Source organism: Homalodisca vitripennis, chromosome 4, assembly GCF_021130785.1.
Source record: "Homalodisca vitripennis isolate AUS2020 chromosome 4, UT_GWSS_2.1, whole genome shotgun sequence".
Classification (NCBI taxonomy): domain Eukaryota; kingdom Metazoa; phylum Arthropoda; class Insecta; order Hemiptera; family Cicadellidae; genus Homalodisca; species Homalodisca vitripennis.
The window spans coordinates 190200503-190344681 of NC_060210.1; the positions used below are offsets into that span (position 1 = coordinate 190200503).

Sequence of the window (144179 nt, forward strand, 5' to 3'; positions counted from 1 at the left end):
TATTTGTTTTCTGAACATAATATTTTGAAATTTGAACAGTTATATGTTTATAGCGCTGTAATGCATGTTTATAGATTTTTACAACAATATAAGTTTAGAGAAATTAATAGAGTTACTCGCAGTACACAATACATGTTTCTTGAAACGCCATTTTTTGTAAAGGAAGTTTGTAGAAAACAACTATGCTATCAGGGACCTACAATGTTTAATTCAATAGTGCAGTATTATGGAAACAGCATAATATTTGAAGCTAAGCCAAAGGTGAAGATGAAGGTAATATCTTTTGTAGTAAACACAATTTAATGATAGGAATATGGGATTTTTTAGGGCAAATTTGTTTTTGTTTTTAAACTTATGTGACTTATTCTCTTTGCATGTTCGTGGTTCTAGTCAAAGTTGTTGCATTGTTCGAGTTGTTCACTTTGGCCTTGTTATTTGTTATGCTGTTATTTATTATAGATATATTTATGGAGTATATAATATTTATTTTTGTGTAGGCTACTTGAGGAAGTTTATTGTTGTTGTTGTTATTTGTTGCACTGTTGATAAATATATATTTGTTGTTAAACCTTATTGTTATTTGTTATCGATTATGAAGTTTATAAAATTGCTGTTACCATGTTATATATTTTATATCATATAATAATTATTTGTATATCTTGCTATAGCTGTTATAAATCACGTAATTACTGTCGTAAGGACATTGTATAAATTATTAGTTTATATAGTACATGTATAATAATTACTTCAATCCCACGCGCAACCTATGAGTTGCATGGGAACAATAGAAAAATGTATTGCATGTTATTCCTGAATAAAGATGATTTGAACTTGAACTTGAACACACACACACACACACACACACACACACACACACACACAGAGAGAGAGAGAGAGAGAGAGAGAGAGAGAGAGAGAGGAGAGAGAAGAGAGAGAGAGAGAGAGAGAGAGAGAGAGAGAGAGAGATAAATTGATAAATTATTTATTTAACCTGCCCTGGTTTAGACCAACGGTCCACTCTTACACCAGAACAGGCAGAAAAATATACAGAATATTACAAAACATTACAGTTGCAGGTTTTGTCTTACTATTGTTGCTAAATACAAATATATTATATAGCACGTATTACTACACTATAAACACATTTCATATTACAAGTAAGATCGCTTTTTTGTCCAATCTCAACACGCTGTTTTCTATTATTGTACAACTCTAAAAATTCTAAAATCAATACACTTTTCCTTATTTTATCACTAATTATACACTTAAAACACAGACACATCATAGAGGACAAATTATTTGGCGTTAACTATTACACGATTATCTATTCACTATATCAATATTATCTTACAAAAGTTATGATCTTGCTGCAATTACATTGAGCTGACAGTTATATCACCGACAACAATCGATCACTATTTCTAAACATGCATATCTTACATTACTCAGGAATTACATTTTTTAAATCCTTTTTCTTTTTGTCAGTTCTCATATCTTAGTAACAATAAATCTTTTACTTTACCAGCAAATATGTGTGCTTTTTCAATTCTCTTTATACTACTATCCAGACTATTCAACAATCTTATTGATGTCACTAAAAACGATTTTGTGTACGTGACAGTCCTGTGAATTGGAAACTGAAACATCTCATCGCCAAATCTGGTTGCTCTTAAATGGACATTGTGCATTACATTAGAACATTCAAATAAATATTCTGGTTTTTTATATTTTAAGATCTTAAAAGCTAAATTCAGTACACTAAGTTCCCTTCTTTCCTGTACTTTTAGCCATTTCATTTGTTTATAGTACGGTGTTACATGCTCATCGTATTTCAAGTTATATATATAACGTATGCAAGCATTCTGAGCTTTTTGCAATTGATTTGTTAGTACACTGTTAACATCACAGTAAGCTGCAATTCCGTAATCAATTATAGGAAACACTAAAGCCGAAACTAGTTGCTTTCTTACATCCAAAGAAGGTCTAAAACGTAAACGTCTAAATTGATATAAACATTGATATATCCTTTTAGTGACATAATTAACTTGATTATTCCAAGACAATTAATCACTGAGCCTTAGACCTAAGTTAATAACATCTCTTTCAAGCTTAATAGTCTGCTCGCCAATTTTTATCGGAGCTATGTTATTGTGAAAAATATTGTTTATTAGTCTAGAAGATCCAATTAAAATTGGTTTACATTTGGTTATATTTAGGTTCAAGCCATGATCTCTACACCAAAAATACACAGTCATAAGGTCAATATTAAGATGGTTCGTAATTGCATGATTCAATTTATCTACGTCACAATGAATATATAGTTGCATGTCATCCGCATACATCACCGTATTACTAAACAATATATTATCACTTATCCTATTTATATACAGACTAAACAAAAGGGCTGACAACGTAGAGCCTTGTGGAACACCAACAGAATTAACTCTCCAATCAGAGGTTGCTCCACCTTGTGTCTTTACTCTTTGCATTCTATCAGACAAATAGGATTCAAACCATTCGATAAATGCATTGCCAAAATTGTAAGATTTCAAAATGGACATTAGCAGTAAATGATTGACACAGTCGAAAGCACGACTGAAATCCAACAATATAAGTACAGTTAGACGTTTATTGTCAATAGCTCTTCTAATATCGTCTGTAACTTTAATTAGCGCTGTTTGTGTACTGTAACAACTTCTGTAACCTGACTGGTACTTAAACATTATGTTATTTCTATTAACAAATTCATTTAATTGATAATATACTAACTTATCAAGTAACTTGCCCAGTACACATAATATATTTATTGGTCTAAAATGACTACATTGTACAGAATTGGCTACTTTAGGCAAAGGCAAGATATTGGCTTTTTTCCATTCATTGGGATAAACACTATTACTAATGGAGTAATTAAATATGTGACATAGCACATGCTCTATTTCCTTGAAAATTAACTTAAGAAATTTAACTTGAACCCCATCTGGACCAACTGCATTTGATGAGATTGTATTAAAAGCACGAAAAATCTGTTCCTCTGAAAACTCACAAAAATTAAACGTTTGTTCGTTAGGTTTACTTAGGCTCTCATAGTACTCAATGAGGTTCAAGTTAAAATTATTTTGAACTCCACAAAAATAATCATTCAAATATTATCAAGATTAATCATAGGCTCAATTACCCTATCGGTTTGTTTACCAACACCTTGATTTCTAATAACATCCCACATTTTTTTATTTGTACCCTCAGAAGAAATCAATGACTGAAAATAGCTGTTTCGTTTGTCTCTCAATAATCGTTTAACATTATTTCTCAGTACTCTGTACCTTTCCCATATATTAACATTTCTTGTTCTAACGTAATGTCTATACAAAATATCTCTCTCAGTCATCATATTTTTTACAGCAGTATCCAGCCTAGGGCAAACAGGCCTCTTTTTATGTATTCTCCTTTCCGGAACATACTTATTAAATAAAACATTAAGATTATTAACAAGTATTTTTACTTTATCGTCAATAGATCTTTGTTCATACAAATCACTCCATTGTACATTTGCACATTCGGCTTTAAGCTCCTTAATATTAATATTCTTAAAATCTCTAACTAAATTTGTACAACTATTACTTATCTTAACTTTTAAATCTATTTCCACATATATCATGTCATGGTAAGATACCCCGGATGCTGGAACCTGCCCATAATTCTTCACCTTGTCCATGTCATTACAAATAACTAAGTCAAGCCATGTATCAGATTGCGGTAGGTGATAGGTAGGTTGTAAAGGTAAGATAGTGAAACTTAAATGATCCACCAGATTTAGTAACTGAGTTCTGTCATAAGACGGTCTACTAGTATTAAGGTCTATATTAAAATCACCTAGGACTAAGATATTCTGGTAAATAGGTACTAAATTTGCAAACACATCAAATAATTCAGCTAATTGACCCGCTTTAGGAGGTCTATAAACCACACATAATAATAATTTCCAGCCGTGACATACTTCTACAATTAAATACTCAGGTTTTTTACAGTAAGTGGGTTGAGATGATGATATTATTTTATATTTAAACATTTGATTAATATATAAAGCAACTCCTCCCCCTTCCTTACCCTCTCTGTCGTTTCTTACAATATTATATCCGTTTATTTTATATGGCAAAGATGAAATTACAGGTTTAAGAAAGGTCTCGGAAACAGCTATGAAATCAAACCCACCATTCTTGACAAGACTAAAGAAAGAATCGTAATGCACAATTAAATTTTCCACATGAACATGAGCAGCTTTCAAACATTTTTTAGATTTATTACAACCAGCTGATCTCGTTTCTCTTTTAGTAATCAAGTTATCCGACATAGACAGGACTATAAAACATAGCACAAGACTTGTAACACTTAAATTCACAGGTGGTAAGGAGAAGTGACATCTTAAACATTAAACACAATAAAGCACATTGATCCATAAACAAAACATTGAAATCTGAATATAAATACAATAAAACGCTCATGCATATTGCAACTAATATACATTCCTTAGAAACTAATATATACGTTTTTCCTGGAGATAACTCATGAAGTCATGCCAACTTTTCCAAGTCACTGACACTTTCTACAGTCACATACCGATCGCCCTCATTTTCCGCAGGAAGATGCGTCCGTTTTTCACCCACAAATACGCGTATTGCTTACTCTTCTTTACTTCTCTCGCCGCTCTCAGTAGTTGGCGGCGCTCTCGAGTTAGAGTGTCATTGACGTATATAACGTGACCGTCTCCAGTATTGAAACCAAGGTCCCGCGAATTGAGATTTTTCTTCTTCCGACGACAGTCAATAAATTTTATTTTATCACGTTTGCGAAGAAAGCGCACAACAAAGCCGGTTTTGTGGAGTCCGTATAGTTAGATTTGTATCTGTAACAATTATCGAGCGAGAGAGAGAGAGAGAGAGAGAGAGAGAGAGAGAGAGAGAGAGAGAGAGAGAGAGAGAGAGAGAGAGATTTGAGAGGTCTGCATTCAAGGAATTTATAATTTATTGCATTGTTTATATTCTTAATATCACACTTAATGTACAACTGTAAATCGTCTGCATAGAGCATTGTGACACAAAATACAATATTATCGGTAATCCTATTATAAAGTGAGAACAATAATGCACAGAGAGTCGAACCTTAAGGCACACCTGCTGGGTTAATATCCCATTCAGATAAGGAACCGTTTGTTGTTTTTACACACTGATAACGATCACTCAAGTAAGAATCAAACCAATGAATGACTCTCTGACTAAAATTATAGGACTCTAATATTGATCATAGTACTCCGTGATCGACGCAATCAAAGGCTCGGCTAAAGTCTAATAACATTAAGATTGTCCCTTGTCCATAGCAGCCCTTACATCGTCTGTTATCGTTATCAGTGCTGTATGAGTGCTATAATTAGTTCTATGTCCAGACTGAAATTTACATAATATATTATTATTCTCTATGAATGTACAAGTTTGTCTGTATACAAGCTTATCTAGAATCTTACCTAGAACACACAGTATATTTATGGCTCTATAATGCTTACATTCTAATAGATTGGCTACTTTTGGTAAAGCAAAATCATTGCTTTTTCCATTGCTCGGGTATATACAGTTCGATAAAGATTTATTAAAAATATGACATAAGACATCTTTTATTTAATGAAAAATGTATTTAATAAATTTTAGTTGAATTCCATCATGCCCAACAGCATTTGATGAAATTGAAATTAATTCCCTGTGCATCATATCATTATTTACATTGTGACATGAGAAAACATTATGTTCATCCAAATCTAATCTTAATTGCTTATAATAATTTATTAATCCAACATTGATCTGATTATCTATACCACAAAAATCCTTATTTAATTCATTGAGATTTATAACAGGATCAGACAAACACTTAGGTGCTTTACCTACACCCTGACTCTTTACCACCTTCCATAAATCATTATTAGTTTTATTAGGATCCAACAAAGATCCAAAATGCCCATTTCTGGCGTCTCTCAACATACGCTTAATTATATTTCGTAATAGTCAATAATTATTCCAAACCATAGGTTCTTTAGTTCTTAAATCCTTTTATATACAATATCTCTGTCTTTCATAAGATTGTTCAATTCATCATTTATCCACGGGCAAGAATTTCTTTTTTTTATATTTTTCTTTCAGGCACATATTTAATATACAGTTTGTCTAACATACTACATAATAATTCAACGTTTGTGTTAACAGATTCCCTACGATAAACTTGATCAAAATTCAGCTGTGAACATTCATGCTTTAATTCGTTTACATTAATGTTTTTAAAATCTCATAACATACTATAACATCATTATTTTTATACAGTTTAACTTTTAGATTTAGTTCAATAAATACCAAGTCATGATACAAGATTCCAGATACAGGTACCTGACCTAATGTTTTAACTCTATTGTAGTCATTAACAATTAATAAATATAACAAAGTGTATGAATCAGGTAGGTGGTACGTTGAATCTATAACGACTTGGATTGTTGATATCAATATTCCAGAGTATTATTATTTAAATTATCAATGAGACATCCAAGACGATATAAAATATTTTTTTTATTAGTAAGCTCCTAGTGAATATTAAGTACAATTTATTACTAAATTTGTTAACTATCAAATATTATCTTGTTTGTCTAAAATAAAAATCACAGTTCTAAAGAAAAATAATGGATTTATTTTAAACTGGCAAATTAATAAGTTCAACGTTTCAGAATTTTTATCACTCTATTTTCCACAAAGAATTGACAATCCTCTTAGTAAATTTAAAAATTCCTTTGGCAAGAAATAAAAATATTAATCAAATATATCAAACTAAAAATCAGAGCTCTCTTCTAAAATAAAATAATAAAGTTTTAAAATAAAAATCAAATACCACTTGGAAATAACTAAAATAAAAAGTTCACTTCTAAGTTCACTCACAATTCAAAAATAAAAATTTAAACTTCCCTTTACACTGTTTGAACCTTAACTTTCAAGTCTCTACAATTCAAATTACAACTCTTTCAAACAATTATCAATGTTCAATTAATTTCCAATTAATAATCCTCAATAAAACAGTTCCAGTTAAATATTAATAAATTACTACTTTTCCAAATCTCAATTAAATTTATTAACAAAGTTCAATTTTAATTCACTTCTCTTGCAAGCATGAACCAAATGTAACTTGTATGATTCTATTATGCTCTATTGTTCCTCGATAATAAGTTATTCAGAATGCTTGAATGCTTTTTCAAGACATCCTTGGTGCTCTCTCATTGGTCCAGCTGTATCAAACCAGGAGAACAATACTCGCAACAAGACAAGTTCTAATCAATTCAAGGCAGTCAACCTGCCTTCCTAACAATTTAAAACTACCAGTACTAACTTGCCAAAGGATTACATGTTCGTTTTTACTCTGACATTTCACAATCTAATCTAAAATTAAATCCCAATAATTCGTTCCCAATATTTTTTTTAATTTAAGTTTTAATTAAAAAAAAAATAATAAATCAATGTATCTTTAAAAACGTTACAGAATCCAATGGTAAAATAGATAAATTTAAATTGTTCAACAAATTTAACAATACAGTTTTTTTAGGAAATATTCTATCTGTATTGAAATTTACATTAAAATCTTCAACTAACAAATTATTATATACAGGTAATAAGTTTTCAAAACATTCATTAATAAAGCCCAATTTCGGAGGTTTATATACAGCACATAACAAAAGTTTCCATCCCATGAATATTTCTAATACAATAAATTCTAGCTGTTTACAATATACAGGATTAGACATTTTTATTAATTTGTAACTTATCACATTATTTTTAAGTAAATGGCCAGACCGCCACCTTCCTTTTCTTCCCTGTCATGCCTTATCATATTGTAACCATTAATTTCATATGGTGGAGATGGTATTTCTGGTTTTAAAAACGTTTCTGAAGCAACTATGATATCAAAAAGGCTGTCTTTAAATAAATGTAAAAAGGATTCTTTATGTACCCTCAAATTTTCAACATTTATATGCGCTACTCTCAAAAACCTCCTAGACTGATCACAATTATCTCTTAGATCAGGTATTCCATCAACTCTCAACTTACTGCTAATTATGTTATCGACCATGATAAGTAGAAAAAATTATTCAAAACAAACCAAAAATCATTCCTAATTGACAAAAAAATATGCACTAGCATCATATATTCAAGAAAACTAAACTTAAAACAACGCAACACAAAAATGATTCCTGCACTGTAAGTAAACGAATGTCATTCAAGCTTACCTAGGTCCTTCTCACTGTCGATGATGACAAAGCGCTCTCCTACAGTTTTTCTCATGAAGATCCGGCCATTCTGAACTCACAGGAAGGTGAACTGTTTTTCTCTCTTGATGACGCACGCCGAATTTAGAAGTTTCCTCTTAGCTGGTGTTAAGCTTTCATTCAAGTACACTGGTGTTACCTCGCCGTCCATGAAACCCAAGTCCCGTGAGTTCAAATTCCTCTTCTGTCTTCTTTTAGCCAGAAACTCCAACATGTCCATCTTCCGTGTGAACTTCATAACTATACCTCCAGATCTTCCAGCTTCGCCAGTCGCAATTTTATATCGGTAGCAGTTGTCAATCATTGTCGGATCAAAATTTAAATTAATTACTGTTGACATTTTTCAACTACACTGATCAAATTTTCGGCTTTTTTGCAGGTACTCCGTGTATTTCTATAACCTTGTCTCTCAGAGTTTGTTCCAAGTTGTTTACTCGATCGGTTAATTCTATTATATTCTTTTTCAAGTTAGTGTTTTCCTGGAATAACAATTCCATATCTTTCACAACGGCATTTACTTTTTTATTTACCTCTTCGATCTTTTTACCGTTGTCCACAATCCATTCCGAATAAGTCTCCAATTGTCGACGAAAATCACATTTTGCCTCTTTTATCTCTTGCCTAAAGGCCCGCAACTCATTCATAATGTCAACAACAGAGGTGGCTTGCGATACGAAGACTGTGTCCTTGCCTTTATCAGTTGTATCGATAGCGAGGCTCAGCTCGGCGCGGCCGCCATGCACACACACGCGACTGGTCCAAGTCCGCTTCGCCTTGACGTAATCGTCCTTTGCGAAGACAGGTTCTGTGCACTTCAAATGAAACATGTTTTCACATTTAACACACTGAATTTTAAATACATTATGAGCGAAACCTTTCTTGCATTTTCCACACAGCTTCTTGTTTGTTCCAGTGCTAGATTCTGAATCGTTTTCTGATTCACTGAACTTAGGCGTGGATTTAACAACGGTGGGTGTTAGCGGTGTTTCATCGCTTCTTAAACTCTTGTTCGCCTCACATGTAGCACATTTACAATTAGTGGCAGTGGATTTAATATACTCGAAATCAACTTTAGAAACATTACATAAACACTTAACGTGAAAGTCACCTGAACACTGGAAACACATTAAACAGTCTTCAGTTGTACTAATTTCATCATTACACTTGAAACAAAACATTTTAATAGATATATGGGATATTAATAATATGTGTAAAACACAAATAAATTTGCGTTAAAATCGCGACTGTAATGAATAATAAATCGACAGAAACGTAATTAATTCTAATCATTAAAGCGTAACCGTAATAGTGGAGCAAACGGAGCTGTTATTACAAACGTCCTCACGCACCGGCTATCTGGCCGCAACTGAGATAAACTGTCCGTAAAAGAGTTGTCACTACTGTCGATTAGTCCCACAACTGCCTTTCTATGATATAAATACTCTATTTTTAAATGTCATTTAAGCCAAACATACATTTGAAGGCAACATCTATTGAGTTAGAAAGCAAAAGTCGTTGTTGAAATTTTGTCCAATACAATGGTTGAAAAAATTTGATGGAACTAAAAACAATTTAATAATTCAAAAGTGATTACGGTAATTAGTTATCAAATATCAGTTTTCGGAGTTCATTACAATAAACATGGATAAATAAGTTTTTCGTTTAACATCGATGACTAGAATATATCGGCTAACAATCAAAAGAGACAAAAACATCGAGCATCGAATCCACAATATCGATGAGTCAGAAACATCGGTCATCGATATCTAATGTCAATCCTGAAGGTGGCTAAACTGGAAGTAGGAACAAATCTTCCAAGTTCAAATAGCGTGAAGTGTTTTATTAGTGTAATAAATAGTAATACGAACAGATAGGAAAGTATTATTTTCTTGCTTCTTTTGTTTATCATCCAAAACTAAGAGAAAGAGTGTTTTATTGTCATGGCATTTTTGTTATATTTAGACTAACATAGGTTTCTACTAAAAGAGACTGGCTGAAGTAAGCAGGCCTCCTTATTTACTATGTTAAAATGGATAGTATATTGTCAAGTAACAAAGTTGATTTTGATTTTATGGATGATTCTACAGTATTAGATTTGATTAATAATAACAACCAAGACAACAGTAGGTCTATCACAATGGACCAGACTATGCCAATGCAAATGGGGGAAGATGTAATAACCTCTTATCCAGATGAAATTGAAGTTATTGATCTATCTGATGATAGTGACAGTCCAACTTTAAATCAGAATGGCTCATCAAAATCAGAAGATGTAGATAGTGTCCAAACAACCAAAGAAATTGCCAATTTACATCGAAATGGACGGAAACATAAATCAAATCATGTACAGCCTAGTTCAGTGAGGCCTAAAGTGGCGAAACTAGAGAATGTATTGTCAATGCCATCATCATCAAATGCTGTTAAAAGTTGCAATCATACAGTGACAAGCGGAGATTTGGGTTTTTATAATCAAAACTTAAATGTAACTACTTTTGACAAAACAATTAATGGTCAAGGTAAGGAATTTCAAAGGCTCATTAACAATTCAACTGACTCATTTGTAGAGATTAGTCCAGATGGGTTTAAAATGACAAAAGAAGAAAATGCTCTTTTGATGTTTCGATCTTTAAATAACAACATAAATTGCAACCATACAGTAACAACTGGAGCTTTATCTTCTCCTAACCAGAGTCCAACCTCTACTACGTTTGACCAAAATATAGGTCAAGATAGGCCTAATGAATCTCAAAATGTTAGCAACGTAATAGATTGGGCTGTGGCATCCATTAATGAAGAACCTCAAATGTATTATCAGTTACTTGATTTGTTTCCTGAAATAGACAGAAATTATCTAAGCGATTTGTGTAAATCAGAGTTCGACATAACAGTTGTAACAGATATCATATTGGCATCAAACAATAACTATCCTAAACATCCATATTTACCGAGTAGTGGTAGTGTGTGTGATAGTAGTATCCTTGAAAATATCTGCACAATTACTTCAGCAGACAGTTCAACTGAGACAAAATCTATCGAACAAAATGATGATCTTGAAAAGAGTACACGGCTGCAATTTTTGATGGAAATATTTCCCAAAGCTGACCCAGACTTTTTGAAAGAAAAATGTACCTTAAACCGCAAAGATTTGAAAGTTTTTATTACCGAAGCCATGGAAAAACATGACTATCCTAAAATTATTGAACAAACTGTAAGCAAACAAGAGGATATGGAGTTATATACTACGTCCTTCAATTTAAATAACTTTCTCAAGGTTTTCCCGGATCCCTTTGCGTATTTCATGGATGAGAAACGAATATGCCAGAACAGAATTCTTGCATTGGAGTTCATTAAAGCAAGGTAAGTTCTGGACTAAATATATCTAAGACTTACTGATAAACAATTTTGTCCTTAGTGGGATTTTTGTAATGCGCTGATTGCATTTTAATTATCTAAGTATATACTCATAGAAAATCTGTAAATATTAAGATCAGCGACTACCGCTCTAATCGCCGTAATTTTTTGCATACTAACACAGGTTAACGTAATTTCACCGAAAAAATAGTTCCGATTATCGCTAATATATAAAAACCAGTTTTTCGGTAGTACAATGTTGGCAATACAAAACACATAAATAACAAGATTTTCGACTATCAAACTAAAAACAATGGCCGACCATGGTTGTTTTGATGAGTTGACAGTAGTCATATGACAAACAGGAAAGTTTCCGATTGGCCGGGCGGATCATGTGACCTATTAGACGGCTTCGATAGACCGCCAGACGTAAACAAACAAACCCACATGGACAAGGAATAATTAGTGAAGTTATTGAAATGGCATGCGATGGTTCTTGTCACACGCTAAAAAGACCCTAGCTTCCCTATTCAAAACTCAGATCACGCGATGCTTGCCCGCTGCGCAGCGCTTTGCGCTGCTTGCTCTTTTAGAAAAAAAATTAACTCGAGCTTGCAAAATCCAAGCCCAGATCACGCCATGACTGCTTACACACACAAAACTCAGACAGAACTAACGCAGGTTTCATTACAGGCAAAAGATAAGCAGCACGCGTTTATCACTGATAAGATAAGACGAGTTTATACTAGGGGTAGTACCTGGACTACTGCCCTACGAACCAATAACACAAAAAAAAAACAAATAAATGCACTGTCAGTCAGGTTATCTTTTAATTTTATTTTTTTTTAAATTTATTTTGGGGGGGCGAGTAAACGACTACGGCGATAATCGGGACTATTTTTTTCGGTGAAATTACGTTAACCTGTGTTAGTATGCAAAAAATTACGGCGATCGGAGCGGTAGTCGCTGATCTTAAGATTTACCCAGAATTCTTGCATTGGAGTTCATTAAAGCAAGGTAAGTTCTGGACTAAATATATCTAAGACTTACTGATAAACAATTTTGTCCTTAGTGGGATTTTTGTAATGCGCTGATTGCATTTTAATTATCTAAGTATATACTCATAGAAAAGTGATTCAAACCTGTATTCTAATAAATACAAAATATTTTGGACCTCCTCAGAAATTGGTTCTCTCAGTTAGAGAATAGATTTAAAGTGTATTAATCCTTTGAAGTGCTAGCTATTTCACTACATTACTCCCTTAAATTGCTAGCCTTCTTCTTTTTTTATGGGGCGGCCTGTTGCCATGCACTTAAGCCTCAAGGGCCTTTTGCGCACCCCGGAAGCATAGCATGAGGCCGACCACTCTATAGCGTAGTGAAGTTTATCTTGTTTAGTTTAATCCCCGGTGTTGCATTAAGCCTCTCAATACACATAATGCTTCATTGGATGATTAAAGTCGGCGGAATGATTGTCTTAATTTGGTCTATGAACGATTGCTCCTCACCCAAATTCCAATAGGTCTTCAAATTACTTAGGTTAAATAAAGAAAGTGATGTTATATTTCAATATGGTAGTCACATCAAGGCCTTAATATCAGTAAATCGAGCTTTGCTCAATATTTTTTCTGGTAAATCATGTTTTGGGATTCATTTTATGATGTGCTTGTCCGCCAACGATAAAACTATTAATGCCATGTCTATTTATTGTTCTGTCATCTGCATTAAAGGATACTAGAGAAAAATATGCGTTTGTTTCTTATTTATTTATGAAACTTCTGAATATGGGTAGCGGTTTAAGGAAAAAAAAGTATTTTACAAAATTATAAACACACATTTATATTTGAGTATTCAAAAACTCTACAAGGTCGGTGAAAAGTGTGATGAAAGCTATGTTGCTTGCACCAAAATATGGATGTTAATTGTTCGCACCAAAAATATGAAATCGGACAATTGTGACAAATGGCAGCCTACTGTGAGAAAACCATGTATACAACGAAGTCCGATTTTTTTTGGCACAGTCTATTGTTACATTGCCAAAGTGGATTATTAGCAGTAAAATACAATTTCATGTTATGAACCATCGTTTCAGCGATGGCAAACATCCTTTACTCTGTAAAAACAATACAGCTTCTTCCTTGCTCTTTGGCAAATCCCAAATAAAAATAACATCACTTATTCTACTATCTACAAATCACTAGAACAAGTGTACAGTACAAAAACAACGTAACAATGAGCTATAGAGTTAGGTTGTGTATGATAAACTGAGACACGGATCTGATAAGACCACTGCAGTTAATGACCTTCGACTTGACACAGTTTCATTGATTTGATTGTCCGAGCAGATAACAGTTCCTATAACGTGATAATTGGGTACTTTGGGATTATACCGACCACACCAGTATGAAGAACCCAAAAATATAAATTTATAGAAAAAAACATGATAGAACGAAAAAGCAACTTTTTAATTACAAAATTACAAGCATTTCCAGGTATTGTTGCCGCTGTTATCTTATCTTTCTCGAGAATCCCGATTACAGCAGGCCGCGCGGCATCACATGATCATTTAAGTTTTTTGCACGGTACATAATTGCCTTTCCATTACAATTCAATTTATATTTCTGATCAGCCCCTCTAGAATTTGGTATTTTACTGATAGGTGCTATCTCGAGGGATGTTTTTCTTTCGTCGACATCAGTGCGGGCTTTGGCAGCACCTTTGGCCAGAGGCACTCGCATTTTGGGTGGCGGAGTTTGGTCAAGAATAAAAACAAGTTTTGAGTGTTTTTTTTTTCAATAAAGAGTTTAGTTTTTGTTTGGTAATGTTTGTTTTTGTTGAATTTTGTGTTTGGAGAAATGTAGGGGTAAAACACGGAAGTAAAACAAAGCGACGCACCAGCTGAATGGGCGGCGAGACTCTGCAATCACGTTATCTACTAGACCGCTCGACTTTGACCTCTGTTTGAGGATGGGGAGGGGTTTGCGATAAGACAATTCCTGTTTTATATTGACGAAATGTTATTCTACCCTAATCTAGTAACAGTAGAAGCAAAATGTGAAATAACGATTCATGTCTGGGTGTGGTCGGTATAATCCCAAAGTACCGATAATTGTGTTAAGATGATAAGCAAATATGTTCCACAGTACTTATTGTACAGCTGCCCACCCAAAGTTGCTAGATCCCGTTTATAATCAGTGGCCTCCGTTTCATCAGAGAGTACCGAAACCCGTTCCTCAGGGAAATGCAATGCACCGTAATGGATACATAAAATTTCAAATGGTCCTAAGGCGTGATATTGCATAGCTGCAGTAACGGCACATTTATATGTCGGTAAATAATTATTAAGTTCTAAAGTCCTACGACATCTTCCGTTTCGACGTCTTTGTTCTTCTAATCGGTATTCTCGCTGCTCGTCATTTTCAGTAGCTACACATTATGCCGCATGCTGCCGCAAATCTTGTAGACGTCACTCTTGTTCGTTATTTTCAGTAGCATGAGTCCTTTAAACATCTAAATCATGAGTCCTTTCTGCTCGTATAATGTTAGTTAATGTTTGCTGGCATTTGACTTTAGCAGTACATGTTGGACGAAGTATATGAAATAGATTTAATTTAAAAAGGAGTTAAATTATTTATCAACCTATATATATTACAATCAAAATTTCCTTACGGTTTGAACCTTCATTAACTAATACAAAAATTTGTATTTTTACTCTTTGCCATTTCTGATGAAACTTCAGCTGTGAGGTATTCGTCAATGTTTTTATTCAATTACAGTTATCTTCTCTTGTTCATATGTTCATTGTTTATTAGCGTTTTTTTTTAAGATCTTTTAGGCATTTTTAAGTGAACAAGTGAGTTAAAAAGATACATATTTTATCAATCATTTAGTCTCAAACCAAATAGCTATTGGCTTATTAGGCCTACTCTTGTTATGATATGTCAGATGTCATTTACTATAGAACGTAAACAAAGAAATAAAAAATAAATAAATATTCACGTTGTAGCAGTTTTTTATTTGCTTGAAAACACAGATAAAACCATGATTTCTAAAAATGAAACCTAGCTAGATCGATTTATCACCCCCAAAACCCCCTGCATACTAAATTTCATGAAAATCGGAGCCATTTCCTATATTCAGATTATATATATATACACATCAACTGCTCCATTACACCCAGCAGGGATCACTTCTGGCTGGTTTATACCTACCAGTTGAACCCACCACTGGGCACAGCAAAAACCGATATGCCACTTCAATCTGGGCAACCTTATGGATGTCCAGTAGCAGCACATCACTAACCGCAAATGTTGAGATTCTGGGTTTCATGGGCAATTCGATAGGTCTAATCTACTGTGGAGGATGGCTGTTGGAGTTGTTGGGGTTTGTTCCCTTACCTCAGAGGCTCTTGTTAACCTCAACAAGGGTGTGCCATCCCCTGCCTACTTTGACTGGAGAGGCTGGTTCACAGCTGGCCTCCCTTCTTCCGGGATGACTTTGAGATGTAGTGCCCTAATTCTTCCTCATGGATCTCAATAGGAGGCGGCCCCTACTCCCTAACCTTACCCATCCTGAATATCCTATCATTCCGGAAGCAGCGCAAAGGTCCTTACAGGACTAAGTGCAATTTATAAGCTTCTTGTCCTAAGAAAAAAAAAAAAAAAAAAAAAAAAAAAAAAAAAAAAAAAAAAAAAAAAAACTGCTCCATTAAAGGTATTAGATTTGAACTAACTGGATTTACTCTAGCAAGTTGTTACACAAGTTTTTTTACAGTAAAAATCTCTTGTCTAAACTGGCGGAAGATGTCGCAACCAGTGTCGGACAGTTTGCAAGAACTAGAGACCAGTGTCTGATATTAACATTTCAATTATAAACATTGCCAAGGCATCACTGTCGTTTGTGAACGGACTTCGCATTGACTCCTACAACAACCGGCGATTACAATTGCTGCAAATAGTTGTAATTGTCGCAAGTAGGCCTACTAACGAACACGTTGTTACTTGAGCAACGGCCTTTCATGTGTTTATTTAATTTTTATAGTTGTGTTGTGATGGGATGAATCTATTCTTGCATTAATGTAAACACAAAATATATTAGAGCAAGTAATTGATTACGTTAATTATTCTCAGATTCTGGGGCTTTCACCTGTGGGAGGTATTGTTCTGTACTGGTTTCTACTTATTCTACAGATGTCAATTAACTACACTGCTATGTCTATATTTGCCTACTACACGTGATCGACAGTATGCAAATTACTAATCACTAAAACGTGTTTTTATAAGTTCTTTGTGTATAATAACTGTTTAAAAATGTACGGTAACAAAATAGCGTGATTATAAATTATATTTTACTTGAAGTTCATATTTTATATGCCTATACTCGTCTTACTCCAGTGTACTTGCTGGTTTTATGTGTGTATATTAGTTGCTCCGCGGTAAAGAGATTATCATTAAATTTACTTTATCTTTACATTGTACTTTGTGTAGTTATACATGATAGATTTTTCATAAATATGAATGATAATCTGATAATGATTTTATATACATATATAATAATCTGTTACTATTATGTACTAATACACATCCATACATTTTTAGGTAAATGGTGTGTATCAAAATTTTTATTTTTGTTCTATACATACTGTTAGTATGTATAGAAATGAACTGTTTTGGGTACATAGGTATTTATAAGCATATGCAACACATAAAATGTCAGCTTTTTTTCTGTTTCTGAAAAACTTTTACTTGGCCATTGCACTATCAATAAATGTCATTATTGCACTCAGGTCTATACTCATACTGGGTTTTTCGGACAATTCTACCGGGCCCGGTTCTTAATGGGGCCACACATATATATGAAGGGGGTGACGGGACATGACGGGGCCCGGCCGAATATGTTTTCCAAGACCCGGGCAAATCTGAGTACGGCCCTGGCTGCATCTAATGCTCCACATTTCAGAGCATTGTATCCTACAAATTTACTTTTTTTTAATTTTAGACCAAATTACATGATTTAGACTCTCATTTGGATAAAAATTGTATCCTTCCATGAAGTCATTTTTGTAAGAGTTCCTCTTTTGAGAGGTCTCTTGAATATTTATTTTGTGTGGAGCATTACTGCTTCTGGCACTGGGTTTATGTGTGAATAAACTTCATAAGTTGCCTTTGCCTTTTGGTATTTACACCAAGATTGCGCCAAGTTCATTTTGCGGTTTTTGGTCATTTGGTGATAATCTGCGGAAACGAAACATAACGCCCATATAGACTTTTTCATAGCTTCTATATATTTACATTTCACTTAATAACTAAACAAAAGTAGGTTTGTAAAAGATAACTGTTAGCCCTCTCCTAATAGCCCTTTCCATCTCCTAGTACGATGTCTTTAGACTTAAGCTTTGAGGTCTGAATAAACATGAACAGAAGGTAATCCAAGACAAAGAAGTGTCGTTATACCCAGTATAACACAGCTGTGAAGAACCAAGGAAAACAGTTCACAGTACAAAATATGTTCATTAGTAGCCTACTGTTACATTATAACTAAACATGTGGTCTATTTGACCACTTCCAAACTTAGTGTAAGACATTACAAAACAATTAATTATCAAAAATCAGTCAGTAATATGTATGTATTGTGTTATACATCATTGTTTTCATAAAGAAAAATGAATTTATTTACATACAAAATCAAAAAAGTGTATTTTAATGGTTTTTGATAACCTTTCCCCTTTCAAATAAGTATGTGAATTTCTCGTATATGAAATTTACTAGGCCACCGTATTTCCTGCGAATACAGTTTGTGTCAAATACAACTCGATTGCTTATTCCCCTTAAGGTGAACCTTAAAGGGTTAAATACAGTATTACACCTGTGTATTTCCTTCTGGAAAAAAACCGGAAATTTGAAAAAAGGTTTTGAGTAACGATCCTGTATCAGTTTCTTGGGTTAAAAAAAAACACATGAATACATAATGAATTGTACTCTTGACTCTGCAAAATCATAATGCCTGAGTAAAAAATGAATTAATGTCCTAATATTTTAATTGCTAAAATGATCCACACTTAATTACGTATATAGTTTTGACTAACTAAATGACAATACTAGAGTTAACGAGCCGCGATAGTTGAATAATGGACATGGTTATCCACAAGGCATTGAAGTCGCAACTACACAGGCAGATTGTTATACTAAACTGTTTTGACCATTTTTTAAACTGAGATAAGCTAGTGGACTTAGATAACACTGTAAAACATAAATATACAAGAAGCACAGTACACAAATATAACCACAAAATGATGTTTCCATCTCTAATATTAAAAGGCGTAATTATTTGTGATTTCCACTCCATAAAACCATATATAATTTTGTGTTGGAGGTTTAGAATACGTTAATAACATTGCAATTATGATAGTTGAATAATGGGGGCTATTAGTGAAAATTCCAGTCGTTAATTTCACTAATACGAATGTTTCTTATTGACAATGGATAATACGAAAAGACAGTAGGATTTTGTAAAAGTATGTTTTGAGATTCAACATACACAAAAACATTTAAAATAAAGGATTTCAGTGTTCTATATTATAGACTGGTAGGCCTCATGGTGTGCTTCCGGGATACGCAAAAGACCCTTGAGGCTTAAGTTGCATATCAGTAGGCTGCCCCATAGATGAAGAAGAAGAATATATTCTATATTAAAATATCGTGAAAATGTTACAGTGTGAAATAAAGTCAAAGTAATTATAGTTATCAGCTTTATTGTTTTTACGATCTCTCTAAAGACAAGTAGTGACTGGAATAATCAAGTTATAAAAGAATCAATTGTTTTTTAATTGATTATTTTAAGAATCTAGGAAATAATCTGACATATGAGTCAATTTTTATCCTTGGTTTCCCAGATTAAAATAAACAATTCTTGCGAGATTAATCGGTATTAAAAATTTCCATTGCATTACCAACCAAAATATATAATCTTGTAATAAATACCTCTGATATGATATCATCTATTTTGTCTGGTAGAATTTCTTTGACTAACCAAATAAGAATATGTGCGTGCGGTACGTCTCATTTCTTCTATTTTATAGAATACATCCAGCATCAAATTTGTCCAAAGACGTGTTGTTTAACAATGTAGTTCATCAGGAGCCATATTTTTGTCTGAATACACGTGCGGTGACGTTGTGTCGATCATTTGATGTTTGTCCGGGAAGCAGCATTTAGCTAATTTCAATCCATTTTGGATTACACGTAAAAGTAATGAAGAGATCTGGCTTATCCTAATAACGAATGTATGTCATTTCATCTTGCATATTCATGCATGTGACATGGGCTACCTATGTACGTCGCCGGTAGAATTGACAATCAACCTATATCAGATGTATTTCCTTTAGTGCTAATTGCATTGTGTAATCAAGAATCAAGAATCAAGAAGTTTATTGCAACAAAACATTCACAGATTTTACAACTTCAGATGTTGTGTGAACAGGTTGCTTGTCAATAATAAATACTAAATCTGTAATACAATTACATCAGAATAAAACTTACATTACATTAAAATATTACAAACATTTAAAACATGTGATCGTAAAGACTGTCATGTAAAAACTCAGTTATGCTATAGTAAGCTTTACTAATTAGTAGACTTTTAACTGAGTTCTTAAAACAAGACATTTTAAGCTGCTTCAAATGAGGAGGAAGCTTATTATAAAATTTAGTTCCCATATAACTTGGTGAACTTTCAAATAATGTTAATTTGTGTACAGGAAATTGCAGTCTATCTTTAAAACGGGTGTTATACTGGTGCTCATGTTGCTTTATATTTCCTGAATTTAGACGATTATGAATAAAAATTAAACAACTATAAATATACAATGATGGAATTGTCAATATTTCTAAATCTGTAAATATTTTTTTACATGAGGTTCTTATATTCAAAAATAGCATGGTTCTTATGTATCTCTTTTGAATTTTGAGGACAGAGATAATGCCAGAGCAGCTGCCCCATATTTGTATTCCATACTGTGCTAGTGAATAAAAGCAAGAATAATAAACTATAAGCCTAGTCTTAATGTCTACCAACTCCCTTAATGTAAACATTTGGTAGCAAGCTGAACTCAGTTTTTTGTTTAAGACATCTATGTATGGTCTCCAGGACAAATTTTTATCAATAAGGAGCCCCAAAAATGTACTAAAATCTACAGCAGTCAGAGTTGTATTCTTGAAATTTATCTGAAAATTTGACAGGGTCTTGCTTTGCAATGTTTGGAATTTTACAATTTGAGTTTTATCACTATTTAGTACAAGCCCATTATATGTAAACCATTTTTCTAAATCTATGAGCGAATTAACAATTTCTGATTTAATATGTTGTCCTCGGTTACATTTTACTAGGGATGTAGTATCATCTGCATACAATATCAACTTATTTTTAACATTATAAGGCAGATCATTTATAAAAATAATAAATAATAAAGGACCCAAAATAGATCCTTGTGGTACACCACTACATATGTTTGCCCATGATGATGTATGTTTTATGCCATTATTGTTGAGTAATATTCTTTGCTTCCTATCAGTAAGGAATGATTGGAACCATTCCAAAGGCTTACCTAAGATTCCATAAAATTTAAGTTTACTTACAAGTAATGAGTGATTTACACAGTCAAAGGCCTTGGATAGGTCACAGAAAATACCAGCAATAGACAATAGACAATAGACAAACTCTTTATTCACAAGTCATCAAGAAATGCAATGGTGTCAAGTTTTACATAGTTAGTTTTTATTAAAAGTTCTGTTCTTCTCTTTTCCAATTAAGGAACTCATCCATGGAGTAGAAGGGCCGGTGGGAGAGCCACCTGGTCAGCGCAGTCTTCAGTCTCTTTCCTTGAAGCTTTCGTAAGTCGTCTGGAAGATGATTGAAGAGTTTTCTACCTATGTAGGATGGTTTCCTCTCGAACAGGGCGGAGTGGTGTAGGGGCAGGTGGAAATTGGAAGCGTGGCGGTTGTTGTAAGTGTGGAGATCGCGGCCTCGTTGCAATTGCTCCCTATCAGCGTGGACTATAACTTCTATGATATATAAGCCGATAATCGTTATCACGCCATGGTGGGGGAAGGCTTCCCTACAGCTTTCACTTGGACCAAGGCTGGACATGATCCTGACTGCTCTTTTCTGTAGTATCAGGATTTTTTTCAAGTTACCTGCACTTGTGCCTCCCCAAACTGTAAGGCCATACCTTATGTGGGACTCAAATAACGCATGGTAGGCGATTTTTGTAGTTGCATCATCACTGGCATGCTTTATTCTTTTCAAGACGTATAAGCAAGAATTCAGCTTTTTGGAAAGTGTGTCAACGTGATTGTCCCATGATAAGTTGCTATCAATTGTCATGCCAAGGAATTTAGTGTGACTTTCCATTGACACATCAGGCAGTGCAGGAATGTCTTCATGCCTCCTTCCAAAAGCTAGTTGTTTTGTTTTTCCTGTGTTGACTACTAAATCGTTTTCATGACAGTATTGATAAGCCATGTTGAGTGCAGTGTAGGAGTTGATTGCCAAGTTGTTAGGTGATGATTCGGCCACTAAAAGTGTTGTGTCGTCCGCATACATCAGAGGGGCACAATGTGTGCCCAAGTATTGTGGCATGTCGTTGGTCATGAGAATGAACAGGACTGGTCCCAGCACCGATCCCTGGGGTACTCCTCTGTTGATAGGCAGGGGCTCTGATCTTACTGTATGTAAGTATGTTTTTTGAGTGTATTGAATTTCAACTGTCTGGCTTCTTCCCGCTAGATAGCTCTTAAACCACTCTTTAGCATGCCCTTTGACTCCAAGTTGTTCAAGTTTGTGTGTGATCAATTCATGTCCTAGGCAGTCGAAGGCTTTGCTAAAATCTAGCATAATGCCAGTGACCATGTTTTTTCTTTCCAGGTTATCAACAATGAATTCTGCAAGTTGGATAATGGCAGATGTTGTGGATTTTCCCTTGATAAAACCGTGTTGTTTGTCTGTCAAAAGATGGTGCCGTTCACAGTGGTCCATTAATCTTTTCAAAACTACTTTCTCGATTACCTTTGAGCAAGTTGGGATCAACGATATGGGCCTGTAGTTAGTAGCTTCTAAGAGGCTGCCGCTTTTTAGCTTTGGATATACCTTACTTTGTTTAAGAGCTGATGGAAAATGCCCTTGAGCAAGTGATAGGTTTATTATTTTGGTGAGGGGTGAAATCAGGGCTTTGCTGCAGTGTTTCAGAATTTTTGCTGAGATTTCATCAAGCCCTGCTGAGGTTGAAGGCTTAAGGCTGTTAATTGTAGCCTCAACCTCATGATTATTAGTGAGAGGCAGTTGGGTTAAATCATGATTTGTACTTAGGAGTTGAGTTGCGATCTGTTTTTTTGTTCTTGGCTGTTTATTTAGGGTGTGATCTGCTATATTTGTGAAGAACTCGTTGAGGTGATTAGCTATTAGAAGGGGGTTGGTCGTGATTTCTCCTTGTATGTTGAGTTGTGGTTGAGAAGATTTTTGATATTTTTTTTCTCTCTCATTGTTTATAACTTGCCATAAGGCTTTAGATTTGTTTCCAGCAGTAGCTATGTGATCTGCAGCTGCTTTCTTTTTTACTGTTCTTAGCCTGATGTCGTAGTCTTTCTTGGCCTTGCACATTTGATTTTTATCCGTCTGTGCTCCTGTCAGCTCGTATCTTCGGAGGCAATCCAGATATATTATTTTGAGACGTTTAGTTTCTTCATCTGAATATATTTGTGCTTTCCTCTTCCTTTGTCGCACGATCTTCCTTGGACACACTGTGTTCATGGCTGCAACAATGGTTGATAAAAAGTTGTTGTAAGCTGTTTCTGCTGAGTCTGCGTTTTGTACGTTTTCCCAGTTTTCTTGTTCCAACTGTGCCTTAAGAAAATTTAAATTTTCTTGGTTTAAAACTCTGCGTATCATGTTCTTCTGGGATGACGGTTTTATATTGTGTTTTATTTCACAGAGTTGGGCAGTATGGTCTGAGATTCCAGCGTGAATTACGGTTAAAGTTATTTGTTCCCTATCCAGATTTGTGCAGATAAAATCTATTGATGACATGGATGTGGGGGTGACTCGTGTTGGAGGGAGTGGTAGCCTTGTGATGTTGTGGCTGCTTAAGGTGTTATTTAGCATTAGGTTGTCCCTATCTGTTTTCATCCCATCCACATTAATGTCCCCCATTATTATAATTGGGTGATTTTCTGCTTTTGTATCTTCAATCGTTGCTGAAAGTAGGCTTAATGCTTCCTCAAGCTGTCCTGCAGGAGTTCTGTAGACGCCAAGAATGTACAATTGTCTTTTCCCCGATGTTAATTTAATCATTCCCATTTCACATAATAGTTCTTGGTTATTTTCTATGTCAACAGGCTGTACCAATGTTTCCAGTTCGTCTTTGACAAATATGGCAACACCTCCTTTTTTGTGGTTTGTACGGCTGAAATGTGTTATTAGACAGTAGTTTGGTATTCTAGTGTTTTCAAGTTGGTCTTTCTTTAGCCCATGTTCACTTAGGATGATAACATCTGGGTTTATTTCTTCAAGAAAGTGATTCAATCTGTTTGTTTTGTTACTAATTTCTTGCATGTTTTGGTGTAGGATGTAAAGTTTATTTAGAGGATTTGCTGAACTTGAGGTAGCTGTTCGTCTTGCTGCATTGAGATGGGAAACTGTCATTTTTTTGTTTAGGCCTCTTTGCTCGATTTCTCCTTGAACTTTTTCAGATGGCAGGCCTCTAAAAAATGTGCAACATGGCCAATTCGATAGTGTTCATTAATTTTCTTATAGATGTCTACATGATTAGTAAAGAAGTCTTCAAGGTTCTCTGTGTCCAACCGAATTAATGCTGTTATTGGCGGTTTCTTCACTGATGGTTTCGGTTTACTGATATATCCTAGTCCAGCCTCATCAACTGTTCCTCTTTGATGAGAAATTGCATCTTGGGGGGCATTTGTAGCAGCCGGTGGTTCTGCAGAATTGCTGGCTGAATTTAATTCTGCGTTACTATGTTCTGTTGTGTTACAGGCTAGATGTTTGGACCTATACTTGGCTGCTTGTAAAGATGTACTATATACTTTCCTTGTACTCTTCTTGTTCGTTACAGGTTTTATGAATGTTTTCCGGGGTGTTGAAGAGATGGAATTGGGTGGCCTAGTTGCGTTCATAGAACTTTGATTGTTTAGCTGTTCCTGCAATGTTTTGACAGTGTTTTCCATTAAGTCCTGTCTGAGTTTTATCTGAGCTAGATCATTCATTAAGGGGTGAATGGACTCAGGCATTCCTGAATTTGTGTTGATGGAATTTATTATTAAGCTTTGTTGGTCTCTGATTTTTGCCATTTCCAACACAAGAGAAGAGGAGGCTGATGTCGGTAAGCTGTCCATTTGCGACAGCAGTATCCTGCGACCCATCCAAGGCCTCTAGAATTTGCTCAATCATTTCAGATGCTGCCTCAATAGTGCTGTGGCCAGAGCGAAAGCCATACTGATTTTTACAGAGGAAACCATTGTTTTCTAAATATGTACATAATTGCTTGTGGGCTATCTTTTCAAAGACTTTTGATATGCTAGGTAATATTGACACTGGCCTGTAGTTGTTAGGGTCTTGCCTTTCCCCTTTTTTAAAAACTGGTATTACATCTGCATATTTAAGTTGCGAGGGAAATTGACCGCACATGAAAGAGTGGTTAATAATTAAAGCCAGAGGTTGTGAGATGTAAAACGTAGAAGCCTTCAGCACTTGCACTGGGATCTCATCCCACGCAACGGACTTTGTGTTCCTCAGACTCATTATTACTCTATGGACTTCTTGTGCACTAACATTTTTAAAGACAAATGAGGCTTGCTTATTACAATTAAAGTTACTTAAAAGTTGAATCGCAGAGTTGATCTGTGGGTTTGCACTAATTTTATAAGTAGTATTTACAAACATAATATTGAGGTGATGAGCAATGTGCTTAGAGTCTACACAAATTTCATCTTTTATTTTGAGTCTTGTACAGTCTTGTTTTTTAGTCGTACTAATACCTAACTCTGACTTCACTACATGCCACACAGCTTTACTTTTGTTTTTGGAATCACTGATATATTTACAGTTATACATTCTTATACAAGTTATACAAGCAAATGGATATACTCATTGGATTGGTTCAACCGATGGAAAGTTAAGTGCTCCGTTTTGATTTTGATGTACAGTCGACACAATATTGCTGAAGCAATCGTCACAATCGCAGCAAATAGTTGTCAGTATTTTAACGAATCTTCAAACGATGTGTGTAACTCATCAAGCTTACCTTCTTCGTAGTTTCCTCACCGGAAATTACAACAATTGAATTATTATTTTGTAAGTAAACATACATGCGTATTTTTTACTCTTTTTTTAAACTAAAACTAAACGGTCAAGCTAATGATATACTCACTATTCAATGGATTTCTTATTTTGAGATTGAAACAATATCTATCTTTTCCATGCCAAAACATCAGCAGGTATTGCAATACGAACGATGTGTTTTATATATTTGTTGCAGTTGCCTATCATTGTGAGGTGTAAGCACAACATCGCGTTTTTCAATTTTTCACCAACAATGAGGATAGCATTTCTGAGTATTCGCTAAAAATGTCTTGACTCTGTGTTTCGCCACAAAGCAATGAAAGCAATGGCTCAGGTGGCGGAGTCAAAATTGGTGTTTCTGTAATACGTCACAACGCTCGCAAATAACATCCATTGGCCCAATGCAAATGGAAGCATGTGAGCTGTAGTTGATGTTGCAATCGTATCGAAACACTGCTCGATTAAAATCAACACTTGAATAATCTCTTCTTGCACATTGAAAATTATCTAGTTGTTGATCTCTGAGGTTTGTTCGACGATTTCGCATTGCCAACCGAGGTGTTTCACAGGCTGCATATCTTTACTCTTGTGACTGAGAAGCACACAGTCTGGTCATACTAACGCTTCTTCTTGTTCTTCAGTGGTTTCATTTATGATATTTCAAAACCTAACTGCATTACAGTTTTCTCGGGAAAGATTATATTTTCTCGATTGCGGTATTGTTAATAAGAATAATTCTTGCATAAAACAAATACATTACCTGTGACCGTTCATTTAAAACAAATCGTGGACAACATTATGTGAACTGTTACTTGCGTTTTGTTATAACACATCACAGATGTTTTGCATCTTTTATTATTTTTATTGATAAATTATCAATTATTAATACTTAATATCCTATTCCTGACGAAGACAAATCCATTTGCCATTGTTCAGTGATAAAAAATTCAGTACCACTGCATTTCAAGATCTGCAATCTGATCTCTTCTCAGGTGAATAACTAACCTAACACATAACTACAATCTATGTTAAAATAAACCAATCATACTGGAGCATTGTGACACACATAAGTCAGGAATCACAAAAACTTGTGTGTCAACTATAAGCAACACTAACTATTAAAACTGAACTCACCGACCAACCACATAGAACTGACTAGAGGCCAGTAGTAAATGGCAATCGTCAAAGCCGAATGAAGATAGTGGTGAAAAAGGAATTGGTAGAGAGCCTTTTTTATTATTAGTTCTTTCTACACGAACTTCTCAAAACTATCTCCGCATTGGTTTATTACAAATCTCTAATCTGTTTAATACTTAGATTTCCTTGTTAGTACATTTTGCAGAATTGGCAACCAAAGCAATCTTATTTTGACTGATAGTTAATTAATCAGTTGGTCTGCCTATTTAGTGTATGAAGCCTCAATTAATTTTCTTTTAGAGAAATAAGGGTTCCTAATGTATTATGTTGACTTCATCTCAATTCATACAATGGTCTTAGGACCAACAATGATGTACAATTTTTTTATGTTTCCATGTACCCTTTTGATTTCTTTCAAAGGAAATTAATTGAGGCTGTAAGCACTCAGGTAACTGTGTAGATTTGCGGGGTAATGTTAAAAAAAACATCATCTTTAGCCTCTCCAGTTACAGTTGAGCTGTTACACAATCATATAAGAATTGTAGCAATTGGAAGAAACAAACTATTCGTCTACTGAGAGAAACATTCTTTACAGCTGGAAACGTGAATACCATACAAAATAATTTGACCTGATGTTATGGAGGGCTAATTTAATTAAACCTCTGCTAGAATACCTCATGAGAAGTAGAGAATTTCCTTCCATTAAATTATAATATTTTTGTCTGTTCTGATGTGTTGTCTTGTAATCTGTGGTTGTTATGTGTATGAAATTTCAAATTGTCCAATTTCGCTTGGTTATTAAATTTAAAAGTATTTTGTAATTTTTACATTGTGCGTCCCAGCAAAAAGCATAAACTATATAAAATGTGTTTTAATCACTGATCAATTGAAATTGTACAATTTGTAGTGTGGAAAGAAGGATCACAATCGCTTTGTTTTTTTTTTTACTGCTATTTTGGAACCAACTAATAAAATTAGGTGCCTACCATAAAAACTGTAGTAGTTACTAATTTAAGCACAAAATTTTATATATGTATTTTTATATATTAATTATACTTGCTCCGCCGGGACTCGAACGCGGATCTCTCACTTGCCGGGTGAATGTGCTACCATTACACCACAGAGCCCTCACTTTTTATGATTCAATTATTTTGTATTTGACCGTTTCTTTCACATATGTGTTTAAATAACCAAACTAACATATGATCGGAAGACCAAATACTTGTCAAATGACTTCTATTTACATTATGTAATTTACATAATGTAAATTATGTAAATACATATTTACATCCCAGCGGAGCAAGTACTTTTTGCGATTCAATGTTTATTGAAATTATATATATATATATGACATAAACCGTTGTTTTCAGATATAAATACCAGTCTCTCAAGGTCATCAAAAAAAAATATGCAGACTTTGGTTATAATCTGTCAAGAACGTGTGAATTCCTTGAGTCTGCTAAACGTTCAAGATCAACTAAAAGAAGTGAGAAAATTCTAGGAATATCAGAGACTGAGAATCTACCTCTCCTTCAAGAGGTATGTATTCTTTATTTTAAATCGAAAACAAGGTAGGAATAAATCGTATCATGTGTCAATTAATAGGCTTGTGGGGTTGCTTTCAAAATTTCAGATATAGGTTATGTTTTTATACCACAATCAGTATTCTTCAATCAAACAGCTGTTTTCAACAATGAGTGTTATTAAACAGCTGTTCTTTAAAACTGCAAATAATGTTTTTTTAGGTGTGGGTTCCTTGCATAAAGCTGTCACTTTTTCTGGAGCGTTATAAAATAATTGTTGGAAATATTTGCTATTTCTTGTTCATTATTAATTATTATACAAGTGTCAGGGCCCTTTCAGAAGCTACCTCTTACAATACTATTGATCACTTGCTATTTATTGTATCTTTTATATTATATCGAAATAGTCTATTGTAATATGTGTATGTTTGGCGATATTCATCTAATCCCTCAGCTTATTCAAATTCTTTACTGTCACGATTTATATAATATGTGTTCTTTTAACCTTATAACGTCACAGACGCCGTATGGCGCATAGACAAAGTATCTCCAAACGGCAAAGACGCGGTACAGCGCATCGACACAAAACTGCGTCTATAGCAAATTTAAGTTCCTTTTAAATCCAATCAATGTCAGTGGGTTATTGACCTATGTCAAGCGTCAAAATATAGCTGTTGCGTTACATTGTTTGAAACAATAGACGCAGTGTCTAGACACTCTCCCCGCCACACGGCACAGACGCCGTACAGCGTGCGCGCTTTTGTTTGCAGTTTGGCTTCAGGTAGTGCGTGTCTAACCATCGCTGAGTTGGTTTCCTTCGTCGTGTTTTCTGTTTATATGGTTAGTTGTATATTTACAATCATGCATTTCTTTTTTATATTTATCACAAGTGTAATTTATATAATTGTCTGGTAATGTTTATAGTTTAGCTAATACATTTTTGTGTGCCTTTTATTTTGACTTTATTTATATCTACAATTTAATGTCCCATAAATATATGTACGTACAAGATAATTTTAAAATTTTTACTTTTTTATACTTACCATAATTATAGAAAGTAAAAATAAAAATGAACTTTACACATTAAAAAATTTTTTTTTTTAATATTGTGCCGGTTGCTGGAAGTCGTGAAAAGATATACTGACGTTATAAGGGTTAAACCAGCACAGCTGGAAGAACAGACAACATTGTCAGGGTATAAAATATAACTTAATATCAGTTATTAAACATCGCCAAAGTCAAATTTATGAATTAAAGATGTATAATGGTGTAAAATTATTGTATCACATAGATATTTTTCAACAAGAGTAATAATTCTTTTCTTGTAACATATTTGAAACTTTTATTTTAAATTCAATGTCTTTATGGATTGATTTAAATCTAGTAGGCAACTTATTTTCTTCCAAGATACTGTGGTGAACGCTCAAACAAAGTCTCTGAGTTGGAAAGTGCAACATATCTCTAGTTCTTGTATTATAGCTATGGTTATAGTGATTTACAAAAAAGAGCTTGAAAACAAACAAACACCTCAGCACATAAACCAATGGACAGGTTAACAGATTTAAATCTTTGAATATTTCTTTGCAAGAAGTTATTCTTTTGGAAAATGTCATAATCCTTAAATGTTTCTTTTGGATTTTGAAAATGTCTTCCAGCACTGAACTACCCCAAACTTCAATGCCGTATTATATAACTGAAGTAAACATAAGTTTTGTTTTTAAGTTAACAATATTTCTTAAGATTTACATCTGAAAACAAGCAGAGTTAAGCTTTCTTCCCAAGATTTGGAAATGTTCTATCCATTTTAGTCTTTTTTAGAATCAAAACATCAAGTGATAACTTTGATCATAATTACAATACAAGATTTAAAGCTAATTTTCAATATCCCATACATCGACTGCGTCTGGTAGAAAAAACTCCAATATACATGGCAAAAAAACCATACAATAAGTTACCTCAAAAATATAAACATTTAATCAATTCAAAAACATTTAAAAGTAAACTAACAGATTTTTTGTTGGAAAAAACCTATTATAGTGTTGATGAGTATTTGATGGATCCTGAATTTTAAAATTGTGTTCTAACATAGATTACATTAAATTTGTTACGCTGTCTTGACCTCTTATATGTATGTTTATGTGTATATGTGAATGGTGATGTGCATATGTATGAATGTATATGTGTATGTATCATTATTACATTAATTTATGACAATGTTACCTGTTTCTATAGCAATGCTATGTATAAACGTTGATGTAACAATAAAGACTGATTCTGATTCTGAAACATACTATGTGGATTCCTAAAAAATTGCTGATTTCAAAACTTCAATGCATTGACTCTCTAACTTGATGTTAAATTCAAGAGATGGTTCTGGCATTGAACAGTTTGGAAACCAACTAATTGAGTTTTAGTAGGATTCAATTCCATTTGCTGTAAACCATCTGATAATTAAAAAGATGAGTCTTGAATCAACATATGAAGGCCAAATACTTTAAGTGGAAAGAAGAATTGCTGTTGTGTCATCTGCATAAAATATTAAACTAGAATTTTTATTTTCTGGGAGATTATTAACATAGTATATTTAAAATAGCACAGGACCCAGAATTGATCCTTGTGAAACTCCACAATTAGTTTCCATTTTGACTTGAATAACATATTATTTTTATACAACCGTACGGCAGAATCAAACTCCAACTAAGAAGAAGAGTTTATTCAGCACCAACTAGAGAAAGAAAAATTATAATAGTGAATTTTATTCAAGAGGATTTCATGTACCACAGTCAAAGGCCCTTGACAAGTCACAGAACACAGTAGCTGTGTCCCGCGACCAATCCAAGCCTTCCACCACTTTATGCACAATGATACTACTGATAATTTATTATTGGTAAAGATTACATGGCAATTCGTCATGCATTGTCTTATTGAAAGCGCATCATTGTACACTTCAATGTCAAGAGCAATGCAATCCTCCAGTTTGTCCAAACCTCTAAAAAGAAGCAATACATTAAATAAGTAAAAAATAAATTAAAACAAATTAATTAAATACTCCTTTACAACACAGGTAATAGAATTTCCTAAGATTAACAATAATTGTTTAATTCATCATTAATCCCAAAAATCTCATCCACTTTATAAAATAGTTTTTCACAAAGGAAAAAGCCAATTTGTCTTTTGAAAATACTAAATGGCGGTGATTTTAATTTTGGCCCAAGAGATAATGTTGCTAATGAATATTGTTTGGAAGTCAGTTTTGATATGTTAAGTTATTTGACATTGCCATATAAAGCAACATTTCATACACAACTAAACAAGGGACTGTCATAATATGAAGTTCTTGAAATTGTTGTTTACATGAATTTTTAGAACCAATACCAGAAATACAACATACTGCTTTTTTTGTATTAATAAACTTGTATTAATGTTCCTTTGAAATGTAATTCCCCATACTTCAATACCATAAACCAATTGAGAATTAAAAAATTGATAATATACCATTTTAAGAGCTTTTTAATTGCAGAATTCAGACAGTTTTCTAATAATAAATAATGCTTTAGATAAATTTAAACAAAGAGTAGTTATATGGTCATTCCAATTTAAATTGTTGTGAATAATCAATCCGAGAAATTTGGTAAAATCATACTTTGGTGTCACTAAATTGTCAACTGGTCTTTGAATTTCAAAGAAAGATTTTTTTTTTTTTCAAGTAAAATTTACAGCTGTTGATTTATTTGTAATTTACTGTCAAAAAGTTTTCACTAAAGTATTGCACTATATTATTAATTTGTATATTTCCTATGATTCCTAAATCCTCCAAAGTTTTGTGTTTATATAGTATAGATGTGTCATCTGCATATAAAATTGTCTGGTTAGGATTAGTTACATTTCCAAAGTCATTAGTATATATTAAAAATAGCAATGGACCAAGAACAGAACCCTTCGGCACACCCCACTTAATATCTGCTCTTTTAGATATGACTTCAGCCTGATAATTTTTTTATACTAACAAACTATTTCCAACAGACTAAGTAAGATGTCAGTAAATAATGAGGTGTTCCTTTTATTCTATAGTTTTCTAATTTATCAGGCAGTTTTCAAGTAGAAATATTTATATTTACACAGTTAAAAGTTTTTTTTTTTTTAATCCAGAAACACATCACAAATATAATCACCATTTATTATTCCTTTCATTATTTCATTAAGAAATTTGATTATGGCTAACAAAATGGATTTCCCCTTGTGAATCCATGTTGATTTACAAAAAGTATGCTCTTAGCTTATAAAAACCCAATTTACCTATTACAAAAACTTTAGAAATAACAGGAAAAGCGCAACTGGCCTATAGTTAATAATTTTTGAGCAGTCTCCCTTGTTTTTAAAAATAGGCACAATTATAAAACTTTTACAATAATCTGGAAAAGTCCCTGATTCAAAGCTTGTATTAATTATAGATGACAGAGGTCCTGCCATAGCATTTAAAATATTCTTTAATAAATCAGTACTTATGCAATTCCAAACAACTGCAAAACTATTCTTAAAGTTTTTTATTATTTTAAGAATCTCTTTTTCAGAGTTTGGGTAAAGAGATGCTTTCAATTCTTTGACCCTTGAAGAAAATAACTCCGATTACTAAAATTAATAGCCAATTAATTGTTCAGGGTTGCTTTTGAAATATTCATTTAACTAATTGGCAGTAACATTGGGATCAGTTATCAAATTACATTGTTTCTTAGTGAAATATTAGCTCTATTTTTGTATTTCTTCATAAATCCTTGTTTATGATTTTCCATGTATTAGCATTTAATTTTTCGAATTCAACATTTTTTGTCATATATTCTTGTTTTATTTTTCTTAGTAGGCTTTCATATTTTTTCTCTTGCATTTTCAAAAGATTTTTAATTGCAAAATAATTACGATTTCAAACCCAAAGTGATTAAAGGAAAATTAAAATATTTGTTGTCTCAGTAATTTTGTTATTTATCCAAAGGAGTTTGTCTTTAATCTGTTTCTTAATATTTTTTTATTTTTTATTTGCCAACAAATATCAAGATTATAATTTAATATTTCAACAAAACTAGAATATTGTTTGTTGACATCACATGCTAGGTCAAAACATGAGGATAAATCATCCTGGATAAGAGAGAAGATATCAAGAAGTTACTCAAACTCTAAATTTAATGAGCTATTCAAATCAACCTCCTCATTATCCAGTTTAATATTTATGTTAAAATCTCCCAAACAAATTATATTATTTTAATTAACCCTTTGAACCCCAGACCAAAATATTGATGGTGGAAAAAACGTACCAAAATCATTTGACCTAAGAACTACCGAGAATCCCCGGAGCAGAAACAGCTGTTTTGCATACTGTTTGTAAAAAATTAATACTTTTGCTATTTTTTATGCTATTGTCTTGTATTACACACCAAAATGTCCAGAATGAAATTGTATACACAGAAAAAGATTAGTCTGAAGTATAAAAAAATGTTTAACAGCATTAAAATAATTTTAAAATATATGTATATAGATTTTTAGGCAAAAAAATTGATTTTAAGATTTTTTAATTAAAAAATAAGAAATATTTTTACTATGGGCACCCACATTTTATTTTTCTTAATTTAGTTTTGTGTATGTACAAATAAAATTATATTGATATCTCTAAAAATAAACTTTTTTGAATTTTTATATAAAAGTATGCGACTTGTAAAAACCTCTAGGCGTACAACACAAAAATCACTGATATTACCTAAATAAATAAATTAGTAAATAAATAAATAAAAAAAATTAGTATTTTAATAAAATAGATATAAATATGTATTAATACTCATAAAATAAGTATTTTACGATTTCAAATAAATATGTATTAAACGCATATACCATGGCGACGATATTACGTCGCCCGGGGATTCTCGCAACTTCATTGGCGACGATACATCGTCGCCGCGGGGATCTTCGCATATCTTCTCGGCGACGATATTTCGTCGCCTGGGGTTCAAAGGGTTAAATTATAATAAAAGAGTATCACACCCATCAATAAAACAATTACAAGCAACAGAAGAAATAAATTTGTATACATAAACAATAACACCACTATTATCTAAATTTTGGGTTACAAGAAACATATACATTGCAATGACTAATGCTTTAAATAGCAGCTTTATCATTATTCACTAACCATGCCACTGAAAGAACTATTATTGAGGCTTAATTGTTGAACAATCTAGATGTGAAATATATTTATATCAAGTTTTATTTGCACTTCTGATATTTTGATGCCAAAAACAATACCCTTCTCCTTTTCAAAAAACATGTAATTCTTCAACAAATGTTGCAAAACTCATTAATTTAGTAACAAAAATGCTCCCTGCATTTATTTATTGTATCAGACAAATAATATAATTTAGAAATATTTTAATATATAAATTACATGAATTAACAGATAAATATTTAAATTATAATAAAATATAAACTTCAGATTGAAAACAAATTTAAAGCTAGTTAATAGTTAAGTCTCCCATTAGTTAAATTCATAATCATGATGAAGCAGTGTAGTCAAGGTGGATAACGATAAAGTTATAGCCTAGAGTCACGATCTTGGTGACCTTGTAGATAAGTAATCGCAGTTAATGTGACAGAAAGCAATTTGTTCCAGATTCTCTGTTATCAGAATGGAAGGTAGCAGCATGTCCGCGATTGTTCATAAAGCAATGTGATATAACTTGTTTCACTGTCTGTCTGTCTGTCTGTGACTTGAAAATTGAGTTCAGTCTGTCCATCTGTAACTGTATTATCGGTAACTTTATTTAACTTGTCAAAGCTGGTTATTCTTGCCCTACTATCATTGTCCTCTCACATACAATTTTTTGAGTCATAAACCACAGGAACTGAAAGTTTCTCTCTTTTTTAACGACCTTTGTATCATAAAACATTTTTTTTTAAGAGATTCAAATAATTATTTATGTAAATTGCCCTCTGGAGCATTTCAGACCAAAACAGGAGATTGCATTCTCTCCTTTGCCTTTTTTTAAGAAGCTGTCACATTTCTGTCTGTTGTTGAACTGAACTACAATGGGACGAGATCTCTTAGAATTTTTACAAGGGAGTCTGTATATCGCCTGCATATCAAGCTGCGAGTCTACAGGCTCCTTCATGGTGGTTGCTAATACTGACTACTTAAAGTACATTTTCAACTTTAACGTCACACATACACTCTATTTGTTCATCCAAGTTACGCCCGTATTAAAGGAATTATTCTAACAGGACTTTACTAAATGCACCTCTTTATTAAGCTTCTGGTTTTCCTCGATTATTTTTTATTACTCTTCAAGATCAATAACCCGTTTGTCCATGGCATCTAACTTTTCCACAAAGTCATCAATTTTGTCGGAACAATAATTTACTGATCTTTCCAATTCAGCAACGGTTCCTCTTATTTCCATTAATTTCTTATCAACAGCATTCTGCACTAATCTTTAAATTTTCTTTTCAGGGTTAAAAAAAAAGTTTTCTGATTATTTACCTGAACTATTGTGCATTTCTGACAGGGAGGAAACACTTGATATACTCCCAGAGTCCCTCTTTAAATTTTTACACAACACACAACAGTGAGTTTCCCGCCTCGTATTGCTCATTTGCCACCAAGATTTGTTGTCAGCAACCAGGGCACATGTGTAATGCATTTAATTTACAGTTATTTATAGATCACTTAACAAAGTCATTTTCTGCTGGTAACTCTTGTCCACATGGAGGACACAAATTCATATTGAGGAAACACCACTGTAACAGAGAACAAGGCAAACACGTGTGCACTACCAGACTGACTGAGACTATTTAAAGTCCATTGCTGGGATCCATATGATTTTCCATTGTTTGACATAATTTAATAGTCCTCTCCAGAAGCTTATAAATGACACCCAGTCTTATAAGGACCTTAGCGCTGCTTCCGGAGTGACACGATATTCAGGATGGGTAAGTTTAGGGGATAGGGGCCACCTCTTATCGAGACTTAGGAAGAATTAGGGCACTAATCTCAAAGTCATGTCCTCCCAGAAGAAGGGGAGGCCAGCTCTGAACCAGCCTGTCCAGTGAAAGCAGGGAAGGGGTGGTACACTCTTCTTGAGGTTAGCAAGAACCTCTGATACTTAGGGAACAAACCCCACGAAATCCAACAGTCATCTCCGCAGTAGACTAGACCTATCGAATTATGCTTGCACCCCAGAATCTCGTTATTTGCAGTCAGTGATGTGTCGCTCCTGGACATCCATGAGGTTGTCTGGATTTAAGTGATACATCGGGTTTTGCTGAACCCAGTGTAGGTTCAATTGGAAGGTATAAACCAGCCAGAAGTGAACCCTTCTGGGTGTCTTTTGAAATGAAATGAAATGAAAAATGTCTTTATTGAATACAACGTAAAACATATTCAATTGGCGAGGTTAGGACTATTAAGTCCTCTCTTACACCTAACCATAAATTAATAAACTATATTATTAATTTATAATATATTAACTAAACTATTACTGTAAAACAAGAGCTACAATACAGTTTAAATTACTATTTTACATTCAAAAATTATAATCTCTATTTATACAAAGTAACAAAATAAAATATAGGTTCTCCATGAAACTAAAGATAAATAAATAGAATAAAACTTACAAGAAAATTAACAGAAATTCATCCATCACCATTCATACAAAGCCATCGTCCCATACCCTATGCCAAGATACCGTCAACCCGACGAGGCCCAAAACAGATGCACCCCCCGAAACCGTTCCCGACTACGAATACCTCTGATATGATCCGGGAGATTATTCCAGAGTCGACAAGCAGAGACTGTGAATGATTTACTGTAAATAGAAGATCTATGAACAGGAATAGATAACAGAGAGGCTCCACATTGAGTATTCCAATTGCTTGTTTCAGAAATGAAAGAAAAGCGTTCAGACAGATAGGAAGGGGAATAATCGTTATACAAAATAGAATGTAACATGCTAAGAATGTGGAACTGACGGAGTAGATTCAACTTTAACAAATGTAACTGACTGATGAAAGGTGTTATATGGTTATATCATCTAAGGTTGAAGATAAAGCGAACACAATAATTTTGAGCACGTTGTAATCTGTCTGAAAGCTCAACCGTCATGTCATTTATAACTTCACTACAATAATTGAAATGGCAGAAAATCAGGGTCTTCACTAGCATTACTTTCAAATTCAATGGTAAATAAATAGCAAATTGCTTAAGACTATGAATACCAGCAAATACCCTGCCACAAGTCTCAGTAACATTATCGGCCCAACTAAGAGTTTTTGTAATAGTCAGTCCAAGATTTTTGACCTTGTCACGTATGAAAGAGGATAGGAGTGTAGGAGAGTTGTTCAAGTCGATACCGCTCAGAAGTCTGGAAGTTCCAATAAGAATAGTTTGAGTCTTGCTTTCGTTAAGTTTCAGTCCGTGTTTGAAGGCCCACGTTGCAGTAGCGTCAATGTCAGTGTTCATGTCAGCAACAATGTTTGGATAGTTTGAAACGGAAAAGTGGCTGTAAATTTGCAAATCGTCGGCATACAGGTGAAAAAATGAGTGCTTGATCATAGCAGTCAAATCGTCGATGTAAATTGAAAAAAGAAGAGGGCCAAGGACAGAGCCTTGTGGCACCCCTCGATTCACAGGTTTCCAGTAGGAGTCTTTGTCGTTGGACCTAACACACTGCTGGCGATCTGACAGATACGACCCAAACCACTCCACACAGCCATCAGAGAATCCGATTTTAGGCAATTTCAAAGGAAGCAATGGGTGGTAAACGCAGTCGAAAGCCTTAGAAAAATCAAAAAGCGTTAAAATAGTAACAAGCCTTTTGTCCATTGCCGAACGTATATCTTTAGTTATTTTTATACAGTTTATTTAAAATAGCACTGGTTGTACTGTGATTAGTACGAAATCCTGATTGAAAGTTGGACAAAATTTTATTGGATTTGAGAAAGAAACATACTTGCTGATGCACCACTCTCTCAAGGCATTTAGATAAAGCTGATAGAATGCTAATAGGTCTGAAATCTGAGGGGTCACAAGGACATGAACATTTTTGAAGTGGGCGAACAATAGCGAGATTCCAAACAGACGGAAATATTGAAGAAGAAAGAGATCTGTTAAAAATATTTGTAATTATAGGAACGACTACGGGAAGAATATATTTCAGCAATTTCATAGATATTTTATCGGCTCCAACTGCGTTACCAGAAATTCTCAAGATCGCACTCATAACGTCAGTCTCAGTCACACCAGCAAAAGAGAACTGATGCCGAGCACGATTAAGTGGAGCAACACTCAACTCATTGGTATAATCACGGGCACCGGATAGATCAATAGGGATATCCACAAAGTAGTTGTTGATTATATTTAGATCAATTGAGATAGGCTTATCAGAGTTAACTTTACCTATGCCAAGCTCTTTTACTTTTTTCCATAACGATTTTGTTGATTGTTGAACAGAAAATTGAAGATAGTAAAATCTTATTTTTGCATTGCGATATTGTTGCTTGGCTCTGTTCCTTAGTCTTATATTAACCAATCAGCAGGTGACTTAGTACGCTTTGCTTTACGAAATGCAGAATCCCTTTGAGCCTGCAAATTACGTATAACATCTGTGATCCAGGGAGCAGGCCGCCTAGAAACCCTCCTCGTCACCAGTGGAGCGTGCTGGTCACAAAGTGAAGAAACAAAAGAGCTAAATTTATTGACCATAAGATCAACAGTAGGGGCTAGAATTACCTCATTCCAAGGTAAAGCCCACGCATCATTGAGAAGAGCATCTGAATCAATATATTTGTAATTTCTGAAGGATACGAATTTGGGGCTCGCCTTAGGAATAGATAGTCTGTAAACACAAAAGATGAGGTCATGTCGAGAAAGGCCAGGGGCAGGGTATTGTCCATGATGCACAACGCGATCCGGGTCAGCAACCGTCATAACATCCAGCAATGTGTCGGCAGTAGCTGTGTGGTGAGTGGCGTTTAGTGGAAGAATAGTTAAATTACAGGAACGGAAGAGGTTAATCAAGTTGGTCTTGTCGTAGTTTACAGGTCCCAGTAAATTGCAGTTAAAGTCCCCCATTACAATGACATGTCGGTAAGGAGCCATAAAATTGATAAGTGAGTGTTCGAATTCCACATGAAAATCCAGGCCAGGTGCCCTGTAGCACACAGCCACTAGAATGTGTATTCCATTACAACTAATATCGATAATCATGTACTCAGGACACCATAACCTGGAGTTATCGTCTTTTAATGTTGGTTTCCTCATTAAAAATACATTATAGTAATGTACTTAAGTTTAAACCTTTTGTAGCATGAAAAATTCATAACAACTGTTTAAGGTATAGTAATGCTGTATTGGAACATTTTTGGTCACTCGTGATGTTTTTCTATTGATAAGCAAAATTTAAATCTCGTAGGTTTTATACAGTTTTCTGAAATTATATTGTTAATACAATATTTAGTGAGCATATCTCAAAATAATTATGTAAAATACAAATAGTCAAGTTATTTATTCTCTTCTGTCTTCTCAAAAGTTAATCAAATTGTAAAAGATTTTACTGGGTAAAAGATAAAAAAAGAGACATTAATTACAAGTCAATAGCATTGTAGCTGTAGACTTCAGGCTTAGATCTCTGTTCAAATGATTTAATCCTGATGATATAGCAACAATGATGATGATAGCATGCAAAAGCCAACAGTTAATAATTACAAATCTTTTTCCATTCTAGGTGTGTTTTATAAACCACAAGAAAGAAATTAAGGCTCACTTGGACGGTATTGCTGAATCAAAAAAACTTGCTTATGAAAAGGTAAGTTGTGTATTTATCATTTTATATATTAATCAATTTTCTGATTTAACATATGGTTAATATATAGCCTATAGTAGATTTCTTCCCTGTAATGTATAAAGATAATTTTAAATTAAGAACTGATTGCTTATGGAGTCTGCATAGATATTAATTACATGATGTCTGCTCAAGGACATCACAAACGGGTCATCAGCACTCTCGGCCAGTTTCCTTTACGCTACCATTACGTTTCATGTCATAATGTCTTCAAGGGTAGCAATTCTCAGATAGGTTCCTTTACACTGCCATTACGTTTCATATCGTAATGTCTTCAAGGTTAGCAATTCTCTGGCAGGTTCCTTTACACTGCCATTACATTTCATGTTGTAATGTCCGTTTAAGGATAGTCATTCTTGATCAGGTTTCGTTACGCTGCCATTACATTTCACTTCTTAATGTCTGTTCAAGGATAGCCATTCTCGGCCAGTTTCCTTTACCCTACCATTACGTTTCATGTTGTAATGTCCTCTCAATGTTAGCCACTCTTGGCAGGTTCCTTTACACTGCCATTACATTGCATGTTGTAATGTCCGTTTAAGGATAGTCATTCTTGATCAGGTTTCGATACGCTGCCATTACATTTCACTTCTTAATGTCTAAGGATAGCCATTCTCGGCCAGTTTCCTTTACCCTACCATTACGTTTCATGTTGTAATGTCCTCTCAATGTTAGCCACTCTGTCATGTTCCTTTATGCTGCCATTATATATTTAAAATTAATGCCCATTCAAATAGTTAATCAAGTTTTTACTGACAATCTGCATCTTAATAAATTCTTTGAAAGGTAGGTGCAAAAGCATGTACAAAACACAAAACAAAGGAGGCACCTCTGAGGAAGCACCTTTTGAAGGTAGGCCTTAGTCGGAGCAGCGAATGTAGACTCTGTGGAGAAGAAGAGGAGTCAGCAGAGCACATTTGGTTGGATTGTCCTGCCATCGTAGAGACTAGGAAAAGATACTTGGGAGCATATCTCCTTAGCCCCAAGGACATTTAGAGAACAGGAGCCCTTAAATCTGATTGGTTTTTGCAAAAGCCTCGGTTTTTGAGGGCACAAATTAAAGTAAGGGAGGCGCAAAGGTCCTTTTAGGACTAAGTGCGGGGACAAAATGTCCTCTTCCCTCAGAAGGAAAAAAAAAAAAAAAAAAAAAAAAAACAATATAAAGTATAATAGAACAAAAATTGGAACCCAAAACACTGCATTGTTTGAAAAATAATTAGATTAGTCTAAGATAACCAAAAATCTACATTTAACTCAACAACCTGTGGAAAATAAAAAGTCTTAAGCATCAAAAAACCATTTTGCAAAAGAAATTAAAAATTCAAAAAATGTTAACTCGTCAAAAGAATGTTATTACATGTAAAGGCCATTTTTGTTTATATCATGGCATCTTATAGTTCATATAAAGGATTGAAAATTTTAGGTTCAGTTTTCTAATGGTTTTTTGTGAAGAAGGTTGATTTGCTCTAAAAGATCCATTGCAAAATGAAATAAACGTTTCCAAATTATTTACACTAGATGTATCTTTAAACTGAAAATAAACTGAAAGAAAAGACTATTCTAAAATGTTGCAACTGTGTCATTGTACAGGCGGAAGCCAGGGGTGAGCTCGTAGAGTGTGGCTGTTGCTTCAGTTCCGTCATTTTCGAGGACTGTGGAACTTGCAACGAGGGTGATCTCTTCTGTAAATCGTGCATCCTTAAGTAAGTCCTTGTCAATATCTCTGTAATCTGGGAAATTAATTCTTATCCAAAAGTATTTTGTATTTATTATATTGTGTAAGAGTTAAAAATCATATGTTAATCTATTACTACTTTGAAGTTGTGATTCTAAACTCATGAAAAAAATACAAATGTACCAAAGTTGTTGATTCCTTGAGGCAGGTCAAAAAAATGTTTCTTTTGCTATAGCCTAGTTCAAATATATTTTCTGGAAACAGAAAATTTTTTGGATAATTTTATGAGGAAAACTCTTCAAGTAAATGTTATGAATTTATTGTGATATGTTTATGTCATTGTCCTAAGTCATAATTCATATATTAAATTTATACACTGTAAAAATTATCATTACTTTAATGTTAATTGACTAGTCACTACTCGTTTTTGTAGTTATCTTTTTAATAAAACTTTTACTATTAAAAAACAGACAAAAATGTCATAAAGTACACAGTTTTCTTGCTTTATTATCAAGTTTAATGCTTTTTCAGAAATATGATATTGGTACCATTTTTAAACATAGCTTACTTTACGTGATGTCTTCAATAAATTTGAAATTTTGTTATTGTGTTGATTGTATTCTGTTTTTAATTCATCAAAAGTAAAAAATATTAATTAATTCAGGTTAATTATCTTGTTTCTGCAGAACTACTCATTCTGTTGAAATTGCAATGTAAAAATAATAATTAGGAGTGTTATGAATTTTGTAAAAAACTTCACACTTTTTGGCAATCCAGTAATTCTTTACTAATTTTCAAATTTTAATTTTGTTTTAAACCTGACAACTTGGATGTTAGTGACAACGCTAACACTCAAGCCTAGAAACTAAAACTTGATAGCTGTTAACGCTTTACAAGAGCACTTTATATGTTTAATATCGCCATTCTTCCAATAAATGTACGTTTTGTTACTAGGAGTACAGAGGTGAGGATCGGAGACGGCCACACAACGTTCCCCTGCCTTTCGGACTGTGGCTCTCATTTCTCACTCAATTTGCTTCAGGTTTGGATGTTTGACTATGTAAAAAATATAATAATATTCAAACAAATGACGCATTGTACACTTTTAGTTACAACCCTACCGGATGTCATCAAACCTATTCTGCGGAACATATATTTTTAACAGATTATTACCGATTTAATTGAGGATTGAACTGGAGAGAAATATATTTGATAATCATCACAGTAAAGAGCATTATGAGCATTATTGAATCACAGGTGACTCATGCTGCATATTAATTATTTGCGTACCAAGTTTTTTCTCGTATGTGGCACGAGTCACCCGTGACTGGACATGTGCAGTTGTTTCTCTTTCACACCGATTTCAGTCACAGTTTGTCACAGTATGGTAGTTCCGCCAATTTCACTTAGAGCGCTCTAGCGCTGGCCTACACTAAACTATCAGACTTGCCAAATTGAACAATGCAGCAGAAGTGTAAAGTATAATTGCATGATGGCTAATTGTAAAACTCAATAGTATCCTCGTATCCTAAATGGTAATCCTCACCAAGTTCAACAAGATATCTTATTTCTTTAGTATCTTTTATTGATATTTTATCTCCAGAACATAAAGCAGGACCATTGCTCTCTGTCATCGTGTTCTTTTTAGAAAATAACATGAAATATGAACAAATATAAAGGTTATCATCTCAACACTCCCCACTCGATCGTCATTCACCAGGTGATTAATAGTTTTTTACGTTTTATTAAATATTTAAGATTTCTGGTTAAAATAGACTGGGCCATAGTCTTGACCGGGATTGACTTGTCCACCACGATGTGGTCTAACAAAGTGGTGCCAGGTTGTTATCTCTCTTGTTGGCTCACTTATAATTTCACAGTATTACATTCTTCCAATAGTCTGCATAAGTACCCGGTCTGCATGTGGCATAAAATTTATTTTCACATCCTTCAGATGTATAGCAATTGATTTCACATGCTAGGTCAACAAACAGGGCATGAAACAGAGAATGTAACAGGGTGTCTTAGTCACAAACATGCTAGGTCAACAAACAGGGCATGAAACAGAGAATGTAACAGGGTGTCTTAGTCACAAACATGCTAGGTCAACAAACAGGGCATGAAACAGAGAATGTAACAGGGTGTCTTAGTCACAAACATGCTAGGTCAACAAACAGGGCATGAAACAGAGAATGTAACAGGGTGTCTTAGTCACAAACATGCTAGGTCAACAAACAGGGCATGAAACAGAGAATGTAACAGGATGTCTTAGTGTAGGCTGGTCTGTACACTACACATAGGCCAAGTTTGACCCTGTTTAACCTCACAAATAAAAATATTTCAGTACCAGGGTCCACATCTTCTAAGAGGAAAAGTTGTTCTTAATACATTCAAAGTTTCAGGTATTAAGAAAAAACTGGTGCAATTAAGCAGCATGTTATGAATGAAGATGAAATTTTATTAAAAACATATTTTCTTACCTTTTAGATTGAATTCGATTCCAATCCTTTTTTTCTAATAACTTTATGCATCACATCAATCGCATTTGTTGGCTGTTCCCTAATTACTATGTCCTGTCTTGCTGTACTGTACAACAATCAGGCTTCATTCAATAGCACCACATCAGTCACATTTGTTGGCTGTTCACTAATTACTGTGTCCTGTTTTGCTTTACTGTACAACAATCAGGCTTCATTCAATAGCACCACATCAATCACATTTGTTGGCTGTTCACTAATTACTGTATCCTGTCATTCTTTACTGTACAACAATCAGGCTTCATTCAATAGCACCACATCAATCATATGTGTTGGCCGTTCACTAATTACTGTGTCCTATTTTGCTTTACTGTACAACAATCAGGCTTTATCTAATAGCATCATATCAATCATATGTGTTGGCCGTTCACTAATTACTGTGTCCTGTCTTGCTTTACTGTACAACAATCAGGCTTCATTCAATAGCACCACATCAATCATATGTGTTGGCTGTACACTAATTACTGTGTCCTGTCTTGCTTTACTGTACAACAATCAGGCTTCATTCAATAGCACCACATCAATCATATGTGTTGGCTGTACACTAATTACTGTGTCCTGTTTTGCTTTACTGTACAACAATCAGGCTTTATCTAATAGCATCATATCAATCATATGTGTTGGCCGTTCACTAATTACTGTGTCCTGTCTTGCTTTACTGTACAACAATCAGGCTTCATTCAATAGCACCACATCAATCACATTTGTTGGCTGTTCACTAATTACTGTGTCCTGTCTTGCTTTACTGTACAACAATCAGGCTTCATTCAATAGCACCACATCAATCACATTTGTTGGCTGTTCACTAATTACTGTGTCCTGTTTTGCTTTACTGTACAACAATCAGGCTTCATTCAATAGCACCACATCAATCATATGTGTTGGCTGTACACTAATTACTGTGTCCTGTTTTGCTTTACTGTACAACAATCAGGCTTTATCTAATAGCATCATATCAATCATATGTGTTGGCCGTTCACTAATTACTGTGTCCTGTCTTGCTTTACTGTACAACAATCAGGCTTCATTCAATAGCACCACATCAATCACATTTGTTAGCTGTACACTAATTACTGTGTCCTGTCTTGATTTACTGTACAACAATCAGGCTTCATTCAATTAATTTCTAGTAAATATTTGATATTTTTAAATATATTTAAACTTCATAAGAGATGCTGCATGGACACTTATTCTCCCTCCTGATAAGCCAATATCGATATAACACACTGATCTGTATTTCATTTCACTACAGTAAGTTGTATTGCATGTGTATTACTACTGCTTAGCAGACTAACTCTAACCTGGTTTTCTTATTGCCGTTTTCCTGAATAATCCTGGAACTGGCAAAGTAATTATTTATGATGTAATTTTTCTTGTTGTGAATTGGTAGTCATAATTTGCGATAAATTGAACATTATCTGCTAACTACGCTATCTTTCGAATGATCGTTAAAATTGTAATAAAAGTTATATTACAGTAATTACCAGATCCTGCACTTTCTTTTTATGTACGGTACTCACTTTTGTACTTATAATTTTTTGTTATATTGTTACCGGCCGCTAAACACTAAAGATGCCTGACTCGCTATGCAATCTTTACAGCTCAAGTCACTGCATTTTGTTCTGTTTAGTTTTACATTGTGTTCTGTTTAATTGTATGTTGTTTTCATTCTGTACTGATCGAAAATGTATGTTACCTTTTGGAGACATACGTGATTTATTACTTAGTGGTTGTCATATTTCTGGTAGGATGAGCGGAAAAGACCCGTTGAAGATGACAAGGATTACAGATATGCATTTTCAACCCATCTTATTTAACCCAAATAGTTAAGTTTTTTGTTTGTTTCAATTTTGTATCTGAACTTAAGTCTTAAAAGTTGAAATTTTTTTGATCAGCATTAAAACCCATATATTTTGGGTTTTTTAATTTAAGGTATTCACTAATTCCTTTGGGCTGCAGAAAAATAAAAAAAAACTTTTTAGAAAATAAACGTTTCAATTTTGGAGTATCACACATCTTTAAATTTAAATGTAAATCCAATTTTTATTTATTTTATAATATACTGAGGTTTACTCTGAATAAAATTATGTATATAACACTTTATATTTGCTTGGTAACTGATGTTCCAGTTAACTGGTTTTAATCTCTGCACAAGGGGTCGAAAGCTGTGCCAATTACGCTTAAAATTCGTGCTGTTCTAAGGCTAAAATATTAAATCTATGACACTTAAGTTATGGAATCAGACAGAACCTATCAGTTTTTACTGACTATTTAAGTTGTAAAATACAAAGTCACAATTTATCTTTCACTGTTAATCGAGAAATTTTATTATGAATATATTTTGTTAAATTGAGAAAGTATTGAAATATCTTGTAGAACCTGCTTGAGACACGTGCATTCTCCAAGCTCCTCCAACGTATCCAGCTGGATGAGGTGAGGGCTGCGGAGATTGAAGGTTTGGAGATGTGTCCATTCTGCGAGTTTGCCACCATTCCCCCTCCCGAAACCAATATCTTCACCTGTCTTAACCCCGAGTGTCTCAGAGAATCATGCAGGTACGTAACATGGCTTTGTTTGTTTTTGAACTTTACATAAAACTGTATTATTGTAATTGTGGCTGTTGCACATGACCTAAGAAACTTGGAGGTGAGAAATAGTCTGGTCCACATAGTGCAGCGAAGGCAAAAACATATTTTGCGACTAACTTCCAGATTTTTTTATCTGAAAGGAAACGTTTGCAGACCCAGGTAATAGAATAAAATTCATGGTTTTAACCCCTAGAATATGATGCTAAGGATTTACACTGTTTCAGAGGTTGCCTTTAATCCTGAACAACTGTAGTTATGCAGGTCCTCTTGTTCTTTGTTTTGGTTCCCAACTCTTCCAGGATGGAAATGTCAGACCCACACAAACTAAAGTGTTCCGCCAATGAGTTTTGATAGTTTATTAAAATATAAATTACAACATTTAGGAATTGTTTGAAATTCTGAATTAGGTAAATTTTGCACGTGTACCACTTTGATATACAGCTTACTTGTATTTTTCATATTTCTCATAATCTTCCGAATTAGTATTTTCGGTTCCGTTAGTGCATAGAGAAATATTTTCTACATTTTACTTTATAAGAAGGAAAATATTGAATATACCGTTTGTTTGTAACATGACAAAACAAAAAGATATCACATTACAACACTAGCACTTTTGTTTTGTTGAAAAGCGCATAGTTTGTTTTTTCTATGTTCAATATTAAATCATTGTCAAAAGAAATACTGTTGAATACTTGACAATTGTGTGTAAGCAGCTGCTGCAAGTTCATGTTGAGTCTTTGTTGATATTATGATGCATAAAGATAGAGCTGACTTTTAACTTAATTAATATTGTGTACAACCTGAGGCATACCCGAAATGTAGCAGGTGAACAGCAAGGGTCCCAAAAAGACCCTTGTGGAACTCCATATTTTAATTGTTTTGTCTTTGACGCATCTTTTGTAAGTATGTTATTAGAAATATAAGGAATTTCAACAAAATGTTGTCTGTTACAAAGATAAGATCTAAAACAACTGAGAGAATTTTGTTTTATACCTAGAGACTGTAATTTAATGAGCAATTTTTCATGAAAATACTATCAAAAGCCTTTGATAGGTCCATGAATATTCCGGCAATTTTATATTGTTTTTCAACTGAATCTATAATAAATTCAGTGAAGTTTACCAATACTGTCACTGAAGATTTGTTTTTTCCGGAACCCATGCTGTTGCTCATCAAAAAAGTTAAGGTGCTCTAAATGTACTACTAATTGATTATACATAGCCTTTTCAAATATTTTTGATATTGATGGCAGAAGAGCAGTAGAATGATAACTATACATATCTGTGGTTTCTCCTCTTTTAAATATAGGAATTAATGTACTCTAGAAATGTTTAGTTTTTGGGGACAGTACCTGATATAAAGGAAGAATTTAACAAGATGGACTAATCAATACTTCTTTGAAAGTTTAGTTAATGTTATAAGAATCTCATCATAACCACTGGATGACGTATTTTTAAGAGAATCGATGGTCATACACAATTCTGTTTCAGTCACTGATGGATATCTAAATGTTATTTTGCCAGAACCATGTATATCAGAGAATAAGTTTCCTTGTGTTATTACTTCATTTTGTACAGGTTGTTTTTGAAGTAAGTTATCAATAATACTCACAAAATAAGCATTAAAAGCATTACTGACCTTTGTCTGTCGGGTTGGAGGTCTGTCCATTACCTACATTATCAACCGAGTAACTCTCTTATCCCAGTGTATTTCAAGTTCCCCTCCTGGACACAGGTTGTGCTCAGAATGTACATGGCAATGTCCGTTCTTGCTTAGCCTCCTTAAGCACTTAACCAAAGTCTATATTGTATCACTGTTGCAGGAAGTGCCACAAAGACAGTCACATTCCACTACGCTGTAATGAGGTTGAGGATGATGAGCAGACTCGGGCTCGCAAATATATCGAGGATGAGATGACAAAGGCTTTGGTCAGGTAAGTTGTACAGAAGTCTATAGGAACAGTTGTAGTTTAAGGCAGAATTATTTTGTAACACTTCAAAGAAGAGATGGGCAAATCCAGAATTTTCAAATCTAATCCGATTTTGAATCTTAAAAATTGAGTCTCGAATTTAAAATCCTAATGGTTTTTTTTTACATAAGTATGAATTAAACAAAATCATCACCAATCCAATTTCTGTCATTGTGGAACCTTTGGAGACTGCAATATAAAAAGTAATTCAAGAATACCACTCTACTGTAAGGGGTTTTACAGAGGTGCAGAGAAATTGCTATATTTTAATAACAAAGTCATATTCCATATCTTCTACTCTAATTTGATAGATTAATCTGCAAAAAATATGGTCATAAATTTGTATCACTTATTTAACATATTTTAAATATAAACTGTTTGAAAAGTTTCCAACCACCCCTAGTAATGATAAAGAATATTAACATATAAACATAATATATTTTATACAGTAAATATTTATACAACTTCAAAAATTGTGAGGTGAACTAAAATTAGCTGCACACATACACGCAGCAGATGCAAGGCATTGGAAAAATATAAACATAGAAACTACAAGCAAAATATTATTCACAACAAAATTAAGATAATTTGTTAAGTTATCTATATAAGGTTTTTTATAAACAACGTGCTACAAAAACATATTTTAGCGATCAGTAATTTACATCAGCAGTTGTCTGCAAGTAGACGAATTAGACTCGTGGCAGTGCACGAAAATAAATAAATAAAATACTAACTGCAAGCAAAATATATTTTCAAAACAAATATTTGATAATTAGATTGTCTATATGGATTTTCAGACATAAAGTGCGGAAAAAACCTGTTTATACATTCAGTAATTTGCGTAATGCCGATCATCTGTTGTGAACATTGCAGACTCACGATGCAGACGCCGGGTGAAAATAAATATGAAAAATACCAACTGCAAGCAAATTATTATTTATAAAATGATAATTTGTTAATTAGGTTTCACCTATCTGTGGGTTTTCATACACATAGAACAAAGAAATTAGGTTTTTGCAATCAGTAATTTGCGTAATGCCAATTAGACGTCATCCGCGAATATACTAACATAAATATAGAATGTGTACTAACTGCAAGCAAAATATTATCTTCAAATGTATGGTAATTATTTAAATAAGTTATGTATTTGCGGTTTTGAAAATTAAAAGTATGGAAAAACGTGTTTAAGCTATCGATAATATTTTGAACTCTCGGTCAGTCGATACTTAATGACACAGATTCGAATCCTGTCAAACGATTCTTGAATCCAAATCTTTTTTGAAGATTCGGGATTCAGCTTTGCCCATCACTACCCTTTGAAGTCAAAGGGTTCTGATGTGATCTGAAGAAAAAGACTAGTATATGTAATAAAGCTTGTTTCCATAAGTACTATGCCCAGCTATCACGACATAACTTAGTGATACGTAAAAAGGGAGAAATGTCCAGTTCTTGGTTGGAACCTGTGCTAATGAAACTTTTGGTAACAAATCTTTATTACAGAGACTAATATTAAATAAGAATAATAAATTAAAAGCAGCTTTAATTTCTGGAAGGCTACTGCCCGGATTTGTAAGTAAGTGGTTGACATTTGTGCTTTGAACTTTACGTAGTCTGCAATTTAGTACAAGTTAATAATGTTCTTTATCTTGTTTCTGTCTTCTAGCCTACAAAAAGTACACAGGTTCTACTGTTTTTATTTCAAATTGTAAGCTTGGTTAAATTTTACGAAATTTATCTAGGTAGGTGTAACATGCACTTATAAGTTGTACAATATTGTTTTGTGTTCCAGGGAGTGTTACAAGTGTAAGAAGAGCTTCATCAAGTCCGACGGCTGCAACAAGATGACCTGCTCATGCGGTGCTAAGATGTGCTACTTCTGTCGGAAGCCTTTGACTAAGGACTACAAACACTTGCCCGGACAGCATATCGAGTCAGTGTTACACGTAAATGTTCTAATCTATTGTTATAATTGTCCTATATGTCATTTAGCTGAGGAACATTTCATTGCACTAAAATCTAAAAGGTATTTTATTCCGGAGTAACAGAATATTGGGATGGGTTGGAAGGAATTTAGGATTTCTCCTGGCAGGATCCCATCCTATAACAATCAGGGGAGATGATAGGGATCTTTTAGCCTTTCAACCTCTGATGACAGGTAGTCTAGTATTGTTCCAACATACCAACTCAGCTCCTAGCAGCAGTTTAAAGTTTTATCAGACATGGAGCATCCATATTACTTGCTCTAGAAACAATTCTGCAAACTGCTACTGGCGGACAGTAGTAATTGATTAATATTCACATATATGATCTCCCTGGCTGAACAAGGATTTGAGAGTTCAGTTAGGTGTCCTACCGCTCATTATCTCTGGAAGCATAGTAAACCCGTTTGGTGTGAAGTCAAAAGCCTTTGGTTTGATTTTAATGTTTAATGATCTTTGATTCTCTTTTTTCTCTTTCTAATTAAAAATCTATGTTGTTTTTCCAGATGTGATTTTGTTGTTAACCTCTGTGCAGCAGAGATTGTTGTTAGTAAACAAATAATTTCGTTCTTTGTTTAGAGCTTTTTTTATTCTAATTTAGCAGTTTTATCATACACTGTTGATTATATAATACTTCAGAATATTCATGACAAGATGGAATCTTGTATGACCGACTTTGTTGAGTTTGAAGTAGAGGTTTTGTATCTTGTTTTATATTTTGTCAACCCTCCGAGCGTCCATCATATTTCCCTAAACGTCCACCTGTTTTGTAACTTGCAGTCTTTTTTTGCACAAGTCATAAAAAATCTTAAGAATGGTTAAAATATAGTGTATTATACATCATATTTCTTGGAAAGAATTACAGAATATGATTATATAACAACAAAAATCTTTAAAAAATTGTTCTTTTTGCAACAGCCTAAGAAAGGGGAAAAAATACTTTAGAAAATATTTTTTTAAATATAAAAGTATCCACAACATGTTATTGTTGTATTACCTCTACAACAATTTCATAATAGGCAAATTATAGCAAATTTAGTCATGAACACATAAATATACAGGGTTATAGGGTTCTGTGAATATATTCATAATGTTATATCATAATATATTCACAGCAACACACTGAACAATCGCGCGAGCCGCGTCCCGCTCGAAATAACTCCCGCTCGAAATAACAGCTGGTATAAACTACATACACTAGCATCTGGTACAGACCAAGTGGTATGCAAAGACCACTAAATGTAAAGAACAATTCACAGGCTTTCGTTATATGTAATTTAGAACATTACGTGAATAATAGCGCGGGTCGAATTAATTTGATCGGCAAGTGCCCGCCGTCTTAAAATAAGACGGCGACGTTTAGCGAAAGGTGCCGTCGACTTAAAACAAGTCAACCGACGCTCGGAGGGTTAATCTTGAAATAAAAAACTAGTTGTATACTGTTCCACAACAAAAGGGTATTAACCCTTTCGACGCCAACGCCCAAGGCTGCCGCCCTACCCATCACGCTAGCGCCCGAACCAACTGTACTAGCCAAAACCGCCAGCCCTGTTTTGTCGTTTTTGTAACCTATTACGCTTTGCTCTGTATTATCCTTAGTTTTTATGTTAATTGAATGTTTTTTTTTATTTTGTAGGAAATTATATGCGCTTTCGAATAGTGTTATTATAAATAGCATTTAGAATGGAACTACATTGTTTATGATGTGGTAATACCTAACCAAAACATTTGTTTACATACAAATTTCACTTCAGGCCAAAATATTGGTATGAAAAAAAATATTTTTAGCTATCGGTGATATTTTTATTCGTTACAGATATTATATCTAAGACTGCTCACAAAAATTCAGAACTGAAAAATGAAAAATAGTTTTACAAAAAAATACTTTTAATTAGTGTTAATATTAGAAAAAATTTACTATAACTAGAATTAATTGTACAGTAGGAAATACGTTTGTACATACTTACAGAGTATTAAAATGAGACCATCTTCTCACTACTAGTATAAGTCTATATCATAGATTTTCTTCAAAAAATTAAGAAAATCTTTGTCAAAAAAATAAAAATAATTATTTACAAATATATATATATATATTTATATATATATATATATATTTATATATATATATTTATATATATATTTATATATATATATTTATATATATATATAATATATATATACATTTGTCCCCGTCACTTCTAACATGTGTGTTTAGGGAAACAATGGGTGGACACTTTTTTTACATTTTGTGCAAAAATATCTTGTTTTTCTTCTTTTTCCACCTTGAACTGCACACAGAACAATTTCGTTCCTTAGAATTGGGCAATTTGTCAAGCGGTTCATCACCCGCGCGCTGCACTTGAACTGGCGCTTGGTCACCAAGCCACTCGGCTGCAAGTCCTTCAACCAATGCAATTGTAAAATCGAGCCTTGATGATACAGGATTGTCTGTGTTGTTTTTATATAAGATTATAAGTTTAAAATCATCTGTCCAAAAATGTGAAATGTCACCTTTAGCCAATATTTTAGTGTACGACGTTCGTTCAAATAACAGTATAGCATCTGGTCTGAAGTGTCTACGCCGCCCATAAAGGAATTATATTCACGTATGATAGATGGCTTACTAGTAATAAACACTTTATTCCCTTTTTTTCTTAGATTTTAATTCATTTTTGGCCTCAGCATTTGTTGACAAGAGAAGTACTTGTTTTTTGAGACTTTTCAATCGGCTGGCAACTAAAAGCATATTTCTTTTGCGACAGTATTTGGTTTCTCCTACATCAAATTTTTGTTTGAGGACAGGGGGTATTCCTTTTCTGTTTATTTGTAAAGTACCTGTCAGATGAGTCAGTTTTGAATACAAATCCTTGGCCAAAGGAAATGAGGTAAAAAAATTGTTTACGAATACGTGAAACCCTTTGTTCAAATAGTTTCCCATTTCTAATAATCTCATCACAACAGTGTAACCAAGTCCCTTGTTGATTCCTTCATTATTTCTATCAGTGTCCCTTTTACCTTTGTAGCAGAAAAAAGACAAACAATAATGTGTTACACTGTTGCATAGCAACCACAACTTCACCCCCCATTTATGGTGTTGCTTGTTGGGCATATACTGTAGCAGCTGCGTGTGATTTTTAGTACCCACTAAACTTTCGTCAATAGACAATTGTTTATTTGGCCTATAGTACCGTTTGAAAACATTGTTCGCGTGGTCAATAAGAGGAGCAAATCTAGCACAAGGGTCATATCTGGGCTCTTTTGGTAAAGGTAATGACCGGGTATCTACCATGTGGAAAAATGTCAAAATAGATTCAAATCTATTTCTAGAAAACATTTTGGCGAACCAGGGAGAATGCTGGGAAGACTTCGTATTCCAATACAACTCAATCGTAGGCTTTTTATTTAAACCCATGTTTATCATAACAGCTAGGAAAGCTTTTATCTCAACAAAGCTCACAGGCCTCCAAGATCGACTTCTACTGTGATTTCATAGTTTATGGATGTTTTGCTGAATAAAATTTCTAGCATACATATTTGTGTAGGTCACTAATATGTTCAAAAAAGACATAGGGAAAAAAGATCAAAATAAGAAATGGGAGGAGAATTTCGAGGAGGACAGTGTCTACAGCTGGGAATTTCATTGAAAACAAAAGAATTATTATGACCAGGGTCATTGTTCTCTACTATATTTTCCCATTCACCATTATCACTATCAGACTCACTACTTGAAACATGTGCTGGGCGGCGGGATCGGCCACGTTGCGGCGGCTTTGTCGTAGCTTGAGCTGGTGCAATTTGATCTTCATCCTCGGACAAAGAAATTACTGACCTATTTATAGACCTGTTTTTAGCTAAATTCCATTAACTGCTGGTGCTTGTGCTGGCAATAGGAATAAATGTGGGATCCAAATCAGTATCATCAGCTTCACTTTCACTTGCTTCAGATGACGAACTGTTACTCACATTGTTTACCTCACTATCACTAAGAAACTCATCCTCTACAATAATGTTTTGGATTGTGTTGTCACTCAACGGTGAACGACTCATCTCGCACAATTAAAAAGTTTACGAATATCTGAGAACACCTAACCTATCAAACAGAGGACAGAAGCGATCACAAAGAGACAGGCAGGTACACGTCAAAATGATGATTGATACTAGCGCATTTCTCGGACGAAACAGACTACTATAAACAAACAGCTGTGTCAAGGTCATTAGTACTACCAACATTAAAATTGATTACAGATAGTCTTATTTACTTCTCAAATAGTCCTAAACAGTTTAAACAGACTTTGCTAGTTAAAAAATAACTTTTAACCCTAGAAGTGTGTCCATGTTACCAAAGATAAAACTTCAGTCCATTTTTGACGTGTTGCAAGGGTTTTTTAAAAAATTCGTAAAAAATACTTAATATCAAGAAAACATATTGTTATATATCGTTTTTCTTCTCAGAAGTTGTACTATTTGAAATAGGAATAAACGTTTTGATATTGTTTGGTTTAGTATATATTTTCATGGAAATAATGAGAAATTGCAAAAAGTTTTATATGAAAATTTCAAGTTTGGACCTCTGTAAGGTATTGAAATATTACTGTAAGGTCAAAATGTTAAATGTATAAAATGTAGAGAATTTTATGCCAAATTAGAAAATATATTAAAAATTTCTATTAAACAAAAATTGTAATTTTGCCATTTTTTTTTACAAAAGCTAAAATGTACAAAAATGTACAAGGGTTTGGGTTTTTAATTTTTTTTCACCTCCAAATGTGACTATATATTTATATGAAAAACAGTTTTCTATTGTAAATTATACATGCTATTTGAAAACACTAAAAGTAAACAACAACAAAATAAACTGTTATTTTATTACAAGCTTGCAAAAAAAAAAATCTTTTGAAAAATGAAAATATTTTGTAACAAAATTCAGAAACAAGCTACAAATTTTCACTTATACTTTATGTTTATATAATTTTTGAATGTACCCTTAGTAAGTATGTTTGTTTGGCTAAAATAAATTATAAGATATGTTCAAATACTTTGAGAAGGAACTGAGTTATGACATTTTTTGTTAACAGTCTCACGTTGAAGAATTTACTCATAAAAAATAATCTGGTTTGCAATGTAATAAAAATATGAAAACATTTTTTTAATTTTTTTACTTGTTATATTATATTAGCACATAATGTTTGAAAGAAATACACTCAATAATTATTTAAATTGAGTAAAAAATAAATGTTGTGCGTCAAATATTGTAAAACCTTGCATTGTAAAATTTTTGACATTGTATAAACAATAGATATTATAGTTCAAAATAACAATTTTTTATAATGTTTTTGTCATTTCATATGCATTTATGCAGTAGAGTATTTGAACCTGAAAAAATAGAGACCTAAATTATGAAAATCTGTAAAAAAATAAGCTCGTGGTGAAATAAAATGGTCAACAATGGCCAACAGGGATGGGTTGGGTTGGTCTTGATGCGACGCCATGATTCATCTCTTTTGTTTCGCACTGCCGGAAACCTACTGAACTAAATTTACCGCTGAAAGATTGTACCGGTAGATCGTTTCTTTCACTTTACACTGTTTTTTTTAATTTTCTTCATTGACAATAAATAACTGTGTGAATGTTATTATACTAACCAGCATAAAATATGCTGGTTTACAACTTTAGAATTGTCCCTTTTTAGAATATTCATAGTAAATCAACTATTGATTCTAATGACTTTCTGTTTGCACTAGAAGAAAGAATATTTCATTCCGCGTCTATTGACATATGGCAGCACTGTTTGCAGGCAATACGTAACTTGCTGTGATTGGTTGAAAATGACGTATTTCTTTGACCCGGCCACCCGCGAAATTCAACTCAAATGATGACTTCCTCAGAAAACATTTCACCACGACCGTAATATTGATGTTAGAAAAAAACGTTCATATGAAAATTGTAGAGTGGAATCTCACAATTTCAATGATACCAAAAACATGGTGATTGTTTAAAGATAAATAATTATTTTTAATGAAAAACTGAACCGACATACAATATGCTGGTTCCGCACAACACACATAAATTACAACCGACATAAAATATGCTGGTTCCACACTTCTAGGGTTAAAAGATGTTTTTCTCGAACGGCTGATCGATCGGACGTTGGCGCTTTTCGCCCGGACCTCAGCGGTCCGATCGATCGAACGTTGGCGTTTTTCGACTAGACTTTGACGGTCCGATCAACCGGACGTTGGCGTCCAAAGGGTTAAAAATAAAAATTTGCATGAGTAAATTTTATCATGATTATTTCATTTTGTTGCCTAGCAACTGAAAATTGATAAAAAATTTCCACTTTGCTCTTTTGTAAAAATCTGTATAACAATTTTTATTTTTGAACACTGTATATTTTGTGTTAACAGCTAAGTTTCCTACAATTGGGCTATTTCGGACTGTATAAACAGCTTATATTTTATTATAATGCAAATCATTTTGTATAATATATTTTTCTCACATATCAAATACCACATACAATATATACTGTAAAATTAATATATCTCTATTCTTAACAAGAAATATGATACATAACACTTTATACATATACTATATGTAAGGCCCCGTGCTAGCTGGATGACAAGAGCGACGGGACCGACAAGCGCTTCAAGATACAAACACATGGTAACTAATGTGAGTGTCCTAGTTGAGCAGCAAGAGCGACTGACGCTATTGTCGGTCGTGTTACAAGCGCTTCAAGATACAAATACATGTTAACTAATGTGAGTGTCCTAGTTGAGCAGCAAGAGCGACTGACGCTATTGTCGGTCGTGCTACAAGCGCTTCAAGATAAAAATACATGTTAACTAATGTGAGTGTCGTAGCTGAGCAGCAAGAGCGACTGACGCTATTGTCGGTCGTGTTACAAGCGCTTCAAGATACAAATACATGTTAACTAATGTGAGTGTCGTAGCTGAGCAGCAAGAGCGACTGACGCTATTGTCGGTCGTGTTACAAGCGCTTCAAGATACAAATACATGTTAACTAATGTGAGTGTCCTAGTTGAGCAGCAAGAGCGACTGACGCTATTGTCGGTCGTGCTACAAGCGCTTCAAGATAAAAATACATGTTAACTAATGTGAGTGTCGTAGCTGAGCAGCAAGAGCGACTGACGCTATTGTCGGTCGTGTTACAAGCGCTTCAAGATACAAATACATGTTAACTAATGTGAGTGTCCTAGTTGAGCAGCAAGAGCGACTGACGCTATTGTCGGTCGTGTTACAAGCGCTTCAAGATAAAAATACATGTTAACTAATGTGAGTGTCGTAGCTGAGCAGCAAGAGCGACTGACGCTATTGTCGGTCGTGTTACAAGCGCTTCAAGATACAAATACATGTTAACTAATGTGAGTGTCGTAGCTGAGCAGCAAGAGCGACTGACGCTATTGTCGGTCAAGCAGCAAGAGCGACTGGTGCTATTGTCGGTCGCTCTACAAGCACTTCAATATACAAATCGTCATCTGTCTCAGTCTTTGTCAGATGACCTTTGGTGTGAGTTGTTTTGTGACCGCTCTGGTGATTTCCAGTGAATTATTCATATCAGAGGTGCAATAACACACCAGTTTATGGGATTTGGACAACGTAAACTACCAAAACAGGCTGATGAATGATCAATTGTGAGCTTCATTGGGAGAGGTAGTGAATTTACTAAGTTGGTTTTATTACAAATAAGATAAGATTGTATAGTTTGATGTGCGATTATCAGAGATAGGTGCGATTGACATGACATCAGGCAGAGGCAAACTCGGATAATAATGAAGCTATGGAAGTTAAAATATCAAAACATTTATAGCATGAATACAATTGGTATACTGCGAACAATTAATTTTACTGTAAAGTAAGATTCACTTTGATTTGCAAAAAATAAATATTTCTACATACCGGTTGCAAATGTTTATCGCTTGGTCGCCAGAATATTACTCATTTTTCAATTTTTCCCTTTGAATGTATGATGTAATAAACAAGACTGAGATTGTTATAACCTAAAAGAATGCTACTTAAAATCATTGTACACATTGTTTACTGTAAATTTTCGCATTTTTTAAACGCATTACCACTGCCGAAGAAAATTTTATGTACATTTCAAATCCACGCATACAATGGAATGACGATGGAATAACGAAGACCGATTTAAAAAAAAAAAAATCATACTTGATTTATTTTATACACACTTCAAACATAAGTGGTTACTTAACCCTTTGAACCCCAGACCAAAATATTGATGGTGGAAAAAACGTATCAAAATCATTTGACCTAAGAACTACCGAGAATCCCCGGAGCAGAAACAGCTGTTTTGCATACTGTTTGTAAAAAATTAATACTTTTGCTATTTTTTATGCTATTGTCTTGTATTACGCACCAAAATGTCCAGAATGAAATTGTATACACAGAAAAAGATTAGTCTGAAGTATAAAAAAATGTTTAACAGCATTAAAATAATTTTAAAATATATGTATATAGATTTTTAGGCAAAAAAATTGATTTTAAGATTTTTTAATTAAAAAATAAGAAATATTTTTACCATGGGCACCCACATTTTATTTTTCTAAAATTAGTTTTGTGTATGTACAAAAAAAATTATATTGATATCTCTAAAAATAAACTTTTTTTGAATTTTTATATAAAAGTATGCGACTTGTAAAAACCTCTAGGCGTACAACACAAAAATCACTGATATTACCTAAATAAATAAATTAGTAAATAAATAAATAAAAAAATTAGTATTTTAATAAAATACATATAAATATGTATTAATACTCATAAAATAAGTATTTTACGATTTCAAATAAATATGTATTAAACGCATATACCATGGCGACGATATTACGTCGCCCGGGGATTCTCGTAACTTCATTGGCGACGATACATCGTCGCCGCGGGGATCTTCGCATATCTTCTCGGCGACGATATTTCGTCGCCTGGGGTTCAAAGGGTTAAGGAATAGATTTATCAATTTACATGAAATCAAACCACAATTAATCTATTAATGGTTATATAAACAAGCTTTTCCAATGTCTGCACATTTTCTTGGTGCAGCACTACATTTTTCTGGTGCACGGAACATATTTTCGTAATAACCGTGCACAAGTGCCGTGCGTTCATGACATACCGCCTTGTTGTGCCACCCAGTGTAGGCACACATTTTGCCGCCAACAGCAGCGTCCGTCGATAGGATGGGGCCTAAGATTTTACACAAAATTTACAAAAATCAGTGCACACTTAAAAATTTCTGATGGACGCTTCCAGAGTTAAACTCCATCCTGGTTTCGGAAGAGAACCACCTTTTCCTGTGAAAATTAAAATGCACTCCCTGCCTTGTGTGATATTGTCCTAGTGCTTTACTACATTCAACAAGATCTCCAGTGTTATATTTTTTACATGATGCTTTAATATTGCCATTTGTTGTTCTTACTTCATTATTTATGCAAGACAACCAAATTATTCCTACTTAGCATATCTACAATCATAAATTGAGTATTATTTTTTGTTTAGCACATGTGAAACTTTGGGTGTAATTTTATTAGCTTCGTTTTTTACAACATTTGTTTGTGCAATAATTACACAAACGGTGAGTGCACCAAAATGGTTACTTGACATAAAAGAGATTTCAAACTTGACAAGACATTTTGTAATGTTTGATTTTCTCAAACAGAGAACAAGGTTTTATTGATTCCATTTTGAATTGTGGTTCACTTATATTTGTTTTAGTATGTATATGAGTAGATGTAGGCTGGCTTGTGTGATCTTAGACACCGTACTCCTAAGCTATTGATATTTGCAATTTGTTTTCAAGTACAGATTTTTTTTTCTTTATTTTGTATAACTGAGTAGTTGTGTGATATGGCTTTTGATTGTAATATTTAAAAACTTAGTCAAATACTTATCATGTGTTGTAGATCTGTAGTTATATTGTCATATGTAAATACTCTGACTTGTATATTTGTATGTATGTATGTATATATATATATATATATATATATACATTTATTAAATTTGTATAATTGGCAATAGCCTAATTTAATTTCAATAAACATTGAATCACAAAAAGTACTTGCTCCGCCGGGACTCGAACCCGGATCTCTCACTTGCCGGGTGAATGTGCTACCATTACACCACAGAGCCCTTACTTTTTACGATTCAATTATATTGTATTTGGCCGTATCTGTCACATATGCGTTTAAATAACCAAACTAACATATGATCGGAAGACCAAATACCTGTCAAATGACTTGTTTACATTTATTAAATTTGTATAATTGGCAATAGCCTAATTTAATTTCAATAAACATTGAATCACAAAAAGTACTTGCTCCGCCGGGACTCGAACCCGGATCTCTCACTTGCCGGGTGAATGTGCTACCATTACACCACAGAGCCCTTACTTTTTACGATTCAATTATATTGTATTTGGCCGTATCTGTCACATATGCGTTTAAATAACCAAACTAACATATGATCGGAAGACCAAATACCTGTCAAATGACTTGTTTACATTTATTAAATTTGTATAATTGTATAACACAATGTATATATATATATTTATAGTATAATTTCACCTCCTAAATTATAAAAGGTTATGAGCCCAGTAATCCCAACAATTTCTATTAACAGAGAGTCAGCATGGTTTTAGAAAGGAAGTTAACTACTACAAAAATTGTTGAATTGGTGGAATATAACCTAGACAACTTGGAGGAGGGCAATATCACTACAAGCATCTTCATAGACCTTAGTAAGGTTTTCGATTTTCTCAGCCATGGCCTTATATCAGCCAAACTGGAGTCACTTGGTATTCAAGGCATACTATTGAAATGGATCAATAGTTACTTGAGTGGACGAAGTCAACTGGTTGAAATAAAACAATTTAATAGAGGGATGACAAGTAACAAGAGTTTGACCTCCTACCAGTGACAAAGGGTGTATCTCAAGGGTCTGTTCTAGGGCCGGTTTTATTTGCATTATTTACAAATGACCTTCCAGCTTTCATTAATCAATTCAGTCATACAATAATGTATGCATATAACACAGTACTTCTCTGCAAATAAATGCTTGGAAATGTTAGAAATTAATGCTTTCATTGGCGTCAATGTAGTCCTTGTGTACTGTAACAACAACAACCTTGTTTACAATGAACAGATAACCAAAGCAGATGTCATTTGGTAGGAAGAAAGGGGACGTATCTGACATTCCTGGATGACAGTCTGTGACAGAATTTAAGTACCTTGGAGTTGTTATTGATGAAGATCTTTCTTGGCAAAGTCACATTAATACACTTTTCAACAGCTTAAGCAGTGCTTTGTTTGCAATTAGAAGAACAAAAGCAATCAGTACTGTAGAAGCAACTAGACCAGCATAGTATGCCCGTTTTAAAAGCCATATTAGGTATGGAATTATTGCTTGGGGTGCTTCAGCAAATAAGGATTTAGAACGTGTTACTACAAAATAAAGCAGTAAGAATAAAGGCCACCTTAAACGGGCGAGAAAGCTGCAGAGAGGTTTTCAAGTAATGGAGACTAATGACAGTTATACATTTATATATACTAATAGCCACAGTCTTAGCCACCTCCAAAAACCTTCAGCAAAATAGTAATTAACATACCTACAACTTCTGCCTCCCAACTCACACAAAGAAGCTGTTTTAGAAGAAACCTTCTTAAGCTGGTGCCAAGTTTTTCAATCGACTGCCTGAAGACATCAAGATTAACGACTCGAAGGTGCTGAAACATAGACTGTGAACTGGCTCCTGGACAGGCCAATCTACACCATCAATGAGTTCCTCAACTGGGAAACACTGAATTGACTAATTTAATTTAATTGTTGTATTCATGATTGTAATTTGTATTGATTGTTATAATGCTATTTGAAATATTAACGTTTTGGAAATAAATATTCTCTCTCTCTTTACCAGAAGCTGCATTTAGTCCATCTAATAAGCAAATTGAATGTTTTAAACGTCATAAAAAAGGACATTAAACTTCAGAATGTTTTTCAAGGCAACATTTTTTTTTTACCTGCGTAGTAAAATAAAAATTCTAAATGAATATAACTTTATAGATATATAAAACGTCGAATAAAGTCACATTTCAAAAGTAGATAACCCTGTAGAACAGCCCAATACACCAAAATGCAAGTTTAGAAATACCCTGTATATGAGTGTGGTCATATGTTGCAGATATCTGTCTCTGGTCTATAGAGAAGGCATTAAATGTAGATGCTGAGAGAGTTATTGTACTGAAGATGATTATTACCAATCTATAGAAGTGTGGTCATATGTTGCAGATATCTGTCTCTGGTCTATAGAGAAGGCATTAAATGTAGATGCTGAGAGAGTTATTGTACTGAAGATGATTATTACCAATCTATAGAAGTGTGGTCATATGTTGCAGATATCTGTCTCTGGTCTATAGAGAAGGCATTAAATGTAGATGCTGAGAGAGTTATTGTACTGAAGATGATTATTACCAATCTATAGAAGTGTGGTCATATGTTGCAGATGTTATCTCTGCTCTATAGAGAAGGCGTTAAATGTAGATGCTGAGAGAGTTATTGTACTGAAGATGATTATTACCAATCTATAGAAGTGTGGTCATATGTTGCAGATGTTATCTCTGCTCTACAGAGAAGGCGTTAAATGTAGATGCTGAGAGAGTTATTGTACTGAAGATGATTATTACCAATCTATAGAAGTGTGGTCATATGTTGCAGATGTTATCTCTGCTCTATAGAGAAGGCGTTAAATGTAGATGCTGAGAGAGTTATTGTACTGAAGATGATTATTACCAATCTATAGAAGTGTGGTCATATGTTGCAGATGTTATCTCTGCTCTACAGAGAAGGCGTTAAATGTAGATGCTGAGAGAGTTATTGTACTGAAGATGATTATTACCAATCTATAGAAGTGTGGTCATATGTTGCAGATGTTATCTCTGCTCTACAGAGAAGGCGTTAAATGTAGATGCTGAGAGAGTTATTGTACTGAAGATGATTATTACCAATCTATAGAAGTGTGGTCATATGTTGCAGATGTTATCTCTGCTCTATAGAGAAGGCGTTAAATGTAGATGCTGAGAGAGTTATTGTACTGAAGATGATTATTACCAATCTATACAAGTGTGGTCATATGTTGCAGATGTTATCTCTGCTCTATAGAGAAGGCGTTAAATGTAGATGCTGAGAGAGTTATTGTACTGAAGATGATTATTACCAATCTATACAAGTGTGTGTGGGGTCATTTGTTGCAGTTGTCCAGGGTACTCTACAGACAAGTCTCTACATGTAGATCCTGTGAAGGCTGCTGCAGAGAAGGCCTTGCAGGACGTTGCTGTCAATAATCCAGAATTGAAATTGCTTCATGATCCATCAAAAATTCTCCCTGACGCCAGTGATAGTATGATCGAGGGTGTACATTTTTATCAGGTATGCTCTGAACATTCTTGACATTAAGTTTTATTATTTGCTTGTTGTACCTAGGCTTTATATCAGCTCACTGCACTTTTTCATGCTTTATTACAGCAGACAACCTGTAGTGTACATAATATGATTGATTTGGTAGTGTAATTTGTTAAACACTACTTGCAACACCAATATAAAGTACTCTATTCACCCTATTTGAAAATGCATAGAATTCCATCAAATTTTACCCAATTTTCATACTTTTTTTAATCATTTTGGACCATCATCGATTAAAGACACAATTGTAGTCCACTGCATATACGTGTGCTGTTTTTTTCAACCTTAATATGTTAAAAAATGGATCTAATGAGCATAATGAAATATATTGTGTTTTCAAAAGTTATATACTTATATGATTATTTTTCAACATAATCACTATTTAAATTGAGGCATTTGTCAAATTGGGGTACAAGCTTTCCAATTTTGTCTTCATAGAACATTCGGGCCAATGTCTTGAGATGAGTTTCCATGGTGTTTCAAAGTGTGTTATCAGTTTTGAAGCTGTGCCCTCTGATTTTCATATATGAAAAGTAGATAAACTTATGTTTTGGCAAGATTGGGTCGGAGGAGCAGGACTTCCTCCTCCTCAGTCACACAGAATCTGAAGGGTGCCACATGACCAGCTGCCCTGCTGACATTCATATATTAGGAAAGTAGAGTAGCTTGTATTTTGGCAAGACTGGTTCAGAGGAGCAGGACTTCCTCCTCCTCAGTCACACAGAAACTGAAGGGTGCCACATGACCAGCTGCCCTGCTGACGTTCATATATTTGGAAAGTAGAGTAGCTTGTATTTTGGCAAGACTGGTTCAGAGGAACAGGACTTCCTCCTCCTCAGTCACACAGAATCTGAAGGGTGCCACATGACCAGCTGCCCTGCTGACGTTCATATATTAGGAAAGTAGAGTAGCTTGTATTTTGGCAAGACTGGTTCAGAGGAGCAGGACTTCCTCCTCCTCGGTCACACAGAAACTGAGGGGTGCCACATGACCAGCTGCCCTGCTGACGTTCATGAGTTAGAAAATGTAGATAAGCTTTATTTAAGGCTGATTTGTTTCAGAATTTGAATCCTGCTGTGGTTTTGAATCCTGATATGGTTTTGAATCCTGGTGTGGTTATGGCCGGTATGCGCAGGATGCACGAGGCATCACTGGCACTGCCAGTGCATGTTAATCAAGTAGAACCCATTCGTTCGATGCGCCTACAAGAGGTGCATAGACGTACAGTCAACTCACCTAGACAGTTTCAAGTGAGGCCGGTCCAATGGTTCAATCACATTGTTCAGCTCAATCCCAGTGATCGGGACAGGGCTGAATTTGTACATCTCTTTGGTAAGCTGATAAAAATCCAATTTTAGATGATTCTCTAAAACTGTACTTTTAACGTTATTGTATATCCTTGTAATATTGGGATATATATATAATGTAACAGTAATTGTTTTTGAATTGGAACTAATTAATTCACATGTACAAACCCAACTCTCTGAACAGTTCATTAAAATTACGCTGGAATTTTCTATGTGCTTCTACAAGGCACATCTGATTTTAAAAAAATTGTATTTCTAATCAAATGTAGGATGGTTTAACCCTTACGATCCCAACGTCCTAATTTTAGGACGTGGGGTACAATTGCGTTTGATCTCAACGTCCTAATTTTAGGACGTGAGGTACATTTGCGTTTGATCCCAACGTCCTTCTTTTAGGACGTCCAGTAAAATATTTTTTTTAAATAGATTTTAAATGAAAAACCTTTGTTCCATATGTCAAAATATTCGTAAAGAACCGTTTTACAAAGTTATAGTAACTTAGCACATGAACAAACTTGTAAGTAACTTTGACATACAAGAACAAAGACCCCCCTAGACCAGATTTTGACTTTGGTGGTGACGAAGAAAAGCAAGGTGGAGGTAACAATTTTTTGGAAAAACTGCCAAATAATATGCAAAGAAACTGTTGTGAATGTAGTGCAGCAAGTACCAAAGGTGGTGGCAAAAGAAAAAAGTCATTGTACATTTGTTCTTAGTGTAAGAAAGGTTTACATACCAAGTGCTTTCCTATTCACAAGTGTTAGTACAAATTCTACGTGGTGCCTTTTTATTATTTTTATATATTTATTATTCAATATCTTTTGTTCAACTATAATAAAACTTTGTAATTTAATTATTCTAAACTTTTATATTATTACAAGAATTGATTTAGATAAAAACCCATTTGGATATTCATAACTAAATGATAGGACAAATATATTGCAAAAAAACATTTTTGGCACATTTGACATTAAAAAAAATATATTTTTTGTGCAGTTATTTGTGGTTCAAATGCAATAAAACTTTGTATTTTTATTCATTATAAAGTGTTGTTATAAAATATAATTCTGGATTTTGGGTACATATTTTTTTGGATACTGGCAACTACAGGATAACACAAATTTTTGAAAAAGTTTTTTTTGGTAAGTAACATTTTTTCAAAAAAAGATTTTTCTGCGTGTATATATATATTTTGATTAATGCATGTGATAGAGAGTAATGTAAGAGTTAATTTAAAAAAGATTTATACAATTCCAGCTATAAATAAAACTTTTATGCAGTTTTTAGTAAAGTCTTACATTTTCACAAAACGAGGCCTGGGACTGGGTCAGATGCACCAGTGCTAGGCGCCGGGACTCAGGCAGATACAGCGCGAAAAATGCCTGGGATCGAAAGGGTTAAAATAAATTAACAAATTAGAAGTAAAAATTTCTGTGAATGAATATAAATGCAATAATACAATAAAAATCCCTCCCTACTTCTACTAAAAAGCTATGAAATTTAATTCGTACAATTATTATATATCTCGTACAATATGCTTTTAAAAAATAACATAGTATTTTTATTTTATTTATTTCTAAAAATAATCAAAACCAATATTTCCACGGAAACCAAAAACTTCTTGTACTAAAATATTAAAAACAAACTTCAAAAAAGATTTTGGCTTTAATGACATTCTTTTTTATTTTTGTCATGACTTTATTTATAAGCTAACATCAAATATAAAATTTATTAAAATAGCATGAAAGATTAGAAATCTACAAATAAAACTGTACGTGACAAAAGATAAACCAAATCTGCCTATTTCAATTTTGAACCCTAGATCATAACATGTCGATGACTTTTTTTTATAATATTATCAATTTTCTGAATGGAAAGTCTGTTTATTTCAGTATTAATCGAAAAGGAGGTTTCATAACATAACATTCTGACATTTCACTCGCCTGGATACGTTCGTAAATAATAAATTTTCACTGTTAATCTGTTTACGACATTAACCGTGCATTACAAGTGGTAAAAGCCTATATCTACGTTATTTCTTGGCAGATTTTTATGTTTTATTAAGCGTCAAAATTTTTGTAATTAAATTAAACACCTTGTATTATTCTTTAAAAATGTGAGAATACTATTGATTTTTATGGTAGTAAGCTTTAAAAACTTCATCTATCCACCATTTTGAAACGTGATATGATAATAAAATATTATGTTTTATCTTGATGTAAGACTGCAAGAAATATAACTGTGCCAAATTCGAGTTTCTCATCTGTAGTGGTTTCTGAAACAATCAATAAAAACTCAAAAACACAGACAGATGGTAAACGGAAAGAGATAGACCATTGGTAGCATTTAGTTCTTAGTTCATCTTGGTCCATGTCCTGATGTTTGTGTAGACATTTTTGTTATATCCTGTATAAGCTAACCAAACCCCCTAGTATCTAGAAATGATTAACATAGTAGATGTAGTCCAAAAAGTTAAGTTATTGTCTACTTTTGCATTATAATGTAATGTTTGTTCATTTTTAGTATTTTCATATATCTGTTAAAAAAAAATTAATAGGTTTGTGGGAATGTAAACTTATCGAATTAAAATGAGTAAAGTATTAATTTAATATGTGCGATAATTAATTATGGAAATATTAGAATACATTTCAATCAAAATTTACCTGTCAGATACAACAGATGATAGTATTACTTGTGTGCTAACTCTGCTGTTTTTACATTTTTAGCAAATCCACAACCTAGAGTTCCTGAAGACATTCCTGAACCAAATGTTGGCAATCCGCCAAACCAATAGCTGTGGTCCAGGTAAACTTTAGATTTATATGTATAATCTTATAGCTTGGGTAGTAATCAATCTTTAGGCCTAAAAAAGTTACTTAATTTGCTCAAATCTTCTAATCTTCACCTAACCAATTTGAGCATTCATTCAAAAATTGGTCAGTTAAAAATTTGAGATCATGATTTTGCGTGGATAAATATTAGGAATTTTCAATAGGGATTACTAGGGCTGTTTGCTTTAGGTTGCAAAGTGTAAATAGTTTTATTTGTAAATAATAACTTATTTAGTAATGCTCAATATGGTTTCTTATCCGGTACGTCTACGATGGATGCTGTTGAAAAAGTTGTCTATAGAAGACTTGATGTTTTTGAAAACAAGTCCATTTTAGCTTTAACCTTTACCAAAGCTTTTGCTATGATTTACCATAATGTACTTTTATACAAGTTGTTCATGTACAGAGCTTGGTCTTTTGAAATCTAATTTGGAAAACCGTACCCAAGTTGTTGTACTTGGTAACTAGGAACCTGTCATCAGATCTGGACTGGGGTGTCCTCCAGGGTTCATCTCTTGGGCCACTCCTGTTCATAGTGATGATTAATGATCTGTCTTTTAACATCCCACATCATGTTATTCTCTACACCGATAAAACATCTTTGCTCGTTGAAGGTAACTGAAACATATCACAAATGAAAGTGTTGTAGCAGTAAAAAAGCAGCTTCTTGGTTCTCATCAAACTTTTTAAAACGTAACCATAATAAAACTGAAAATATAATATTTACTTTAAAAATATTAAATGTCGAAAACAAATCTGTCAAATTTTGGGTTTTAATTTGGATAGTAAACTTAGTTGGCAATCCCGTACAAATCAGGTTGTTACCAAACTCAGTAGGGTCTACTTTCTTTTATCTAAACTTAAGCTTAGTGTTAGTTTGGATTGTCTGTTGATGGCATATTTTGCTTTTTTCATTCCCACCTAACCTACGGTGTTATGCTTTGGGGATAACAGCAGTGATGAGTATGAAGTTGTCCTTTGTCAGAAAAGAACTATTAGGTTGATAGCTGGTATAAAAAGATTTGAGAACTGTAAACCTTTTTTAATTATGTACACAATTTTAACGCCCTAGTCTATTTATTTTTTACAATGTTGTGTTTGTCAAGTCACAACTCGAAAACTTTACTGAGAAAAATTGTTACCATAACTATAAGACTATAAATTGTAATTACCCCGACATTCCTACTGTAAGGTATTGAATAGTCATAAGCTACTTCAGAGTAAATTTTATAATAAATTACCTCAGCATGTTGAAAATTTAAACTTAGAAGCTTTTAAAAATGTAAATTGAAACTTTCTTCAACTGACTGCTACCTGCACGTTAGAAGACTTTTTTGAACATGTTAAACAGCCATAATCTAGCATAATTTTCAGTATTTTGACGTAGCATATTGCTTGTAGTAGCTTAAGGGCCAGCAAACAATTTAATTTGATTTAAATGTAAGTATCTCTCTGGTTTAAACCCTCCATCATGCAGTGGTAAAATTGCTGGTTGCAGGCGGCTTTTTGCAGAACACAAGCATTTTTTATTAACACAAAAATTTATTAAAGTACTGTTGTTATTTAACCCTCCGACTGATAATAAGAAACTCCCAGAATGATATACTGGTTTTTGTCTTTGCGCAGCATATTTTTCAGATATTTAAAAAAATATGTGCTAAATGCTAAGTAATAAGTGTTATATATCAATTTTTTGTTAGAAACCGGAGAAAAATGTAAAATAATACAAGTATCCATTTACTAGAGTATTGTTTTTTTTTATTTGCATATAAACTGAAAAATGTGTATTGTAAATTTTTCTTTTATAACTTAAACGGTTTTCGCGTACTAATAGCGGAAAGTTGACCGCTGTCTTTATCAGTTCACAAGAGGTATTGATGAACGTCTGTACCATCGGTCATCAGTGGAGGGTAAGGCCATACTCGTATGTATACTTAAATGAAAAGTAACATCATGAAGAATTCATGAAGTAAAAAACTTGTATGTTGTTTTATTTTTTAATTAAAGAAAATAAATGACAAAAACTTAAAATTTTCATTTTTTGCTTCAAAAGATAGTCTAATTTAACCTTACGACATACGTATTATATTGGTTTAATGTCACTATAAAATTCAATTTGATTAGAAAATAGTGAATATGTGAACATGAGGTACTCAAAATTGAGTTTCATTCACATTGCGGTACTAATTATGACTCAGTGGCCAATTCCTTTTTTGTTCCCAATTTGAGAAAAAAGTAAGGGTGTTCGTGACCGTTGCGAATGAAATCACAAAACAATGCAATGTTCCAAGTATATTTTGCACAGATATGGAACACAATACAGTTTTATTTGAAAAAATACATTGGGAAAGTTAAGCTCTGTTTTCGTGGATATAGGAACCTTGGTTCAATCATCTTGGATGAATGGACTGTACAGTATTATTACAATATCTACATGATAAAAGATCCCAGTTACCTTATCAGGGATACTAATAATTTTTTCAGGACATTTAGCAGAAATAACACCATGAACTTGGAGTACATTTTATATAATAATCTGACAACTGTATTTTGCATAGCATCTGTTTAAATTACAAACTGTAATATGCTTTTTTTTTTTTTTTTCAGATATCGAAGATTCCTGGAACCATCACGGATTCTTATTATTTCCTATTTTCATTCCAATTAATTATTGATACTTTTTATTAAAATGTATGTTTTTTATGTCAGCTAATCTTATAGTGTTTACTGAATTTTGCCGTAGCGTGGATATAATCTTTGTACTTCTATGACAACTGTTTTACGTTGTAACCAATGATATATTGTGTCACAGACATCTCATGTATTTTGTTATGATTTGTGTTGCTCACATAAACTGTCATTGTCAAACATATATGTGGCAACAGCTCCATTTATTTTTATTTGTAATGTGTAATTCGATTTGATAAAGACCCAAAAAAAAACAGGTAAATAACAGTGTGCCTTTTTACCAGATGGAGTGCTGTTGTTTTGTAATATTGGATTATATATTCTTATAATGATCTCTCTTATCCCACCTTTACCATTACATTGAAAACACCATCTACTTGGTCATTTCAATAAAAAGTTGTTCATGTTATATTAGACCTACCAGTATTTCTATATATCATGTAACTTATAAAGAATGTTAATTTGTTTATTTTCAGATCTGTTACACATATCCAGTTTTGTTGTATTTAAACCTATGTTTAGATGCATTTCATTTAAATATTGTTTTACTTGAATGATATAATTCATTAAATTTAGTTTTTACTTATTGTGATCAAGAGTGTAGGTAAAGTTAAACAATTTTTATTGTTATCTGTATTGTAAGTTAGTTAGTAATGTGCAATTCTAGGTGCTTAATTCCATTGTTTTGGTACAGTAAAAAATGTAATGGCCTGAGAACTTGTCATGCGAAGAAAAAAAAATATTTTAAGTGAAAAAAGACAATTTTTGTGATGTATCATGTTATTAATACAAAATTGGAAGTAAACACCATTATCGTTTTAGAGAAATTAGACTTAGATGTGTCACTAATTTCTGATATGTGTCTATATTGTTTTTATCTATGTTATTTTCTACCCTATGAATTTACTTACAGTCCAGCAATTTATCAATAAAATACTTTACCCTATTCATTTATTATCCATCAGCTTAGTCGTTACAATAAAAAATAGTTCATGTTATACTTGACCAACCAGTATTTCCATATTTCATGTAATTATAAAGATCATGTTAATTTTTTTATTTTCAGATCTGTTGGGTGTATCCAGTTTTGTATTAAATTTTGTTGTACTTGAATTGTATAATTCATTAAATTTAGTTTTTACTTATTATTATCAAGAGTGTAGTTAAAGTTAAACCATTTTTATTGTTATCTGTATTGTAAGTTAGTTAATAATGTGCAATCTTAGGTGCTTACTTCCATTGCTTTGGTACAATAACAAATGTAAAGGCCTGAGAACTTGTCATGCGAACAAAAGAAAAATATTTTAAGTGAAAAAGACACAATTTTTGTGATGTGCCATGTTATTAACCCATTGGCTTATACATATTTTTACTTTCAGCTCAACTGGAGTTATCCTATTAAAAAGGCTAAAAACGTAAGAGTTTTGTTATATGTTTATAAAATATTTATTTTTCAAGTATTTGGTTATATTTTATATCTTTTTGGATTAACATGAAATGGGCTTTAATAATAAATAGATAGTGATATATTTGGTCATAATTTAAAAATAATAATGCTGTACAAACTAAAAAAGTTTTGAATTTTATTTTACTCAAATAATATAAAATAAAATACCCCATTGTTGCTTTTATTTTATTTGAAATGTATTTTTCTACCTAGCAATACTAGAATATGTGTGTATATATGCATAGTTTGTCAGAATAAATGTTTTTCCTAAATACTGAAAATTCCAAGAATATTGATTTTTTTCTCTTGTAGTACACTAATATTCTTATAGTAACTTATTATTCATTTAAATTTCAATTAACTGTAGTATTGCAGTGTTTCTTATGTGTTACAACAATATAAGTCTAATTTATACTAACATTTGGTTGAAAAAGGAGTTTTAAAAAATTATTTAGATGGCGCTGTACTTGTCACGGAACGGTTCCGTGATATAAATTTTGAGCCCAGACTAGCTGTCACGGAACCGTTCTGTGATACAAGGGCAATGGGTTAACACAAAAATGGAAGTAAGCACTGTTATTGTTTTAGAGAAATTACACTTAATGTTAATTTCTGATGTGTGACTATATTGTTTTTATCTATGTTATTTTGTACCCTATTAATTTTATTATATTCGGGGACCTTTTGCTATTGTACATGTGTTACTCAAAGTGTGCCATGTAAAATCTGACTTAGTATGATACGACAGACAAAGTTAGTTTTGAGTAAACTTGTAAGTTACTAAGAATTTAATGTTCCTCCCGCTTATTTAGATCGGTTTCCGATTATTTAGCTAAAAGCAAACGAATCAGCTGTGATACAAAGTAACCAATGTATGTGTGGCTAAACCCAGAGCACCAACAACTTACCATTGGTATAATTAGTATCGCTGGGAAATATGATTTCTCAGCAGTTAAGTACATTCACAGTAGATTTGATATAATGGAGAACTGACATTTTGTGTAGAAACTATCTTTCTTGTATCTTGTTGTAATGAATAGCACTATTTTTGCATTCATTTTGTACTGTTTATTAAAATGTTTTTTATCTAATTTTGTTTATATGCACACCTATGTGTCCTTTTATTTTCTCTGATTGGCCACGAAAGGATTGGATCTAGGTTTGGTTTTAGTGTAACACAGCCAGTGTTGTAAATCTCTCCAAAGGCCGGTAGGAATCAATAGATAATTCTTTCACAGCACGATTATTTAATATGTGTGTAGAAGAGTTGAGTCCTCATTAAAGAAGTATCTTTAAAAAAAACTTCTTTAAAAAAAATTGAACCAAAACTATTCAAAGATTACAAAATTATCACTTATTTCAATTAAAACTATTATTGGAGTAATAGTTTACTCAAATTAGGGGAAGAGAGAAAATTTAAAATTATTTATATTTTAAAACAAACTAGAAATTAGAATGCCATTCTTATCTTCTTACGATTCCATGTGTACTTAGTTTTAAAAAGTAGTTTTAACAACTTCAATGCACCTCTGTACTGAGTGAGAGTATACTCTCATTCTCTGTACTCTGATTCTGGTGTTGCCCCGTAAAGCATCTGCCGCAGTAAACATCTGAATTAATTTTTTCTACTATAAATAGTATTGTGGACAGGTACTACTCCACTGTAGCATGTACATCAGTCTGAACCCACCCATTAATCATGACCGTTGGCAGAAACTCACCACAGTATTCCATCCTCTCTCACTACTCTAGGAAAGGTTCCTTATAGCCTGTAACATGTACATCGGTCTGAACCCACCCATTAATCATGACCGTTGGCAGAAACTCACCACAGTATTCCATCCTCTCTCACTACTCTAGGAAAGGTTCCTTATAGCCTGTAACATGTACATCGGTCTGAACCCACCCATTAATCATGACCGTTGGCAGAAACTCACCACAGTATTCCATCCTCTCTCACTACTCTAGGAAAGGTTCCTTATAGCCTGTAACATGTACATCAGTCTGAACCCACCCATTAATCATGACCGTTGGCAGAAACTCACCACAGTATTCCATCCTCTCTCACTACTCTAGGAAAGGTTCCTTATAGCCTGTAACATGTACATCAGTCTGAACCCACCCATTAATCATGACCGTTGGCAGAAACTCACCACAGTATTCCATCCTCTCTCACTACTCTAGGAAAGGTTCCTTATAGCCTGTAACATGTACATCAGTCTGAACCCACCCATTAATCATGACCGTTGGCAGAAACTCACCACAGTATTCCATCCTCTCTCACTACTCTAGGAAAGGTTCCTTATAGCCTGTAACATGTACATCACCCTAGGGCAAGGTGACTGTAGAACCATTCTACTCATTTTCAGACCCGGATGCCGCCTCCACCCTCTCATGTTCAGCATGAACCCATTCCGAGTCAGCCCCAAAAGATTCACACCTAGAAATGCCACAGAACAATAAGAATCGCCTGAGTGCCTATATTGTCAAAAGCTCATTCAAAGTCCAGAAAGATACCTATTGCTACTTCTGTTGCTGCCAGTGCTTTCTCTCAATCGTGCATACCAGTTGATGCAGGGTTGATTCGCATGATCTTTCTAGAGTGTAAGTATGCTGATTTGGATGTAGGGGACACTCCAGGAGAGACTCCTCCTAAACACTCCTAGCAACTATCTTCTCCATTGTTTAAGAAGAAAGGAGGACAGACATATTAGCCTGATGGACTTTGGTCTATCCATTCTAGACCTCCCCTGCTAATAATGTGCTACTCTGCTATTGGCTATTACTCAAAGGACTTCTGTGGTGGCACATGACATTGAAATAATAATGCTGAACTTCTATGCTGGCAAGGCGTGTATGGCGTCTTTGTAAGGTATATTTCAAAAATTCATAAAAATATAATATCAATACTTATCTCATAATGTTTTATTTACAAGGATTCGTTATTCATTGCAATTTGAAGGAAATGAATTGATCCACAGAAATAATAAGTTTACTAAATATTATTTGTTTATTTTCATTGCATAGTTTGGCTTTAATGTTTGCTCTCAACCCAACATTTTTATATAAAATGATGCATTGCAACTTACAAACTATACAACAATATAGATGTATTACATAAAAAATATTCAATAAACACTAGACTATCAGATTAAAAAATTACCTAATGAAAATGTTCCTTTGGTTTTACATAATATAAACATTACTTAAGAGAATGTTGAGTTTCCTATAAACTGCAAAAAACTGAGACAAGTCTTTTGCCCCATCAACCTTTAAACTCTGCCTACCATAAAATCTGGACACGGATAACAAGGCTACAGTAAAATCTAACAATTGATTCGGATTGTAGCTATAGATATGTAATAGAACGCTGTAGTATTAGTATCAAACTTCAGAAAAAATGTTCAACTCAAAAATAAAGTCAGGAAATAGCATACTATATGATATGATCTCAATGCTGCTGCCAAGATTGTAATTTTTACCAAAGTTTATTTATAATTTGTTATATAGTTGTTATTAGATTCGCCAGCCAGTTCTAGGGCTACTTATTTGTTGGCGTGCGAAAATGCACTGCCTAAATTGATACTCAAATCCGGGACTCTGGGATGATATGTTGAGACCCATTCATCAATTGACGAGTTTGTCTTGATTGTATCTGGAAGGCATACAAATCCGTGGCATTTTCTCACCATCCGTAGATAACAAAATCTGATTCAAACAGCAGTAGCAACCATAGATAACATCAACTGCTTCAACTTGCAATATTCAGCTGATCGTCGAGTAAACTGGAGTAGGCATTTACATCGATACAAATCATCGATCTCACACATCGATACCCTAATAACACCGGTATTAAAACATGAATGTATGTTTCAAAACATCGATATTAAAAAAGTAATCGATGTTTTTTTTAATATCGTGCTTGGAAAATAAACGCAAAAAATTATTGCAATACGACTCGACTACCCCCGTGGCTAATTTTCTTAGTTTTGGTTCACTGGCTTCAAGGAGTCAATGGGCGGATGCAATCTTCCAAAAATTATACCTGGTGGTGTTGACCTTCTGGCTGAAGTTGATTTTAGAGTGCCAATATCCACCCGCTCGAACGATCTCTTCTTCCGTGTCTGCAGTTCGGTGTCATATATATATATATATATATATATATATATATATATATATATATATATATATATATATACCATATATAAAAGTAGCATGCCAAGTCTCCACACAACGGCAAATTAAATAACTTACGAGTATATCACATAATCTATTTGCGACAGTGTAATTTATGTATTGTTTAAATTAAAAAACGCTGTAGCTATTCACGATGTTAATTTATTTCTTTTTATCATTGCTTGATGTATGAATATTGTTATATTTATAGCTTTCTTTTGTTATGGCTTTGTTAATTTTATTAATGTTTTTTATATATATTATGTAGTCTATTTATTCTGTTTTTGAGCTGCTGTTGTATATTCGTGCTCTATGCATGACTATAAATTGTTACTTGTTGCCATTGAACTTTCTGCTTAATTTTTTAAAGATGTCTTTATGTATTGCCATCTTGTTTATTGTTATCTGTTGTAAAATGTTGTTTGCCGTAAACAAAAACATTTTAAATTAAAAAAATGCTTATTACTGGTAAAAGGACTGAGTATCACTGGTTAAATTAAACGTATTTTAATAAACATTATCTTACTGTAATTAAAAAATGTATTTTTAGACAATGTGCCAACCCAATAAGTAACATATATTTTATAAATGGTACAAAATTGTTACTAAAATAATTTATCGTGAATAATTATTTAGAAAACATACATTTATTTTTAATGCTTACCAGATTTTTATTTAAGAAGAACATTAAAAAAGTTTTTCATTTTTAAATTATCAAGGATAAAAAAAATCCAAATACTATTTTTAGAGAAAGATTGTATTAATTTATATTTTATGGATAAAAATTGATTATATAAAAGACATTTTAAACGACTAAAAGTGTCATCTAACTCGTGAAGAAAAATAAAGTTTATAACAAGTTTTCCTTTCATTCTATTCCTACACTGTGTGAGTAGGCTATAAGGGCCGCAATTGAAAATAAACGTTCTGATGGTACGGATGTGGAAACTGGTGCAATAAACGAGTTTGACGTCTTTATTGCACTAAAATTGAATAATACAAGTTGTCCCGTAGTTCTATGCAATTTGTGACATGAGTGGGAACATCGACACGACCCATTGCCAAGTCAAAACTGAAAAGAATTTGGTTGAATTTTTTAGCTAGAAAATATCAAAAACCAAAAACTATGGCAGCATTGAAATAAGCGGTAGACTCAATTTGAAGTAAATAGTATATTTTTAAATATGCAAATATAAGCCAAACATACATTTGAATGCAACATCTAATGAGTTAGAAAACAAAAATTGTTTATTTTTTAAGTTTTGTCTATTATAATAGTTGGAAAAAATTGGATGGAACTAAAAATGTTGCAAATAATTCCAAACTGGTTACGGTAATCAAACAATAAAATGTCAGTTTTCGAAGTTTAATACAACAAACGTGGATAAGTATTTCCCACAAGTATGGATGACTAGAAAATATCGGCTCCCAACTGACAATGGCTACAACATCGAGCATCGAACTCACAACATCGATGTTTCAGAAACATCCATCATCGATATCAAGTGTCAATCGTATAGGTGCCGTAACTGAACTGGAAGTAGGAACACTGGAACACTGAACAGAACGAAAACAATCATCTTCAAGTTTAAACATAGTGCGGTGTTTTGTACTCGTAATAAATTGTATACGATTTCTACTCAAAGTAAGTTGTGCACTCGTATTTAATGTTGAAATGGATAATAAACTACCTAATGACAATGTCGGTTCAGTTGGATTAGATGTCCAAAAGCTAGAGTATATAGATGTGTGTGATTTAACCAATGATAGCGATGACGCCGATGAGAGACCTGAAATGTATTATCAGTTACTTGATTTGTTTCCTGAAATAGACCACAAGTATTTAAGTGATTTGTGTGAAACACAAGATGACATAACAGTTATTACAGAAACCATACTGGAAACGAACAATAACTATCCTAAAATTATACAACAAACTACAACCCAAAAAGACTCTACTACAGCCTTCAATTTAATTAATTTTCTTAAAATTTACCAAGACCCATTTGGGTATTTTTTGGATGAGAAACGAAAATGCAAATTCACCAAGGAAGCAGTAGAATTCATGAAAAAAAGGTAAGTCCTGGACTAATATATCTAAGAATTGCTGATACACTATTTTGTCCTTAGTGGGATTATTGTAATGCAGTGATAGCCTAATTTTGTTTCTATAGTCTAGAATCTAGATTATCAAATAATATGATTCTATTGTGGTGGTGACCTCCTATTATACTGCAGCTACATATTGCTATTGTCCTGAACAAAACTATATAAGGTTTCAATGGGTGGAAATTACAAATAAACAAGTTATAGAACATTAAAAGTGGAACTACTTTTCTTGCACAGAGTAATATTTCATTATCCTATGGGTGTGACATGATCGTAAGTCAACCTCCTATTGGTTGCCGCTGACCTCAGCTATTACACCATCTTCGGATACAAAAATTAACAATAATGTTTATATCAGGAGAATTTGACCCAAATAAAAGATGTTTTTGTTAACCACTCAATATTCTTGAGCCTAACCTCCTTATACAAATCCAATAAAATTTTCTACAAAAAAACCGGTTTTCTGTAGTCCATTTACTGACGATAGTTGAACGTCGTCACGAAATGGAAATCACAATGGAATTGATCAAGTTACACTTATTTGTACGCATAAATACAATTATGTAAATTGTTCATAAATCTTAAATTTGGAAACATCATTAAAATTTGTGTAACTCTAGCTTTTAAAAAGCCTGCTTCAATGTGTTTGATATAGGATAAAATTGGGGTAGGGTACGACAAGCAGACCCGGTTTTTTGTATCGAAGAATGTAATCATCGATACCTAATATTTGCATCTCAAATCCTAGACTATCAATCGATATAAAAGTATCTGTAGTCCGCAACAGCAAACATATGTTTTAAGTTGAAATGTGAATTTAATATTAACAGGGATCAAACAAATTATTATAACCAAAATTAGGAAAACCGAAGACGACCATATTTGCTCCTCTCACAGTTACATTCGTTTCTTCCCCACAAATTTCACATAATGTGTTTTTCGGTACGAGTCCTACATGTTGAAGCAACGAAAAACATGTCTTATCATCTTTCAAAGCAATGTTGTGTAGTTTTCTAAAATTGACTGCCATTCTTAATAATCAAATAATGTTACTTACCTATGTAAAATTGAAACATTACCTTACGTGTATTATTTGAAAGTGTTTACAGCTGTTTATATAGATTATTTAAGTGAATTGTTCAAATTAATTAATTAGTATCGATTGATTATATCGATGGTTATGATTGAGTAATATCGTTTGCCAATTTCGATATAAAAAACCGGGTCCGCTTATCGTACCCTACCCAAAATTGTTCCATTTGACGGCTGGCTGGTCCAACCTGTCATTTCAGACACGTTGTTAAGATATGTGGATGATTTAATTTTTTGGTAACTATAAGATAAAAGGCCAGAGCGGCAAATCACGAATTTGACGTTATCGACGTATTCTGCTCACCCTCCTGAACAAAAAATATATATAGTACTAGGGGGTGCAAATGACAAATAACATGATTTTAGGGGGTATATTCATAAGTGGTTAAGTTTCTAATGTTTTAATGTTCAGTTTGTGTGCTGTGTCTGGATAATCTCTTTACTTGAATATTATCTGCGGCCGGGACTGATAGCAGCCTGATAACGTATCTATCTGAGCTCTCCGGGGCAGAGTCAGTGCTTCACAAGATATCGTGTTCTGTAGATTGGATTGAATGAGTGCGTTGCAATCATGAATCATCCATCCACTAGTTCGACCAAGCCTAGTGAATTGTGTGTGTCTGAGTGTTTAGTAGGGCACGTAAAGAGTTTACGTTTTAACCGAAACGAAATTATTTCTTTTTTAATTGAACATGAAATTTTTAATAATGAGTGTATTTGTTCGTCGTGCAGTCGCGTGTTGTTTTTAAACCGGGAGACTTTGTTGTTTCGTTGCGATAGGAAAATTAGAAAAATTAGTAAGAAAAGAAGTTTTAAATGTTGCAATTTTTAAAAATCCACTTTTTTGTTGCTGCTGCTCAGCTATATCCGCCAACACACTAATGGTAAGTGTTCTCTGTTAATATCCATCTATATATTTATATTTGAGTTTTTCATGATTTATTAAGTTTTTTTAACTTTACATAATTGCCTTTGCATTACATTTCAATTTATATTTCTGATCAGCCCCTCTAGAATTTTATATTTTACTGATTGGTACTATCTCGAGGGATGTTTTTCTTTAATTGACCTTTGGTGCTGCCGAAGCCCGCGCTGATGGCCGGAGGCACTCGTCTCATTTCGATAACAAGTAATTAATTTGTTGCTCAAAATTAAGAAAAACATTGTTCATTTTGATCAAAATTCTGCTCATTTCAGTATTATTTTTCATTTACGTTTGCAAAGATGGCGACCCATCCGATGACGTCATCACAAGGTTGAATCATGGTCACAAAAGATCACGTGACGCTCAACGTCGATGTACAACATGGAAATATTACTCCGCGCGTGAACAGTTGTTCCATTTTTTATGTTCTAGAACTTCGTTATTTCTCATTTCCACCCCATCAAACCTTATATTTTTTTTTGTTTTATAGGACGATTCCAATAAGTTAATAACGCAAAACTCGTATTTTGCCGCTCCGGCCGTTTATATGATAATTACCAATTTTTTGAAATCATAGCTACGCTGGATAATTATTTCGATCAAATAGTAAAGCCATTGATTTTTTACTTATCGTGAAATAGTTCTGTTAACTTATTGTTATAGTTTTGTCAATTATAGCGTAACCTACAATCGCTGCTATTTATTTTAATGATGAAAGCACAAATATTCGACAATATATCACTGAACATATATTTAATATCGAAAGAATTAACCACACACACCACATTCACTTTTCACTGCACTTCATACTTGACGAAAACATGTAAATGTATTATTGTATAGCAGCTGTCCTCAATAATATTGCGGACGCATCGCTCACTCAAGTAGGAGAGAGACAGATGTCGAACGTGGAGGCCGATTGATGTCGAACGCGGAGGCCAATTAATGTCGAATGCTGCCGAACGCAGAGGCCGATTGTGCCTCTTTGTCGCTTGTTCCACGCTCTCGCTTGCACTTCAAGCCTTAAATGGAACGCCTCAGAGTGAGGTAACGCCGCATGAGTCATGTTTTTTGGTGCGTGCAGCCGGCTCCATCGAATTATAAGACGTCACGTCAAAATGCAAGGGTTTAGCAAAACTCTCACAAAACATTCAATTTTATTGCTATTTACTTGACTGAGTTATTGTTTTTTAGCTAGTGAAACATATTATAATATACTATAATTTATAAGCACTGAAGTAGCCTATATAAATAATTTTATTTCAAGAATAATTTTTTTTAATTACTTTTTTTTGGTAATTGTGAAAGTAATGGCCGGAGCGGCAAAATACCAGTTTTGCGTTATTAACTTATTGGAATCGTCCTACAGAACAAAGCAATATAAAGCAATACAGAAATGAGCAGAATTTTGAGCCAAATGAACAGTGTTTTTCTTTATTTGGAGCTACAAATTAATTAGTTGGATCAAATGCAACAACGTGGCCACCAAACCAATTTTTTAAAATTATGACAATCAAAACTTTTTTTACTACTTTACAAATTTTTCTGTCACAAGGAAACATCAAAGTCTCCCAGTTTAAAAACAACACACGACCGCACGATGAACAAATACACCCATTATTAAAAATTCCATGTTCTATTAAAAAGGAAATAATCTTCTGTCGGTCAAACGTAAACTCTTAACGTGCCCGAGAAAACACTCTGACACACACAATTCACTACGATTCGTCGAACTAGTGGATGGTTGATCCATGATTGTCACGCACCCGATCCAACCTACAGTACACGATATCTTGTGAAGCACTGACTTCTGCCCTGGAGCGCTCAGATAACAGATACGCTATCAGTCCCAGTCACAGGTAATATTTACAAATATCCAGACACAGCACACAAACAGGACATTAAAACATTAAAAACCTAACTATTTATGAAAATACCTCCTAACACCATGTTATTTATCATTTGCACCCCCTAAAACCATATATATTTTTGTTCAGGAGGGTAAGCAGAATATGTTGATAACGTTAAATTAATGATTTACCAGGTCGGCGTTTAACCTTATAATTGTAAAGCCTTTTTTTTGTAAATTTTGAAAGCAAGAATTTCTTTGAATGAAGTTATCATCTATGATATGTGGTGTAGTTTTATAGGAAATGTAATGCTTTAACTGGAAAATTTTATTCATTGATTTATCTTAATTTTGTTCAATTTTACATAGATTTTTGTAAAATACGACATTTGTGTTCTCCTTATATAAATCATAGCAAACACGCAAAAACCGCAAGGGTATTTTATTCTACTTTGATTCACATTGTTTTTCTGGGGCTTAATACATATTTATGTATATAGTACATGTTAATTCATAAACGTTATTATTCGAGCCTATACTAGTGTTTAAACAAATATTTAATAATGTATGTCGTCATTACGGTACCATCACGTGACGATGGACGTGTACTCACGTCGTAGGTGGTTAGTAGACGAATGAAGACGTATTGTGACCTGTATTCCGTTGTTCAGTTTTAATGATTAGTGTTGTGTATAGGTTTTATTAAGTGCATGTTTATAGAGTTAGTGAAGTTGACAAACAACATGGTGGTTGTGCTTTCTGACTTAGGCGTGCCACAACGCTTTGGTAAGATTTGTTTATTTTAATCTACTTTGTAATTATGTATTGGGTTAGTTATTTACCTGAAGAAGAGATCAGATTGCAGATCTCAAAACGTAGTGTTACTGATATCTTGTTTCACTGAACGATGGCAAGTGTCCGGAAAAATCCTGTTTCCTTGACATTAAGCCATACACGTAACGATTCATTGGATGATTAAAACGCCCAAAATGATTGTCTGAATAGGATCTATCAACGATTGCTCCTCACTTACGTTCTGATAGGTCTTCAAATTATATAGGTTAAACAAAGAAAGTGAAGTTACGTTTTGATATGGTGGTCACATCAAGACCTTAATTGAATTAGCTGGGTTTGCACCAGGCAAGATGCTGCGCAAGTTTTGTTTTGACAGTAAAAATCACAAGTCTAGACGAGAGAGATGTTACAACCAGTATCAAACAGTTTGCAAGAACTGGAGAACAGTGTTAGATATTTCAATATTATAGAACCAATAACTTATTTAACAAATTACAAAATGTACATTTTGTATAGTTGACGTCAATATTACTTTTTTAAGACCAAGACATCGATCTTTCATAAGCATATTTCAGTAGCCATATAATTTAACAGAAACAATGAATAGCCTAGCCTATAGTTATTCAATAAAATTTAACAATAGATAATGATAAGAAATGTAATTTAACAATTAATATAGTATTTAACAAGTACAAAACAAGGAATGTAACAAGAATATTCTCAGTCAAAATCTAAAAGCTAATATCAATATCAGTCGTAACGAATTCATTCATACTGTAAAACGGATTATTTAGTAACAAGCAGAAAAATTTTGTTTTAAATAATTTTAACTCAACACGGTGGGCTTCAGCTGGTAATCGATTAAACATTTTTAAACCAATGTATGAAAATGACTCTTGGTACTTAGTTAGCCTAACAAGAGGTACATCTAAATTATTTCTATGTCTGATAAAATGAGCATGTGATGTGAGTGTGACCTTAGAGGTATGGCACCAATACCTAATTTAACATTTACTTAACATGAATAAATAAACAGATTAAAAACAGTGAGTATCCTTTCCTGAATGAACAAGGGTCTACAATGGGCTCTATAATTAGAGAATGTGATAATTCTGAGTGCCTTTTTTTTGCAGGAGCAAAATTCTATTTACTTTATGACCACAGCCCCACAATAAAATACCATAACTTATAATACTATTGAAGAATGCGAAATAGGCCACCCGTAAATAGTGTCTAGGGATACATCTTTTGAGCTTACGGAGTTAGTAAATTACTCTAGAGAGCCTAATGCAAACAAGGCTAATGTGCACACCCCAGCTTAGTTTGGGATCAAGGTATATGCCAAGTAATTTTACATGATCACTCAATTGTGGAAACCTTAACTCATGACTACTTAAACCAAAAATAATGGATTGAGTTTTACTGTTATTTAGGAGTAACCCAGTATTTTTAAACCAATCATTACATTCAGAAAGGCAGTTACGATATAAAAATTGCTGAGACATCACTGTCGTGTGTGAACAGACTTCGCATTGACTCGTACGACAACCAACGATCTACAACTTGTGTGACTTGAGTCACAGACTTTCGTTGTGTTGTGAGGGGGTGATTCTATTCTTGCAATAATGTAAACTCAAAATATATTAGACCCAGTAATTGATTACGTTGATTATTCTCGGATTCTGAGGCTTCCAACTATGGGAGGTATTGTTCTGTACTGGTGTCTAGTTATTCTACAAATCGTGAATTAACCATAATGCTCCTTATATTTGCTGACTACAAATGATCGACAGAACGCAAATTACCCATTGCTTAAACAAGTTTTTATAGTTCTTTCTGTATAAAAACTATTTAAAAATGTACAGTAATATAATAATGTCATTAAAAATAATATTTGGTCCTTTCCGTTAATTCACCACCACTAATTTTTATATTTATAATTCCGTTCATTCTCCACCAGAGGCATTAATTGTGGAAAATACATTACGTAACTAAACAGAAAGGAGAAAATAAACACGACATAAGGAACTCAAGATATATTTATATTGTTGTTATGAAATTTTTAAGAAACACTTAGCTATAGTGAAAAACCTAAACCACACACTTGTACAAACGGATGTAAATTAAAGACACACCATATTTAAAAGTTTTCTATGATTATTGGGGTGGCATGAAGTGAGAGATGTGCTCCAACATTTTTTCAAAAAGGTTTTTTGGGTCCATATTTTTTGCGCCACATTTGCTTGCATAAGTAGCCTTGCAACATTGGACGAAATGTACCCCACTGCCTCTTATTGCGCTATTTAACTTTAGACCACATATTTTCAACTGTATTAGTGTGGGTAAAAGTCTCGGGGTCAACGAAATTGATTGAGTGGTTGACCGTCATGTGATGGTAATTAGCTTCAAGTCCGTTGTAGGCACGCCATTGATCAGTTATAATAGTTGTTCCCGGACATTTTCAATAATGATGGGCAATAAAGTTGGGGCTGTTCTGTTAGAGACAGGCACAAGAAAACATTCCTTTGTTTCCCTACAAATCCCACCCAAAACCCACTGATTCGGAAACAACCTACCTCTGTTATACTTTCTTTTACTGAAGCAACTTTCATCAATCTCAATGGTAGTATTAGGACCTCCAATAATTACATTGTTGGTCATTAAAGTGTACTCAGAGACCTCCCACATATATATGTTCCAATCTACAACTGTATTATGGTTCATGTGTAGTTCGTCTTCACAGAAGTATATTCCTTCTGTTGTTTTAATATCATAGAGGTGGAAGCTGATATTCACTTCCCGGATCCCTCATCTGTATTGGACAAACCAATTTCTCAGCTCAGAACTTCATCTTCTGCTAGATGTAGCCGTGAAAAACCTTCTGTAACTGCAAAAAAACTGGATCCATCTGAATCCATTGAAGAATTTTTTAATAAAAACATTGACTGCTACAGGGAAAACCATCGACAATTAACTAAATCCTCTGACAACAGTAATAAAAGCACTCATTTTTTAGACATGGGACAAAAACAAAAAGACAAAGAGAAAATACACTACAAAACCAGGACTTTTGTAAACAAAAAATATATCAAGCCCAAAACAGTAAAAGATTAGTAGTGGCACACCAAAATGTAGATGGACTACAGAATAAAATTGAGAGAGTAACACACTTTCTTCACTACACTAAGCCCGACATAGTAATACTATCAGAACATGGCCTAATGTTTGAAAAGTTAGAACATACCAGACTTACAGGGTATAGCTTAATTGGAGGGTTCAGCAGACAGAATCACAAAAAAGGAGGTGTTGCTGTATTTGCAAAATCCAATGTGCAAAATGACATAACATTTGTCTCAACATCCAACCCAGCCTCAGAATGTATATGTGAAACAACCCTTCTTAAAATAAAACTGAAAAAACAGCAACTGTATATTCTAGGGGTATACAGATCACCTAGCAGTAATCTTGACCAAGCCATCGAAGTACTCATGGCTCAACTAGACAACGCTCTTACAACAAATAATCCTATGATTGTAATGGGTGATATAAATGTAGATGCCATGACAGTGAATGAAAACACACTGAAACTGGAAGAAGCACTCCTAGGATATGACTTGAGAAGACTTAAACTGCCCCCCACAAGAATAACGCACAGTAGCCAAACCTCCATCGACTTTATATGTACAAACATGAGTGAAGCTGACATATCTACCCAAGTCCTCGACACAGGAATATCCGACCACTGTGCCCAGTTATGTAACATCAATACAGACAAAAGACTCATCCCAGCACAGACACTGACAAGAAAAATAAACAAATATACAATGGAGGACTTAAGACTTTTACTGGAAGTAAAGGACTGGAGTAAGGTATTACAAACAAGCAATGTTGATGACGCATTTGAAATGTTCCACAAAACACTTCAACAAGCATTAGACATCTCCTGTCCTCTCTCTATTATAAAACTAAAAAAGAACAACCTCAAAAAAATATGGGATGCAGAAAGCAATGAGCTCAAGGACAATTACCTAGAAGCCATAAACCGAGCAATTCTCACAGGGAAACCAGAGGATAAGATGGAAGCAGCACAAAAGAAGAAAGCCTATGATCTGAAATTAAAAACACTTAAGAAAGAAGAGATCGCAAACAGATTTGAGGAAGCAGACAACAAGACCAAAGTTTTATGGAATATAATTAACCAGGAAAGAAAGTCTCGTACCTCAAACATGCAGCTAGACACTCTCATCGTCAACAGGGAAACCATCTCTTCACCAACAGAAATAGCAAATCATCTCAATGAATTTTTTGCAACCACAGCTGAAAGAACACTCATGAACAGTACGCAGAATAACAAGCACACGAAAACAATAACCCAAGACACCTCAAAATCCAATTTGTACTTCTATAAAACAAACTGTGATGAAATTGGCAAAATTATCAATGGACTAAAACAAAAGTCCTCAGCAGGAGAAGATAATTTTTCATCAAAATTGGTTAAATATTGCAAAAATGAAATTCTCATCCCACTAACAAATTTAATTAATAAATCTCTTTCCCAAGGAATATTTCCAAATTGTTTAAAAACTTCAAAAATATATCCTAAATATAAAGACGGTCAAACGAATGAACCATGCAACTACCGCCCCATTTCACTAATATCAACCTTCTCAAAGATTCTAGAACGTGTCATCTTGAAAAGACTTCTAGGCCACCTGAATCAAAATGAACTTCTTACTCCAAGACAGCATGGCTTCAAGAAGAATAAATCAACAACCACAGCAATAACTCAGCTAGTTGAATCTATTATCGACAAACTAGAAGAAGGTTGTATAGCCACAAGTATCTTCCTAGACTTCAGTAAGGCCTTTGACTGCCTAGAGCATGGCTTAGTAATTAAAAAACTCAGATCATTAGGAATTGAAGACAAAGAGGCAGACTGGTTCAAAAGCTACTTGAGCAACAGGAAACAACTCGTAGAGCTTACATCATCAAGCAACGGAATAATTCACAAAATAAAGTCGGAACTGTTACCAGTAACAAGAGGCGTACCTCAAGGATCTGTGCTTGGTCCAGTGCTTTACACTCTTTTGACAAATGACTTCCCACAATATCTGGAGAAATACTGCAAGGTTGTGATGTATGCTGATGACACTGCCCTTATTATTACTGAGAAAGACAAAGAACAACTTGACATCAATTCGTATATAGCTTTTGATATGGCAAAGCAATACTGCCATATCAATGATCTGGTACTAAATGAGAAGAAAACACAGCAGCTAATTTTCACTGCCTCCCGAAACCATCACAGGGGTCTCCCAGAGCTAGAGGTAACAACATCAACAAAATACCTAGGTCTGACTCTAGACAACAAACTATCCTGGGAGCCTCATGTGGATAAACTCTGCAAAAAACTTAGCTCCTGCCTTTATGTAGTACGACGAATTAAACAAATTAGCAATATAGATATGGGTAAATCAGCCTACCATTCTCTCTTTGAGTCCCACCTTAGATATGGATTAATTGTATGGGGCAACAGCAACAAATTTACAAAGAGTATTAGTAATACAAAAAAGAACCATCAGAGCTCTTACTGGACTGAGACCACGAGACAGTTGCAGGGAAGCCTTCAGAGAACTGAGGATTTTAACAGTAGTAGCTCTTTATATAATTGATACTATTTTGCACTCTGTAACAACTGGACAGACTAGAACTGGAGACCATCACAGCTACAACACAAGAAATAGACACCACTTTGCTCTTGAAACACACCACCTAAGTTTATATGAGAGGAAACCATCATACAAAGGAGCAATCTATTTCAACATTCTACCAGACTCACTGAAGAAAACACCAGCCAAACACCTGAAGAACTCACTCAAAAGTTGGTTTCTCCAGCAACCCTTCTACACTATTCAAGAGTTCATAAACTGGAAATCAATTGCATCATGAACTGATATTTTTAATTTTATGTTCTGTATGTCCTTTATTGTATTGACAAAAATTCTAAACTCAACGTTTATGAATAAAGAATATTGTCTATTGTCTATTGTCCTTGCTCCAACAATATATGAATAGAATTATCGTTTTGTACTCAAGACGAGATCCTGTTAAAAAAGTATCCGCTCGTACAGGTTTGTATTCCCAACACTGGCGTTTGGAACACGACCAACGGTCTCAAATCAGAAAGAACCGGAATGAACATTCCAAAGTGCATTGAACATTTCCATAACTGTATTTAATATTGTTAGTGGTGGTGAATAAACGGAAACTCAACTACAGTAGTGGTGGTGAATTATCGGAAAAGAGCCTAATATTTTACATGAAATTTATATTTTACATGCCTATACTCTTCTTTGTCAATACCAGTGTAACTGCGGACGTTAGTTGCTAGGCGGTACAGTAAAGAAACAATTTGTTCATTTTTATTTTATCTTTATGTCCTACTTTGTGTAATTGTACATAAATAGATTTTATATATACAAGGTGTGTCCAAAAAGTATCCGACCTTGACATCTGGTATGAACTGACGTTACTCAGCGGCAACGGCAATCTGGTCCCTTGCAAAGTACCCCCTCCACAAGCCACTACCTTATTCCAACGCACATCCCACTTCAGGAAATACCCTTTAAATTCATTTTTCGGAATGGCTAACAGATCCTTCATCACATATTATTTTATTTGTTCAACATCGTCAAATCGTTTTCCTTTCAAAGGAATTTTTAATTTCGGAAATAGCCAGAAGTCACAAGGAGCTATGACCGGACTGTAGGGAGGCTGTTGTAGTTGGTTGATGTCGTGTTTGACCAAAAAACGCTGAATAAGATTTGAGGAATGAATGTGAATTCAACGCTTGCAGCGCTTGAGAAAAATACAGATTACACACCCAAATATGCATTTATTTGGCATTGTTAGGGTGTTTTCTTGTTTAGAATTAAATTTTCTATAACATGAAAGAAAAAAATTTTGTAAAAAACTTCGGTTTTTGGGTGCTGAATCCCCTTAGTAAAAACAAAACACAACACTAATTATTAAAGCTGAACTACAGAATACAGATCCACTCATAGACCAATCACATGGAAATGATCAATAGTAGAGAGACCAATAGTAAATGGAGATTGTCACAGCCAAATCAAAATAGTGGCCAAAAAGGAATCTGTAGAGAGCTTTTTTATTATTGGTTCTTTCTAGACGAACTTCTCACAACAATACTGTGGCTCTGCATTGGTTTATTACAAATCTCTAATTTGTTTGATACTTTAGGTTCCTTGTTAGTTCATTTTACAGATTGGCAGCTAAAGCTTATTTCGATTGATGGTGGACTGATCACTTGGTCGACCGATTAGTTGGTCTGCCAGTTTAATGTATGAAGCCTCAAATAATTTCCTTTTAAAGAAATGAGGTTCCCAATGTACTATGTTGGCTTCATCCCCTATTCATACGATGGTCTTCGGACCAACAGTTGTGTGCAATTTTTGCCTCTTTCATTTCCATCAAAAGGAAATTAATTGAGGCTGGTAATTCGGTGTAGATATGCAGTGTAAATTTTCAAAACATCACCTTTAATCTGTTAAGTTACAAGTAGATCTGTTACACAGTCATATAAGAATTGTAGCAATTCGTAGAAACAAACTAGTCATCTACTGAGAGAAACATTCTTTACAGTTGGAAATGAGTTCCTGGGTTTATTTTTACTTGATGTTATGGAGGGCTAATATTAAACCTCTGTCAGAATACTTCAAGAGAAGAAGTGAATTTCCCCTGTTAAATTATATGTTTTTGCCTGTTACAATATTTTAATATGTTGTGTGCATGGAATTTCAAATTCAATAATAAAAGTTCTCTTGATATAGGAGAGTGACGATGTCTGGATCTTGGATATAAATTGGAAATGACCCTAAAGGGAAATTGTTAAAAAATTATCAAAATTAAATTTATTTTGTAATTTTAACATAATACATGTCAGTAAAAAAGCATGAATAATATAAAATTGACTTCAATTACTGACCAATTTAAATTTTAAAGTTTGGAGTATGACAAGAAAGATCACGATAACTTGGTTTATATTTGATAGCTGCTATTTTGGAAACAACTAATAAAATTCAGGTGTCTACGGTGAGAACTGTAGTAGTGACTAATTTAAGCACAAAATATAGATGACATACACCAGATACTTAGAAGAAAACCTTTATTTTCAGATACAAATACCAGGCTCTCAAGATCATCCTCAAAAGTTATAAAAACTTTGGTTTTAACCTTGCAAGAACATGTGAATTCCTTGAGTCTGCTAAACGTTCAAGATCAACCAAAAGAGCCGAGGCGGATATAAACATGCCAGAGACTTTCAATCTACCTTTCCTGCAAGAGGTATGTATTCTTTATTTTAAATCTTAAATGAGATAGGAGTATGCCACATCATGTGTCATTTAACATGCTTTGCTGAGCTTAAATCCGACATTTCAGATCTATAATTCATTTTGTTATCGAGATACCCTCAGAGAAGACAGACACAATAATACAGAGAACAAATTAAGCTCGGCCAAATTCCATAGTTTGACATGAACAATAAATTATAAAACACATTCTTGTCTATGTAGAAGTGATGTTTCATCAAAAATTTAAAGTGTATGGCTGATATCCTTCTCTTGATATCTTGCCACATAATATATTCACATTTTTGTCCACAACATTGATTTTATAATAATGTTTCCTTGTACTCTATGAATTAAACTGTCACATGTTCAAATCACATATAATATGTTCTCAGTTTGGTTACAAATGTATTTATATTTATCCTTCTATTTTCTTGTTGTTATTATGGTTACACATTAGACCAATGTTAGTTGAAGGAAAAAGATTTGAAAAGGTGAAGGAATTCTGTTATTTAGGAAGTATCATAACAGATAGGGGCACAATAAGAGAATATGAACACAATAGGAAACAGAATATGGAAGAGTGGAAAGTTTTTCAATATGGTGAAGAAGATCGTGTGGAGTTGGAACATTGGGAAAGAATCAAAAGTATTGATGTATAAATCTTATTTCCAACCAATTTTATTATATGGAGCAGAGACGTGGACGTGAAGTAAAAATGATTTAAGCAGATTGCAAGCTGCAGAAATGATATTTTTAAGAGGGATAGAGAAGACTACAAGAAAAGATAGAATAAGGAACGAAATAACCAGAGAAAGATTGAAGGTAGTTTCACTGCAAGAGACAATGGAAAGAAGAAGAATACAGTGGTTGGGGCATGTGAAGAGGATGGGAGATAATAGAATGCCTAGAATAGCACTGGAGAAGGAGGAAAGAGGAAGAAGACCAAGAGGAAGACCGAGAGGAAGATGGGAGGACCAAGTGTGGAAAGACATAGAGAGAAGGGGACTACAGAAAATACAGTTGGAGGAAGAGGAGATCTGGAATGACAGACAAAAGTGGAGGAGGCTGTGTACGACGACCCGTGATGACGGAAACGTCGGATGATGATGATGATGATGATGATGATTAGACCAATGTAGAAATATTCACTAACGTTCAGCCAAATCCCATGGAGTGACATCCACCATCATCGAACTTGGTGTTGCTTGAAGTGAAGCATCACACAAAAGTTCAAGTCCATAGGTCATTTCGTTTTCGAGATATCATGTAGAGAGAAATGAAATTTTTCCAGCCTCTCAAGTGACAGGCTTCACTAAAGCTCAGCCAATTGCCTACTTGTTCTTGCAAACATGGGAGTATCAATCAAACATTCGAAAATGAACACCGTTTCATTGGCAAAGCTATTAAAAGATGCACTTATGAAATTGATTTAAAAAAAAAACTATATTAATTATATCTTTAATTTTACTCCTAAAGAACAAGAGAATGAAACAAAATACATCACAACCTATTAAACATTTTTATTTTGTTACGGCTACAAAATTTTCACATTATGTGGGAAAAAAGTGCTACACAAAATAATACCTCTACAGGGTAGCCAAGTGTAAAAATTCAGAGTAACAAAGGAAACATTGTTGTAAACTAAAATGTATATAATTATAAAATGTGGAAATAAAGATTACTCTACCTTTTAATGTTTGAATGGCTGAATATTTTTCTAACGGCCTTTGGAGATTACCATAAAAAGTGGAAATTGTTTTGTTTTCAAATTACGTATGCCTAATCGCCCCAAAACGGGAGGTGGGGGTAACTAAAATATTTTAAATGTTAAACCCATCGAGTAGAACCTCAAATTAAAGATGAGACAAAATTGACATCAATAAACTAAAATCCGACTTCTGTAAGGAAAATTTTTGCCATATAACCTTCGGAAGACAGGTAAATAATTGCCTATGTAAATTTTATTCTCTACTTTCTAATAGTTAAAAACTCCTTTAAAAGTAATGAATAAGTCTAGTGCACAATGAAAACTGCCTTTTTTTGGAAACTATCATTGGTGCCTCCATTTCGAGGGGAGGGGCAGTTAAAATGTCATATAAAAACTACCCAATGTATTGCATATTTATTTGTAGGTATTCATCAGACTGCCAGTAATATTTTTGAAAAATATTTGAGTCAAAAGTTTTTTTTGACCTTTGTGCCACTTCCGGAGTGACAGGATATTAAGGATGGGTAAGGTTGGGGGTAGGGGCCACCTCGTATCGAGATCCATGAGGAAGAATTTAGGGCACTACATCTCAAAGTCATGTCTCCCCGGAAGAAGGGTAGGCCAACTTTGAACCAGCCTCTCCAGCCAAAGTAGGCAGGGGATGGCACACCCTTGTTGAGGCTAGCAAGAATCTCTGATAGTTAGGGAACGAACCCCACCAAACTCCAACAGTCATTTCCCACAGTAGACACGGTAATCTTTTGCTGGTAAATCTTGCCCACATGAAGAACACAAATTCATATTGAGGAAACACCACTGTAACAGAGAACAAGGGAAACACGTGTGCACTACCAGACTGACTGAGGCTATTTAAAGTCCATTGCTGGGATTCGTTTGTTTCCTCATAAAAGAATGCTATGATTACATTGTTAATACAATATTTAGTGAGTACATCTCAAAAGAATGATACAAGATACAAATTGTCAAGTTATTCTTTTTTGTCTTCTTAAGAGTTTATCAAATTGTGGTTGTAAATTTACTTTTTACATACTATTCAGTGGTTTAGTGGTTGTAGTTCATCTAGGCTTAGTCAATAAGATCAAATTGTAAAAGATTTTACAAATGAGATTTTTTTTATTAAAAGAAAGGCACATTAATTACAAGTCAATAGTAGAGTAACTGCAGATTCCAAGCTTAAATCTCTGTTCAGATGGTTTAATCTTGATATAGCAACAATGATGATGTTAGCATACGGAAGCCAACAGTTAATAATTACAAATCTTTTTCCATTCTAGATGTCTTTTGTAGAGCACAGGGAAGAAATCAAGATTTACTTGGACGGTATTGCTGAATCAAAGAAACTTGCTTATGAACAGGTAAGTTGTGTGTTTAATATTTTATATACAGAGTATCCCATGAAGAGGTTTTAACGTTTGATTTTGTATTACTTGCCCATTTATGTTTTCAAACTCTATACAATTAATTAAATAGGTTTTAAAAGTATGTTGTAAAAATTACAGTTCTCTAGAAAATTTTAGCTCTCTAGCAATTGTTGAAACAAAATGGTGACATATTGAAAATGTTACCATTTTGCTTCCTATAAAAATTCATTTCTTGATTTTATTATTGCGTTGCAGTTTTAAAGAACAGCTGTTTAATAACGCTTGTTGTTGAAAACAGCTGTTTGATTGAAGAATATTGCTTGTGCAATAAAAACATAACCTAACATCCACTACAGGTGTACTGATATTGAAGTTCAAGAAATGGCTGCTAATGTTGAACAAAAAGTGAAGTGTTGTGCGTGTGCTAGCTTCGGCAATTACAGAAGCAATTAGACAATTTCAGGTTGCCACCAAGGAGTTGAACCACCTAGCAATCTAACAATAACTAAGCGGAAAAATGTTTTGTTAGAAACTGGAAGAGTTGTAAAAAAGTACTCTAGAGGGTCAGATGAGGAAAGAGAATTACACTCTATATTAATCGATTTACAGTTTTTATAGATAAGATAAAGTAGATGTCTCTCCTGTAATCTATAAAAGTATTTTTTTATTAGATCATGGAGTCTGACAGATATTAATTACATGATATTAATTAAAACATTCTTTGAAAGGTAGATGCTAAAAAATGTTACACAAAACAAAACATTTGGCACATTCTTTGTTGTTTTTGGAGTGCTATGACAAGGATGATGACAAGTGTGACATTGTGATTGGTGATGGAACGTTAATCACATATTTCAATTGAAACTAAACATTATCCAGTGAGAGGTATTATTCAAACTTCTTGACGAAAGCACAAAAAGTCAATAAAAAACTTCAAGAAGAAAAATTATGGCCACGGTCTTAAGGACTGGAATGGCACTCATAAGATACACTTTCCGTTAAGAGGAATAAAATATGTAAAAGAGAACCATAAATGTAGAGGAATGTGAACTCTTATTTGATGTGCTATTCTAAAATTCAGGTGGGGAGTACTTTTTCACAGCAAAAATTCACCACCACCGTGTTGATCTATTGTAACAACCCTGAAATCTAGGAAAACCAGGTCATCTTTAGGCTCTTAATAAACCTCAAGAAGTCTCTAGGAGCTAAAAATCCCACTTCTGAGGGTTTTAGAAATGCCCTACGTAGGTGTCTCCACCGTCATGCTTGGTTTCATGTGACAGGATATTCAGGATGGGTAAGGTTAGGGGGTAGGAGCAGCCTCCAATTGAGATCCATGAGGAAGAATTAGGGCACTAATTTCAAAGTCATGTCCCCCCAGAAGAAGGGGAGGCCAGCTCTGAACCAGCCTCTCCAGTCAAAGCAGGCAGGGGCGGCACGCCCTTGTTGAGGCTAGCAAGAATCTCTGATAGTTAGGGAACGAACCACACCAAACTCCAACAGTCATCTCCCACAGTAGACTATACCTATTGAATTGCCCTTGCACCGCAGAATCTCGACATTTGTGGTTAGTGATGTGCCGCTCCTGGATATCCATAAGGTTGCCCAGATTTAAGTAACACATCGGTTTTTGTTGTGCCCGGGGGTAGGTTCAGCTGGAAGATATAAACCAGCCAGAAGTGATCCCTGTTGGGTTTGGTTTCATGTTATGACAATAAAAAAGACGCAATTGGACAATTTTTATTAGGAATTATTCGCCATTCACTATACAACTGTGACAAAAACATCAGATTCTTTTTTTTCCAGAACTGAGGGAAATTTTTGTGTGGAAAGGGATTGAATGACGTCTTGATAAAAGTCTGTTACTGGTAACAAAAAACAAAAAAATTTTATAATAGTCAGTCAACAGATTTGATGAAAAGACCCAAAAGCTGGTACCAAGGCTTAACGGATTTTAGATGTTAATGGTAAAATGTTTAAAAATGAAAAAATATATATTTTAGTTATGGATTATTATGTCAAAGCATGATTGTGGTATCACCTTTACAGCGGATCATTTCCGTAATAGTATGTTTATTGGTTTAATTACAATATAGTACTTCTGTCATTCAAAAATATGGATTGGGCCAGAATCTATTGTGTCAGTTACTTAATTGTTTCTTACTTAATTGTTCTTTTATCCTTTACATCTTGCAATATTTCATCATTTCTTGAACCAGATTGCTGTTTATCCTCAGTTTGTCCTATGTGTTGTGTTGATGCTGCCATTATTGTGTTGAGCCTGTCCATTGAAAACAATAATGTCCATATGTTTATTATATCCACAAATTTTAATAGAACCAATACAGTTGGAATCCAAAACACTGCACTGTTTGAAAAATAATTAAAGAAGTCTAAGATTACCAAAAATCTACATTTAACTCAACAACCTGTATAAAATAAAAAGTCCTGAGCAACAAGAAGCCATTTTGCCAAAAAAATAGTTACAAATTCAAAACACGTCAAAAGAATTGTATTACATGTAAAAGCCATTTTTGTTTATATCATGGCATCTTATAGTTCATATATGACAAATTTTACATTGTTAAGTCTTCTATTTGTTTTCTGTGAAGAAGGTTGACTTGCTCTAAAAGATCCATTGCAAAATGAAATAAACGGTTCCAAATTATTTACAGTAGATGTATCTTTAAACTGAAAGAAAAGACTATTGTAACTGTTGCGACTGTGTCAATGTACAGGCAGAAGCCAGGGGTGAGCTCGTAGAGTGTGGCTGCTGCTACAGTTCCGTCATCTTCGAGGACTGTGCAACTTGCAACGAGGGTGATCTCTTCTGTAAATCGTGCATCCTTAAGTAAGTCCTTGCTAATATCTCTGTAATCTGAGAAATTAATTCCTTCCTGTCCAAAAGCATTGTAATGTGTTAAAAATCATATGTTAATTTATAGTATTACATTGAAGTTGTGATTCTAAATTCGTTAGTAAAAATAAAACTGTACCAAATTTGATTACTTGAGGTGATTCAAAAACATTTTTCTCGTGCCGTAGCCTTTAAATAATTTTCTGAAAACAGAAAATGTTTTACATCATTTCATGAGCGAAACTGTTGGAATAAATCATACGACCGTTTTGTAATATATTTATGTTATTGCCCTAAGTCATATTAAATTAAAATTAATTCATATTAATATGAAATTAATATTAATTAATATTAAATTAATATTAATTTAATCAAGTCATATTAATTCATATATTAAATTAATATTAATTTAATCAAGTCATATTAATCTATATATATAAAAATGAATGTTTGTATGTTTGTCCTTTATGGAATCGTGAACTATTGGACCGATCATGATGAAAATTTGTACGTATATGTATTTTTCCACGGAGAAGGTTTATAAGCTATGCCCATCCCTTTCCCGATTCAGGATTCCGCCCCACTGGTTACAGAAATACCCATAAGAAATGCATTGCAGCAAACATATGTTAACGTCTTTTCAAATTTTTAATCAGCTGTTCTTTGTAAACATATATTACACTTATAGTTTTAAAGCATAGAGTAAGCTTAAGAGAAACGACAAATTTTGTTTAAACTGTTTTTGCAATCACTGTTAAACATAGACTTTACTATCCAGATATTACAATTCAAATTTGACGTAAAAAATTCACCTTTAACTGCAATATTTATTTAATATAAACCATGCTCATGCTTGATCAGAAGAGTAATGCAGATATCATAATTACTATCTTACGTTGGCTACAAATATAAAGAATGTTATAAAATCAACCTTAGTTGTTTTTTTTGACAGAAGTATGGTTCTCAAAACTCCGTGTGTACATATTCTCTCGATCGAGACAACAAAGCAAGCTCAATCGTGGCATCGGAGATATAACTAATTTAATCTAAAATTTATTATAGTAAAAAAAAAAATTTACTAAGTAATATAAGGACTTCGGTTCTTAAGATTTGCGTGCGAAGCCGTGGGTAACAGCTAGATAGAGGCAGGAATATGGTACATACCTTCATAATACGCCCAAGAGGCTCACGATGGAACGACTATCAATTATCTCAGCAATGTTTAGAATGTGATAGAAAAAGAATAAGTGAATATAGTGTACTGTTTTCAACGGGAAATTGCGTGCGAAGCCGCGGGCAACTTTTGCAAAAAATTATTGAAATGCGCAGCAAAGCGCGCCGGGCCCGCTAGTTCATATTAAATTTATATACTTTAAAAAATTATTATCAATATCAATTAGTTATTTAAATTATTTGAGATTAATCTTAAATAAATAACAATACAAACATTTTATTGATATATAACAACATTAAATTGGGTCATCAATGTCAATATTGAATACAAAATCGTTTTAAACTAGATTTATTTTCTGCTAACATATTAATATTAATAAATAAATCAAAAATGTTTCTCCAATGTTAAGCAACTAGTCACTAGTCGTTTTTGTAGTCATATTTTTAATCAAACTTTTGCTATCGAGAAACAGATTTATGTAGGACAAATTGGATATAAGATTAATTAGGATGTTTAATTTATTCTATTGTTTATTGAATAATAATGCATAATAAGAACGGACAAAATTATATAGTTGCAATGCAAAATGTTGGTTTTGCTCATCCACTTCAACAGAGTGCAAAATAACGGGATTTTGTCTTGTACTTTTGATGCAGGAAACTTTGTTTGAGAAAAACGTTAGCAACATCACTGCGTTCAGAATTTATTCATCAACAAAGAGCATCTGATTCAAACATCTGTTTATTACTCTCTTGTCTGAAGAAAGACATCCATTGCAAACACGGGTAGCAGCATTTCTGTAATGCCAAACTACTAGTTTTGACTAGTCGCTTGTATATTGTTATTTGTTATCTTATTATAAAGTGACATCAGACTTTCCATCGTTAAATTTTCCATCAAGTGTTTTAAACCCATTGCGGATTGTGAAAACGGCGCGCACGCGGGCCTTAGAGTACGAATTAATCCGTATTGCAACGCAGCACCCGCAGTGTTTGCACGCCTACCTGCCTGCTTAGCGCGCTCGCTAATTATACATGTTTTGTTTGTTTATGTTGTTATTTATGTTATATAAACATTATACAGATCATATTAGACAAGTATATTATACTAGAAGTATATTCAAGTATATTCATAAATATCCTCGGAAGCACTACTTTGAGCGTTTTTATTGATATTGAAATGATGTTGAAATAGAGTTTCCACATCCGGTGGTGTCCCAGGAACAATGTCTGAAATAGTCTGAACATCTGAATCATGGTCACTAGCCCGCTCGTCACTGTCAACATTAGTATTCGCGTAATTATGAAAACGTGGACAAATACGCGTGATAGAACCGTCTCCATCCTCAATAACACTATCGATATCACTTTCATCACTTCCACTTTCTAATAATAGTCTATCTAATTCAGATGATCGTAAACTGTCACCCATTTTATTTACGTACACGCACACGAGGCAAAGGAAAATAGAACGCCACGACTGTACGCCTCAGACAAACAATTTGTCGCAAATAATAACGTTATTGACCGATAACGAGGGGAGTATTTGTGGACGAGTATCAGAGATAAGATAGGAAGCCAGTCCAGGAAAACTGACTATAAATATCTCCGAGGCTTATAACAGCGATAAGCGTTCAAAACAAATGAGTCATCCATACCACGTCATCCGCGTGAGGGTCACGTCATTGTGCTTTTGGTCCACGCCTCGCTCCGCGTCACCCTCACGTCGTTGATCCGCAATGGGTTAATAATAGTGACAGTTTCTAAATATAATAACCTTGCAGAGAATGTCCGAGTATGTCTAGAAATAGTTAGGAAAGTGGGATTTCTTTTATGTTTTGCATTAAACACTTTTTGGGAACCTTTGTATACGAGGTATGGCTATTAAATAACGGGACTGACGCTGCAGTGGAACGAGTGCGCATGCGCCAACCAACAATGACCAACAGCTGTGTAGTTTGAGACTTCCTCTTCAGAATGCAGTTAGTCTCGTTTCTGTAAACAACATCGTTGTGTCATAACCTTCATTTATGTAAGTGTTGTTATTTTGTTTTGCCAGAAAAATGGTTAGCATAATAAAATAGCAACGAATTGTTATTAAATTTTACGTTAAACTTGGAAAAACCGCTACCGAAACCTATAATTTACTAAAAGAAGTGTATGTCAGTGAATGTTTATCGCGGACTCGTGTTTTTGAATGGTTTAAGCGTTTTCAAGATGTTCGACAAGACGTGGAAGATGATTCGCGGCCAGGTCGTCCTTCAACATCAAAAACGGAAGACAATGTCGAAAAAGTTGCTAATTTGATTCAGTCTGACCGACGATTAAGCTTTCGTGCAGTTGCTGAATCTGTAGGCATTGATAAAGAATGTGTACGGCAAATTTTACATGACAATTTGAACATGCGAAAAGTGTGTGCAAAAATGGTACCAAAAATTCTTACGATTGATCAACAAGCAGCTCGTAAAAATGTTTGTACTGACACTTTGAAAGCCATTGAAAATGACCCAAATTTATTGGAAAGAATAATAACATGTGATGAATCGTGGTTTTTTACTTATGATCCGGAAACGAAGCGCCAATCTATGCATTGGAAGACCTCAACTTCACCGAGAGCCAAAAAAGCAAGAATGAGCAAGTCAAAATTTAAAGCAATGATAATTGTTTTTTTTCGACATTCGTGGGATTGTGTACCTTCACTGGGTTCCTGAAGGTCAAACAATTAATCAACATTACTATCTTGAGGTACTTAATAAACTATGTGAAAGAGTAAGAAAAAAACGACCCGAAATGTGGAAGGACAAATCATGGATTTTGCACCAAGACAATGCGCCAGCTCGTTCCGCGTTATCTGTCAAGCGGTTCCTGACCAAGTACAGCATCCCAGTGTTAGAACATCCACCTTACTCGCCAGACCTAGCACCATGCGACTTTTATCGTTTCCCTAAGGTGAAATCTGCATTGAAAGGTACGAGATTTGAATCTGTAGAAGCTGTTCAAGAAAAAGCGGCAAGACTCCTGAAAGAGTTGACAGAAGATGACTTTCAGCATTGTTTCCAACAATGGAAAATTCGCATGGAGCGTTACAGGGATAGAGAAGGGGTGTATATTGAAGGTGATAATAAGTAATTATGTTTAAAATGAAAATAAATTTTTTTACAATATCAGTCCCGTTATTTAATAACCATACCTCGTATTATAAAAAATAAACAAAAAAGTTGTTTATATTTTATATAAAGGTTTACTTTAAAATTTGTTTTGTTTACTTTTCTTTTTTCGTTTCTAATGGCAAACAAATCCTGAATTGAAACAAAATAAATCTATTCCCATGTAAATGTTCCTTGCAATGTACTGAAAAATGAAATATGTACTTCACTTCAGTAATGTGTTATATGGGCACTAAACTGTTCTATGCCTCTTAAGACAAAAAAACTTAAAAGTAAGAATATTAATGTTTCCTGGTACCATGATAGCCTAGTTAAAATAAAATCTGAATTAGATAAGCTACATTATATAATTTAATTAATAACACCAACTCTGAGAGTAACATTGAATTCAAAATAAAGTACAAGAAACTTAAAACAGTGTATAAGAATGAAATTCGAAAGGCTAAACTTAATTATAATAATGGTGTGATTGACAAAGCTGTAAATAAGAGTAGAGCTGCTTGGGGTTTAATAAATCAAGCAGCTAGACCTAATAGTAAACCAGTGACTTCTTCTGTGACACTGGAACCCAATAATTTTAATGATTATTTTGTTTGTTCAGTTGAAGATACATATAATAATATCCCCGCTAGTGACAATACATTTTCTTTTTATCCTAACATTTATTCCAAATGTTGTTTATAGTCAAAAGACAAAAGACTGTTTCAGCAAAATGTAGTACATAGTTAGGCAAAGGTAATCTTTTGACTTTTGACTAAACAGTCTTTTGACTTTTGTCTTTTGACTTTTGACTATAAACAACATTCGCAGTACCAGCTGCATTAGCAATTTCTAAGTTCCATGGTTTCTTCGCCATGCTGATGAGTTCCGAAAGAACGAAAACAGACACACGTAAACTGGGTCATTTTCCCATTTTGCATTGATGCGAAAGCGTTCGATCAAAGACATTTGGTGCAAAGAGATCGGTTACCCAAAAGGGATCCGTTACTCAAACTTCGAGGTCGGTTACCCGAAAGGGATCCGTTACTCAAGCAACCTTTGTCAAGATCGTTTCGCAACGCTGACTTTGCAAACAAATCTATGCCCAAGGCTTGTTATCAGTTATCTTTACGTTTGTGTTTCTGTTTCGACTTCAATTCGTCTCTTCAGCTAAGGAGTTCGTGCGAAGTGACAGATTTCAGTCACAACACACACCTTAGGACAGGATTTAGATGGTAAGGAAATACCTTTGCCATGTATTCCAACTTGACCCTTCCACATGTTGATTTTAATTTTATTGAATATAAAGTCGAAGATGTCTATGCAGCTATAATTAGTTTAAATAACAGTACTTCCTTAGACTGTTTTGGTGTAAATGCTCCAATCTTGAAATTATGTGCTGCCTATATTTGTGAAGTATTAACTTACCTATTTAATGAATGTATTAAGTCTGGCATTTTTCCTGATGTATTGAAAGTAAAGCTATTCCTGTACATAAGAAGGGGCCTAGAGATCAAATCTGTATCTATAGACCAATTTCGATAATTCCAGTTGTGTCAAAGGTTTTGGAACGCCTAGTTCACAAGCAGGTAGTTTATTATCTGGAAACTAATGGGTTAATTAGTAACTGTCAGTTTGGGTTTCGGGCCAAACGGAGCACTTCTGATGCAGTTCAGTCTTTTGTAAATGACTGTTTTGAGGGTTTTGGAACAGAAAAATGCTGTTAATTTTAGATCGTATGATTTTTCCAAGGCCTTTGACACGGTCGTCCATAGGATCCTAATAAGTAAGTTGAGCTACTATGGTTTCAGTCAACTTGCTGTAAATTTTTTCAAGTCATATCTCTCCAATAGGAGTCAATATGTTTATTTAAATGGTTCTATTTCTGAAACTCGCCCTGTTAATTATGGAGTTCCACAAGGCTCCATTTTAAGTCCAACTCTATTTATTGCATATATAAATGGCTTGCCTTCTAATCTTGGCGAGGGCGATGTAAGCACTTATTTATTTGCTGATGACCTGGGGCTTACAGTCAGCTCTAAATCAGACGTTGAATGTAAAAGTATTGTTGGTTCTAAAACTTTGATTATAAACAATTGGTGTGTAGCTAACAAGTTATGTGTTAATAACAAAAAAAATCAGGATTTACAAATAACACTAGCTCATAGGCCCAGTGAAAATGATTTCAGTCTCAAGTTTCTTGGAGTACACATCCAATCTAATCTTAAATGGCAAGCTCACATAGATTATGCTGCTTCTAAGATTGCTCGGGGCATTTTCTTAATTAGATCTCTAAAGGATGTTATTTCCTCAGACCTTCGGCTGCATATATACTATGCTTATGTCTACAGTTTTCTAACCTATGGGATCGTTTTTTTGGGGTTACTCACAAGCTGCAAGCAAGCTATTCATTCTAGAAAAAAGAGCTGTAAGGCTGCTATGTAATGTAGGAAACCGTGAACACTGTAGACCTCTTTTTCTAAAACTTAATATTTTAACCCTTCTATTTATATATTATATGTGCTCTTGTATGTGTAAAAGATCATTTTAACTACCTCTCTACCCATAGTAACATCCATAGTTACTATACACGTAATAGAAATAATCTAGTAATAACAAAATGTAATTTTTTAAGGACCCAATCCAGTTTCAAGTATCAAGGAATTAAGCTGTACAATGCATTGCCCTCAGATATAAAAGAATTAAGTAGAACTAATTTTAAGAACTGTGTAAAAAAATTGTTACTCAAATCTTGCCTGTACAGTGTTAATGATTTTTATACTGTATTAAGAAACAATTTGGAATAGACTATTTTAGACTAGTTATTTGTCGTTGTTATATGTATGTACATTACATCTTGACAATAAATGATTTGATAATAAACATTGGACATAGGTTTGAATGAAGGTGCGCACAACTCTCAAAATAGTGCCTGATAATAAAAGAATTTCAACAGCTAGTCAGATCCAGGGTTAAAATTCATTAAAAATTAATCCTACATTTTTAATTTTGTTATTTATAAAATGTTACGTTACATAACTTCAACCACTGTGTAAAATGCAGTGTATAAAAAACATTGTTTTGAGTTTCTTTTGAATGATTTTTCATTGGTTTATTACTTAATACTTTGAGGGAGTTTGTTGTAAGTTCTGACTCCTGCTTGAGACGAAATGTTTCTAAATAAATTTAGTCTGTGTTCCTGAGGTCTGGGAATTCGATTATATCATGTGTTGTGACCGTGGTAATCCCTACCCTCATATGATTACATTTAAATTTCAAATGCAATATTGTTCCTAAAACATATAGACAAGGCAAAGCCAGAAGTTGTAATTCTTTAAAAGTAGATTTACATTCTCTGACTGAAGTTTATTGATATGATTCGTATGAACTTTTTTTAAAAAAGTCTGAAACTCATTTACATTACAACATCCCCATATAAAAATACCATAACAAATGTTTACAGAATTTATGGTAACCAGAGTTAAGAAACACAGGATTTTTTTTAATGGGTAAAGATTTTAGAATATGATTAAATAGGTGAAAAAAGTTTCTGTAACACTAAGGTCTATTTTCATCATTTAGTTTCTGTCTCTATTTAAAATTTAATATAAGAAGATAAGAGGTAAACCAACTGTGTTCTTTTTTGTTTATACCTAATTCTTTCAGTTTATCTAATAACAATTTGTGAAACACACTATCAAAAGCTCGTGATGGGTCAAGAAATATCCCTACCACTTTTTTTCCTGCATCAACTGAATTGATTATGTTTTCAATAAACTCAATCCCAGCTCTAATAGTGGATTTGCCCGGCAAAAACCCATGTTGTTCTTTATCTGTTAATCTATTGAACTCTAAATATTTTAAAAGTTGGTTGTAGACAATACATTCAAAGATTTTCTAGAAAGAAGACAGAATCGACACTGGCTTGTAACAGGAGACATCCCTTGTATTACCTTTTTTAAAAGCTGGTATAACTTTAGAAATTTTTAGTTTTGATGGAAAATTACCTGATATAAGAGAAGAGTGTATTAAGTGTGTTAAAGGCTTAGTCATTATACTTAGTGTTATTATAGATTCAAGATTCAAAAATTCTTTATTCGTACATAGTACAGCGTGTACATGAATAGTGTCAACAAGTCTTTTACAATATACTAATTAATCTATATGTCATTTAAAATTAAAATTATACAATGTAATAAGAAATAAACAATCCAGAAGCTTATATACATGAAATACTAAAATGACATACCAGGCATTCCCAATCTACCTTCCCTCCCAAAACTCATCAAGGGAGTACAGAGCCAGATTTATCAAATATATTTTTAACTCTTTTTTCATTTTAATAAGATTTTGTTCATTTATTATTTTTGTTGGTAGTTTTGTTAAAAATTTATGGCCCATAAAATCAGTTCTTTTTTTTTTAAATTCTAGTTTGTGTTGAGGGACATTTATTTTAAATCTAGTATTATAATGATGTAAAATTTTTGTAGGTTTTGCATTTCTCTCATTTTGTTTTATATATATATATATATCACTGTCTCATATATGTATAGACTGTAAACAGTTAAAATTTTGTGTTCTGAAAACAAATTTTTGACAGATTCTGTTTTTTTTTTTTAGTCTAAACATTGCTCTAAGAGCTCTCTTTTGTTGGCGTAAAATGTTGTCTAAATTTTTCTTTGTCGTTGCACCATATATACTAATTCCATAGGCTAAGTATGAATGTACTAGTGAGAAATATATAGTCCGCAATGTCTGTATACTACAAATCTGTGACATCTGTCGGAGTGCATAGATACCAGAAGACATTTTATAAATTACGTGCTCAGTGTGTTCGTTCCATGACAGATTCTCGTCAATTATGAGTCCTAAAAATTTTGTGTGCTCAACTTGGGATATATCATTATTATTTAAATTAATATCAAATTTGGGTGTTATTCTTGATTGTTGAGTGGAAAATGAAATGAAATTTGATTTAGTTGATAGTCATATTGATATAGATAGTCATATAGTCAATTTGCAGCTCAAGTGCCAAATAAGAATAATTTATAATCGAATAATTAAAAATACATGCAATTACACGGAGATACAGGATATGTCCAGATAACTTGTGTTATACGAAATCGAGTTCAAGCAACTGCTGATGGTAGCGCTGAGATTTAATGTATAATTACTTAGCTATTCAATTGCATGGATATACAGGATACTTGCAGATAACTTGTGTTGTATGAAATAAACAAATTGAGTACTATCATATGAGATTTTAACGTTTTTATTCATAGTGTAAAAAAAATAAAACAGAGTGAAATGTTAATTTTTAAAATCATTGGCAAGATTTGATTTCAACGCACTCTTGCGTTGTTGTATCGTCTCTGGTTCACTGGAACTTATATTATTTTAACACTACCATGAAACCTAATTTAATGAACAAACGTATGGATTTATCATGTGACAAGACATTAAAAACAAAAACATTTCAATTTACTTTAAACCTTAAATTTTGCACGAAACTATGAGTTCTATGATGGTGCATGTCCAACCATTGTATTTGTCTGAGTGTCATTACTCAGTAGACTGACAAAATTTCTTTTTTTCTGCTGTAGGGCGGACGGATTTAAACATTTCTTTTTTGTATGATTGTCTGTCCGTCTATCTGTCCGCAGGAAAAATTAAATGAACTATGTAGATTTGAAATTTCACAAGCAACCTCAGTAAAGCCTGTTACGCGACATGCTGTTGGGAGTGCTGATGACCGAGCGGTCTGACGTTGGACTTTGAGTCTGAATTAGAGATAGCGCAGGTTCATCCTGTCTGTGACCGGTTCACTTTTTATCAGTACCTTCCCCCTTGTACTGTATCGTCTCTCCCCCTTGTTCTGTTTGATAAGATTCTCCCACAAGCCAATGGCCCTTGAAGGACGGGCAGAGTCAGGCTTAAAAGGGATCAGCTTCTGCTTTAAAAAAAAAAAAAAACAAAATAAATAATAAATCAAATGTGGTGTGGTGTGGTGCACTCCTACCTTGTTTAGTAGAACATCAGTGCCAGCCGGATAATTGTGATGATTTTGGAAAGGATTAGTGCACAGGTAAAATTCAACATTCTTCATTACAAAGAATCCTTCAACTGAATAATAATACGGGATGCACAAAAGCCAGTTGTAAAACCCTATTCTGAAGTTCTTAGCAGGATACAGGTTGATGACATGGCTTGTATGATTGTGATCCTTCAATTGTATTACTATAAGGCTATTTCAAAGTTTTAATGAGCCTCTAAAATTCTGTTGTTGTGTTTTGTTTTCCTCAGGTGTAGAGAACTATTGAATTTTAAAATATCAGAGTGTTGAATAATGTAAATAGTTAAATCATATATGTCGAGTCGGAGAATGATAAGTGGCTGGCAACAGTCTAAAGGTGCAGCTTTTGTGATGGCTCTGATTGTTCATTTTCAGACTATTAAAATTTCCCATTTCCTGCTGTAATTATTGTCCCATACAATTAAGCCGTATCTGAAAGTAGGTTAAGTAGATAAGATCCAATACTAAGTTTGTGGATTTTGTGTAATTTTCCTGTGTACAGTCTGTGAATCGATTTAGTAGAAAGATTTCTCTGGAATGAATGCTAGTGGTAATAAACTAAAAAAAATTATTAAAATAAAATAATTATTCGTCTTCTTTTAGTATGTGCTTCAGTCTGGTCTAGTAGATGCTAAAAAATATCCTTTGATCCTATGTTTTGGAGTTGACACTTCACTGATTAAACATCTATAATCATTAAATAAATATTTCTCTTTGTCGTCAGTTTGTCGAGAATATTTTATACAAAGTTTCTCTTTTTATAATCAGCAGACGTTTTCACTTACGAGAATATAAGGTTATCAGTCACAGTTTGTATTCAAAGTAAATATAGTCTTTTATATTGCCTATAGTTACCAGTAGATTCTGGTAGATTCCTCTTCTCTCTTTGGATGTTCTAAAATTTCATGTATGTTCAAAAATATGGAAAAAGTTTCCATAATATTTTGAAAAAACTATATGTTGTAAAAATTTCTTCTGATGGATTTCTTCTTTAGATTACATGTGGGACTAGTATGGACCAAACAATAAAGGAAACTTTTGTATAATCCATTTATTTAAATTGAAGTCCGCCTACACAGCATCTACCCCACAAGTAATGTTTTGTTACTTATCTATTTACTTAATAGGCAATTAACCTTTTTAAATCAAATTTTCACTGTTAGCTTGATAAATATTGAGAAAAGTTCAATGAGTTGATCAAATATATTTGTATTTAGAGAGCCTTTAATTTTTACGTATTTTTAAAGTTACACTTTCGCAGTTAAAATGTTATGTTTCGGTTTAGATATAAAAGAACTGTCAAATTATTTCCTAATTTATATACTAAAGCCAACTAAGGTTAATATTTTATAAAACATTTAATTCTGTGCTTATTTTAAAACAGGACATAGCAATTTTTCCTACAAAAAACAACAATGTAAATTTGATGCAAGTTTACCAAAATACATAACTTGTCAAAAATTATGTTTCATCAGGTTAAAATATTGGTAATTTAGTATAATTTTGGAGATATTTATTTTTAAGGATATGGCTACTGCACATTTAAAAATTTTTAAGTTTTCTTGTAAAGTACATACTTTTTGAGTATTCAAACGATAAATTACAAAACTTTTTCGGATGTTTTTCTGAGTTGCTTATCAGAATTCTAACCCTAGAACTGGTAAAAGACTCATGGCAAGACATTATTTAACCCATTGCAGATCGTATTGTTTTGGCGCGCACCAGCGGGCACGAATTAATTTACGGTCAGCGGCCAAACGAACAGCAATGGTGCACCACATTGTATCGCTCGCTATTGTATACTCACTTCATATCTACGTTGAACTGGATTCCGGTTTATAAAAATATCTCCATCTACTATATTCTTCAAAACAAAATAATTAAATACATATGAACTATTGTAATAAATATCGATCTAGTTCAGACGATCGTAAGTTTTCCATTTCGATCAGCTCATATTGTGACACGCAAATTATACCATAAAATGCGATACTAGTTACTATTATAATAACAGCTGAGGAAGCGCTAAAAAGCAGAGAGTAAAGTCATGTGAATGATGTTTCAACTTCGACATGATGTTACAACTGTGATCTGTAGGATATTTATAAAACTTTTGAAAACTCTGAACGTAGACCATTGTTAAACACTCTTAGTTGACAAGTGAAGACGATCGCCCAATCTATCAGACATTAATAGAACTATTTGGAGGCAAACTTAAAAGAAGACTGCTTTTGCGACCTGAGCTCGTCATCGTGCCGTTAGGCGCGGCCGCTGCATGATGAGCACAGCTCTTCAGTAATCCGCAATAGGTTAATGTGTTTTCTCATTGGTAAAATACTCACAGCAATTCTTTTGAACAGGGTTTATTCCCTAACAAGTTACTCACATCCAAATGCAGCTTATTATGTAAAGTATATATAGTTAGTTGTACTTGGAAAGATACTCTGAGTGTCCTGATATAAAATACTAAGGGTTTACTAAACAAATAAACTGCATAGAAAGTTATAAACTGGGTGTAAAATCGCATTCGTCAATGTACCAAGAATGTCAACACATTTCATAAATTACACAGTTTTCTAGCTTCATCATTAAGTTTAATGTTTTTTGTTGTTATGTTTGATACTGGTACCATTTTTAAACATAGCTAACTTTATATGATGTATTCAATAAATTTGAAATTCTGTTATTGTGTTGTATTGTTTTAAATTTTTAATTCATCAGTGAAAATAAAGTAAAAATATCAATTCATTCAGGTTAATTATATTTTTTTCCTTTAAACCTGCTCATTCTCCAGAAATAATTAGTACTGTTATACATTTTTTAAAGATTTAGACACCTTTTGGTAATTCTTTACTATTTTCCTAATGTTTAATTTTTATATACTATAAAAATTTTATTTATAATTGCTACATTTTATTATTTTGTATTGTCAGTTCTAGGATTAAAACACATTAATTAATCTTTTCATAAGATTTACAAGCATTGAGAATATCTAAAAATCACAGTAATTAAGCCTTTTCATTCTACGATTGCTCAATTTTATACTTTAAATTGTATAATAATTCAAACGCTTTATCATTAATAAGATTTTAGCAATATAGATTGAAATGAAGTACAACAAATTACTAATAAGTGAAATATATGATTATTAATAATGTAACAATAAACTGGAAACAAAACTATTGACTAATATCTATTACCTTTTAAATGACATTTTAGTAAAATTTCAATTAATTTAAAACACTGCAACAATATTTCTTGAATAAAAGAATAACTTTCAAGAGAAATGCTAGTTTTATGAAAATACATTTCACACAAGTAGTATTGTTAATCGTCAGAATTGTCAGATATGGAGTTCACAATGTAGATTTTGTCATCACTTGTTTTTGGCCGGCCAGGTAAATGTCCTTTCAACACACTTCCTGGGTCACGAAACTTGTTAAATCAGCAACGAATTGCTTTGTCATCTGGAGAATTTTGACCTTGAAACGTAACTCAAAACCAGCTCTGCACACTAACGATCAAATTCAGTTCTGCGTACAGGCAGAACACACTGTGTCTTCTGTTGCGCGGTAAATAGCGTACTCGCGACTGGCACTAGGCATATCAGTTACAATAGCAGACTGCTACCGCGCAGCTGATTGCACTTTTCTAGGTCGTTTCCTCCCATGCTACAAGGAAAACAAAACTTATTTCAACTTCAATTTGATGTTTAATGATCTTGAATAGCTTTTAAGTAACAGCCGTTCAAAAACCCATCATTCTTTTTTGGAAACCATTTTTCAATACGAGTGGTACAGAAAGATGTCACATCACTATTGTTAATAAATGCTTTTTACATTCACCAAGGTAGGCCTCGGTTTATTTGTTTTATATATTGTTTTAATTTATAAACAAATGCTGATATATGTAAATTGTAAGACTGGAACTCTTAAGAACGGTATATTTATAGCAAAATACATCACTCATTCTTCCCTGTAGGCTCTATGATAAGTGTGGTTTAGCCTATGTGTAATAAAGATTATTTCTTTTATCTCTGTAGATGTCTGCTATCGTTATTTTAATTACGCTTAAAGCGCTAATTTTAATTACTGTCAAACGCTAAGACATAAAAAATATATTTTTTTTAATTTCCCAGTGCTAATGTTTGTTTCATATTCCATGGTATTACCTTTATAAGAACAAATAATAAACATGTAATATAAAATATTTTTGAGAATTTTATACGCACGAAAACATTTGAAATTTTGAATAAACTGCATTGCAGGATAATGTACATAGGAACACTATTTGACAGATTACATTACATTTATACACGTTATTTATAATAAGTAAACTGTAACTGAAGATTCTGTATAATTAGTACATAAAAATAAATAAGTTCAGTATATGATTTTAAAATGTAATAGTATGAAATTCAACACAAACTTATTTATACAATAGCCTACAAGGGAAATGAAACAATAATATTGTATTTATAAACCTTATTTATTTAGAATAAATAAACTGGACTTGTATGGTGAAACTGGTATAAAATACAAAACAAATAATTGGAAAAAAATATTACACATAATATATCAAAAAAGCTCTCAAACTACGTTGTTCGTAGTAATCATTTGGATCATCTGGATAAGCCATTATAACAAAAAATTATACTAAATGTTAGTAAAAACAAACTAAAAACACTATTAGAATAACAACGAAATGATTCAAAACACGTTGTTTAACAACATAACCAACAAACGACCAACACACGCGTAGTTTAAACAGCTGAATGAAACGAACGCGTCTGTAGGCGTATGCCGCGTCACAGGCCATAGAAGGAATGGTGGCGATTGCTTTCAACCCTAGTAGATACCGTTACATCGTCCACCAATGGTGACAAAGCGTTTTGTCTAGTCCCGACAGGCGAAAGGAACATCGACCTGCTCTCTTACGGAAGTCTTAACAACTAATTCTTCGCCATTTCAAAAGTAAAGCTTTTGCGTTTGTAGACGTTATCTGCGTTTAAAGCATTGGCAGTTCCGCGTCTATAGGCGTTAGCCGCGTTGGAAGGGTTAAGATATTCACATCATTAAGTGCCAGTTATCAGTCTCAGAAGGTTTTAGCTAACATCAAAGTCTTGCCGTTCACGCTGCTTTCAAACATTGCTTACACTCTCTTACTTGCTTTCTCCAATGCTTGACTTAAGCGTGTCACAACACTATTGTAAAATTAGTTTATTGTAACCTGACTGTAGTTAAGTGTTAGGGTAGTTATCAACTTGAGGTAGAGATCAGATTGCAAATCTAGAAACTTAGTGTTACACGTCACTTAACGATGGCAAATGTTTGGAACAATACTGTTTCCCTCGTTGCTTACAAAATTAAAATTTTCGGTTTAACAACACTGTTGTGTAAAGATGGCTCTCCTCGAGCTGATGTTTCAAGAAGTTAATTGTGTAAGCAGTGTTTTGACATGGTGTTAACTGGACAACTCGGATGTTAGTGACAACACTGTTGTGTAAAGATGGCTCTCCTCGAGCTGATGTTTCAAGAAGTTAATTGTGTAAGCAGTGTTTTGACATGGTGTTAACTGGACAACTCGGATGTTAGTGACAACATTGCCACTCAAGCCTAGAAACTAAAACTTGTTAGCTGTCAACACTTTACAAGAGCACTTTATATGTTTAATATCGTCAGTCTTCCAATAAATGTGTGTTTTGTTACTAGGAGTACAGAGGTGAGGATCGGAGACGGCCACACAACGTTCCCCTGCCTTTCGGACTGTGGCTCTCATTTCTCACTCAATTTGCTTCAGGTTTGTATGTTGTGACTATGTAAACAACATAATAATATTCAAACAAGTGACTCATTGTACACTTTTAATTATAACCCTACTGGATGTCGTCAAATCTATTCTGCGGAACATATATTTTTAACAGATTATTACTGATTTAATTAGGGTTTGAACTGGAGAGAAATATATTTGATAATCGTCACAGTAAAGAGCATTATTATGGTTGAATCACAGGTGACTCGTGCTGCATATGAATTATTTGCGTTTTGCAAATTACCAAGTTTTTTCTCATATGTGGCACAAGTCACCCATGACTGGACATGCGCAGTTGTTTCTTGTGTTCACACCGATTTCAGTCAGATTCAGATTAAATATTTAAGATGAATGTTTTCTGGTTAAAATAGACTGGGCCATATTTTTGACCACGATTGACTTGTCCACCATAATGTGGTCTAACAAAGTGGTCCCAGGTTGTTATCTCTCTTGTTGGCTGACTTATATTTGCATAGTGTTACATTATTTCAATAGGCTGCATAAGTACCTAGTCTGCATTTGACCTAAAATTTGTGTTCAAATTCCCCAAGGTATTTACGATTTTTAAATTGAAGGTGTTCACTGATTTCTATGGAGTGCAAAAATTATTAAAAAACTGCTTTTAGAAAATAAAATTTTCAACTTCGGAGTATCTCACATTCATGAATTTAAATGTAAACACAATTTTTATTTATGCTATAAGATACTCTAGTTTACTCTGAATAAAATGTTGTATATAACACTTTATATTTTGCTTAGTAACTGATGTTCCAGTTAACTGTTTTTAAACTCTGCACAAGGGGTTAACCCATTGCGGATCACTAATGAGCTGGGCTCGTCACGCAGCGGCCGGGCCTAACGATGACGAGCTCAGGTTGCAAAAGCGGTCTGCTTTTAAATTTCCCTCCAAATAGTTCTTTTAATGTCTGATAGATCGGGCGATCGTCTTCACTTGTCAACTAAGAGTACTTAACAACGGTCTACGTTTAGAGTTTTAAAAAGTTTTATAAATATCCTACAGATTGCAGTTGTATGTCGAAGTTGAAAAATCATTCATATGAGTTTACTCTATGCTTTTTAGCGCTTCTGATTGGGTGTTTTCTTCAGTTGTTATTATAATACTTTTGAGGTTAGTGACACAACGAAAAGACGCAGATGTACATGTTGGCGGGTTTAGTCTAGACAATGGCCCGGATGTTGTAATCGCTTCGCCCGAGCCGCTTTATTTAGACTATGATTCAGTCATCATCCCTGTCACCCCGGAACTTTGCTCGCGTATTATCGTTCCTACATCACGGATACCCCAGCAGGCCCATGTTCTATCTGAACGAATGCCTTCACAGCCGAATTTTCTAGTATACGATAGCGAGTGATACTGTGGTGCACCATTGCTGTTCGTGCGGCCGCTGACCGTAAATTAATTTGTGCCCGCACGGCAAAACATTACGATCCGCAATGGGTTAAAATCTGTGTCAGTTAAGGTTACAATTTGTGCCAGTTCTAAGGCTAAAATGTTAAATCCATGACACTGCAGTTATGAAATCAGACAGAACCTACAAGTTTGTACTGACTATTTAAGTTGTAAAATACAAACTCACAATTTATCTTCCACTGTTATTTGAGATATTTTATTATGAATATATTTGTTAAATTGAGAAAGTATTGAAATATCTTGTAGAACCTGCTTGAGGCACGTGCATTCGCCAAGCTCCTCCAACGTATCCAGCTGGATGAGGTGAAGGCTGCGGAGATTGAAGGTTTGGAGATGTGTCCATTTTGTGAGTTCGCTACCATCCCCCCTCCCGAAACCAATATCTTCACCTGTCTTAACCCTGAGTGTCTCAGAGAATCATGCAGGTACGTAAAATCCTCTAGCTATTTAAAAATTAAACAAGTATAGTTATAAAAATGTGTATTTATTGTTAATTTATAAAACTGTTCTACGTGTGTAAAAACATTTTTGTACATAATTATTTGCGCACATAATATTATTTCACTCAACCTGGGCAACTTTCTTAACGATGATGTATCTGATGCTTCTTAGCAGTTTTAATAGTTGATACAATTGAAACAATCAGATGGAGTTTTGTTGGTACCAAATTGGGTGTGGAACACTGTATGTTTTGTTTTTTATTGCTATGTGGTGTATCTCACATTGGAATTATACATTATATCTCACATGGAAATAATGTTTGTATTTGAACTCTACGTAAAACTGTATTATGTGGCTAATAAATGATTCTGATCGCACAGTATGACAATACAACTTAGAGGATTAAACTGTAGAAGACTTTCTTTTTACGCTGCTTCCAGAGTAAAAAGATATACAGGATAGGTAAGAGCACCAAAATAGCGAAGGAACCCTCACCACACTAATGTTTCGCAGTAAACTACATCTATCAACCAAGTGATTCTCTTATCCCAATCTATAGTAGTATTTCAAGTTCCCCTCCTGGACACAGGTTGTGCTCAGAATGTACATGGCAATGTACGTTCTTGCTTAGCCCCCTTAAGCACTTAACCAAAGTCTATATTGTATCACTGTTGCAGGAAGTGCCACAAAGTCAGTCACATTCCGCAACGTTGTGAAGAGGTTGAGGATGATGAGCAGACTCGGGCTCGCAAATACATCGAGGATGAGATGACAAAGGCTTTGGTCAGGTAAGTTGTACAGAAGTCTATAGGAACAGTTGTAGTTTAAGGCAGAATTATTTTGCCTTCAAAGTAGTGATGGGCAAATCAAGAATTTTCAAATCTTAAATTTGATTCTGAATCTTTAAAAATCGATTCCCGATTCTTGAATTACGAATCATATAATGAATGGCTTTCTTTAACATAAGTATGAAACAAACAAAAATCATTACCAATCCAATTTCTGTAATTCTGAAGCCTTTCCAGACTGTCTGATAATTTAAATAGCAATTCAAGAATGCCACTCTATTATAAAAGGATTTACAGAGGTTCAGAGAAATAGCTATGTTTTAAGAACAGTAAGCTGTCTACAGGTTTTCATGCACAAAAAACAAAGAAATTAGGTTTTCACGATCGGTAATTTGCGCAGTGCCGATCAGACATCGTCAGCAAATAGACTAACCCAAATATATACTAACTGCAAGCAAAATATTATTTTCAAAAGTACGATAATTATTTAATTAGTTTATGTATTTGGGGTTTTAAAATTTCAAAGTATGGAAAAATGCGTTTTAGCGATTGGTTATTTTTTGTACTGTCGGTCAGTTGATAACTAATGACGCAAATTCGAATGTTGAATCCTGCGGAACGATTCTGAATCCAAATCTTTGTTGAACATTAAAAAGATTCGGGATTCGGCTTCGATCCTTCACTACTTTAAAGAGTTCTGACGTGCTCTGAAGAAAAAGTCTAGTATCTGTAATAAAGTTTGTTTGCTAAGTCTCCATGCTCTGCTATCTAGACTTTGATGAAAAAGGTAGGGAAATGTTCAGTTGTTGGTTGGAACTTGTGCGAATAAAGCGTTTGGTTACAAATCTTTATTACAGAGACTAATATTGTTCAGGAATAATAAATTGAAAACCAATTTTAAAATGGAAGGCAACTGCCTTGATTCTTTATTTCAAATTGTAAGCTTGGTTAAATTTTACGATTTTCATCTAGGTGTAACATTCACTTATTAGTTGTACAATATTGTTTTGTGTTCCAGGGAGTGTTACAAGTGTAAGAAGAGCTTCATCAAGGTCGACGGCTGCAACAAGATGACCTGCACATGTGGTGCTAAGATGTGCTACATCTGTCGGAAGCCTATCACTGACTACAATCACTTTAATTCGCCCGGAGACACCGTCATGCCTAACAAGTCAGTGTTACACGTAAATGTTCTAATTTTTTTGTTATTATCGTCCTATATGTCATTTAGCTGAGGAACATTTCATTGCACTAAAATCTAAAAGGTATTTTATTCCAGAGCAACACATTACTGAGATGGGTTAGAAGGATATAGGATATTTCTCCTGCCGGGATCCCATCTTATAACGATCAGGGGAGATGATGGGAATCTTTTAGCCTTTCAACCTCTGATGACAGGTAGGCTAGTATTGTTCCAACATACCAACTCAGCTCCTAGCAGCAGTTGAAAGTTTTATCAGACATGGAGCATCCATATTACTTGCTCAAACCAACAGACACCTCTACGAGGATACTCTGCCTGTCTCCCTCCAGAGGAAAGTCCTGGAACATCTTTGCTGTCCTCAACTCTTGTGAATAATAGTATTTCTTCACCAGTACAGGGCTTACACCAAGCACTGACAAAATTATTTTGATGCAAAAATTAGTGAATGAGTGCAATCATGTTACAAGAGAGCCTCAGGCTGAAAATAGTTATTTTTTAAGGAAAAACAAACACCATGTAACAAAGCCTTAGTTAATAGCAATAGTCTATCATATGAAGCAAATAAGAATCATAATAACCATATTAACAATTATTTTGGTATGTTTTTGAATGTTCAAGGGCTCAGAAACAAAACATTACTGTTAGAGACCTCTTTAACTAATGTTTCAAATTTAATTTTCATTTGTTTATCAGAGCATTGGCTTAACCCTGCTGAATTGCCATCATCATTCCCAAGTGGATTTAGTAGTGATGTGAATGGTTTCTGCATAGAATTTCATTTTGAATGTTGTGCAGTTTTCATAGATGAATTGAAAGTTTTAATAATATCTTTATACCACTCCACAGCAGGCGATTACAATATTTTTCTTGAAACCCTGGAAAATTTGCTTTTTTATACATCTAAGTGGCCAAACTATACTGTCATAGTCGGTGGAGACATAAATATTAATTTTGATGTAAATACAAATAAAAAATCTGTCAAAAGTATGCTCAACATCCTTTGACAACATAATTTTTATCACTTGAACAACAACTCTACACGAGGTCAAAATTGCTTAGATAATGTTTTTGTTAACTGTCATAGAAAAAAATATGTTTTGTCATGTAATGTAGTTCCTTTTATTTTCTCAGACCATGATGCAATTTTAATTAATCTGACAAATAAAATTTATGACAAATATGAGGACACTGTAGCTGTTAAATTTGACTCCAACTATAAAACAGTCTCTTTTCCAAAAACTACAATCAATGAATTAGCCGTTAGATTGGCTTCATATGATTGGCTGAACCTGATCTCTCATTTTATTTCAGGTAAATACAATGCAGTTAGTATTTGAAGTAATATTTTCTATTTTAGTTAATAATATCAAATTTCTACAAAAAATTAAAATAGTTAAGTTTAGAAAAAATTATGCACAAATAAAAAATAAGCGGTTCAACAATGAATTATCTTCCATGAGGGATAGACTTTTCTTTTTAAAGTCACTGAATGGAGATACTACCAGCAATGAGCTTCAGCAACATATTAAGACCTTACAAAGAGAATATAGACAAGCAATAGTAGATGCCAAAATGTTGTACAATTCTGAACTTATAGAGTCCAGTAATAATACGTGTAAGGCAGCATGGAGAATAATAAATAATAACATAGAAAATGGTAGTAAAGTAACAAGTGGTATACCTCCTGATGACTTTAATGATTTCTTTATAAATTCCGTGAAAAATATTAAACAAAAAATAAATATGTCAAAACATGCTCCGAGCACTCAAGATCTTGTTCGGAAACATTTAATTCCATCTTTCTCATTTATTTGGAAACATATATCTCCCAATGACATAATAAATGCTGCCAAGCGTCTGAGTAACTCCAATAGCTGTGATATATATGATATGTCAAATTTTCTTATAAAACAGGTGATAACAACTTTAGCCGAACCTTTTTCATACTGTTTGAACCTCTGCCTACTTGAAGGAGTTTTCCCTAATAAACTTAAAATAGCTCGTATTTGTCCTATTTATAAGAAGGGGCCCAAGAACGAGCCAAATAGTTACCGCCCAGTATCTGTTATACCAATACTATCAAAATTATTTGAAATTTTGGTATACGATCAAATTAGCATTTTTTTGGAAAGTAATGGCTTCTTGAGTATGTCACAATTTGGCTTTAGGTCAGGAAAAAGCACCTTTGATGCAATAGACAGCCTTGTTAAATTTGTGCTAAATGCTTTTGAAAACAAAGACTTTGCTCAGGCCACTCTCTGTGACTTGAGCAGGGCGTTTTATTGTGTAAATCACAATGACATCCTTATGAAATTGAAATATTATGGTTTAAGTGAGAATGTTATTAGGTTTTTTGAATCATACTTAAGTAATCGTAGACAGAAAGTATTTGCCGAGGGAAGGTGGTCGGGAGAGCTCTTGGTTGAGTATGGAGTTCCTCAGGGCTCTGTTCTCGGACCACTTTTGTTTTTGGTAGCTATTAATGACTTACCTTTCTCAGTCAATTCTAAAACTATATTATATGCAGACGACACAACCATTTTAAGTAGTAGTAATGATCTGAATGAATTGAAACAAATTTCAATGGAATCAATTCAACAAGCATCATTGTGGTTTAACTCCAATGGTTTTTTGTTGAATGAAAACAAGACACAGCATATAGTTTTTAGCCTCAGACAAGTAAATTACAATATTTATTCTGATATTGAATTGTTGGATAATGTGAAGTTGTTGGGTGTTTGTGTGGATGATCATTTAACATGGGGACCCCACATTGATCACCTATCAGCTAAGCTCTCCAGGATTGTTTACCTCTTACGACGTCTCACGTGTTGTGTGCACACTGATTACCTCAGAGCGGCATATTTTGCTTTCTTTCAATCAGTGCTCAGATATGGCCTTATTCTATGGGGAAACTGCAGTAGGATATCAGAAATTTTTACTGTACAAAAAAAAGCCATTAGAATTATTGCACGTTGTCAACCATTAGCTCACTGTAAACCAATTTTTTATTGCAAATAAAATTCAAACAATATTTAACTTATATATATTTGATATTGTGCTCTACATACTCAAACATCCTGAACCTCTGAAGACATACAGTGACAGACATATGTATAACACCAGAAATAAAGAAATTGTATCCATAGAATTTTATAGACAAAACAAAACTATTAATAGTCACACAGTTGTTGCTTTGAAAGTATACAACTGTTTAAGACCACTTATCTTGAAATATAGTTTTAATGAATTTAAACAAAAATTGTATTCCTGGCTTTTAGTCAATCCATTTTATTCATTGAAAGAATTTTTTGACTGTAGAACTGTTAGTTTCTAGACATAACCTATTTAGTTTAATGATTAGATTTTAAATGTTAATGTAATGGTTTTTTATTTATACAAACTATATTAAAAAATTTATCAATGTTATATAATTCTGTTGTAATTTCTGAGGCTGTATTTTACTTGTTGTTGTTATTTGTTATTTGTTTATTTGTTACATACTTGTTTTAATTTGTTATTTATTTATTTATATTTTAAAATAATTTAAATTGTGGCGTGACTGTTTTGGCAACTTCATGTTTTGGGTACGAATTTTCCTTGTCTGGACTTATGCTAATTTTTATATTTTATACATGACTTGTGTCGATGCTCGTGTAAGCTCTATGACAATAAACGAATTCTTATTCTTATTCTTATTCTAGAAACAATTCTGCAAACTGCTACTGGCGGACAGTAGTAATTGATTAATATTCACACGTATGATCTCCCTGTTTTTTCCTCTTTTAATTTTTATACATTCCGTTAATTTATTTAAAAATCTGCTGCCTAGGTAGGTAGGTTTCTTCTTAAAAAATTCCAAATTGTGATAAGCAATTTCAGTATTCTCCATTTTTAGGGTATGATAATTGTGGAAGTTCCCCAGAATATTAATTCCGAAAGAGATAACAGAATGTATGAAGGCAAAATATATTGTGCTTAAAGTTTGTCTTCAACAAATTTTTGATAATATATAGATGGCATATATTCCTAAGGTAATTCTTTGTATTATATGGTCAACATGTCAATCAATCAATCAATATTTCTTTATTACATGAACATTAAGTACAGTAATATAGTCAAACATAGTATAATGTAATAGGAAAAGTCGCTTAGGTGTTTGTTGCGTCCAGGAACTCCTCCAGGGTGTAGAGTGGAGTCTTGACAAGGAATTCTTGAAGTGCTTTCTTCAGTGCGTTTCCAGTTAGCAATTGGAAGTCTTCTGGCAGTTGATTTCTGAGTTTTCGTCCTATGTAGGACGGTTTTCCTTTCAAAGAGGGCTGTTCGATGGCGGGGTAGAACATATCTGGAGGCATGTCGTGTGTTGTAGTCATGGAAATCGTTTGTAAGTGTCAAAATTGAGTCTGTCAACATGTAGAATTGTTTCGTATACATACAAGGCTGGTACAGTTAGAATGCCTAAATTTGGATACGCTTCCCTGCAGCTTTGTCGAGATTCAAGATTGGCGAGGGATCTAATTGCCTTTTTTTGAAGGGTGAGTATCCTTTTCAGGTTTTCAGTAGAGCTGCCCCAGATGATAAGACCATATCTAATGTGGGACTCTACCAGTGCGTAATAAGCAGCTTTGACGGATCCCTGAGTACCCACTGATTTGAGTCGCCTCATAAACGTATATGCCTGCGCATATTTTATTGGAAATGGTGCTCACATGATGACTCCATGAAAGTGTACTATCTATCGATAGTCAGGCCCAGAAATTGTGTTTTATCAACTACTGATATGTCTGGAATATTTGTTGGTATTTCCCTTTTTCCTACTGAAATGCACTTGCGTTGTTTTATTAGGATTTATTGCCAGATCATTCAGTGCACTGTATTTTGATGGCTTGTTGGAGAGAAGTCAAGGAGTTAAGGGATAGTTCATCTGCTGTGTCATTTTTTATAAGAAGGGTAGTGTCGTCTGCATACATTATGCAGTCAGTACTGGAGCTGGCGATGAAAGTAGGGAAGTCATTAGTTATAGAAGAATAAAAAGAACTGGGCCAAGTACCGATCCTTGAGGCACACCTCGTGCCAGTGGTTTTTGGAGTTGATGTGTATGATCTGGTGATTGGAAGATTTCAGTATGCTGTACCTCCACAAGTTGTGACCTTCCTCGGAGGTAGCTGGAGAACCATTTGTTTCTCTATGCCTCTTACTCCCAGATTCTTCCTCCCAGCTTTTTTTTAAGATTAGGTCATGTCCCAGACAGTCAAAAGCCTTGCTGTAGTCAAGAAATAGGGCTGTTACGTACTTTTCGTCATCTATGCTGTCAATGATTGATTCTACTAGGCTAATAATTGCTGATATGGTTGATTTTCCTTTTTGAAATCACCATGTTGGTTGACTGTGATTAGGTCATGTTGTTTAAGATAGGCCATCAATCGCTTCAGAACAAGTTTCTCTATGATTTTTGCAAATGTGTTGATATTAGCGAGATGGGTCTATAGTTCATGAGGGTCTGATTTCTTCCCTTTCTTGTGTTTTGCATAGACCTTTGACACTTTAAGCCTTGAGGGGGAAGTGACCATATCGGCAAAAGATTTGTTAATGATTGCTACAAGGGGTTGGGTTAATTCATTTGCACAGAACTTCACACTCTTTGAAGAAAACTCATCTATGCCACTGGACGATTTGTTTTTCAGGCTGCAAATTGTTTGATTCACCTCGGTCCAAGTTGTTGGTGTCATGCAAAATGACTGTGGCAAGGAAATGTGCAATAAGGTCGGGTTTTTTCCTGTCCACCCAGGTGCTAGGTATGTATTTGGTTTTGAATTGTCATGCCAGCCATCTGAGTAAAGTAAGTGTTAAGGCTTTCGGCTACTTCTGTAGGATTATGTAGGGTGGTGTTGTTGATGTTAAGTTTAGGGCACTCCTGGTTGCACTGTTTCCCACGCCTCTCATTATTAATCAAACTCCATAGAGCCTTGGTCTTGTTGTCAGATTCTTCTATGTGCTTTGAGTTTGCTTGCCGATGCAGTGTTCTTAGTTTTTTTGGTCATATATCCTCTTACTGTTTCTCATTATTTCTTTGTCTCGAATGTCTCCTGTTGTTTCATAGGTGTTGAGGGCTTGTAGGTAGGAGGCTTTCATATCGGCAGATTCCAGGTCAGGTCATAGTGATGAGATGGTTTTGGTAGGGCCTCTGTTCTTGTGTTTCCTTTGTGGGCAGCAGATAATCTAGGGCAGTACAAAGGGTGTCATGGAAATATATTATATGCAGTTTCTGTGTCTTCAGCAGTTTCAACAGCATTCCCAGTTTTGTTGTAGAAGATGGATTTGAGATTTTCCAAGGTTCTTTTTCCCCATTTGTCGCTTTAGTTTTGATGTTGAGTTGGTCTCTTGATTTAGGTTAAGGCTGCTCAATTGGGCTGTAATGGTCGGAGAGAGGCCAGTTTGTAAAATAGTTTACAGTTACCTCTGCTTCTAGGATGTTGGTGCATACGCAGGTCTATCGAGGATCTCGTCTCGGCTGTTACCCGTGTCGCAGGAAGGGGAAGCCTTCTTATGTTGTGTGTGGTTAGTTCGTCTTGTAGCATCAAAATATGTCAGGGTTGTTTTTCTTTTAGGCTATCAATGTTTATATCCCCTAGTAATAAAAATAACTTATTGTGTGCTTGGCTGTGGTCTAGGATGTGTGATAAGAAGTTTAGGCCACTTACTTGTGTTTCCACCAGGAGGGCGATATACACCAAGGAGATATATTTGCTTTTCTTTAATTTTGATCTGTGCCATTGCTGCCTCAAAGAGGAGCTCTTCACAAAAGTGTGTAATTTCAATGGCCTCTACACTGGTTGTCAGGTTGTCCTTGCAGTATATAGCGGGCACCTCCTAGCTTGTGATCTGTTTCTGCTAAATTCAGTTACCAGATTGTAGCCTTGTATTTTTGGTGTTTAAAATTTCATGTTTGTCCCAAGTAAAACTTTCATCGATAATCAAACCCAGAAATTATTTTGTCAGTTTGAGTTATCGTAGAATGGTGAATATAAAATAATATTTAAATGATACGTATTTCTGTTTTGTTTACTTTTAAAAAGAATGAAATACGTTTTGTTAGTATTTAAATGTAACTTATGTCTACTCCTCTAAGTTGTTTAAATGTAATTATGCCTTTTATCTCAAGTCTGCTCATACAAGAATCTTGTATCAATAGGTTAGCATCATCAGCATAAAAACTAAGACTGTTGCCTTAATTTTGAACTACTTGTGAGAAACCTGTTACGTAGCAAATAAAAAGTAGTGACCCCAGAACAGACCCCTGAGGAACCCCACTAACTCCTCCTTTTGTATTCCTAAATTAGAGTTTTTCTAAGAGTTTAGTATGCTTAACACTATCAAAAGCAAGTGTTAAATGTAAAAATATTCCTACTGCATTTTCTTTATTGTCAATAATAGATTCGGTAAACTGAGACACATCACTTATAACTGATCTCTTTGGGCGGAAACCGTGTTGATTTTCATCTATTAGATTTTTGTTATTTTCTAAATCCTCTGTTAATTAGTTGTACATGGCTTTTTCATATATTTTTGATATATTGGATAATAATACCATTGGTCGTTAATTGCTTACATCATGCTGCTCTCCTTTTTTGTGTATGGGAATAATTTTTGTATTTCTTAATTTGTATAGAAATATAATTGATACAAAAGATGAGTTTATTAAATGTTTTATTGGTTTAACTAATTCATCACAAGCGTATTTTATGAATGTTATAGGAACATCATATCCAGATGACAACTTGTTTCCTTTTTAGTTCTTTGTCACTGAATAGTCTACAGTTGAAATTTGTGCTGTGAATTTGTGGTGTATACAATTCAGTGGTACTGGAAATATTGCAAGTCTCGTCTAATTTAGAAACAATTTGATTTTCAATTGTGTCTATAAAAAATGTGTTAAATAGTTCAGTTATCAAATTTGGATCGGTCACCATTTCACCATTGATGTTCAGCTCAATTTGATATCTATGTTTAGATTTATTAGATATTTCTGAATTAAGAATATTTCATGTTGATTTACACACATTGTTAGAGCTGTTTATTACCTTATCAAAATATTCTTTTTTTCATATTCAACATTTTTATTAAAGGGTTTCTTTCTTTATATTTTTATGATTTTTATATAAAAGTTTATCTTTCTTTTCTCTACACAATTCACTTAGATGTATAGTTGATTTTTTCTGGTATTTCAGATCTGAAATCCATTTATTATTACCATTTCTCTCTCGTATTTTAACTTTAGGGAAACAAAGTACATAAATTTGCTGCAAAAAACATCATACTTTCAACTTACGCATTGTAAATATTCAGCCGTTTCCTTTCATAGTACATTTATAAATATATCTAAATTAGTTTTAGTAAATTTTCTACATTCTTTAGTAATTAGCTGCTTATTAACTTTACTTACATTGCCAGGCTCAATGTGAGTTAACAATCCATCATGATCGGATATTTGTGCATTTATACCTGCTACCTTGATATTATTTGGACTTAAATTAGTAATGACATTGTCCAGAGTGGAACTAGTTGTCTGTTATACAGATAGTAAACATGACTAAGTATCTCATACCTTAGGCATTTAAAGTATCATTTAAGCATTTTGTATCCTTGGAGTTTTAAAATAAATTAATATTTACTTATTATAACAATTCTTTAAGCTTTTCCCTTGTATTTCCAATATTTTACCAAATTGTTCTAAAAACGTTTTTGCATGTGTATTTGGTGAAAGATAAGTGCCATCTAGTAAATAGTTATTTCCTTCCAATTCAATGTTAATTCAATAAAACAGCCTTCCAATTCTTTATCCATTAAACATGTTTCCACTGAGAGTATTTAACAATTTTACATTTAAGCAGATAATTAGAGATGATCGCATCATCTCCACCTTCTGTGCTAGAGCGACAGTAAAACTTATTTACAATATAACTTTCTAAATTTAATCTTGAAATTTCAGAGCTTTTCATTTTGTGCTCACACGTGACAATTACGTGCGGTTTTAACTCGTCTAGTGCAATCTGTAAGCTATCTATTCGTAAACTAACTTTTTCTAAACAATTTTTTGGTGTGAGGTAGTCCTGTTTACATTTCTATTTGTTTTAAATAAGTACTTATCCCCAAAAAAATTCTACTGTAAATAGTTGATCGTTATTTTGTACCTAACCTACTCACAACCACCCAAGACGCCATCCACTGATCTCTCAGTCCCTTTTACACTGAGAGACCCCACACTCTCACCATTCCTTGCACAATACACTGTCAAGGTTCACTGATTAGGGTCCAGCATCATGTCCTTTGAAGTTGGCGAAAATACAGCGGTCTTTAATTCTGTTATGGGCTCCGTGGATGACAGTGTCCTAGAAGAAAACTCTGGGGAGATCTACAACACTGAAGAGGGTTCTGAGGAGGTCAGTATCGTAGTAGATGGTACCAATGCATGAGAGTCAATTTTGTCATGGTTATTTCATTGTGTTGCTTAGTAACTGAAAATGGATAAAAATTTGCCACTTTGTTCTATTTTTTCTCTGTAAACACAAAAATTATTTCAGTTTTTATTTTCGAATCCCATAACATTATAAACACTACTTATTTTTTGTGTTATCCGCAAAATTTCCTTCAACTTGGCCATTTCGGACTGTAGAAACAGCTTATATTTTAGTGTTATGCAGATAATTTAATGAAATATATTTTTTCCACATGTCAATTAATAAATACAACATAATGCTGTAAAAGTAAATATACTTTTATATTTATTTGAAAACTATGCAGCTTTATTCTCCGATTCTTAACAAAAAACATGATATATACATGTTTTACATATAAAATTTTATATGAAATTTACAAAGAGGCCCTGTAAAACTTACAAAATCAGTGCACAATTTAGAATTTCTGATGGACGCTTCCAGAGTTGAACACTGTGAACTCCATTCTGGTTTCGGTAGAGAGCCAGAATTTTTTTTATTTCTGCGAAAATTAAAATGCATTCCCTCCCTACCTTGTGAGATATTGCCTAGTGCTTTACTACATTCAACAAGAACTCAATTGTTATATTTTTTTATATAATTCTTTAAAATGATCATTATTTGTTTTTTCTTACTTCATTATTTATGTAGTATTACCTAAATAATATCTATTTGGCATATAATAATAAATAAATAAATAAATAATAATAATAAATTGAGTGTTCCTTCTTTTTTTGTTTAGGACATGTGAAATTTTGATTGTAATTTTATCAACTTAGTTTACTTAGTTTTTGCCACATTTCTTCCTGCAATAACTACACACACGTCTTCTGCTTTTAAATTCTCACCAATAATGTTCATATTTATAACTTGTTCAGAGCGTCACCAGGTTTAATAAAAGCTACGGTTTCAAAAAGTTGTTTCTTTTTATTTAAGTGTCAAGATAATTTTTTTTTCTATGGCTATCTACACAGATTAATATTTTTTCTTGATTTGACCCTTTATTACTTTGCTATGGTTTACTTTGGTTGAAGCAGACATTTCTTTACTCGCCATTTTAACATCAACAATTTTACTGTTGTCATCCTCAACCGTATTGAGTGCTTCAAAACGTTTACTTTTGAAAACGGTTACTTCAAAACGGTCCCCCCCCCCCCCCACCCCCCCCCCCCCCCACCCCCCCCCCCCCCCACCCCCCCCCCCCCCCACCCCCCCCCCCCCCCACCCCCCCCCCCCCCCACCCCCACGGCTTATCCTAACCAAACGGGGGTTTTTCGATATTGCAATACAAAATATTCAAACTCCTTTTGTCTTATCGATTTCTTACTGATACCTGATGATGTATATTAAGAAAGGCTACGCAAATTTATCCATTACGCAGAACAAAAACGTTGGATAATTTATTCTACAACTGAGAAGAATTGTTTTGTGTAATACTGTCACCAAAATTAACATTGTGATACTTTAAGAACTGAAATATAAAAGCAAACCTAGACAAACGGTATATTAGGCCTACTGGTTGAAAAAGATCAGCAAATTTGTTCCTAGTTTCTAAACGTTCTGACACTAGTGCTTCCGGCCTTCGGTGCGTAAAAATATTCCTCGGGATTAGCCTACGTTAAAAAGTCAAATTCTAGAGCGTCTGATCATAATTCCTGATAAAGCAACCAACTAATATGATTACAGTGTATATTTATATTGAAAAAAATGTTAGTTTCTAGGATAGATAAATTAATTTGACCGTGTTTTTAACTCAAAACCCGAAAACAAACAAATTGTGGGCTTTATAAAGAAATTTCGTGCTTCTGGAATGATAGACACATAGTTTGCAAATACAAAGAATAATTTCCTTAGCTGTATTTTTTTGTGTATTTATAGAATCTAGAATATATATGTATATTTCAATTACCCTCATGATATAATTTTAAAGCAATATTATATAAAAATGTAAAAAGATTTCGAATTCTGAACCTATTAAAAACAGTAGGTTTTGTCCCTACAATTATTTTATATCATGTAGATTTTCATCATGATAGTAATTGTAACAAGTTTCTACATGTACACAATACTACGTAACAGCAATACTAGTGAAGACGATAATTACAGTAATTTATAACCGACTCAAACAAAATTTGTTACGGGCAATAATTGCCACATAATTTATAATTTATGTACCCGGTTTCATTGCATAATAACTTTCTAGGTGAGTGTTCGCATTTTGTCAACGTTCAATATAATGTCGTATTAATCAATTATCGGAGTTTCATTTTAAGCAGAAGCCTATTCTGGGGTCTTTGTCTAGTATATTCTGTGGAACAAATACGTTTCTCAATGGCGTAACGTCCTGACGAAGCATTTGCACTGGCCTAACTGGATGGAAGCCTTTGACTAGAAGACTTCCAAAACTTTCTCGAAATCGAGTACTATCGTTTTTGGTGGGAGGTGTAATTAACGTAATTGTCACCATCACCTCTGCCTCGAGTACACGAGGGTGTGTTGTGGGGTGTGGAGGGGGGAAGTAAGGTCAGGTACAGCGTTCGATACCAATCAATAACACGTGTCTGCGTGTATGCGCGTGTGCGCGCGTGTCCGCGTGCGGCCAGCTCGACCCTATGCCCGGCCTCGGCGATGGTCTGATTTCATAACTCTTAGATTTTTGTTGTCGTAATTTTGGAGCGAGTCCATCCGCCGCGCCTATATACCGCTGGCCGCTGAGTAACCGCTGTTTCCGGTATCTCCCCGTACTTCCGGCGAGGCTCGTCTGTTGCCGCAATATCCTGACATACCCGGAAAGTTCCTTGGATATAATATGAATAAATGTACTTTTGTATTAAAACTTTCAATTCTCCAGTACACGCCGGTCATATTCTGTTATACGCCCCTAATTCTTTGTTCCATACGGCTATTTAACGCTAAACAATTGTATACGTTTTGTATTCCATATTGTTATCGACTAGAATAAAAAATAAATTGGAGACCAGTATCGGACTGTTGTACACGAGAATTGGAGAGCAGTGTCGGATTGTTGTACACGAAAAATAGAGACCAGTGTCGGATTGTTGTACACGAAAAATAGAGACCAGTGTCGGGTTGTTGTACACGAAAAATAGAGACCAGTGTCGGATTGTTGTACACGAAAAATAGAGACCAGTGTCGGGTTGTTGTACACGAAAAATAGAGACCAGTGTCGGATTGTTGTACACGAAAAATAGAGACCAGTGTCGGATTGTTGTACACGAAAAATAGAGACCAGTGTCGGATTGTTGTACACGAAAAATAGAGACCAGTGTCGGATTGTTGTACACGAAAAATAGAGACCAGTGTCGGATTGTTGTACACGAAAAATAGAGACCAGTATCGGACTGTTGTACACGAGAATTGGAGAGCAGTGTCGGAATGTTGCACACGAAAAATAGAGACCAGTGTCGGACTGTTGTACACGAAAAATAGAGACCAGTGTCGGACTGTTGTACACGAGAATTGGAGAGCAGTGTCGGAATGTTGTACACGAAAAATAGAGACCAGTGTCGGAATGTTGTACACGAAAAATAGAGACCAGTGTCGGAATGTTGTACACGAAAAATAGAGACCAGTGTCGGATTGTTGTACACGAAAAATAGAGACCAGTGTCGGACTGACTGTTGTACACTAAAAATAGAGACCAGTGTCGGACTGTTGTACACGAGAATTGGAGACCAGTGACGGACAGTTATATACGAGAATTGGAGACCACTTTCGGACTGTTGTACACGAGCATTGGAGACCAGTGTCGGACAAAACAACTTTATTGTAAACAAACCCTTAACCAGTGATACAGCCGAAGGCAGTACTCTCGATTAAAAGTGCTTCGTTCACATTATGTGACAGCAGTTGCGTAAGTTACCTCAAAACTTTACTCGCCAGTCAAAAGCAGCATAACAATCAGTGTTACGGCGTTATCAGTGAAACTATCAAAGTTCTTATCTCTATGAAGATAGCGGGCAGCCAAACTTGGATGGTACTCAACTTTTTCTATATAATATATCCATGTAAGTAAATTGATAATGTTTTATAGGTCCCTCAAGTATTATGTGATGGGATGCTGCGTATAATTATATGTATTCTGTTATGTGATAGACGTTATCTCGATAGATGTTTTCCGTTTATCGCTATCAGTGCAGGTTATCTCTACCGCATCCGGTTACTGATGGCCGGAGGCATTAGACCCTTTGCACATTTCACGATTCTGCCCGTCCGAGGCAAAACCGGACGGTTTTAAAGCGTGGTCTGTTAATTTTCACATTGCACGATTCCGCCCGGACGGGAAAAAGACAATCGGACAGATCGAAGATCGAAAACAACACCAGTTCTGTTGAATGTGCGGTCTTGTTAATATGGATCATGAGCAAGTCATTGCATTATGGCTACTGTATCGTCGGCGGGAAAAAGGTGCAATCGTGTCTCGTACTGTTTGAAAACTGAGAAATGACGACCGAAAGTTTATTATTAACTAATTTTGCACGGCAGTTGCTTCTTTTGATGAATTACACTAGATTTGCTTTTGATTCAAGTAGTGATATCAACATTTCAAAGTCAATTTCTTCCATAACCTTAAAATAAGTCACTGAAACGCACAAAGATGCCGCCAAAACGCAACCTAAATAAAACAATGCTTACTACCGGTCAGAAACTAGGAATACTTTACAACGTTTATTCAAACAATCAAAAATACTGTTTTTTCTTGGTTTGCATTACTATTTCAATAGTTTCTATATCGTTATATGTACATAGACAAAAAGTTAGACTTTGGGGCATATGATATAATTTGACAAACATGTTATAAATCCTGACTAAACTTATATGCTGTACTGCAGTACTCATGACACGTAGTTATTTGTAAAATTATGAAGAAACAGGACGAAATTAAAGGATTGTGAATGGCGTTTTATCAAGACTTAATCCCCCCCATCCGCTTAGTGGTTTTTGTAGGTGTGCCAACGCGGATATAGCCTTATCTGGCGGTTCTCCTTATTTATACAGGCCTGATCAGGTCCTACACAGATTTTTTACTAACAGTCCGCGTAAAGTGGTCAGGACCAGAAGTTGTACGTCTCAGTCTAACATCTGTTCGCAGCGCTATCCTACGGTTAGGCCTAGTATTAACATTGGCGTGACGGTTCTCCTTATGCAGAGATGATCGATCTAGTCCTCCGCAGATATATTTTTACTAGTAACCCTCGTGTTCTTTCCACAGTAAAGATAAAATATATACGTCTCAGTGGAATATCAGATCTCAGCACTATCTGACGGTCAGTCCTAGTACTATTGACGAGACGTAGCACAACACTAGCAAACTATGTTGACTGGTCCCAGTTACTGAACGTAAACCAAGAGTAGATTTGGATTGTCTTCAGTTTTTACATTTCACAGGTAGTATAATTTTACGGAATAACTAACTCAACACTATAGACACATCTTTATTTCAATATATTGGTATAAACGGTAAATATTGTTTTGAATGCCCCAAATGATTTTTATGTTAGCTAAAAGACTTCTTAGGGGAAACAGTATTAAAATATATCTTTGGATATCAACATTCTAATACAGTACAACGTTTACTGAGATGAATTCTTCGTACACAATGCGTGAGGCTCTAAAATGTGCCTGTCAGTAAAAAATACATCGTTTTTTATTTCAATAGGAAACCCATCCATTTACCAAATACCGGTCTGAGAAGGAAGTTGTTCTTCTTCTCAATTTATGGTGTGTGGTCTGCAACTTTCACGATAACTTGTGTTGTAACCGTGAACATCCTGATCAGCTGGAACCGACAGGATATAGTAGTAGTTTCCTGTATAAACAAAACTTTGCTGTCACGAAAAAGATCAAACTCGGAGTCTCAGTGGAACAACTTTTCACTGTGCGTTCCGACGGCCAGGCCTAGTACTGACACTTTACCTTTGGACGTATCTGGCGCAATACTTTCGAATTCTGTGCATTGGTTCAAGTTACAGACGTCTGTGAGACGTCTAGGTCTAAACTGTCATTACCTTTGTTAGTAATGGCTTTAGTATAACAGGATTTCGGAAATTTGCGATTGTAACTGGTTAAATGACACCTGACGAAGAGGGTACATTTCAATCCTCGAAACTTAGTGTTGAACATGTTCTAACATTTAGGGATCGCAAATATCCGAAATCCTTTTATCATATCAAACCTCCTTTCATCGTGAAAGAAAAAGGAATTTTCCGGACATTTGCCATCGTTCAGTAAAACAAAAAATCATTAACACTACGTTTCGCCAATCACCAATCGCCAAAAACAAACTTTAAACAAATAGTTTGTAGTGTGTTGAGCTCTGAAACATTTCAAACGATCTTCTAAAACTTCTGCGATATATTCAATGAAAGTCGCTATCGTGACATCGACCTCCTTAGCATGGTTATATAGGACATTGTGGGGCTATATTTATTGATCGATCAGCAGTGTTTGGCAACCTCTTTCAAGAAATTAAGATTTGTTGAAATTTTGCTCTAAAACTGCCCAGATGATTTCTTTATGGGGTCAACTCGCTATCGAGATGTACTCCCAGAAGAATAGTCGGAATTGCAATGATGCTATCTTCCATTAAAAACGATCTAATTTGTATGTGAAGTATTAACTTTCAAGTTTACTTGTGCAAACGCTTGTATTTCGATTTCAGTTTGTGACTTGTATGTGAAAGAGAGAGCCCTGTTGTCTAAAACTGAGACTATACGTTCCTTTTGAACCTCAGATTCAAATTGTTTGCTTACCCCATAAACAAAACCGGCCCAAATATGAATCCCTGAATGAATCCATATCTTTGACTAGTACGCGATCACAAATTTCCAGAGACTTGTCTGACAACGTTCGTGGCATTCCTCTGTAATATGATTATTGATTGTGCGATATTTTAGATGAGAATTTTGGTGTGGTAACGCAGTCGAAAACTGTGGTCACATCAAGGAAAATATTAGAACTAGCGTATTGTTTTCTTCTCCAATCTGTCAACAACAACGTGGATGATTGCATCGCTGGTGTATTTTCCTTGTTTGAAACCATAATGACAAGATACTATTTTTCTCAACGAAATTTGATATTTTATTTATGAAAAGGTTTTCAAAAATCGGTAGGATTGATATTGGTCTATAGTTATTTGCTTTTGATTGCTCGCTTCTGAAACATTACAGTTAATATAGTTCTCACATACTTTATTGTACGAAATTGTTTTCGTAAGAAGAAATTATCTTCGTTTTATTAATGATTTCAACAGAGGTTGAAACATTGCTTGAAAGTCCATCTTGGTGCAATTTGAACTGTACGATTCAAGAAATGTGTGTCAATAACCATTTAAGCGCGGATGAGTTATTCAATTCCCCGAGTGTGGAACGATGGTGTTCCATGGGAAATGGTGTTTAGTAGGACTGTTTATGCAATTTGTATTGTATTTTCAGATTTTTCTGTTCTTTCAAAATTCCCTCACGGATTTTTATTGTTCCGAGCTGATATGCGACTGGATGTAAATGTGTGTAGGACGACTGATGATCGTCGTCACTGGATGAATAACTAGTTCACCGCTGATGAGTTGCAATCCATGGAAATTTATATGTGGGAGGTCTCTTTATGCAATTTTTACTTTATTTAGAGAATGTTCAGCCCTTTCAAAATTCCCTCACGGACTTCGATTGTTCCGAGCTGATATGCCACTGGATGTAAATGTGTAGGACGACTGATGACTGTCGCCCCCCGACACGTGCCGGGTGAAGACACGAGGACGGGGAGCACGGCAGCCACCCCCGACACGTGTACAACCAAGGTCACACGCGAGGCGACCAACAGCTGATGGTTGTTCACCCCCTCTCCCGCTCCCGTCACTACACTTCCGCCTCCGCCGATCCGCTCGGCACGGCACGGCTCGGCACGGCACGGCTCGGCACGGCACGGCAGCGGCACGGAACCAATTTGCGACACCGGGATCGCACAGGCTTTGTCGCGCGGACATTCACACCTGCCCCCTCCCCTCACCGCACCCCTCCCACTCTGTCCGTGCTATCTTCGTTTGCACGCGCTACTGCGTGCGAGTCGTGGTCTTATTGGAGAGAAATAGTTCCACAACACTTTTCTAGAATGTCCTATTCGCTAACTCACCAACTGGTGTCAACCGAAAACCGCTCAATCCATAAACAAAACTGGTCCGAATACGAATCCCTGAGTGACTCCATATCTTTGTCATTAGCAATTACAAAACATGTAAAATCACTAGTAGGCCTACTAACAATTTACTAGTACCAGTTGTGATGTAACTACCGACCAATTTCAACATTATTGGACTTTGCAGAAAGATTCCGTGATCTCGCCAGTTACTCTCCGTATCTCTAAAACAATACTTTGATTTTTCAATGGATGTGCTACGCTACGCGCAACATGGGTGCACTTTAATATCTGATTAGCCTAAGTTGTGTCATAGGCATTGAGAACATACTTATCCCTGGAAACTTCAATTAACCCTTTTGGTACCGCTAAAGTACGGTCGACTCCAAAAGTGTCGATTCGTATTTCACTGATGAAAGCATCATTACCAGCCACAGACCTCTAAATTATGTATCGATCATGAGTCGTTTTTCATATTTAGTGGTCTTTGATTTTCTTAAATCTTGTTTCTAGTCGCCAATATGTGTGTGGTTTCTCAGCCGCAATTTTGTTGTTAACTTCTGTGCAGTGGAGACTTTTATTTGTAAACAAATCATTTTGTTCTTTGTTCATAAATGGAAAATAGCATAGAAAAACAGAACGTTTGACACATTTCTACGTCAAGAGGTACTTTTTGGCCTGTGAAAAAAATGAGGCGACGTCTTTTGAAAAGCGGGCACTCCCAAACATAACCTCTTTCAAATCGGAATCACCTTTTTGAAAAGTAACAAAAAATCTAACGCGACATATCTAGTGACGTTATTTGTTTACTAGATAGTGAAAATCCAAATCTAAATATAACGCATTAAAAAGGGTTGTAAGTTATATTTAAACATTTGAAAAAGTTAATGTAGGCTATAAGATACAATATTCAGTGTGGAAATCACTTTTCGAATTAAAATACAGGACAGATCTCCAGTTTGTTAGTTCCTGTTGACAAAATCATGATTCTCATATTTTGCTAAAGGGTTCACAATTCTTAAACAGTTCATCCTATATTTAACTCTGAAGAGTAGGCTACAAGCTACAATAAGGATTTTCTGTCACAATTGTTCAGAACTTTCTAAATACGCAATTGAAATTTTGTAATGTGTGAAATTGACATTTCGATTGCCAATAATGTAATACGATCTCCCGTTTGAGCGAAAATGTTTTATATTTTTATTCACTTTTAAGCCATGAAGAGAAATTTGAAAAATGTTTATTTGAAGGACGTCTCCATTCGGTCATAAACATTACGGGGGGGGGAAGACTTTTTATCACATTATATGGCGATATATGTTGCATATTACATCACACTATCTCGATTCTACAGTAATAATCAATGATTTCTTTCAAACGCCTGCTATATTTGTGGGGCAATTACTTCACGTACATGTTTAGCGGATGCAGCCGGTACATTCATTGCAGGCGCTTAATTATTGTATTAAGTCAACAAATCTTTCGGAACATTGCTTCATCACATCTTCGCCGATTTTATAATATTAAGACCTAAAAAAACATTCCTCCCGCCGAATTTTAATGTTACTGTATAAACCGATTTAGTTTGTTTTTATCAGTTTATGATACGCTATATACCGTAACGTATGTAACGAACGAAGGCAGTTTAAGTTTTAGATTAAAATATTCTTCAGTTATTCAGTTTCTTCAGTTCTTATTTTTGTAGAAAAATGCACAGGCTTCTATCGGAATACAGTACTATTTTATTTCAATATATCGGCCATCAAATTGTGTGAAGATCGGTATTATATTTTAGACTGGGAGTATTCATAAAAGATTGAAAATTAAGATTTCTTGAATAAGTGCAAATAGGTTTCCTGAGACATTTTTTACTGTTAGTTTTAAAAGTTTCAACGCGATGCGAGCATGTAAAATCTATTTTACGGTTGCGCTGGAAAGCATATTTTTGCACATCAAGTTTTAAATCTTTGTTATCTTTTAACTATATTCCTTTCCATAGTTTTAAAACCAATATAAAGTCGTATTTGCAAGAATGTTTTTTCAAACGTTTTAGTTTATTGTTGAAATATTTTGTTTTACAATTTTTGTTTAATCTTTTTGGTATTTATACCATAAAGACACACAACGTTTATTTCCAAAATTGCATTTAAATTATTAGTTAAAAACATTTTATTTTCAGGCCATTTCAATTTATATTATTATTTAATATCTTTTTATGTTTGTGTTAGAAATTTCAAGGTTGGTTTCCAAAGACAAAAATGATCCGTATGGAGAAGGATTGGTAAATGTGGTGAAGTTGCAAAATGTCCTTTCCTCCAGTTTTCAAACATATATTTATGTTCCGTAACATAGCCAACACACTAATTGAATATATGACCGATTGGTTCCTTAAATCCAATCCTACATTTTATACAATTAAACTATCCAATAGCTTCATTTGATGTAATAGCGGTGCGATTCAAAAGTGTCTAAATCTCAATTTGCACATCATAACTAGGAAGGTCTGTTTAAAGATTCTTTCCTATCCACGACATCATAGTTACAATTCGGTTACACTTCTTATTACCTTTCGCCTTTGTTAGAATTTAAGAAATCTGTGGGTACTTTAACAAACCGTAAATGTATTTTACTTCATCAGATGTTAATGGTTAATATTGGTGTTGCATAATTTGTTACAATCCCGGGAAGTCTTTATACAGAATAGGAAAATGATCTACCATTAATAACAATACCATATTAATGCTGGATTTTAAAATTAGTAATATTTTATTTGTGTATTTTTTTGGATTTATAGCCTAACACTCTTAAAGTTGAATAATTAAAATCTTAGTCGAAATTTGCTGCATTTTTGTTCAAATTTACGTTTCTCTACATTGATTGGCTAGCAATGACGTATATTGCTCGTCATCAGTTAGAATCAGCATAATGCCAATGACGGGCAATGCCCGCCCCGCTTAATTCGTAATTTTCGAGTCGTAAAATATTCTCGATTATTTTTTAATTTGTCTATACTATTGTATCGATGGTCTGTTAAAATATAACATGTTCGATTTTGAAGCTGGTCGACTCTCTCGAAATCGGTTGTTGTCATCTGTTGATTGTTTTGATTAGTTACCGTCTGAAATGACGCGGCGGTAAAATGACGTCGTTCTTTTCCGATGGTTTTGGTAACTTTGTGGGAAACGTACGCAATGAAAGTAAAAATAAAGTGAGTGATGGTAACCTTGATTACGAAATTTTTAGTGAAAGACAAGTAGCAATGAAGATATTTTAAAAAAAAATGTAACAAGGCCTAACCTTCAAGCTTGGGTATTGCCATGGCAAGCTAACAATCCACATAATTATATTTTTAGTGGTAGATCTGGTATCAATCTAACTGTTGCTAGGCAAACGAATGCTCAAAATATAGGATAATAAAATATAATTTTAACATTTTATATACTGATAATAAAATTGAGCCTAAAACATCTACACAATGATTTCCATTTCAAAATGAAAAATTAATTCGGTACCTGAAGATAAAAATATTTGGATTTAAATTGGTAGTCAGTGGGTACAACATAGGCTTTAACTAGCGAGAGCTGAACAGAGCCGAATAAAACAATATATCGAAAAGCTCACGATATTTTTGTTGCGATATTCAACGTTTGTGTACTTTTGACAGATTTAGAAAGATAGCGCTAGAATAGCGCATTGCTATGGCTACGATCTGTGACACCATAACAGATGGCGTAAGTTCCCCATGCTCTATTAGGACCATCGAGTACCAACGCAATTCAATGCGTATGCAGCATAAATAGGCTACTCAAGTGGTAGCCTACGTGAGTTAGGCTTCACTGAGTAACTGGATTAACTAACTGTAACTAATACTAAATATGCACGCCGGAAAGTTAGGTTGCAATACCGCCGAGATTTGCCAATGTACGCGCGTATACTGTGTCTGACAAAAGCATAAGGACACTAGCGAAATACTAATGTATATATATATATATATATATATATATATATAATATATATATATATATATATATATATATATATATTCTAGTAGTTAGGCATGTTTACATGGTCAGAAAAAAATTAAAAATTGTGAGAAGTCTGTCACGAGGTTAAATTTGATTTCTAGCTATATAGGCTACAGACGTTTAAACTTAACGCATAATTTAGTGGATACAAAAATGCAACTATGTGTAATAATTATGTTTAAACTATTGCATTTGGCGTTTTTTCAAATACTGAATTTATACGTTGCCGCCACCGATGCAAAAAGATAATCATTCGTTCGATTTTTTTAAAGTATCGATTGTTCAAATTCCGATTGATCGAAACATCGATTTCGTGAGATTTTGTCGTCAGTGAACTCGACATAAGCAGAACTGTTAGTAGAGGTGGGTGTGGGTAGGGTTGGGGTAGGCAGCTGGGAGAGCGGATCAATGGTGTCCAGGGTAGGGTAGGGTAGGGTAGGCTAGGCTAGGCACACCGCCCCATCTGCTGGTATAGGTTAGTGTCCGTACCCCGCCTGGTGTCCCACTCTCTCTAGTCAAGTAAGCTTACATTAACAGCTGTTCTTTTAGTTTTACTATGTTAGTTCAATACTAGACACGTCACGCTGTGTAGTTGTAGCCGTGGACTCTTTCATAATTCACGTCAATTGAGATTAGGCCAATATCCCTCCGCTGCTTGGGTTATGCATTTCAATTTCGGTACAGTAATAAATAATCAATACGCAATATCGACTGCCTAAAATTGGAAACAAGTATAAAAAGCCATTAAGATATATACAGTTATATCAAATATAAGAAGCAACTATCTTAAATAAACCCTAAAGGGTTTTGTTAATTTTGTGACTTTGGAAAATTACATGTTTCATAGATTGATTATTGAATAGTTTCGGAAACTAAAAAACACTCTTAGTTTTGAAATGAGTTGAATTTATTATTACAATCAATATTATGTATAATTTAAACCGTTGAAACTTATGGTGAAACGTCCATATGGCTGAAAGTTGCATAATCTACCTAGCGAATTAATTCAACTCATTTCTTAACGAAGCAACATTTTTTGAGGGGTAGAATTATTGTCGGATGTGGGCGCATACATTTTTATTAGCACAAAGAAAAGATTATCCAAATCTACCCACTGCGGGTTTATTGACTTCGGTCGCAAAGTGCAAACTTCTTATTGTTACCGCCCTCCCCAAATTTGAACAAAACAAGGCTTTGTTCTGGAAGAGATGAACTAATGTCGCATAATTGGGTCCCGTGATTTATTTTGCATCGGAATTGAAAATGACGGAAGCATGAAACACTCATTGTATTATAATACATGGTTAGTAATTAGCCTAATTGTTGTTGGCGATGATGAAATAATTGTGTCGTTATCTCTGAAGAAAACAAAAACGGCATCAACTTAACTACTGTTCCATTTCCAGGTTTGCCACTTGTGCTGTATTGAAATTGAGTAACAGTGAAAATATCCAAGAACTCGTTTTGTACTAACAGTCCAGGAGGCGATAGCCGATTTGCATTGTATAAGCACACACCAAGGCTTTTATTTAAGCGATAGTGAAATGTACGCTAGGAAGGAAATCGATCGTCGGCCGGTTTGGTGCAGGTTGCAATGGGAGGTTATCAAAAGGGTTAAAAATATGGAATGATAATTTTTTCACAATCATATTTTTCTAAGCTTGTCACTCTTTGAACCAACCTTCAGGCACGTAAATAAATATGAAATTAGCGTAAAAAAATCAAACATTGGACCTTAAAATGACGACTTTTAGACTCGTTATCTAGTTGTCTAACGGTGATATAATTATTATTTATGTGTTTGACAATCGGTTAATTTGTATCAAGCTGGGAAAATGTTATCTTCGGAAAAATAGCCGTTTTATATATTTAAACTCTTTTGATACCTTAATATTTCGACCTCCATCAAAATTAGTATGGCTGCTGTTTGAATTATTTCTAGGAAAAATTCCTCTGTTGATTTCTAGGAAAACTAGGTTGTGTGCTTGCTTAGGCCTTTACAGTACAAATTACTTATCAGCTCTAGACTATGCTTACGCTTTAAAACTATTTTAACTTTGATTTGACCTTGTCTTCAACACGTTGTTAGTCCGTTGGTCATAGCTTAATAATTCGTTTTCAGCACTTCTTTAAATAAAGCTGTAAACAGAAAAATACTTAGGCCTGCTAATTAGTATGATAAGGTAATCTGCATAACGAGCAAAAATAACGAACAAGCTTACCATTTTTGTAAATAGTACAAATAATTACAATGTAATATTTATGGTTTTGGAAGGAAGTTATTTTATTTTCACGGTATGATTTTGTGTAGGAACATAAAAACACCTATTTTTGTAAACCCTGTCAGATTTTATATTACTTTCAAACTAAACAATACAAATTATTGCTTAAATCTATTCTCGGCTTCCAATCCTCCCAAAATTATGCAGTAAGGTACAATAAAATGACAGATAAACTTCAGGTAGTTTTATATAAACCTCACAAACATTTTAATTTTATTGTCATAAGTAAATAAGTTGTAAACAGGTGGAGAGCTCATTAGGCTATGAATGTCTATTCTTTCTATAGGCTACTGTATAGGCTGTATAATTATAATATTAGGTCAGTGGCCACCTAGCTAACTAACTTACCTTTTTGTAAATATCAGTAAAATAAGGCCTTATGCAGTAAAAGAAAAGACTATACATATACATAGCATCCACCTCTTAAAGGGAAGATGGATTTTAAACCACTGGTGCACACAGTGGTCCCTAGAATTTCATTTGGGGGGATAACAATATATGCATATTCACTATTATGATATATATATATATATATATATATATATATATATATATATATATATATATATATATATATATATATTCACTAAAATGATACTTCCAACCTATGTTTTAATTCAGAAACTTCTAAATGTTGTATTTTATTTATTAAAATAAAACAAGGTATAACGTAGGTAGTTTGTTTGCCGTATGCCTATGATTGTGTTTCCCTTAAAAAAAGACACAGCTATGCTACAGTGTTGCAATTCAGCATTAATATTTATCTTATTATAAGAAAACTTACTGCTGAATTTACAAAAAAATACAATTATACATCTTTCAATTCAGTGGCCATTTCAAATATTAATTCTAAATTTCACAAAAAACGTATCTCAGACCAAAATACACAAAGCTAGCTCAATCAGATTATAAAAATAGCTCATAAAAGACCAAAATGTTAGTACCTACCAAATTTGTTATGCTTTGATGATAAATTAATGATAAAATATGCTTTAAATTAAATGTAAATGCCCTCAACATAATTTATTTTTAGGCATTAACATTTTGTCAGCTTCACATACATCTTTATTAATTCGAGACTGTTTAAAACAATGTGTATTTTAAGCAGAACTACAGTTTAAATTATTATTTTCTCCTTCCACAAAAAGTAGCTTGTAATGAATATGTTGGCTTATTAGTCTGTAACATATAGACTCTAGTAATTTTCATCACAAGTAAATAGACATTCAATAGTTTGTGTTCTAGACCTGAAAATAAATTATTACAATTCCAATTTAAAAGGTGAAACTAACATTAAATACATTTGGACATCTTAAAACTGTAGGTGTTATTTTTAATTTCTGATTAGCGCCTTCTGTGACAAATAATTCACAAGTAGAGGTATTTCTGCATTTGCTATTTTCAATACATAGACTACTACTGTCCAGTTTTCATGTAGGTGGTGTTATGATTGCAGGAGAAAGGAGGAGAAGTCGAAGTCTACAGAACAGAAAGAAGTCTCTTCGACACACAACCTCCACCCAGCTGTATTGTCACAAGGTGAGATAGAGGTCAGGGTGTGTGAACTGGGTGTCTTATACCACTAATGTACTGGTTTATCAAGTACAATATTTACAACACTCAGTTATTTGGAGTAATTATTAATAAAAGTCAAGTATGAACTGAGAGTCAGGGGTGGATTTAGCAAAAAGTTTGAGGCAGGGACTACCAAGGGGGTCCAATCAAAGAAAAATGATACTAGTATAAGACATGTAACTAGAATAAAAATATTTTTTCAAGCAAATTATTATAATGACATAGTTGATAAAGCAATGT

General features: G+C 33.9%; 2 protein-coding genes across 2 annotated transcripts; both read left to right on the forward strand.

Moving 5' to 3' along the window:
* Positions 1 to 8989: 8989 nt before the first annotated feature.
* LOC124361340 (E3 ubiquitin-protein ligase RNF216-like) lies at positions 8990 to 72718 on the forward strand. Its single transcript, XM_046815390.1, has 13 exons — positions 8990 to 9123; positions 12683 to 12712; positions 28549 to 28717; positions 40461 to 40541; positions 42168 to 42280; positions 43207 to 43294; positions 47166 to 47344; positions 49200 to 49310; positions 51136 to 51276; positions 64599 to 64773; positions 65868 to 66138; positions 68840 to 68918; positions 71552 to 72718. The coding sequence occupies exons 1-12, from the start codon at positions 8990 to 8992 to the stop codon at positions 68905 to 68907; spliced, it is 1560 nt and encodes a 519-aa protein (XP_046671346.1). The 3' UTR covers positions 68908 to 68918; positions 71552 to 72718.
* Positions 72719 to 78776: 6058 nt separating this feature from the next.
* Positions 78777 to 118458, forward strand: LOC124360815 (E3 ubiquitin-protein ligase RNF216-like). The gene is made up of 8 exons (XM_046814733.1): positions 78777 to 79331; positions 92221 to 92389; positions 95401 to 95481; positions 98226 to 98338; positions 114448 to 114535; positions 116226 to 116404; positions 117098 to 117208; positions 118227 to 118458. The coding sequence occupies exons 1-8, from the start codon at positions 78931 to 78933 to the stop codon at positions 118441 to 118443; spliced, it is 1359 nt and encodes a 452-aa protein (XP_046670689.1). The 5' UTR covers positions 78777 to 78930; the 3' UTR covers positions 118444 to 118458.
* The last annotated feature ends 25721 nt before the right edge of the window (positions 118459 to 144179 follow it).

Excerpts from the sequence above, each read along its gene's own strand:
- LOC124361340 (XM_046815390.1), top strand. The coding sequence starts at position 8,990 with ATGTCAACAACAGAGGTGGCTTGCGATACGAAGACTGTGTCCTTGCCT. Across the intron at positions 47,345-49,199 it reads TGTCTCAGAGAATCATGCAG|GAAGTGCCACAAAGACAGTC; the intron begins GTACGTAACATG and ends TCACTGTTGCAG. Across the intron at positions 66,139-68,839 it reads TGAATTTGTACATCTCTTTG|CAAATCCACAACCTAGAGTT; the intron begins GTAAGCTGATAA and ends TTACATTTTTAG.
- LOC124360815 (XM_046814733.1), top strand. The coding sequence starts at position 78,931 with ATGGATAATAAACTACCTAATGACAATGTCGGTTCAGTTGGATTAGAT. Across the intron at positions 92,390-95,400 it reads ATCTACCTTTCCTGCAAGAG|ATGTCTTTTGTAGAGCACAG; the intron begins GTATGTATTCTT and ends TTTCCATTCTAG. Across the intron at positions 114,536-116,225 it reads TCTCACTCAATTTGCTTCAG|AACCTGCTTGAGGCACGTGC; the intron begins GTTTGTATGTTG and ends AATATCTTGTAG.